General features: G+C 42.1%; 6 protein-coding genes across 10 annotated transcripts; 4 read left to right on the top strand and 2 right to left on the bottom strand.

Moving 5' to 3' along the window:
• The first annotated feature begins 9,863 nt into the window (after positions 1–9,863).
• Positions 9,864–15,497, top strand: LOC134617491 (endothelin receptor type B-like). The gene is made up of 7 exons (XM_065469576.1): positions 9,864–10,277; positions 10,943–11,046; positions 11,876–12,080; positions 12,691–12,840; positions 13,159–13,292; positions 13,389–13,497; positions 15,128–15,497. Exons 1-7 carry the CDS (start codon positions 9,864–9,866, stop codon positions 15,275–15,277), a joined length of 1,266 nt encoding a protein of 421 aa, XP_065325648.1. The 3' UTR covers positions 15,278–15,497.
• A 6,425-nt stretch (positions 15,498–21,922) lies between these two features.
• On the top strand, positions 21,923–33,429 carry LOC134617552 (ETS-related transcription factor Elf-1-like). 3 transcript variants are annotated; one of them, XM_063462832.1, is made up of 8 exons: positions 21,923–22,178; positions 25,686–26,096; positions 26,192–26,309; positions 29,097–29,201; positions 29,322–29,462; positions 29,552–29,626; positions 29,858–30,053; positions 31,152–33,429. In XM_063462832.1, the coding sequence occupies exons 2-8, from the start codon at positions 26,037–26,039 to the stop codon at positions 31,768–31,770; spliced, it is 1,314 nt and encodes a 437-aa protein (XP_063318902.1). In that variant the 5' UTR covers positions 21,923–22,178; positions 25,686–26,036; the 3' UTR covers positions 31,771–33,429. The 3 variants fall into 3 exon arrangements, with proteins under 3 accessions (XP_063318902.1, XP_063318903.1, XP_063318904.1); XM_063462833.1 differs by lacking the exon at positions 21,923–22,178 and adding an exon at positions 24,772–24,930; XM_063462834.1 differs by lacking the exons at positions 21,923–22,178; positions 25,686–26,096; positions 26,192–26,309 and adding an exon at positions 26,584–26,727.
• A 1,861-nt stretch (positions 33,430–35,290) lies between these two features.
• Positions 35,291–57,132, top strand: sugt1 (SGT1 homolog, MIS12 kinetochore complex assembly cochaperone). 3 transcript variants are annotated; one of them, XM_063461564.1, is made up of 13 exons: positions 35,291–35,419; positions 35,519–35,567; positions 36,269–36,359; positions 36,559–36,628; positions 38,174–38,244; positions 40,349–40,402; positions 42,663–42,691; positions 42,928–42,950; positions 43,233–43,329; positions 44,747–44,854; positions 53,628–53,718; positions 54,599–54,771; positions 56,387–57,132. In XM_063461564.1, the coding sequence occupies exons 1-13, from the start codon at positions 35,406–35,408 to the stop codon at positions 56,486–56,488; spliced, it is 972 nt and encodes a 323-aa protein (XP_063317634.1). In that variant the 5' UTR covers positions 35,291–35,405; the 3' UTR covers positions 56,489–57,132. The 3 variants fall into 3 exon arrangements, with proteins under 3 accessions (XP_063317634.1, XP_063317633.1, XP_063317635.1); XM_063461563.1 differs by having other exon boundaries at positions 42,925–42,950; XM_063461565.2 differs by having other exon boundaries at positions 35,296–35,419; positions 35,522–35,567; positions 42,925–42,950.
• A 1,057-nt stretch (positions 57,133–58,189) lies between these two features.
• On the bottom strand, positions 58,190–65,879 carry LOC134616920 (leukocyte cell-derived chemotaxin 1-like). The gene is made up of 7 exons (XM_063461997.1): positions 65,501–65,879; positions 64,887–65,027; positions 63,649–63,789; positions 62,984–63,097; positions 60,033–60,183; positions 59,529–59,647; positions 58,190–58,867 (listed from the first exon to the last, which is right to left on the bottom strand). The coding sequence occupies exons 1-7, from the start codon at positions 65,570–65,572 to the stop codon at positions 58,646–58,648; spliced, it is 960 nt and encodes a 319-aa protein (XP_063318067.1). The 5' UTR covers positions 65,573–65,879; the 3' UTR covers positions 58,190–58,645.
• A 1,078-nt stretch (positions 65,880–66,957) lies between these two features.
• LOC134617442 (protocadherin-8-like) lies at positions 66,958–70,939 on the bottom strand. Its single transcript, XM_063462686.1, has 3 exons — positions 68,256–70,939; positions 67,904–68,129; positions 66,958–67,792 (listed from the first exon to the last, which is right to left on the bottom strand). The coding sequence occupies exons 1-3, from the start codon at positions 70,701–70,703 to the stop codon at positions 67,440–67,442; spliced, it is 3,027 nt and encodes a 1,008-aa protein (XP_063318756.1). The 5' UTR covers positions 70,704–70,939; the 3' UTR covers positions 66,958–67,439.
• Positions 70,940–117,852: 46,913 nt separating this feature from the next.
• Positions 117,853–120,844, top strand: LOC134617272 (uncharacterized protein CXorf38-like). Its single transcript, XM_063462480.1, has 6 exons — positions 117,853–118,062; positions 118,273–118,404; positions 119,709–119,831; positions 120,033–120,182; positions 120,313–120,513; positions 120,620–120,844. Exons 1-6 carry the CDS (start codon positions 117,859–117,861, stop codon positions 120,749–120,751), a joined length of 942 nt encoding a protein of 313 aa, XP_063318550.1. The 5' UTR covers positions 117,853–117,858; the 3' UTR covers positions 120,752–120,844.
• The last annotated feature ends 5,073 nt before the right edge of the window (positions 120,845–125,917 follow it).

Below are 125,917 nucleotides of genomic sequence, written 5' to 3'. Positions count from 1 at the left end.
TTGTTTCACCGTCATTGTGGATGTTGGGTATCGAAGAATCCATAGGTCCCTCATCCTATTCATGTAACCCCTTCCGCCAGGGTTACTTGCGTAGTAGCATTCCAACAACGCCCTGTTTTCTGCCCACCGATGCCTTCTTGTTCCAGTAGCCCACTTCTCGTCAGGGTGCCCTGGTTCCTCAACACCTGATGCGGACCTTGTTGATCCGGGCGACGTCCGAGCCGGCATGCCATCATATTTATCTGTCTCGCTCATGTCTGCGGTAGGCTCGCTTAGCATAGGGGGTCTAGCCTTAGGACCCTTACTGGATACAACAAGCGGGAACTAACAAGCTGATCTACAATACGGCAGCAGTGATCAGTGAGATGCTTGGCTACAAGTTGAAAAGCCACAAGGGGCAGTACCCTCCATGGAGAAGGAGGCTAGAGGGCAAGATCAAAGTAGCACGGAGGGAGGTTAGCCAACTATCGGAGTTGCAGAAAGGCGCGATGAAGAAGGTGCATAAGAAGTACAGGAAGCTGTCCATACCACACCATCTACTGGCAGACCAAGCAGTCAGCCGAGACTGCAGGACCAGGCTGACCAACCTGTGCACTGCCTGGATTGATTACAAGAAGGCCTATGACTCAATGACCCACACACCTGGATCCTGGAATGCCTAGAACTATATAAGATCAACAGGACCCTGAGAGCCTTCATCAGGAACTCAATGGGGATGTGGCCTACAACAATGGAGACCAACCGCAAGCCCATAGCACAAGTCACCATCAAGTGCGGGATCTACCAAGGAGATGCTCTGTCCCCACTGCTGTTCTGCATAGGCCTGAACCCCCTCAGTGAGATAATTGACAAGACTGGCTACGGATACCGACTATGGAATGGAACAGTTGTCAGCCACCTCCTGTACATGGATGACATCAAGCTGTGTGCCAAGAGTAAACGAGACATCGATTCACTGATCCACACTACCAGGATATACAGCAATGACATCGGGATGTCATTCGGGCTGGAGAAGTGTAGTCGGATGATAACAAAGAGAGGGAAGGTAGTCAGAACTGAGGGGATTGAACTACCAGAAGGCAACATTGCAGACATAGAGGACAGTTACAAGTACCTGGGGATCCCGCAGGCAAATGGAAACCAGGAAGAGGCCGCTAGGAAAGCTGCAACCACCAAGTACCTGCAGAGGGTCAGGCAAGTCCTGAGGAGTCAGCTGAACGGTAAGAACAAGATCCGGGCTCAGGGGCGGATCTAGAAGGGTGGCATGGGGTGGCAAGTGCCACCCTAAAATGATCCCTTGCCACCCCAAGTGCCACCCCAGTTTTGCATATGACAGTGTTGTTTATTAAAATAAGATAGCATTAACAGTTTGAGCGTAGTTACAGTCAACAGTGAATATAAATGTTAAAACTGAAAATATTGCATAGTGTCCCCCCTCCACCGTTAACAAGTGGTTCAGCCCATAGCAGGACCGGCTTTTTTTTTGTTTTCAGTAGGAAGCGATGTTTATGATTGTGCCAGAGCACATTCTGAACAACACCATGGGAATTTCGGATTTTACACAGGTGGTTGGATGTTACACTCTGGAAATGGAAGGAAGGTGAGTGTTAATAACCCTCTGTGGTCCACGGACACGCTGCACCTCCAAATCACATGACTGATGTAAGCTGACACAGCAACAAGCTGCAGCCATGCTGAGTCTCTATTTCAGCCCACATTCAAAGTTCGGACTTCAAAGTTTTTAAATTTTAATTACAGGCCAGTAAATCCAGAGTTATGATAATATATATAAGCCATGCTTTTTTCTAAACACTGTCGTCACGTTTTTGTGTGTGTGTGTGTTTTAAGCGTTTTCTAAGGACAGCGCGAAAACAGTAAAGAAAGGAAAAAAACACTGCTTTCCTATCGGTGGAAAATTGCACCATGTCGACCAATTTTAAAAAAAAGTCAACATGTGGGATTTTGATGTTTAGGAAGAGGGAAAAGTTTTGGGAGTGACGGTAACGGCAGCGAGACAGAGCGAGCGAGAGAGAGAGAGAGAGAGAGAGAGAGAGAGAGAGTTTTTAGACGTGGGAGATTTGTGACGTTTAGTGTGGAGTGTATACTTAGTGTGTTGTGTTGTGTAGCTGTTCTGTTGTGTAGTCGTTTTGTTTTGTGTGTCAGTGAGGGCACTAATGAATGTCACTAAGGCACATTTGTAAACATTGTCACTAAGTAGAAAACCAGCGGAGTGATACACCTCCTGCTGTCAGGCCTGCAGGTTTATCCCTGTGCTCTTCTCCTCTGTCTTTTGGTGGACAATCTTTTTTTTTACTGGCACACATCATTTGCGACACCTGATTGTTCTCTCATTTTAGTTTTAGTAATATTTTTAAATGGTTGTACAAAATGAAAAAAACGGCAGGTGTATTGGCTGCATTTTTAGACAAATAGTTGTATATGTTTACAAAATATACATTTTATATTTACTCAACATGTCTGTGTTTGTTTTTTTTACAATAAAAAATACTACTAGGATTTTAAGTTCTTTGTGTGATTTCAGATCAGTAATACTAATGCAGTATGTCAGTGAAAAAAACAACTAAATTCAGTTGACCTGAAAAGAATGATACCAAACAAGGCAAGGGGAAAAATAAAATGAAACAATCTGAGGGTGAAATACAAACGTAAACTCAAAAGGAGTCAAAAATGGCCGGTTGTATTTCAGACCTCAGTGGGTTAATCCAACAAATCATGAAAAATTAGGTTTAAATTTGTGTTCATGGCAGTGCAGATTTCTGACATTTTGTGTAATTTAAGCATCAAATCAAATCAAATCAAATCAATTCATTCATACAGCACTTTTCACAGGATAAAAACCACAAAGTGCTTCACAGTAATATAAAACAGAAATACATAAAATACGTAAATAATCAAACATACAGAACAAATCTAATTAAAAGCCAATCTAAATAAATGAGTCTTAAGCTGCTTTTTAAAAGAATAAATACAATCAAGGCAACGTAATGATGGAGGGAGAGCATTCCACAACCTGGGGGCCACCGCTCTAAAAGATCTATTTCCTCTGGTCTTAAAACGTGTTTGTGGGACTACCAACAGCCTTTGATTAGATGATCTCAGGCTGTGAGAGGGAGCGTGAGGTTCTAAAAGATCAGAAATGTAGGCAGGGGCATCACGATTCAAAGCTTTAAAAGTCAGTACCAAGATTTTAAAATGAATTCTGAAATGTACTGGAAGCCAGTGTAATGAGTGTAACACTGGTGTAATGTGCTCTCTTTTCCGTGTCTTAGTTAAAAGCCTTGCAGCAGCATTCTGGACTAACTGTAGACGGTCAAGATTCCTTTTGCTCAAACAAAGAAAAAGACTGTTACAATAATCTAAGCGAGATGAAATAAAGGCATGAATAACCATTTCTAACTCAGATTTAGACAGCAAAGTTCGCAGTTTTGAGATGTTTCTTAGCTGAAAAAGGCAAATCCTAATCAACTGGCGAGAGTGTTGTTCTAGGGACATGGCAGAATCAAAGATCACACCAAGGTACCTGAGGCTCAGGTGAACAGATGAGCCAAGAGAACCAAGATGCTGTTTGATTAGAGATACATGTAACAATGTGATTGTTTTCTAACAAAAAACAGTGTGAAACTTAAGTTAGACTTGTGTTTGTAAATGAACCGCCCCATGTTGTGTAGCTTTCTGGATTTTATACTTATTGGGCTACATATTTATTTATCATACAGGCTATACAGTACATAGCATCAAAATTCACATGTTTTATGTCACTAAAGTGTTTAATTATGTGGGCTACAGACAATAATTAAGTTATAGACTATATTTATATGAAAAATGTATATACTTACTGCATTTGAATTATTTTAACCATATGTAACCACCTGTATATGTGTATGAAAAAAAAAGGCTTCGGTTTTGCCACCCCATTTGATTTCTTTGCCACCCTCATGCCACCCTAAGAAAATTTCTCTAGATCCGCTAAGCCGAAGGAAGGAGGCCGGGGCCTGGTGATTGTCAGTACCACAGTCCAGGATCAGACAAGGAACATCCACGAATACATCACAAAGATGGCCCCAACTGACAGCGTACTCAGTGAATACCTCAGGCAGCAGAAACCCAAGAAAGAGGAGGAAGGCGAGGAACCATCATGGAAGGACAGGCCCCTGCACGGTATGTACCACCGGCAGATAGAGGAGGTGGCTGATACCCAGAAATCCTACCAGTGGCTGGACAAAGCTGGACTGAAAGACAGCACAGAGGCACTAATCATGGCAGCACAAGAACAAGCACTGAGCACAAGATCCATAGAGGCTGGGGTCTATCACACCAGGCAAGACCCCAGGTGCAGGCTGTGTAAAGATGCCCCAGAGACAATCCAGCACATAACAGCAGGGTGCAAGATGCTAGCAGGGAAGGCAGACATGGAACGCCATAACCAAGTGGCCGGCATAGTGTACAGGAACATCTGTGCCGAGTATAACCTGGAAGTCCCGAGGTCAAAATGGGAGATGCTCCCAAGGGTGATGGAGAATGACCGAGCTAAGATCCTGTGGGACTTCCTGCGCAGGAAGGATTAACCTTTCAAGGTTACGGTTATAAAAGTGGTTAAAATATAAATAGTTCATAAAAGGTTTAAAAATCATATACTTGGGTACCAATGTATTTCATTTACAGTTAAGAGTCCAATAAATAAAAGGGTTTCATGATTTAGAGTTCATTTACTGTGCAGAAGCAATATGTTGGGGTGTAACCTAAGTTTGTTTACCCATCTAATGTCAGTTACCTAAATGTTGTATTGTCATTGGTTGTTGTGCTGACGAGCCAGTCAGTGTCACTCTTCTCTGTTATGGGGGCGTGACGAGTGGTAAAGGTTGTGTGAATCTGTGGGAGCGGACAGTGAAGCTAAGTCTGAAGAGAGAGATGTCGTAAGGCAAACGTGGTGTGGATTTTGCATCTAAGTGTATCTTTGAGGTCGACTACCCGTGGTCCTGATATTACTTATTTGTGATCTGCAAGAGAAGCCGGTTGCAAATTTGGTTTAAATTGAGTAAGTGTTTAGTTGTAACCAAAGGTATTTTCAAAGGTCGAAGAATCATCCCTTTTAAAGGTGTGAGCGGTTGTAATTGAAGTAACAGTTGGCACTTAAGAGAGAGTTATTTTGTTTTGACAATCTTTTATTTATAACCCATGTAGTCAGTTTTACAGTGGTTTTGTTTGTTTATTTGAAATCAATTCATTTCATTTTATAAAAGTAACGGTTTATTTTATTTATTTATTTGTTGTCTAAATAAATACCCGGTGAGGGATAAATTTGCGTAAAATACAGTTGTGGTGGTCCTTATTAATTCAATTAGAGGGTATCAGGTATCATTATTAGTAGCACTACGAACCCAGGCCCAGTCTCATTGTACTATATACTCTAGCTTTACCATAGCTACATGGGACCTGGGTTACATATATATATATACATATATATATACATATACATATTACAGATAGGTAAATTTTTTAACTGGGGCCCTAAGTTATATGTAATCTAAGACCTGGCTATTTTAAAGGACTAACAGGTATAACAAACAATCCAGTGTGGTTTGACATCAAATCAAACCCACCTAACTGAACATAATCACATTCAGTACATTCCTCTCTGAATTACTTTTTTATCTGTTTCAAACATAGGGTAAACTGATTTATCTGGTTTTGGATAATGCTGGCCCTCTTACTGGTGTGATTGATCACCTCCTAGATCAGTGCTACATAAATAAATAAATAATTAAATAAGCTGTTACACAACTTGGATAACAGAGCGAATTTTGTTCAGTGAGCTACTTATCCAATATTTTATAATTAAGCCACAAAAGCACTGTTTAAAATCAACTCATTTATTGACCCAGGCAAATTTATTTTGGTAGTTCAAGAAGCTGTAAGAAAAGCTGTAAATGTAGATTTATGTGTCAAATTAGAAGTAGTATGGTACTGCCCAGTGGTAAAAGAATCCTTTCCACACCTCAAGCTTACATTATTGTTCTTTTGTTTTTTACATTTGTACAAAGAGGGTTCTAAAAAGGTGTAGCTTTACAAAAGCCTATATGAATATTCCTTGGTGAGCTATAGCTTAATGTAATGTATTGCTTTTCTTTTTTAGCTGGTTGGCTTTTTACAAATTCTTCCAGCTTCTGGGGGTGGATGGGGGAATGAAGCTACTATGGAAGTGCCATAAATATAGTTCTAACACTCCTTACCTAGTACCATAACGTCTTATATATGTGTGTGTGTGTGTGTGTGTGTGTGTGTGTGTGTATATATATATTTTACAGATAGGTAATTTTTTTAACTGGGGCCCTAAGTTATATGTAATCTAAGACCTGGCTATTTTAAAGGACTGACAGGTATAACTTTTTATAAGTTTTCCAAAATAACACACTAAGGAGTTGGCCATTTAGTTTCTTAACTTTCTCCTGTAATTTACCCAGAAACTTTTTGATTTAAGCCTGTTGTGCTCTAACCAAAATTAGCATTTTATTTAAAATACCTCGCTAACCAAGCTGCTAGCCAGCAATAGCATTAGTTGATAATTTCCCACCATTTGCTCATCCAAATAAACATCAAGGAGGGGACAGTCAAAATAACAAACCTGACACCCTCTACAACCAATCCAGTCTTTAAGTGATGACGTATGAACTCTGCTTCCAGGTCCAAACTACTCTACCTTTATTAAGGTGTTGTGTTTATGAAAGGGGTACAATATCAGAACCAAATACTTTTTAACACTCTACATTTGTACATTTTAATGTGTGAGTCAATGTGGAACGACTTGCTTTAGGTTTCATGTGGCCACTCCAGGGAATTTTTCACAGATGGAGGTTGGCCCATGGTGGCAATATCAAGACTGGCATCAAAAGGTGTCATACAGACAATGGTTTTGAAAGACTACTAGCAACATTTTTATCTCATCTTTACCCTCGACCCATCAGGATGGTGTTTAAATGTGACACAATTTAACTTAAAACATGCTTGCAAACTTAAACTACTGATCTTATAGCTCAAACTGATATTAAAATACTTTGTTTTGGATAATAAATTACTTTATTATGTGTAAACGTGTGTGGCAGTTTTCAACAAATTTCACAGGTGAAATTTTGAGACTCATGGAACCATTTTTTGGAGTTTGTGTACAGACTCTCAGCTGTCTGATAGTATGACAGGAATATAACTGTTGGGGATATATATTAAATGAAATGCCTTCATGTCAGATATTGATAACTTACACAGTTAGAGGGGAAATTGTTTAAACAGGTCAGATAAAACCTGATACTAATAAATGCATTTTTTATTGTGAGACATAAACTTATGCCTTAGTACCACAAAACCACAGCGTAACTCTTGTGAACTGATTTTGCCACATTTCTTTCATTAATGCCGGTGCACTTTGATGAATAACGTGAACATCCTGTCTATCTTCCCTCACTCCCTCCTCTAAATAAGAAGAGGAGGGGTTGGGGGTTGCGGGGTGTGGAGGAGGGGGGCAGGGATCAACCCTGCAGACTCTTGAGACTGTGTACACCCAGACTCAGCAGCCAGTACTGGAGAGGAGAGCACCAGTAGAACTGCTGACTGGAGCTTCTGAGTCACACAACTGTACGTTTTTTCATTAACTTTGGCCCCAGTGACAGAGAGGACTGCTGCTGTTGGAGACTGAACTGTCACTGTTGGAACAATATTCCTTTGCTTTAGGAAATGTTCTCTGTCCTGAGAGCCTGAGAGTTACTGAGGAACTTTGATCTAAGAGGCACAGATATCGGAGAATTCCCACTTCAGAGTTTGGTAAGTAAGAACTTTATGGGCTCAAATTGTGGTCATAAATATTTTGTACTTGTAAATCAGTTTTGTACTTGTAAAGCAGGATTTGTATGTGTAAAAAGAATTTGTGTGTGTGTAAAAAAAGATTTGTATGTGTAAAAAGAATTTGTGTGTGTGTAAAAAAGATTTGTGTGTGGACTTAGCCAAAAAAAAAACTATGTGTGAAATTCTGCATTCAAGTTTCAAGTTACATGTACGAATTTTGACCCTATTTTTCTTCCTTTCATCTGATTGGCCAATGTCATGTCAATCACAAATTTAACTATCCAATCAGAGAACAGATGGGTTTGGCTATTGGAGGGGTCCTTTAAGGAGCTTCAGTGCAGTGTTGTGGAAATGACAGTCTTCACTACTGGGGATAGTTACAAAGCTTTCTTCGTTAATAATTAGCATACATGTTTTTATTGAACATATGAAGAACCAGCAAAAAAAACAGAAACTCTTGTACAGGACATAAAGTCAGAGATAGAAACGACAATGAGCAGGTGCATCTAGTACAGGTAGAGCTGCTGCAAAAGCCCACAGAGCTCAGCAGCCAGAGCAACAAATTCTGGATCCTTGGCTTTTAGTTAGCAGTTAGCATTAGCAGCACATGCTGCGTCTGATGTGAAAGGACCTTTATGCTGCGCACTGTGACTCACAGCAATGCTCTCGGGTCAGCCCTGACTTTGTGTTAAACTAATCCTAAAGTAGTAATGGTATTTCTAAACACTGATATACCACAACTTTATCCTTTCAACAGCGGAAACGGAAAGTTAGGGGACCTAGCTTCTATCGGATATTTATATAGAGATCCTCCAGCTTCAAACTGTATTACCCTTCAAGGACCTGCAATTCAAAAAAGCGCCTCTCCGACAGCCAAACCCATCTGTTCTCTGATTGGATAGTTAAATTTGTGATTGGCATGACATTGGCCAATCAGATGAAAGGAAGAAAAACCGGGTCAAAATTCGTACTTGTAACTTGAAACTTGAGTGCAGTGTTTCACATGTAATTTTTGGCTAAGTCCACACACAACACTTTTTTTCACACACACAAATTCTTTTTACACATACAAATCTTTTTTACACACACACAAATTCTATTTACACATACAAATCCTGATTTACAAGTACAAAATATTTATGACCACAATTTGAGCCCATAGAACTTTAACAAGAGCAACTGGAGAGCATTAACTGACTCATTTAGGGACTGTGTTAAATTAACTGTTTAATCAATAAAAAGGGGGAAACCTACAGCCTACCTAGTGTATTTAAGTCTTCTTTCACTAATCCGTTGTTAATTGAATAGTATAACAGTTGTAGTTTCCTTGTTCAGGGTAGGAATTCTAAAAACAGCCTTGTAATTTACCCCTGAACGTTTACTACAATGACGCACAAACATCCACGAGAAGTGAAACTAACCAAAAGGCATTTTTGAATCTAAGGGGACTTTGACATCCTTCTACATTAGATACAAAGGAAAGCTGAAATAAAAACACTCCGCCTTATTCTCTCTCTCTCTCAAAAAAAAAAAAAAAATGGAAATAAAAATGATCCTTTAGCCAAAGTTAAATTTTCAACACCTTCAAATTCCTCAACTAATAGCTGACTATAAGACTACTATGACAATACTAAGAGGTTGTCTCCCAGTGGTTACCAAAATGTGGTGTAGTCACACTGATAGGGTGCAGAGCTTCTGAAGTTGGGGTGCCAGATGAAAAATATGAAGTAAAAATGATTTGAATTATTAATTCATTAAGGGTTTTTTAGGGGGAATTTAAAAAACACACACACACAAATTTTTTAAAATTAATTTCTGATCAAAGAAAAACTTGAGGGGTGTGGAGTGCGAACTGTTTTCAGCTTCTGAATGCCAGAAAAAGTCTAAGAACTGCTGCTGTAGTTCAACGCCAGGCCTGTTCACAGTATTTCTAATCTGTGTTCCAGGAGCTCTAAAGAAGATCAGCTGCAGGCCGTTTGTTGGATAAAAGCCACAGTCAAAATCAAAGGATGAGGACTCATCTCCTCTGCTTGGAGTTACTCGCTTTGGCAGTCCACATACTTGTGGCCAGTGGACAGCTGGAGCCAAAGAAACAAGTTCCCCAGGAGCCTCTCACCGTTACCCAGAAACTAGGGCTCGTGGAACGAGATGTGCAGGGTGCGGTGCGGCCCAACAGCACCATGCCCCGCCGCCGCCTGCCACCCATGTGCACCAGAGCCACAAAAATCGGAGTCACTTTCAAGTACATCAACACAGTGGTGTCCTGCCTGGTTTTCGTTGTCGGTATTATTGGGAATTCCACTCTTCTGAGGATCATCTATAAGAATAAGTGTATGCGTAACGAGCCAAATATACTGATCGGCAGCCTGGCACTTGGAGACCTGCTGCATATCATCATCGCCATTCCCATTAATGTTTATAAGGTGAGAAAAACTGCAGAATAGCATAGGAACAGTACTTAAGTCATAGAAAGCATGAGCTGCTTAACATTATTTTTACTTACAGTCCCTCCTTAAGACTGTAACTTTGTGAGGTCATGCACAAATATTTAGCTGCATCCCAGACAAGTACTCAAAAATTTCTATTAAACTCATGAGCACACATACACACACATGCTTGTAAAAGCAGGCTTCCACATAATTTTCAAAATGTTATTACCTTACTGGATTCTGAGCCCCTCCATATCCCCTTATGTCTCTGGTATGTTTTAATCTGTTGGGCTCCTTTTGTGTGAGTGAGTGAGAGAGAAAGAACCAAGAGCGTCTGTATATTTGGGTAAGGGGGCAAGCATGTTAAAACAGCTGGTCACAGCCGCATACCATAGCAAAGACAGGACAGACGGGGTGGTACGGAGAGAAACATGTCCACATCTGATTTTAATAGGTTTTCAATCACATTCCAGACACCCATTCAAAGACAGCATGAAAGGTTCCATATCTTTCATGCTTAGCAAAGTTTTCTTCTTCTCTGAGAGTGTTCTCACTAGGTCACAATGCCTGGAGTTTAAACTGAGGCAAACAGGACTCATTGTGGTTTTAAGGAAAAGACCAAAATGTTAAACCTGGCAAGAATAGAACGATAAGTTCAGGTTCACACATGCCTGGCCTGCACTGGATGCCTGAGGCTGAGTAAAAATGGGGGATCCTCAGTGGGGATTACAGTGCTGAGTCTGTGTGCGTTGAGTATCGACAGGTAAGCATGAAGCCATGGCAAATGAACAACAATCTTTGCTTGTTTTTTTTTTCAATGCCGCAACTGCAATTAAAAAGCAGTGACTTTTTATCCTCACTTTTGCTCTTGTTCCCACTGGCTGCTGTCAACTTTGATGAATTAGTAAACTGACATTTTGTTAATGCCATTATTGAACGGTGAACAAAAAAAGGGCGCAAATAAACCAAAACAAAAAAAAAGTGTTATGAAAGACATCTTGGTGATAAATCCCCAATTTTTCTTTTAAATTGCAAAAGCGAAAGAATTAAAACAGTAACTTATGTCAAACTGTATCGTATTTACCATGGCAATGGTTTCTTGACTGCTGTTTGGAAGCCTCAGGTTTAGCATTTTTGCCATTACAAGTAAGCAAGTTCATGTTAGCAAGCTGCAAACATATTTGTGTGTCATACAGATACAGACAGTGCTAAGCACAGACCTAATGGGTAGATCACTTAACTACACAGGAAGCCACTGTATTTCTGTTAAAAATGCCAACACTAAAAATGTGGTTGAGAGACCCAGTTTAGGGGTGGACCTACCTGAGGTAAGGCTAACAGGTAGCAAGTGGCTCTAGCTGCATGAGTCATGCACTTCTAATGCAAAACTTTAAGAATAAATACATTTTAAACAGATGAGTTCTATATATATATTTTTAAATTGCTTTATTGTACAATGTAGTCACCATGTAAATATACCAGTGATAGCCATCTTATGAGCTGCCTCTCAACAAAAATGCGACTAAGTACATTTCCCAAGCCATCAAACTCTTCCTTTAACTAACTGACTCCACATGTCACGCATCTTCCAGGTATCGTGCCGTGGCCTCATGGAGCCGTATCAAAGGGATCGGAGTTCCAAAATGGATGGCTATCGAGATAGCGCTCATCTGGATAATATCCATCATCCTGGCTGTGCCAGAGGCGATAGCCTTCGACATGATCACCATCAACCACAGAGGACAACATTTGAGGATCTGCTTGCTGCACCCCATGCAGGAAACGGAATTCATGAGCGTGAGCTGTAACACACCGACTTTTAAAGGCCTGTGGTTCACTGTGCAGAAAAATAGTACGTGTTGACATAGCTGTATGTCGTATAACATATACTTACATGGACAGACAGACGCAGAGGTGAATGTGTACATGTGCGTGCATACGCTTATACGTACACTTAAAACCACAAGCACTCGTAATCATACTGTGACAGCTTCCCAGCTAGATCGGGGTTAGGAAGAGTTTACAGAAATGAAACACTGTCAAAAAGAAAAAAAGTCATGGATCATAAGAATTAGAACATCCCCCACTTGGGTGACAGAAAACACTACAGCGGTTGATTATGTGTAGCATAATAGCTAATGGATTAATATAATGTATTTGCCATTACATTCGTCTATCTTCATGTAAAAAGAATGATACATTTATTCCCACTGGGGCCTTATGATAAATTGATTTGTAAAAGCATGTCAACAGCAACTTGAAACACACCCTAGAGTCAACCAGGTCAGACCGTGGTTACACACCATTAAACTCCATTTGCTTCTGACATACTTCACCTTTAACTAAAGATTTCCAGCACAGATGTTTGTGCCTAATCCAGTGCAGTCCTGTTATGTTCTCTGTGCAGTTTTATAAATCAGTAAAGGGCTGGTGGCTGTTCAGTGCGTATTTCTGCCTGCCGTTGGCCTGCACTGCCATTTTCTACACCCTGATGACCTGTGAGATGCTGAGGAAGAAGAATGGCGTGCAGATTGCGCTCAGCGACCATTTAAAACAGGTAAGACGGTGAAACTAACTTTATTAGGCCTGTTTGTTGTTGAGTGCTGACGACAGATTTAGTTGAGTTAAAGCAATATTTTTCCTAATGTAATAGGACGACAAACAGACAATACTATTAAAGTAATGTTCTGTACTGTTTTCAGCCTAATTTGCAACTCCCATTTCCTACTGAATTCAATTTGATTCCTGATAACAAATGTTTTACATTTTGAGGGGAAAACATGTTTCCAATGATGCCTAATTCCTTTAAGGCTTAAGTTTCACCACAGCTACTTCAGTGCCAAACTGTAATTTATGTGTTTTTGTGTGTGTTCAGCAGAGGGAGGTGGCAAAGACAGTGTTTTGTCTGGTTTTAGTCTTCGCTCTGTGCTGGCTGCCTCTCCACCTCAGCCGTATCCTGAAGCTCACCATCTATGACGAAAAAGATCCAAACCGTTGTGAATTGCTCAGGTATGGAGGGGAAGTCATGTTAATTTAGTAGATAAAAAACTTGCCCCAAAGACAGTGTGAAGTGGAAGACTAATATGCCACTGTGACATATTTTAGTTTCTTTTTGGTGTTGGACTACATTGGCATCAACATGGCATCTGTCAACTCCTGTATCAACCCCATCGCCCTCTACATGGTCAGCAAGCGCTTCAAGAACTGCTTCAGGGTAAAGTGTAACTCACTCAAGAAAGGCTTTACTTTTGTGCGAATGTATTTTGTTTATTGGTGTTAAACTGCATCCACACATTGAGTCACATTGACTTCCGAAATGTGAAGTGACTAAAGGCAAAAAAGATTCTGGTACCTCAAAGTAGGCAGGTCCCGAAATAAAATATTCTCAACATAGAGACAAGCAACTGAAGCAACTACCAATGAGCGTGCAGAGCCCCTTTTCCAATAGTACCTACTCAGATGGACTCAACTCGGATCACCTGGTTTTCCATTACAATCTAGTACCGTGGTCGTCATTATAGCAACGCGGTCGAGCCTCCCATAACATGAATGCTACAACAAAGGCGGACACCGAGGCAACAATATACCTGCTGCTCGATCTGTGGCTTTTCGTCAGACTCGGGGAAGTGGTTTTTTGTAACCAATTCCCTCGATGTCGGATATCAAAAATGGCAGTTTTGATTTCCGTGAACGAGACTCTCTCAGAACTCATCGAGTAACGCCACTGACCAGCCATTCGATGACATGCAGTCTGACGATGTCACATTTTAGTACCTGGTCAGATCGCTTTGAACGCCATCTGAGCAGGTACCATTTTAGTACCTGATACCAGGTACTATCACTTAATGGAAAACCCTGAAAAAACCCGATCTGAGTAGGTACTAATGGAAAAGGGGCTTAGCATACCAGTGATCACTACATCATAGCCGACCGACCATCAGCTCAAAAGCAATGCACAATGAACTAATCGCTTCCCGTGTGCACACAGGTTTTTGTCTTTACAACACAAAATTAAGCTATCCGCTAGTTAAGTGACGACATATCAACCCCTAGGCTGATTTATAGTCATTTTTGGCGTCTTCTTACTGCCATATGATGCTGTTTGTCTCAGCCCACCAGATGAAGTATGAACTTTTACTGAAAATAGTTTAATCCTCATTCTACATCTTTACTGTAGTATTGTATTTATTTTAGCTTAACCATAGCTCTAAGGCTAGCCACCAGATAGCACACTATTATATATCAACTAACCCAACTTCACTAACCCTCTGAATGATGTTCATGTTTATTTTTCTGCCTTTGTTTACTTCCAAAGTTATAATTTTTTGTTTTTTCAGAAAAAAATTCATTCAGAAAATGTTATTTCATATTTAAGTGGAAACCTGCTCTGCCTAACCTTCCACTAACTTCTAACTTTGCTAAATCTTGTAAATCTTCTTTTTCATAAAAGCTTGGACCTTAAACTTTATAGTAATACCTGGAGGGACAGCTACACTGATCATTTTATTAGAGATGAAAGAGCATTTAGTGATTTTAACTCTCAGTGATGCCTCAGTGTTTGGTCCCAGAAATTTTTTTAACTTTTACTAACTTGGACTATTTCTAGACAAGACTTAAATTTCTGTGCCAAGCTAACTTACTGCTGGCTTTAGCTCTACCATAAAGAAAGTAGTAGTGATACAACGAAAGGAGAATAAGCTTATTTCTTACAGTGATGAAATATTTCTAAGGCTGCAACAAAAAAAGCTGTAAGAATCAGTCACTATTTCGTCAAAGTGCAAACAGTGTTCACACTCTTCCTCTTTTCTCGCAGCCTAAGCCTCACAGTTTCTTTTCTTCTTTAGTCCTGTCTGTGCTCCTGGTGCGTAACGACAGAGATGTTAATGGACGAAAAGCAGACGTGCATGAAGTATAAAGTCAGCGACCGAGGCTCCGAACAGAGCAACTTTCGCATGTCCAACAAGTCATGGTTTGAAGTATGCCTGAGTAAATGAGGACAAGGACCCATTTGTTTTTATCTACAGCATAATATGAAGTGTCCTTAAACTCTTAAGATCTATTACCATCAGCGATTGTATCATATTGTTCCATACTTGGCCTGTTCCTGAGGCTTTATGCATTTTGTCATTGTATTAGTGCCTGATTATCTTAATTTGACTCCTTACCTTTGATGTAGGGTTTCTTTTTTCAATACATATAACACATAAAATCATGACTATATTACAAAAAGAAAACAGTAAATTATTTTTATATTAATTTTTAAAGATTTTTTTTTAGGTTTGCCTGCTGTTGGCCTAAGTGTACAGTGTATTCTGTGTGTGTGGGAGTGTGTGTGTGTTAGTGTGTGTGGGAGGGTATTTGAGCGTGTGGCCTCGATTTAAGTGTGACAGCAGGCAGCATCATGTGATGGCGAGTGCCAACACAGAACATTACTGTGATCTCTCTGTTTTTCTCCCCACTTCTTTGCCCCAAACACACACATACACACAAACACACACACACACACATATCTGACCTGGGAATGTTGCTTGAGGCTAAACCAGTGTCACGCATGTCACATTAGCTGTCAAAGAAGCTCTCTGTCCTCTGATCTCTCACCACCCTTCCTTGTTTCATTTCTTTATCCACTCTCCTTGCCATAACTGTCTTTTTTATGTCTGTTTTTCCTCTTCTTTTTTACTACTTCTTTGTCTTCTCCCATACTTTTTACTTATCTCTGTGTTACGGGCCCCAGGAATGGTGCCACAATAACAAAGAAGAAATCCCTGCAAATACAGGTAAAGTTCAGGAGCAATGAAGACACAGTGCACTCGGTTTGCCTCTCAGATTGCATCTGAATAGTGGGCGGAAGTCCATCCCCCTAAAGCAACTGGGGTGCACCTGCCTTAAAATAATAGTTCCACCTGAGGTGTTGCTCCATTTTTCTGTCCTTCTGCACAGTCCATGTGACAAAATAATATACTGCATGAATTGGTCATGTTACCAAAGTCATTTTGAATATTCATAGTCATAGAAAATAACAAATAAACAAATTAAATAAATTAAATTAGATGATTAACACAAAAGTGGTCACACATTTTGGGTGTGCCACATCTGCAAATTCCTGTCTTGTCTCTCTGCCATAACCTTTCTGCCTTTGTTCCTCCAGCAAGTCTTCAAACAATCCAGTGTGGTTTGACATCAAATCAAACCCACCTAACTGAACATAATCACATTCAGTACATTCCTCTCTGAATTACTTTTTTATCTCTTTCAAACATAGGGTAAACTGATTTATCTGGTTTTGGATAATGCTGGTTACTAATCTTACTGGTGTGATTGATCACCTCCTAGATCAGTGCTACATAAATAAATAAATAATTAAATAAGCTGTTACACAACTTGGATAACAGAGCGAATTTTGTTCAGTGAGCTACTTATCCAATATTTTATAATTAAGCCACAAAAGCACTGTTTAAAATCAACTCATTTATTGACCCAGGCAAATTTATTTTGGTAGTTCAAGAAGCTGTAAGAAAAGCTGTAAATGTAGATTTATGTGTCAAATTAGAAGTAGTATGGTACTGCCCAGTGGTAAAAGAATCCTTTCCACACCTCAAGCTTACATTATTGTTCTTTTGTTTTTTACATTTGTACAAAGAGGGTTCTAAAAAGGTGTAGCTTTACAAAAGCCTATATGAATATTCCTTGGTGAGCTATAGCTTAATGTAATGTATTGCTTTTCTTTTTTAGCTGGTTGGCTTTTTACAAATTCTTCCAGCTTCTGGGGGTGGATGGGGGAATGAAGCTACTATGGAAGTGCCATAAATATAGTTCTAACACTCCTTACCTAGTACCATAACGTCTTATATATATGTGTGTGTGTGTATATATATATAAATATATATATATATATATATATATATATATATATATATATATATATATATATATATATATATATATATATATATATATTACAGATAGGTAAATTTTTTAACTGGGGCCCTAAGTTATATGTAATCTAAGACCTGGCTATTTTAAAGGACTAACAGGTATAACTTTTTATATTTTCCAAAATAACACACTAAGGAGTTGGCCATTTAGTTTCTTAACTTTCTCCTGTAATTTACCCAGAAACTTTTTGATTTAAGCCTGTTGTGCTCTAACCAAAATTAGCATTTTATTTAAAATACCTCGCTAACCAAGCTGCTAGCCAGCAATAGCATTAGTTGATAATTTCCCACCATTTGCTCATCCAAATAAACATCAAGGAGGGGACAGTCAAAATAACAAACCTGACACACTCTACAACCAATCCAGTCTTTAAGTGATGACGTATGAACTCTGCTTCCAGGTCCAAACTACTCTACCTTTATTAAGGTGTTGTGTTTTTAACATGTTTTAATGCATTGTATCTTGTTCTATTCAATCTGAACACGCTCCTAAAAAAAGGCAGTGATCACTGTCAGCTCTTTCAGTTTTTATTACCACTATTCATTTTAAAGCTCAGTTTTAAAACCTTACGATGTAACTACAGCCCAGCCCATGCAGCAGTAAATTAATGACTAACCTTGTATTGTGGATGGTTTATCTCAGTTCTTCTCCTGACTGAAGTTTGATCTGTTTACAGCATCCTTAAATGCAGTTGCATTTGTCCCTAACCCTCACATTAACTTTTATCGAGTGGAAAAAAGCGTTCATCCTCCAGATTCACTGTGCTAATGTGTTTTATTATGCTAACCATAGCTGTGTAGCTAGTTACCACATAGCACATCATCATAGCCCAACTTCAGTAACCCCATAAATGTCACTGCTGTTTAGTTTCCTGTCTTTATTTATGTTGGAAGTGATAGCAGAACTGTACATTTTAATTTTTTCAGAAATCCCTCAGTCAGAACATGATATATTATGTTTAGGTAGAAACTAGCGAGCTAACTTCTAACTCCATTAAATTTCATAAATTCTGTTTTCATGGATGCCTGAAAACTTAATTGTTACACCTGGTAAAGCAGCAACACTGATCATTTTATTAATGATAAAATAATTTAGACAGTTTGTAGCTCTCAGTGATGCCACAGTGTTCGTTTGACTTTGGGACCTGAAGCGAAGTTTGGACCCGGAAACAGCTAATGACGTCAGACTTAAAGATGACATCATTAGCCGTAGATGGATGATGTCACAGGGACTACATCCATCTTTTCTAAACAGTATGGCTTTAAGTTGTACTAGGATTTATCATGTTCTTCGCTCTAAATGTGTGCATAATTTGCAATAAGAATTGCAACTGTACATTGTAAGATAAAGCCCTTACAAATTAAAACAAGCTATTGAGTCCATCACCCAATAGCTTGAGGAAAATGTGTTTACTGTTATAAAGTGAGAATTGGGGTCATTGTCTTTATACACTTAGTAGCGTCAACTGGCTATGAGAAAGACTGCTTTAAAATAGTGGTTTCACTTTTCAGATCCAGAGGTTTTATAATATTCTATCTATACAGGTTGATCAGACAACATAAATGTGGTTGTGTTTGTTTGTAAGACAGATTGTTTTTAACCATTAGATAAGGCCAAGGTGGTTGTTCCTCCGTGCAAATTCTTAAACGTCTTTATTTCCAAGAAAGACAGCTTCATGAAATACGTTCACACATATACAGAGTAAATGTGGACACCAAATAATCATAATTAAACCTACACATACCAGTGCAGTTTGTCCTTTTCTCTCCACAGTGTGTTGGATTGCAGACTTTATTGTTTTGAGTCTGGCTCTCAAGGGCTGAGGTGGGAATAAATCTGATCTGGTCCGTCTCTGTTCTTTTTTTTCCCTCCAAACATTCTTTTGCATTCCATTCGCTGTTGTGCATATTTACACAGCATGTTCAGCAAGACTGCGCCAGCGAACTGCATTCAGAAACAATTAGGAGCATTTATATGATCATGATGTTTTGACTTCACTTTCAAATGTTTGAGAAGAGAAGCTCTTTGGCAAATTCTGGCCTGAGAGTATGGCAAACATCACTGCTTGGCACTTTTAAAGCATTTGAACCCATATAGGCATTTTCATCCAGAGCTGTCATACACAGCTTCTGACAGATGTCTAATAATTTAAAGGTGTATTCACACTTCTTGATGTATATGTCTTGCTGGCCTCCTTCTTAGTCATCTAATATTTATTCAGGATTTGTAGCACAGGGAGGAGAGCTTTCAGTCTGGTACAGATTCTGCAAACATTTGGGCAGAACAAAGAAAATATGCTTTTGTTGTGAGTGTGAAAACGTGTGTGCAGTTGGAGCCATGGAAGTACTTCAAGGGAAAAATGTTAAACCAAGTGCAAACCGAGACCCCCGTGCTGGCTGCGAGAACACAAAACGAAGATATGTGAGTAAGCACGTGCATAAAAACAAAAAAAAATGCTTTCTGCACTTTTTTTTTAATTTGATATCTCTTTTGGTCGCACACCACTGACTTTGCACTTCAAGGAATGGCTGATAAATGACACAAAAACGCAACTCATCAGTCACTTTCACATGTCACACACTTGAGCACATGCATAGACAACACAAGCACGCCGAGCAACAGAAGACGCGGCAGAAGGTGAGCAGACGTGGCCAGCAGAAGGAATTCATCAGACTGACGTTCCATGGACTCTGGAGCTTTTCTTTCCTTCTAGTTCCTCCTCAGTTCTACATCAGGGGACATTCAAGCGTTGTGTCACAGTCTCTCACTGTTAGCACACTTCCCCCCCCTCTTTTTTTTTTTTTTTTTTTTTTTTTTTTGCTTGTCTGACAACGTGATGACAAATCCATGGGGCTAGAGTACATGATAAAGAACGATTCATCAGTCACAGATACGCATATGGCGAGCAGGTTGGATTCCAAATGCTGGAAAAGTGAAAGTTGTCAGTGCGCAGCTCACATCAGATAAATCTGCAAATATAGTCTACTGGGGTCACTGGGCTACAATTGATAAACCATAATTGAGTCTATACAGTGTGGTTAGCACTGTCACCTCACGGCAACACGCCCCTGGGTTCAGATCTGCTGGGTTGTTTCCGTTTCAAGTTTGTAAGGTCGCTGTACATTTCTCTCCGAGTACTCCGGCTCCCTCTCAAAAACAATCATGTTAGTTTAATTGGTTTTTCTAAATGGACCATAGGTGTGAATGACTGTCTCCATTTGTTATTTAATGTTGATATGATCCACAAGAGGATCAAATAACCTTCCTTTTAAATAAAAGGAATATACGGCCTCTTGTCCAGCCCTCTTAATATGTCCATTAAACTCTAAATGAACTATTGGCAGTCTAGCTGGACTGTGGGTAATGTATACACTGCATTTTAAGAGCAATGCTTGAAATAAAACAGAGGATATCCATGTTTAGGCTGCATTCCTGCATACATGCTCATGTGTCCGTGGTTTTCTTGCTAATTTTTCCTTAAGTTAAAAATGTCGACATGTTCTTTTTTTAATCAGTCGGTGTCGTGCTCATTTAAAATCCTAAAAATCTAATGTGCGTCACCCCTAAAAACAAACAAAATAATGAAGCAAAAATAATGGAAACATTTCTTGAACCCAATATTTGAGATTCAGTGCATTAACTGTCAGTGACAATAACAATGACCCCCCCTCTCCCCGGTCTTTCACACAGATAAACACAAACCCATATTGTAATAATCAAATCGTGTGCTCTACTACTTTACAAAAACATTATGGGAGTGAACCTCGTTTTTCAGCCAAACCAGCACATTCCTCACGAAGCTGCCCGCCGTTGCAGAAGTTGGGAAACTGACTAAAGAAATAAAGGAATGAAAGAGAGGCCTGATTTATTCCGCCTTATCAGTCCAACCAAACCCAGCCCTGTGAAAGGTATAAAATGTCCTGCCATGTGAAAAAAAAAAAATTTATTTAAAGAAGGCAGCTGTACTCTGTAAAATGGGGTGGGGTGGGGGGGGTGGCGGGGGGTCATTCTCCAATCTTGAAAGCAGTGTCACAGGCAGTGGGACTGGGTGCAGAAGACGCCATCCTCAAGAGAAAATCTATGACTTCCAAGAAACACACTGCCAGCAATGCTGAGCCTCACTCACAGATTTATAGGCTACAAGCTGTCTCTGTTGCCGTTGTTGTGTATTAACAAAAAGAAAGGGAGGGAAGGAAATGAAAATGTGGATCAGATGTTTTTTTTTATTTTGAAGGCTGCCGATGCTGAGTTTTACCACTGGGGAGCGTCTGGGACTTGATAAAGTCAGAGTAGCTATAACAACCCCCTTTTTTAAACGCTATTATTCTGACTACATTTCACTGGGATGTTATTATTAACTGCACAAAGCAACAGGTGACACTGAAATTTCTTTCTATTTTTTTTTTTTAGTTTAGTTAATGGTGAGCTAATAATCTGAGGTCAAATTTAGTGATATCATCAGCACACACACATGCCCTCTGCGTCCACACAGCTGCTTGCAGATTGGTTGCTTGGCTCTCTGCTGCTTTACATTGCAAATACACCCGTGTTTACATTTGCTCCGCACTGACAATGGTCACTATGGGTTACCTTGACTCACAACACAGGTAACCAATGAGAACTCGCGGCATGGAAGGGGAGGGAGGGGTGCGTGTGTTTGGGGGGGGGGGGGGGTGCTCAGTTCTCTGGAAAAAAGAAAAGAGGAAGCGTGAACTGACAACGACTAGAAAAAGAAGAAGAAAAAAAATCACCATGATCTACGCTGATCTGTGATCTCACGTCTGCGTGACGCACTCTCTCTGGTGGCTAGACACTGACAGGAGGGAACTGATCCCACGCCTGTAAGCAGATGAAGGTTCTGTGTTTGCCAAAAGTAATGAGAACAATTTCCGTTTCCCTCTTGGATCTTGCAGGCAGCTGCTGCTCTGTCACATACAGGCACGAGCTGTAAACACAAAGGTAAGCAGACTGCTTCTTATTCCATACAACAGGCCTACTACTCTGTATAGTATAGAAAGGAGACACAGAAAGAAGACCAAAAGAAAAAAAGAACTAAATATAACAAAAGAAAATGTCAGAAGACGTTTGGGTGTATGACTGTATGCTGCATGACATGTGCTGAAGAGAAAGTGAAAGTACTTTTCAGAGAGTGTAGGGTTTTGAGCGCGGCTGTTTGACTCTCTATAAATGCTGTGCCAGAAAATGTAGATTAAAAGAAAGAAAGAAAGAAAGAAAGAAAGAAAGAAATACCTTTCCAATGATTTACTTTCAGTGACGGCTAAACCACTCACATGTTTGCACGCGAGGGAGGTTGTAAAAACAGTATTGCGACCACCTCTGCTGTTCTCTGGCTCTCAATCTCTTGTGCTTGACACACACACAAACACACACCATATTTTACTGCATTCATTTAACAAGGCCTGGTTACCCCAAGCAACAAGAGGGGCTTATCAGCTGCTCCCTCTCTTACCATGCTGTTATCAGCCTGGCCTAGTTCACGCACACACATATATATAACACTGCTCCTTTCTGTCAAACACACCCGCACGCTTTCTATCTCAGTCTCTGACTCTCTCTCATGCACACACACGCAGACTGGGGAATGAATGTTATGGGGGGCTTATCAGTGTCCTTAGGGGCCTGGCAGCCACTTCACAGACTCAGATCCCAGTGCAGAGGCCACAGAGACAAACCTATGTGACCAGAGTGCTGATGAACACAACATACTGTGAGAGACTGCAGGCTGCAGGGCACGGTAACAATGAACGTATACATATGGCAGCACAAAGGCAAGGCCCTGGTGGCTACTACTAAAAAAAAAAATAAAGAGAGGAAGGGACAAATGTTTCTATTAATGTGTTCTGTTGGGGTGTGACGAGTGAAACTTCACCGCCTTGTTTACTTCAATAGAACAGAAAATGCAAGCTGCAGTCTTCATGTTTTGTACTTTGCTCTTGTATTCACTGGAACTACGCAAGCATGGCAACTTGCCATGCTATATAACCAGAGCAGACTTGCAGGTTAGGACATAGAAAAAAGCTATTAGTTATGTTCATTATGCAGTTTAGCTTGGCTACAAAAGGCAGAAAAAAAATGTAAAAAAAAAAAAACCCTAATCATAGTAATAATAATAATTTGAAAATAAAACCATCTTGAAATATATTAAAGAATGACAAATTCAACTCCCCATTAACTACATTTCATACTAAAATGTCCATTATCAAAAAAACATTAACTTACATCAACTATATTACTAATATATGTCATAATAGGACATTAAACTCTATTTATTCTGCTTAAAATTGTATTAAACACAATGGAAATGTTATTTATAAATGCCATTATTTTAGACTGTTACTCTGTTATTCTGCTAATTTACAGTATACAATTATAGCACTGAGTGCTACAAATGTCTGTCTAGTGATAAACAATGAAATATGAAAATAATTTTTCAAAGTAATTGTTAATTTAGTCATCTTACAAGTCAACAGCACATGCTATGCAACCATTAGATGGCTAAGTGATCAAAGACACAGCAAGCTTCTAAGATAATATTGAAATTAGGCTTAATGCTATTGGAATTGGTTTGCATAAAAATCCGATAACAATATTTGTATCAGTAACTTCGCCAAGACGTAACACTATAATAAAACAGGATACCGCAGTCAAATAAAGACCTCAAAGTATCATATTATCGCTGTTCTCACACTGCAGGCTTACTTGTGGTTCCTACAGGTTTGATGTACTGAGCATTTCTTCTTCACTCACCTCTTTCCTCGCCCTGAGATGAGTGCATTTAATCTAAAATTAACGCATTAAAATAATTAAAATATTATTAAACTCTGGCACTTTCCACCATAGTCTGTTTCTTGCGCCCTCTTTTCTCTTTCCCCTCATCCAGTTGTTGCAGATGGCTGCCCTTCATTGCCGGAGGTTTCTTCCTGTCAAAAGGGAGTTTTTTTGTTTCCAGTGTTGCCAAGTGCTTGCTACTAGGGGGTTGTATGATTGTTGAGATTTCTTTCTAATGCTGTAGGGTCCTTAAATTACAGGACAGAGTGCCTTGAGGTGACTGTTGTTGTAATTTTGTCCTATATGAATAAACTTGGATTGAATTGAACTGCAATGAATTCAGGCACAGTCATTAAAAATCCACAATAACATATCATGTAAGATTTACTGTAAGAAAAATACAGTACTAAAAAAAATTACAATTCACAGAGTGATACTGGTGATATTAATTTTTTGTTACTAAACTTCTGGTTCCAGCCCTGACATCAAGTGATGCATATTACATATGAACAAAAAAGGACTACTTTTCCTTGCTGACTTCTTCTTGAACTTCTCTTGCTTTGGGGAGTAAACTATCCTCCAGTTCACTCATGTCCCACCTAAATCATTAAGTGCCAAGTGGCTGCAAACATCACAGGAAATCGAAAATGAGAGGACCACTGCTGGCAAAGACATGCTGGCAGTGGTTTGGCGCAGGAACTCAGGAAGCGGTGCCTCCTAACTGAGCTGTGCTTCCTGTGTGATAACTGACCCAAACATATTTTGCCTCTATCTCTCACACGCATACACCAAGACAAAGAAAACCCACACGTTCTCCATCTATTTAAAAAGGAAAAAGAAAAAAAAGGACCTGTGATACTATTTAGGTTACAGAGGATTTAACCTAAATGTTGGGATGATCTTCAGAACAATGATGCTGAAGGTAAGTGACGGAGTGGCAACAGTGTTCAGAACCTACGGTAGATTTTTGCAGGAGGAGGCAGCTGTACTGCTAAATTCGCTTAAAGGTTAACCGAAACTTGGGAATTATTAAACAGCGAGGACTGAAGAGAAGGGGTGGCATTAGAAGCAAAGGGAAGACAAAGGAATTCAAGGGAATTAACAATGTTGTGATGGCCAGATACAAGAGGAGGGACAGAAAAACAAGCAACCAGGAGAGAATGAGAGGGAGTAATGCAAAGGAGTTGAGTGGGGGGTTGCAATTTTGTGCTAAACGTCCCCTTCACGGTCATGTCGTGAGGAATGTGCACAAAATGGCCCTGAAAGCCAAAAGCTGAACATTGTGCAAAGACATGATGTTGTCACCCACCCAACCAACCCCCTCGACTCACACCGCACACACAGCCCAGACACACATTTCACTGCAAACGCTTCCTTCCTGTTGCTGGTTTAGCCCAGTTTAGAAGACAGATAAGAGCAAAAGAATGAGATATGTGACAGAGGGGGGAAGCAAATTACGATGTTCATTTCTCTGCATCTGAGACCAGAGACATTTCAAACACATAAATAAATAAATGTTCGGCAATGCCCAAAAAAGTAAAATTGTTCAAAGTCTAATTTTTTAGCGTCTGCAGGTGTGGTCATGGTGTTTGTTTTTGACTCTAACAGCTCTTCAACTCCCCCACCTCACCCATATATTTTTGGGTGTGTGTGTGCCTCTCTGTTCTTCTCTGGCAGGTTCAGTCAGACCACAGGACAGTTTAGCACTTCCTCATTGAGAGCCGGTGCAGAGTGAGCGGGTGAGCGTTTCCTGTGACGCCTCTGCATCTCTGGTCAATAATTACACTCACATCACTCTACCACTACCAAACCTCGCTGCATGGAAGGACGCAGGCTGCATCCCATCCAGGGGGAAGTTCTCTGACAAGTTATCTGCGTGTTCATCGGAAGGATTGTCTCCAGAAACGGGACCTGCCTTGATTCGACAACACATCAGACCTCTTCACTTCTTACCAGACTTCAAGGGGACGCTGTGATGCTATCCTCGCCCAGTTAAGAGTTTGTACGCGTGCTTTGGGACATTCAGCCATGCTGCAACAGTCAGAGCTCATCTTTGACTTTGCCAGTGACCACTTTAACATGTCACAGGTGAGTCAGAGCTAGACAGCGATGAACTTCTTTGTGTGGAATTGCTGGCAAACTTCTGATGTCGTCTAATTTCATGCCGCTTTTGTGTCCTGCAGCTGGGGAGTCTCACAGATTGCCCTGCGGTGATTGTAGAGCAGGTTCCACATTCACACCTGCTCTCATATACAGGTCTAGCGTGTGAACAGTCACAGGATCACCAGCAGCTGGTCAAAGGTCAGCGCACACACACACAAGCACACGAACACATACGCACTCACTGCAGCCTTTCTTTACCTGTCAGGCTCACATTTCATGATAGAAGATCCCCTGTCCTCTGCGAGACGGTGCAATTCTTTTTTTTTTTTTTTACAAAAAGAAAACGAAAGTTTCTATTCAAATTTTATTTAAAAAATTAAAAGTAATTCGCGGTTTCGAAAAAAAACCAGCCTTGCTTTGCACATGCGTATTCAGCCCCTCGCGCACATGGACCACCCTCCGCTGAAATTCAGGAAGTAAAAAAAGAAAACATTCCTGGCTTGTTCCTGGGGGGGAAAACAACAGTTAAATGAATCATATTAGGATGTAGACGTGGTCAAAGCGAGCTACAGCACACATGCTATAGCTTGTTCCTCACACGTCCGGGGATTGAAAAGTAAGTGATATCGCCGTGTCGGGTTATATTTCCGTCAGTGTTCAGGTTGGAGGGAGCAGCTGAATTGGCGCATGGCGAGGAGGAGGCTCGGTTAACTTTAGCTCACAGTAACAGCAGCACTTGTGGATAATTTACAGACACTTTACTTGAACGTTACAACCGTTTTGGGACAGCAGCCCATCTCGTATGTTTCTCTAAACGTGGCGGTTTGTTGTGACAGGCTGTGGGTTTGCTTCTCCCGACGGCAGAAAGTGTTTTCGAGTCCACGACAAAACAGCTGTTAGCTAGCAGATGTTTTCTAGCTCACTGCTTCTTCACGGGCAGCTCATCACACACACAAACAAGATGCGCATAAAAAAACACACACACGCAGACTCCCTTTTGATCATGTTTAGCCTCGAGGACATGCACGTGGGGAGATGTAAGCTGTTAGACAGCACAGCGTCGTTGTGAAGCTAACAAGCAGCCGAATATGAGTCTGCCAGTGTTATTTACCTGGACGGAAAGCACTTGAGGTCAAACTGCTTGGAGTCAGTGACCGAGACTCGGTGTCATTTAGTTTACTCAAGAGCTGCACTTCACTAAGCTCTTTGTTGTCTGTAAGAATTCCAGCTTACTTTGTGCTCTTCCATCCGGCTGTGTTTTGGAGGCAAATATTCTTTGGACTTCTATTCTAGTTTTTTTTTTATTATTAATTATAGAATTGGCTTCATTTGCTACTGATGTGAACATTAATGAAAGTGAACTAATGCTGGAAGAGTTTGTAGCATCTGCATAATAATTAAATGTATTTGTGTGTTTTTTTCTTTTTTTTTTCATTCCCAAAAGAAGGGAAGTGTAAAACAGAGTGCAATTATTTGCTGTCACGTAAGCCTTTTTTTATTTAACTGAAATCAGCATAGCAAAAACAAGCCAGATGTTTGTTTTTATCCAGCCATCACATATAAACAGCACATATAAACTATAAACTTTGTGTACTAAGTCATGACTTGGCTTGAGCATAAGCAGTACTTATATGTACCCACGCTACATTCTGCTCATTAAATATATTTTACCCTGCAAAAGGAAGCAAATGAATAAATACATATAAACATCGTCAAAATTATTCACATCAGTACAGCTCAAAAATAGCTTTGGATAACCAAATGCGAATTACACAGTTTGAAATGTAGTCTTTCATAATTTACCCTCAAAAATAGATATACATCTATTATATATAGTATATATAAGCGTCACTCATGCATTAAAAATCTCTGTAAACATTCTGGGAGTGTTTAGAATTCACTCTAAATATTATTGTCGTTTTTTTATTTGTTTGGAAAATGGAATTTAATAAAGGATTTCAGCAGTTTGATGCCTCTGTTGTATTTTAAAATGTATTCAGATGTTTTAATGGATGTTGGGTCTGGACTGCAGACGGGCCTGTTTAACAGCCACCCTCTTTTACTAGTGATCCACGCTGTTGTAATATGTGAAGAACATTGTCTGGATTGTCTCGGTGAAACAAAAATTGTTAGTCATCATGTTGTCCTTCAAAACCTGTTTATCTGACTCAGCGTTAGTGATGCCCTTGCAGATGTGCTGGTTTTTGTTGTCATGTCACAGAGGTGACTGTAGCTCAGAAGGTAGTTTTCCACTAATTGGAAGGTTGACAGTTTGATTCCTGGCTGCTCCAGTCTGGTTGCCACAGTACCCTTGTGCAAGATACTGAACCTGAAGTTGTTGTCTGTCCAGCTAAGTATGAATGCGTGTGAATGTTAGACAGAATGCACTTCGCCATAGAAAAAAATACTTGTGTGAATGAGGCATGTATGTATAAAGTGCTCTACTAGAGTAAAAAAGCCCTATATAAGAGTAAGCTCGAACCAGAGAGCGGAAGCCTTTCTAAAATTTGCTAATATGTTGAGGGTTTTTATATATATATATATATATATATATATATATATATATATGCATGGTGGTTTTAACCTTTGTGGCTAGAAAGGAGTTGAGTTCACTGACAACAGTTTCAAGTGTCCAAAAGCACATGTATTGACTTCTACCACAGAACTGTCCAGTCTGTTTTTAATGCCGTGATGTTCATATTCATTTATGCCCACTTTTTAAACATTATAATTGTTGCTAAACTTTGCCTGTTTAGTTTTACCTCAATAACGTTTTTGATGCCTCTCCCAACAATAAGAAAAAAAAACCCTAATAGTTTGTAAATAGAAACTACATCTGCAGTTACTAAGGAGAACCTGGAAACACTGTTTAGTAGCTCACTGTTATATAGTTGTAACTATTTGCATTGGACACACTCCAATTTTACATCAACAAAAACAAGTTTTACTCTTTGATAATTTTTTTGTGGTTTTTATTTTTTGTAGTGGAGCCATGTGAAAGTGGGGAGGAAGAGACCATGGAGACGCTTGTCTCTCCTGACTCGTTACTCAACATGGAGTGCGCTGATGCCCTCTCCCTGGAACACTACTGTAAGCACAGCTGCGTTCACCTCAAGCATGCTGCTTCCTGATTATTTCGGTGCAAGATTTTATTTTTAGGCATTACAGTGCTGCTGTTTTTTTAGCAAATCTGTTTCTGAACCCCTGCAGCGCAGGCCTTCTTACCATCGCTTGGCGATGTCATCACTACTCCTGTTGTGGGGGAGGAGCTTGTGGGAACTGTCAATCAGTCAGAGTGGTCGTCATTGCACAGAAACAAGCCTGCGTCGCAGCTGCGGTCCAAAAAGAAAAGTCAGTAACTTTCCTGCTCAGCTTCTTGTACGGGTAGAATTTCAAGGGTAAAATGTTTGTGACTGATTTTGGACTGCCTGTGTGTGCAGGCAGGAAACCTCGACATCGAAGAGCAGAGTCTCCCACGCCAGAAATTACAGTAAAGAAGGACAAATACAACAAAGGTATTGTCAAACAGAACAAGACCCTGTTCCCTATAAAGGCACAGCACAAGTCACCTGACTGCACCTGAAATGATATAAATGTGTGTGCACCTCACCCCTACCAAGTTCTGCACAAGTAAAATTATGCAACCGTGCTTGTTTTGGGGAAGCGTGCTATGAAAGTAGGTCTTCACCAAAGTGATTTAACCCAAATCTTATCTGTTGTTTTACTTTTTCGTTCATGCGCTTTAGGCGGAAACACCCTTTACCTGTGGCAGTTCCTGATGGAGTTGCTGCAAGATAGACAAGTCTGCCCTCGTTACATCAAATGGACTAATCCTCAAGCGGGGATCTTCAAGCTGGTCAACTCAAAAGCAGTGGCCAGGCTGTGGGGCAAACACAAAAACAAACCAGATATGAATTATGAGACAATGGGCAGAGCACTCAGGTACAACACGGCAGCTCCCAGATAGAATTATAATGTTCTTTGAAATTTCTCTCTCTGTAATTTGAAAAAAAAAATTATAATAATAATAATAATAATGAACAATCATAGATGTCAAAAGTGCCTTTTAAGGTCATTTATGCTAATTTTCCTACATTTTAACTCGGAGGTTTTATTAAGCACAACTTGAAAGCAAAGACATAAACAGCCATTAACAAGTTTCCTAGCTTTGGCTTTGTACAAGTAATGGCACATTTAAGAGTGTGAAGTAATCATTCAGTTTACAATGTTTAACAAATTTATTAGAATACCACTAAATTAGCAGTATTGTTAATTAACAAAATTATTTTTTGATGTTTGTGTTTTAATGTTAGGCTATGAGCACACACAAGCATTAAAGCATTAAAAATGATATTTTTAATGCTGAAATACAATAATTGTTGTTAGTCATGAATTTTCAACAGAGCACAATGTTGTTACTTTTTGATTAAGATGCCAAATAACGCTTATTTACTTACATTCCTGAACATAAAAAAATTGTTTTAGTGCTTGAGCGGTATGCCTGATTCGTTCCCGGCTTCTCAGAAAAGTCCGGTGTGTTACCCCAAATTTGGGTATAAAAAGTATCAAAAAATATAATTTGAAGTTTTAAACAAACTTTTGGCAGATTTCAAAATATTTGTGTTTTCTTGTTTTTATGACAGGTCTAATAAATAGTAGAGCTGAATAAAATCAAATGGTGCTTATTGTACAGTCTGCTCGAGTTTGATCCTGCTTGTCAGTACTAATTTAACCTTTTTTAATTTTTAAAGCAGTTTAACTCATTTAATTTTTAATTTATGTATATAAATGCAAGTGTTTATCCAATCTAGGTTAGTAAGAAAAGGGCAGGTATGGAACCTAATCACAGAACACCAAGAAAACGGTATTCTGTATTCAGTAAGACAGGATTAAAATGCATCGATAAAGAGTCAAAAATATATTTTTGACAAAAAACAAAAGTTTTTTTGTCATTTTAATTTGAGATTTTACAAATGAGACATGAATAATTAAAAACTGTAGCAGGTTTGAAAGCTGTCGGTTTCTGCTTTTTCCATGCAGGTACTACTACCAGAGAGGCATACTGAATAAGGTTGAAGGCCAGCGCCTCGTTTACCAGTTCACCTCTCTCCCCAAAGACATGATTTACATCACCGATGGAGATGGCATCAAAGAGGAAGATGACGAGGACCACGATGACAACAGCGTCAACGACGAAGGCTTGAGCGACGACTCTGACAGTACTGTATCGTCTAGTGACCATTCAGCGGAGGAGCAGGAAGATTCTCAGCCACCACCAAAGAAATCGTCCCCCGTCTCCGGCCGCGCTCCCGCTTCACAGCGCACCAGGCCCGCTCCCAGGCCCTCAGCTCAGCGCGACACCGTCCTGCGTCCCACCAGCTCCAGTTTGATCCAGGAACAGCATCTGCCTATTGTGTCGGCTGAGATGCTACGCACGCTCCAGAACCTGCAAAAGGTCCAGTCTCTGAAACCTGCCGGTCATGCGTCAGTCTTCAAAACGGCTCAGCTGCTGGGGAGTCTGTGCGAGCGGCAGGCCGCTGCCGCTGCCGAGGTGGCCATAGTGAGAAAAGGTGCGCCGGAGATGCCCGAGAAAAAGTCACACCCAGGACCAAAAACTCCACAGCTTATGCCTCTGATTAGCTCTGACCAATACAAATAACAGGTGCCCACTTTCTATTGAACACACAGATGCCTGTACACTCCACTGACTCAGGACCACTTACAGGGCTGCACTTTGCTATGACAATGCTGATTTAAAAACAAAGGGACCTTTGATGTAGAATATTATTTTAGATCATAAGTACACATCAGTGCTTTCTCACAGCGCTGACAGGAACCAAAATCTCACAGCAGTTTACCTTCTCAGCTTTGAAATCTGATCATTTCGCCTTATTGTCATTCTGTGTAGCCCTTTGTTAAACCAACACCAAAGACAGACATGCACTGGAATCTCTGGCCTCTCTGCACTGCCTGCAGACACTTTCTCTGCTTGCACTTCAGCTCCAGTGTCCTGGAAGCAATTATCTTATCACCACACTGTGCCCTTCGTCTCTGCCTTTTGCTCTCACTTTCTCCTACATTGTTTAGTTTTGTGTCTTTATGCTATCACGTGCTGAAGCATTCCTTTGCCTTAAAAGTGGCTTTGCACTAATGTTTACCTCTGCTGTATATTTCTTCTGAAGTGCCTGAAGATGTCAGTCCATCCTATTTCTGGTAATCATAAGGGAAAACATTCCATATTGTTATTGTTATTATTGTTGTTGTTGTTTTTTAAGATTGCTGCATTTTTTTGTCTGCATTGTGAAATGTTGAAAACAAGGGATCACTGTTATTTTTTTCAAAGTAGTACTTTAGCACTTGCGCTGTTTATTTTTTGTTTTTCTACACCGTGGGACTCTTTTTTTCTATTTTCTTCGTGACAATCACCAGTGAAGTGGCCTTGTAGCCACCCTGCCTCCTGTAAAATTATAGTGCTACTATTTATCTTTTCTCTTGTGCACTAGCTATCCATATATGAGTGCATATATTAAACTCGGAATCCTCTATCTGTATGCGTCTATTACGCACCGTAGGGCCTCAACATTAAAACCACTGTGTTGGCTGAAGTGAACATTGGTAATTTCATTACAGTGCAATGTTTGGCTGGCATTCACGTGGGTTTAGCATCGAGCTCAGCATTGCAGAAGGCGCCAGCAGCGGCATCTCAGCGCAAAGCAGACCTACATATTACCAGGCTGGTGGTTTTAATGTTTTGGCTGATCTTTGTGTACTGTATACCTGTGAAAGCGCCTGACTTGTTCTTTTGATGCCATTTTTTCCTTCCCTCAGGTTTATAAAGCATTTTTGTGCTGCACATATTATGTACTCTATGCAAGAAGTAAAAGTGAAATTGTTAGTTTATTATTTTCTCTTTGCCCGGTCTTAGCGTAGGCTCACGAAGCTGGCTTACAAACTTCACCTCACTCCAAATTTTAAAAAAAAATGACTGAAAGTTAGGCTGGCTTTCTGAGAGGCTAAACTTGGCAAAGAGATGCTTATAAAGTAACTGTGCCTGCAGGGAACTCTTATGCAGAACTATTTTCACTTTGTTAAACCATGTTTGTTTGTTTTGGGTTTTTCTGCCCCTTGCTTTTCAGTATGTGTCCTGGTAATGTCTTACCTTAATAGATTTGTAAGCTTGTAGCAGAGGGAGAGGTGGAGCTTGTTTTTTTGTTTTTTGTTTTTTTATGCTGTATTGTGTTTGCTTTCATGCAGTCCAGTGATGTTAAAGCTAATCGTCTATTATATGAAATAAATTTACATTTGTCATTGTGTGAAATCCATCATTGTTCCTTGAAAGACTCGGAGCATCAGTAGACATAGCTTGGTGAGTGTATATGTCACATTTGAGCAGTGCGTTCGACTGCTGCTTTATTAGTAAAGGCCTAATGCAATAATACAGATCTGCCAGAACTACTTCTACAGAATTCTGACACAATCAGTTTGTTTTTCTTTTTTGTTGTTGTCAGAAAGGTGTTAATTCAATTTTTGATTTGGCGAAGTTGTTTTTTGGCTTACAACATTAACACTGTCATCATGATAACTCACGAACAAGCTGATGTAGGTTTTTCCAACTGATACCATAGGTGCATTTACTAAAAATCATTGACAAGTTTGCATCTCTGTTACCTTGTCAGAGGTCAAGCTCTGTGAAAATCTTGTGAACATAGTAACTGAAGAAAAATGTCACATAGGCTTTTCAAATTGATACGATTGAGGAGCTTGTAGGTGGCTTAGGGGTAGCAATGGTCACCAGTCTTTTTAACATACCAATGGTGCTAATCTGAGGTGGCAGAAGTCCAGATACCTCTGTTAAAAAGTGCTCTGGTAAAAGTTAAAGTACTGATTTGACTTCTTTACTCAAGTAAAAGTGAAAAGTACAGGCTCTGAAATGTACTTAAAGTAAAGTAGCTCTTTGGAGGACATTTCTATACCAGCTATTTTTGTGCAAAGCTAACTGAGCTATAGTAATATAATAAAATGACAGTAGCACATGACAATGCAGTCTTTATTATATAATTTCTGATCTAAAATTTATTTCTAATGAATGTATTAAACTTGAATCAAGTATGCAGAACATGAACATAGAAAAAGAAGAAGTTTATTTTGTGTTACCTACAGTGTAGAGGGTGACTTTTCCTCTAAACAAGAAAATGTGTACAGTCAGGGGTTAAAGTGGATTCTGCACATGGGGAAACACCAAAATCCACTGTAGAGGCTCAGTGTGGGGAAAAGAATGAGAACTCACAATAATTTCTTCTGTGAGCTCCAGCAGATTTTCTCAGTGTACGGACTGCTCTTTGTGGATGTACGCAACTGAATTCCACAGGATGTTACATGTTACACATACATAAAGCATGTACAAGGATAGATAACACTAAATACTTCAAATGTCCGAGAGAAGAGGACTATTCTTCAGTCCAAATGTTTTCCTCCTCCTGAGATCAGCAACTAAATTTTTAAACACATGCAGTGTCACTGGTAGTTATCTTTTCATCAAATACCTACTTTACCTCTTGTTTTCCAGATGTGAACGTTAATAATGTACACAGCTACTTAGAATGGATGTCTTTTACAGTCCCGCATTATTTCCGTAAAGAGACGTGCAACACAAATTTGTCGATTAAAGTCAACATTACAACCCACAGCCGATTCTCTGTCTTATTTCCGTTGTTCTCTGTCTGATTACAGATCCAGCTGATGTTGGAGCATTTCATCCTCACAATGAATCACTGGACATTTTTGTGCTAACATAATAGGTTCATTGTACCACAGCTCTCACAGGAAGTCTGACTGAAGTCTGACTGAGATAAGCCATGTCTCCGTAATTCTCTGATATATTGTATCATTTATGTCTCCTGACAGTCTGAGGGAGTCTAAATCTTTTGTGTTTATATTCTCTTAGCCCCCATTTTTATTTTCATTAATGGTATTATAAATTTGTTGGTGGCTGACCGTATCCAGTTTCAATTTAAACGTTTCTATTCTTTGACAAATCTGCCGCCTAATTCGCTGTCCAGAAAATCGTCTCCTTAAAAAAACAAAAAACAAACAAAAAAAAGTTATCGCTGTTTTGCAATAACTCCTCCGGTCCGTTAGGGGGAGTAGAGGCAGTATGAGCTGTGCGCAGCCGGATGTTGACAGGCTCTCTGCTGTGTTTGAGCTGTAACTGTTACCGCTATCACGTTTCTCGTAGTCTCCACATCTAGAACTTTCCTGTCACTCCAGAAACACAGTGTACATCCACAGAAGCAGATGGCAACCGAACGGTAAGTTCATCCAAATCTATCAATGAACTGTTCTTATAGCAGCAGACATTTCTTTTCTTTCAGTTATTTAACGCTAACTTGCTTTTTTGTTGCTTTTAGCAGCTTCCCCGATAGCTTCATTGACGAAGATCCACAGAAAGCTCTGCAGGTAAAACACTAGCCTCAGCTAGCCACAAACAAGTTTGTGCGATGCACGGTGGCTCTTGCAGGATGTCCATTTAACTTTAAATTCAGTGGACTTACTCTAGAAAGGAAATTGAGTAATACCCGTGGTGTTTGTGTTTCTGATATTACCAACAAGCTAGCGAAGTTAGCCAACATGTTTGCTAGCCCTATTTAGTTATGAATAAAAGTAATCCCAGAATCGCTTCATTATCATATCAAACTGTCACCTGTTTCTTTAATACCATTAAGAATTAAATATGTCTCATGCGTGAGGAGGTATTACTACATAACGTTAGCTCGAAATAGTCTGCTTGCTGGATACTAGCCCTGTCATCCTGACATGAAGTTGGTGTCAACTGTCAACAGACTAAACCAGTGAAGTTTATTTCTGCTGTTTTAAAAGACTCTGGTGAATCTGCGGTTATTTATGTGACTAACCGGGGCAGTATTATGAAAATCATTACAGTTTGGTTTGCAGGAATAACACAGATTCAAATAGATTTACAGAGAACTGCTTGTTCTATAACGATATCCGACTATGAAAGTGAAAGTTGCAGATGCATAACAGCGCTACTTTCGATTTAAGCATTTTTCTAGAAGTTTCTTTCCTGCCACAATTCTTGAAGCTGAAAACACGATTTTAAGCCCTTTATACAATAATAGCAACCTCGTTATTATTTTCAGGAGCTTAACGAGGCCTTACAAGGAGACTCAGACAACGCTGAGTGGTTTTGTCAGCGTGCCTATGCCCACATACTGCTCAAGAACTACAGCTGTAAGTCTGCACAGCACATGTGGAAACAGACCACACTAATAGCATTTTTGATGTATTATAAAGTGCATGAACATTATGTGAGCATTACAAATACCTGTTGTTTAGCTTTTGAGGTTTTACATTGCATGTGACTCAGCCTGGATATATGCACTACATAAAGAAACATAGTAATTTTTTTATTTTTGTTTTGTGTCCACAGGTGCTGCTGATGACGCTAAGAAAGCACAACAGCTAAAACCCAGCCTCTCCCTTGCTTTCATGCGCACAGGGTATGGACTGTGAAATGCACGCCTTTACATAGCAGTTTTCTAGCCTGACTGACCACTCATAGGGCCAAATTTACTAAAAGGGGCAAAATGGCAAGTGAGCACAATCCCCAAATAGTGCTCGCAGGTGTGGTTAGTTTTATAAGCAATGTACAAATATACTTTACACTACAAGAAAAGCTTAAAAAACACTGTGGGTCTTCCTCACATCCATGGCCAATTCAGAATAACCAACCTAACCCACAGGGGTCCACCCTGGCATGCAGATGTTTAGCTCAGTTTAGACTGCACTTCATTCACTGTTTGATATGTTCATCTCACCACTTAAAAAAAAAAAGGTAAATTAACAAAAAAAACAATTAAAACATATAGTTTAATTGATTAAAAAATGATCCCTTCTGACACAAACGCACAGCCAGCTTTATTGACAAGATGGGATGAAACCTGCTGTATATGGCTCATGTTTCTGATGTCATCTGACGGTTGTCACAAAACGTCTTTCAGCTCAGTGATTTCAATTCTGAAGGCCTTTTGTTCAGTGCTCCCCCCACACCCCAAACCTGACCTCTAACTTAAAGGAAAATTTTGAAAACCTGTCCTTGTCCATCAAACAAACTTCAGTTAGAGCTTTGTTTTGACACACAAATCACCAAGGTCCTACTGTCATGCTTTTTCACATTCTTCATTTCAAGCGGGCCTCGGAGGAGTCATCCTGGCCTTCGTCTCATCACGTTTGAACTATTGTAATCCACTCTACTCGGGTCTCAGACAAAATTCAGTCACCCGCCTTCATCTCATTCAAAACAAATTCACAGAGACAAGACAAAGTGATTTAAAGTTGAGCTGATCTGAAGCTTTTATTAAAGTTTTATTTGTTGTTACTTTTAAAACCTTGCATGGGCTCATCCTACCCGCACTGTAAATTTAGTTGGTTGGTATTAATTGAGCGACTGGCTGCGTTTGTCGGGTCAGACCATTCTAACTGTTCCCTCAATACCCTCATTACATAGGTGTTTGAGTGTTTTCTGTTACCATAGCAACTGAGGTTAGCAAACTCAGTACTTTGAAATCACTACTCCATACTTTTCATAGTAAATTTATTTTTACTGCCCCTTTATTTCTTTTTGTTGTGTTTATTCACCTGTTATTCACACAGCATGTTCAGATTTTATGCCTTGTTTTCATTTGTTGCCTCTTTGTTTTTATATATTTATCATGTTTTGTAAAGCAATTTGTAACTATATTTTATATATTTTTTTCTTTATTGTTCTTATTACGTGGTCACAATATAAATTTGGTGTGGTTGCATTATGTAAAACTTAACGTTTTACGCCTTGCAATGTAAGAATTGTCAGAAACGTTTAAAGTTATACTAGTAAAAAGTCTGATTTCTGCGCTTCCTCAGAAGTTAATCCACAAAAACTACCAAAACATTTTGCTTTAACACGGTAAATCATACAGATGTTGTTTGTCAGATGAAGCTGCGTTTATTTTTCCAAGATTGTCTGATCTAAGTTCATGTGGCATGTTTTTCTCGCCCAACTGCAGAATAGCCGAATATCACCTGAACAACTATGAGTCAGCGCATGCAGCCTTCACTCAGGGACACCAACTGGATGGTGAGTGCAGCTCATTTTGGCCTCAAGTGCAGGTTCCTTAATTCCACTGTGTACCAACTACTGTTCGCAGCAGTGTCCTGTCCACTTTGCTCTCCTCATTGTTTTCATGGCTAAATTTTTTTTTTTTTTTTTACGACTTACACGGTGACGACCACCTTAACCAAAGGCATTATGTTTTTGGACATTTTACATCCGTGCGTCACATTCTGGAGAACAAACCTCTTTTTCTTTTCTTTTTTTTTTTCTTTCCTCGTATTTGGCACAGATGTTCACTTGGTCTTATGGATGAACTGCATAGGTTTTGTTCATCTGAGGTCAAGGTTACTGTAATCTTACCATAACAGCAGAATTATTTTGCGGTTTGTGACAGACAGTTATGAAACTGTGACAGTTTCATACAGATAAAATAACAAAGTGATGACATTCTGTATTCAAATGGTCAAGTCTGAGCAGACTTGGATGTAGACTGTAATTCACTGATGTGGTCAAACTCCCCGTTCTCCATTCAGTTCTTACATTAGAAAAGCCTGTGTGTTCTTCACATGTGTGTAGTTGGTGCTTGGGTAGTTCAACATATTTGCAGATGCATTGCTCCAAATCTTTGCATGTCGTTACCACATGGAGAGCAGTGGAATAGTTGGAAACCATTAGCATTAACAGGCAAGCACAGTAAATCAAATGAAAACCCACCATGAGAACTGTATTAGTGCTACGTATTAGTACTGTGAATGGCGTCTGATGGTTGTCCTTAACACACAGTACTGGGCTTTTTTTTTTTTTTTCTTCTTTTTTCAGTCTCAGGGGCTTCTAGACCAATACACCATCTTAAAGAGGTGTACATACAGGAGGTGACTACACAGACCACAGACAGTCAGTGTCAGTGACATTCAGTAACTTAAAGCCATGGCTGGTGAAATAACTGCTGGCAACATGAGGTGGCTTGTCCTGTGTTAAACTATTCTCAACTTTAAGGCAACAGATCGAATAACAAAGGATACCGTTGATGGACATATGACAGATTAGTAATATATTTAGGGGTTACCTTGACGACCAGTACCTGGAATGACTGCTAGTGACCAACCGTCAGCTACAAGGCATACTTGGCAGGCCAAACATTTCCTGTTTGGATCCTCCTTTAGAAGTCTTAAAGCAAGTGTACTTCACTGTCATGTTGTGTACTTCACTGTCACGTTGTGTACTTCACTGTCACGTTGTGGCCTTCTCAGGTTTGTCTTTTTTAAATCTAAATCTAACATGTCCTCAGAGTTGTGGTGTATTTTTTCCAAATTCCAGTATTGCAATAATCCCACTAACACTGTTCCAAAAGAGTGCTTGAACATTTTGGGAATTGGATCGGCTGCACATTATTTTACAAGTATTTTCCCAGTACTTGGTGACAAATGTATAACAGGACTATATATTTAGCTGTCTCTCATTTTATGAATGAACTCCATGCCTTCAGTTGGACTTCATATGAAAAAAAAATTAAATTATGCTAAACTCAGTCGCCAGTCGGCCACTATTGATTTAGCTGGTCACCCCACGCTAGTAAAGTCTTTACATGGGAAGGAATGTTCCAGAAAAATTAAACTTCTCCGGCATACAGTCAGTTAACTATAGCTGGCCTGCATAGTGTGAATAAAGTGATACTAAAGCATTAATGTTAGTTAGGCTTCAGTAGTGTTTGATAAGCACATTGTACAGAAATATTTCCTTGCAGTACAAGCTGTCATTGTGCTTCTCTCAGGTGAAATTATGGAGCATTGACTGATTAGGGTTTTAATGGCAGTTTGGCAAGTTGCCCGAGTGTCTTCAAGGAGCAGTTAGTGAATTTGTTTTTAGAAGTAAATCAGTGGGAGATGAAGAAAGACTTAAAATAATGCACAGTTAAAAACAAACAAAAAACAAACAAACATTGCTGTGATGCAAGAACTTTATTTTCCCCACACCTTCTTTGGGCATGTACAGTGTTTTGGACATCTGCTTACCAAGTCAGATTATGAGTGATTTCCTGATTTAGATGAAATGCCTTGAAATGAATACCTTTGAGTTGCAGTGTTTACTTAGTGTTAAACATTTAAGAGTGTTTATTCTTTTTTTGCAGATTCTGACAAAACCTTTGAGGTCTGGATCAAGCGGTGTGAGGAGATGATGGGAAGTAAGTAGTACTGTGCAAGTCTTGATCCAGCCATTGTTTGCAATAGCTCATCAGGCTTTCTGAAAGTCTTTCAAAGTTTCTCTTTGGACATTGGCTACTTTTTCACTCATTTTCAGTCCACTCCTTGTACCTAACAATTTTCAGAAGAATCAGGTTTTATTCTTTCAAGCTAACACTTGACCAGTGAATCTTTTACACATGCAAAATGCATCTAAATCAAGGGATGAAGCAGTGATATATCTACACATAACAGACAGCTTGGCAAAGAGCAGTTTTAACCCCACAGCCAATTAAGGCTGATGGGGTTTGTCGTCACCCCGGTGGGCGGGTGGCATGAGCACCCAAGATTGTCAACACGATAACTCGAGAACGAGGCAATATAGGATTTTCAAATTGATATTATAGGTGCGTCTTCTAAGAGGCTGAGGGGTAGCACTGGTCACTGCAAGTATTTTTAATTGTCTGTAGGCACTTTGCCATTAGGACTCTGTAACAAAAACACATTCTATTTCCATTTCTTTAGTTGAATCTTCAGAAAATGCCAATGATAACACAGTCTGACATTTTCACACTAACAAGGTGAATCCCGAAGAGCTGTTGTCAGAAAACTTGTCATCGTGTGCACAGTGTGTTTTGTGTGTTTGACCAAAAACGGATAAGATAAAAAGTATCAAAATGTGCTGTTCTGAAGAAATAGGAAAATAGGTCTGGTGGACTGATTAGAATTTTTGATTCAAATCATTTTCAGTATGTACAGCAGTCAGTGCTGCAGAACTGCAGTCATGTTGAATATCTGGAAATCTGCTTAATATTCATATAATTATGAACACAGAAAATTACTATTGGATGTCGAGCCCCCATGCAGTAACATCTGGAAAGCATTTGATTGACAACAGCTTCATTGTATAGCATGACACACTGTCAATGCAGTAAAAGCATGCCTGGATAGAAAAACACACAGTGGAACACTGTCAGTCATGGATTGGCCTCCCCAGAGCCCAAACCTCAACATTACTGACTTACAGAAATGACAAAAAAAAAACAAGGCTGTGCTGAAGAATAAAGCTGCCTTTTTCAGTGAAGGTTTCCACGTTTCAGTGAATGGTTGGACCTATTTGTAGCAAAATATAAAGAAATTATAGGGGGCTCAAGACTTTTGCACAACGCTGTAGTTTTATGGAACTTTGACCAGTAATAATGCATCTGAAGTTGTGGGGGGGAAAAATCTGTGTTATAACACCCTAATGTAAGTAAACAAAATTGCCTGGGGTACTTTTAGTTCAAACAAGCTTCAGACTTGCAAACTTTAACTTGTGCAGTATATCCTATTTACTGCCTGCCATCAAACGCGCAGCTAAATGGCACAGTCAGGGAGCAGATCAGCCCATCTGATCAAACAAATGAGCACGCACACATCCATGGATCTACAGTATGCGCTCACAGTGGTGGAGGCTGAGCTGCTTAGTCCAATAAAAGATGCATGCCATGTCTGCGTGGTGTGTTTCTGTTTGCTGCTGATGCCTGGGCCCTCTGGATCATCTCAAGTAAACAAGAGCATGAGTTTTGACAAACACGCTTCACACCCGCGTGCATACGTACTCCCAGGAGCGCGTGATTCATCAGAGTTAACGTTACTGATGTTTGAAAGGCCCCGATGAGACCCAGCCTCCTTGATAAGCCGGCTTGCAGACAGCATACACACACACTCTTACTGCTCACACCGGGAACAGCCTCTTTTTTTTTCTTTCTTTTTTTTCCTGGTGACTGTGTTTACTGCGAGCAAACACACACAGCACCTGGTTATTCCATCACATGTGGCACCCCGCATGCATCAGAACACACAGTCGCACACAAGCAGCCCCCCCTCCTTGTCACTTCAAGCTCGACCTCATTAAGACAACATTAACACGCCTCCTATCATCTCATCTATCTATGTAATGAAGTCTGTGAATAATGTATGACAGCATGCTGGTAAATGGTGTTTGGGCTCGCTCGGGCTCACAGGGCTTTTAATGGGCGTGGCTGGACCAGTAAACAAACTGGTGGAGAGGCTCAGAGAGTGTATGTGTGTGTCTGTTTATGTTGTGTTGTGCCTATTGTCCGTTATTCACCTATAGATACATTTAAAATTGGCACTGGAACCTCTGTTCTTATCCAGTAATCTAATAGTCATGTTTTAACAGAGATCAGTGAAGCCAGTTATGGGTGTATTAAATGTTTCGAGCTGAAAGCCCACCTTTTTCCTTTTTTTCACCTACAGATGAGACACAAAACAACAACGTCAACACGGTGAGTTTCTCTTTGAGGCCACCTGGGGGCATTGTTGCTCTCAGCATCAGCACGGCTTTGTCCACGCTTTGGCTTCAAACAAGGAAGCCATACTAAGCTTCTTTTGTTGTTGTTATGGCTTTTTTTTTTCACCCCCCCCTCCTCATTCCTGTGCTTTTTTGTCTCATCCATTTGCTTTCCCACCACGTCCTCCTCTCTAATTGTCATCTCGTCTCGTGGGCTGAATGACCCAGCAGACACCAGCGGCTCCACCTGTGAAGTAAGTGCACAAATGTAAATACGCCCTATCTGGTATTGCTGTTTATTTATTATACAGAGTTAATATTCAACCGAGCCTCAGTGCTTCAAAGCAGCCCCTTTCTTTATAAAAATGTAAATCCCATGTACACAGAAAATATATGTTAATGAAGATGGCTGCTTTTTAAAATTATTATTATGCATGAAATCTCCATTTTTGTCGCAATAAGTGGATTAAGGGGTCAAATTCAAATAAGTCTTCCTGTGCCGTTAATTCTTGTGTTTTTAATCGTTCTTCTTTCAGGCACGACTGGTACCAAACAGAATCGCAAGTCATTGTCACAGTGATGGTGAAAAATGTACCCAAGGATGGCGTGCATGTCAGCTTCATGGAAAAGGAGGTATAAACACACACTAGAATGCTGTGTTGAGTCTCTGTTTGCTCTGTGTGTGGAGCAGAGATGGGTTAGCTCTTGGGTGTTTCCTCAGGGGGGCCCATTAGATGGGTCTCATACACACACACACACACACACACACACACACACACACACACACACACACACACACACACACACACACACACACACTCCCCATGGACCCAACTATGCCTCCAGTGGTGCCTTGTTAACATTGCCCCCAAAGTACAGATCTAAGAACAATTTACCCTCCCCAGCTTCTCCAACCTCCTAATTGTCTATAGATGGAAGGCATAACTGATCTAGGATCAGCTGCAGAACCCTCTAGGGACAACCTCCCTTTCTTACTCTTTCTTACTCTTTTCCTTTCTGCCTTTTGCCTTCTTTCCCTCTCTCCGAGGGGTAACTGTGGGGCACCCCAGGGAACAGCTTTGTCTTTCCTAATAGAATAACAAACTGAGTTTACCCCATTTCAAAAGAAATTGTTCACTCGCTTCGAATCACACAGTCACTTGTTAAGCTCCTTCCGTGGTGCAAACTACAGATAAGTTCATATATTTTTTACTAGGTCAGTATATACAAAAGAAATTAAAGATGAAAGGCGGCGGTTCCATTTATTTTCCCTGGTGACTGCTTTTGCAGAAGCTGTATACCTACAGACAGCGCAGGAATTCAACTTGAAATGAATATTAAGGCTTTGATAGTTTTGTGGAATTGCCCAAAAGCAACTTGAGCTAACTTTCGAAGCTTTTATCCCCAGTGAACTATTTTTTTTTCTTTTTTCCTCATTTATTATGGGTCCAAAATCAGAAAAGTCCACTTTTAGTGAAGCGTTAGGTTGCAGATTACAGTTGAATACACTGCTGGGGCAGTGTGCTGTTGATTCGAAAGGAATGAAATACAAGACTGCATGAGTGTCACATTTGCCAAGTGATGAGCATGTTAGAAGTGTGAGGGTTTTGGCCATAGCTGAAGCCCTGTCCCTCTAAAACAACAAACCGCCCACCTACCCTGCCCGAGTGAGTGACAGGCCGTTAGGAGCTGTCTGACGCCCCCTCGTCACTGGTCACTGCGTGGCTGAGGGGGACAGGTTGAGGATACTACTGGCCGTCACACCAGCCACATCAGATGATCATTCTCATGGACACTCTGACACCTTCGACCCCCCCCTCCCTCCTTATCTCTTTTTTCTAAGGATCGCTGTGCCATAAAAATCTGTATACTGATGCAACAATTCCAACTTGCAGATGGTTCCATATTTATTTATTATTTATACTTTGTGGATATGGTCCTACCTTTAAAACCATGTCATATGTGTATATTTCACAAATTGTTTACTACCAAAGTTAATGCCAGTATATAAGGGGAAATAACTTACATCTTTTGTGTGTGATGCCTTCAGATGTCTGCCACAATACAGCTGCCGTCAGGGGATAACTACAACCTCAACCTCCACCTCCTGCACCCTGTTGTCCCCCAACAGAGCAGCTTCAAGATCCTCACCACTAAGGTATGACTTTAACTTTAGCTAGCGGAGTTAATGTGCTGTAAAAAAAATCTTTAACTGTTTCCCCCTTGGACACCTACTTAGTTTGGAAAATACAAACAGATTTACCCCCTGAGTGGTTTCTGTCACATTTCAAGCCTGACTTCAGAACATAATGATTGCGTGTGATCAGAATTTGGTGAGGGTGATCTCTAACTAGGGCTACCCTTGGGAAAACCCAATGGTCAACAAACCATGTCTTTGTTGATATTTAATGAGGTGGCAAAACTCGTCATTAAGGGTACGAGAACAGTCATCAAGGGTCAAATATCATCTTTGTGGGGGGGAAACACTTAAAATTCCCACCATTGTTTTTAACAGTAGCAGCTGTGCATAGTTACATCGAGCATGATTTTAGTGTTTTGACAGGTTTAAAAGACTTTTTAAATTTTCTTTTTTTTTTTATCAAGACTGATTCATGAAGCAGAACCAGACCACACGTATCAGACCTGCAGTTGTGTTAAGGGTCCATTGTTCTCTAAAATGTACTTTGAAAATATTGAGACGTGTGTATTCTGCTTGCTTTTTGTCCAGTCTGGGGTCACAGTGACCCCGGCTGACCAACACTCAAAGAGCTGAGATGATAAATGGCCTCATACGGGGTGATGATGTGCTTGCCAGGATACAGTTTATCATTGCCAGGTCATTTCTGGAATCTTTTTGAAGTTTTAAAAAGGTGTATTCAAGCCACGGAGAATTCAGGAAATACTTTGAGATGCTTTCTGTACACAGCAGACTCGGCTTTGGCAGGAAATAAGTCTGTGTGCCACTTTACAATTTTTTTTAGTAGCAAAAACACAAACAAACGAGGACGAAACAACATTTTTAGGTCATAGAAACACTTACGCTGAGTTTTTGAAAGTCAACGAAAAGTCATTGAATTTTACTCGGAATCATTGGGAGCACTGTGTTTATCCCTGCCATGCCAATAGTTCCTCTCAACAATAAAGCGGCAGACTATCAAACATGTCGGGGGACGCGTTTTATGCCGCTGTAAAGGGAATAGGATGTAGTAATGCTGCACGCTGTAGAAATGTGGTTACTGCTCTGAAGTGCAGATGCATCGGATGGCGTGTTGGTTTCTGTGGATTCAGACTTTTCTTTATTAAAAAGAAAAGATAATGAAGCGGGTGTCAGATGGCAGTAAAAAGGCAACGAGGAAAAGCGTGCTAATGCGAGTTTAAGCAGCTTAGTGAAATTGTGACCGATCATTACTTTGGTTACCACTCTGAGATCAACATCTTAATCTCTCCAGTGATTTAAAGCAGTATAAAGTAGACTGTCGCTACCTATAATTCCTTAATGCTGGTAAAGCTCACTGCAGCTGGAGCAGAAATGAGAAAATCCACTCTGGCTGTATACAGTGCGGCTCCTGCGGACACGTTAGTGCAGTTCATCTGTGCAGCTAACAGGAGATTCACACATATGCACAAATCCTCACTCCTACACACACACGGCTGTACGCGCGGAGTTCCTCAACCCTTTTCTAAGGTGATTATGGACCTAATGAGTAGGAAGGGCACTTTTTACTATAGACTAATTAGTGTATATTATAGAAGATGTGGGTTAATGAGTGTGCTGGCTGAGTGTGTGCTGATTCAGGGTTTAGACCCCTGTCAGGCTTTAGCCTGCAGATCAAAAGACAGCCTTCTGTGTGAGTTGTTTTGATTGGTTGGTTGTGTTTTTTTTCTTCATCATTAAGGAGGGGATTTGGTTTTTTTTAGGGCATTGATCATTCCGGTCTTGTCAATACAGAACTCCATCAAGCTTTGCTCTTTTCTCTTGACTCTTGTTTAAGAAGCATCTGTAGATGCTGCCTTTTTCAAGTTATTTGGTTTAAAGAAATCAGCTCCTCAGAATGTAATTTATACTAAAGAAATGATAGAACTATACGAGTTTCTGGGCTGAATATTGAAGCTCAACAGTTTGAGGTTTTTTTTTACCCAGCCAGTTAGAGTTGAGTTTCTCATTTTTTGATCAGTTTTCCTGACTTTTAGATTTAACATGTGAGTCTTACATATTTGAAAAGTCAGTAAATATGTGATATTGAAATGACTCTCATCGTTTACTTACCAAAGTTAGACTCGACATGGAGAAAAAGTTTATCGCCTATAGTTGATAAAATTATAATCTTCCGAAGTATTCCATCTGCAGGTAGCTGACCTTTATGGGAAATGAAAAAGAGATGAACAAAATGTACCGAAGCCACCTACAGAAGCAGAGAGCGATGGAATGAAAATGGTATTTATGCAGATGATTAGAATACTAAAGATGAGTCTACTCATCGGCGTTATATAAATGTCTTATCAGCAGACAGAACAGCACTGATGAAGCGTGTTGTGATTTATTTATTTTTTCTTCCCCCAAATACAATTATCATTAAGTTTGCATTCAGGCTTGATGAACACACTCCACAACAACCCCGCCTCTTGTTTGTTTGATGCAAAGTACTGGGCTTTGCTCAGGTCTTGGTCTTGCCTCTGTGCTATGTTTAGCTACGTCAGCTAACTGTGAGGATTTTGAACGCAAACATGTCTGTTGCAAATTGCATGACCTGAACAAAGTGAACGCTAAGAGACGTGTAAACCTGCGTTAAGATGTCTTTCATTTAACAGCCTTTTCTTAAATGGAGTTTGCGTACTTAAAAAGCCTGCTTTTTAAGACCTTCTCTAATGAAAATCAAGTCTGTGACCTTGGTGATGCGTCTATACTTTTAGTGAGTGATTTATGGGTGTGCTAGCCTCACTTTCCTGCTCTCACACACACTCGTGCAGTGAAGCCAACAACAGAAAGGTAAAATGAAATATTAATCAAGTTGATGAAAACACATCGACGATAAACAAGATGAAAAATAAATAAGAAGAAAATAACACACTTTTTTTCCTGGTCAAAGAGAAAAGGAAAAACAAAGAAACTGTTTGGATTGCAGGCGTGAAATACATCCACACTGTCAAACCCTGTGCTGTTAGCTTCCTGATGCTGTGTTAGCTCGGCTGTTTAAAAACCGGCGCACTGAACATCAGCTTGTTCTTAGAATATCTGATATTGCTTTTTGGTCCAGCGTCGGACAGATAGCCGATCCAAGTATAGGATTGGAGCGTCTGTGGTCTATGTACACTCAAGAAGGTAAAAGTGGGACTTCACCTGGTAAAACGGTGTCACCTGTTGAGATTAACCTACCTCACTCCCATGATGTATAATCCAGTTCTCTGTGAACAGGACTAAGCTGCAAAGCAATTCTGATATAAGTGGCACAACTACAGTGATAAATTTTCCATTTTAGAGGCCCAGCAAAAGAAAAACAAAAAATAAAACCCAGCAAACAAAATCACTGGAAAAGGAGCGACTCAGAATTTGATCGATAATGTTATAAGTAATATTCGGAAAGTGTGAAATGTTCAAGAGATGCTCTGACCCAGGCGTCTGACCATCGTCAGTTTGTCTCTTTTCAAACTCTGTCAAATCCTCACCCTCGCCCATTTTTCCTGCTTCTAACACATCAACTCTGACTATTAAATGTTCACTTGCTCCCTAATATATCCCACTCACTAACAGGTGCCACGATGAAGAGATTATCTGTGTTATTCACTTGAGCTGTCAGTGGTCATAATGTTATGCCTGATCAGCGTATACCCAGAGTGCTGTGAGCATCCAGGTATCTTGTGGAGGAGGCTTGGAGACGTTCTCCAGCATATACAGAGGCGGCGTCTTCTAATGTGTTCAAGTGAATCTTTTAAACAGATCAGCTTGATGCACACAGCTCATTTCTTCAGCCCCCAGTTGTTTTTATCTGTTAGAGCAATACTTATATATAAATATATATATATCACAAGCAAAAACAAATCAAAAAAAGGTTTGTCTCACAAGATTTAGTATTGTATAAACATCTCAAAAATCTTTAAGCAAGCTGAGCCAGAGCGCACCTGAAAGCAATGAGGGGAGTTATTTAAGTTTACTTTGCAGCAAGGCCACAGGGGGAATGAAAGGGCAATATACGACGGTGGGTGCTGGAATTACATACTGTATGGTGTCAAAGAAGCAAAAAGCATAGAAATGGAGCACCGCATAACCTGTATGTCTCTCTCTATATATGTGACGTCTGTATTGTGAGCATTATATCCACTGGCTCCACTGTGTCGAATAGAAGCTGACCTGCACAGAAACTGCCCCCTTTCAAAAAAAAAAAAAACCACACTTCCTCTTACTCGCTTTCTCACTTTTCCATGGCAACAGCAGACACTGCATACCAGAGGTGCACGTGGGTTGCAGCTTAAACAAGGGCTCAGTCTTAGAGACACCGCAGCTGAAGATGGTCTTAGACTCCCTCTCCACCCACTGTTACTGTCTTTTTTTATTTTTAGGCCTTTTTTCCCTTTATCCTCATTTACCTCCTTTTTCTTTTGCTAATTTTTTTATGGCTCTCTCACAGACAAACACACCTTCTGTCGTTCTCTCCGTGTGTGTGTGTGTGTGTGTGTGTGTGTGTGTGTGGATAGAAACACAAACACCGCCCTTCAGGATAACAAGAGAGGGTGTTCTCAAACCTTCCTCCTGTCCCACAAAGACCCAACTGTTCCCTGGTCCAGTAGGCTCCTCAGGCACACACGGCCCCCTTCCCCATGCACACATCACTCCAACAGTATAAGCCCTCATTGGCGATTCAGACGTTTAAAATGGCATACGAACTCCTAACTCTTTATAAACTGGATGTGTGCGAGCCCATGCGCATGACAGCGTGAGAAACCCCCTGAAATACTGAGCAGCTTTCTCGATGCATGTCTCATTTAAATATTTTGGAGCCGTTTCGTCTTTTGAAGCCAGGAAGCCACTGGGGGGATAAAAACATTCAAATGAACAACGGCATCAGCAAATCAAGTTTCTCCAGATTGGCATGCATCCCTAATGAGCGTTTAAAAAAGAAGAAAAAAAAAAACTGCATTTCCCTCAGAGCTGTTGACTCACAACAATGTTGGTCGGTCTGTCTGTGTCTGTAACAGGCTGCCCTGCACTCTGTGCTCCACAGTGTTTACGCTTCATCTCCCCGCTGTCTTTAAAGACAACTTAGCAGGGGGAATCTAAGCTGGGTGTGTACGCGTACACACACACACACACACACACACACTCACTCTGGTACAATGACAGAGGCTGAACAGTAATCTTTCAACACACTTGTGCCATTTAAAGGAACTATTTGAAGTGTGCACGTGTGCGCGCGTGTCATCTCTAGCACATTATCGTCAGTGCGACCTCGTCCTGTCCTCCATCACGGCAAACATTCCAACCGCAGGGGTCACCGCGACAACGGGGAGCCAATTACACACCAGTGTGTTTGATCAGAACAGACGGCTGACGCGCACACGTGGGCGTGCACGCAAACACGCCGAGCGGTATCGGAATGAGTGCTCGCTCCTTCGTTCAGCTCGAAACTCATCTCTTTTGGGCGAACGGCTAAAGTGGCGTCTCCCCTCTTTAATTTGCACGCCTGTCAACGTCGAAGAACGTTTATGTGTATTTCATTTGTGTCCTTTTTAGCCGAGCTTGTTTCAAAATCCGCAGGCATCTGGGGAAAAAGAGGGAGAAGATGCCGGGCCCCCTAGCAGGAAGGGGGGGGGAGCGACGATGGCTACAAACACATGTGACAAGCGACATGGGACCTCAGTGCCCCTCTGTAAATAGCATGTGTGCGTCTGTGTAGCACAGTATTGTATAGTCCAGCCTCTGGGGTCCTGTGGGTGGTGGCCCCTGATTGTGGCTCTGCTGTCACATCCCTTTACAAGCCTGTCATACACACAGAAACACACACAGAGAAACACACACACTGCGCCTGGCCTGCCATGTCCCTTAAAAGCTAGGAAACGCAGATGTGGCAGCAGATTAATGTTGTATGTCCTAGGAGCACACACAGAAACACACACACACACAGTGTCAATTCGATGCACATTGCTACAAAAATATTATGTCTGGTAATTCCAAGTTAATACATTTAATTCTCTCAGCCTTTGATCCTTTGCCTTCACTGTTGTTTAGGAAAACTTAGAACTTTATAGGTTTGTAATTTAATGACAGATAGAATTCGATTACTGTATTTTTGACACTGCTCCTTCATTGGATTGCACAAAAAACATCACATGATTTAAAAAAAAAAAAAAAAAGATGAAGACGTCTCTAAATAGACTACAAGTTGTTTTGAGTCACTAGTGCTGCTACAAAAGCGGTGTTAGGCTGAACACCAGTTATTGGTGATTTGAACTAACGGTCTGATGCGCGCACGAGTCTTCAAAGCATCACGAGACCACTAACGGAGCTCAAAAGGCATCTACGCCCCAGACTGCAGGTGGATCTGTCAAAAACAAGTGTTTAATATGCCGTGGGGAGCTTTCGCAAAACCTAACTGATCGGCAAGCTTCAATAAATAACCGTAGAAACGTCTCCGGGATCATTTAAAAATTCTTTACGTTGCATTTTGGCCATCTGTTCATGTTTTTGAGGAAATTATGTATGACTGGTAGATCTTAAATTACTGCATTTCCAGTGAACTGGAGCTGATGTCTGTGTGCGTGTGTGTGTGCGCAGCCTTATGCAGACAAAAAGCTGTAGCACTCAGCATGCTTTAGTGTTGCAGTGTGGAGGGAAAGTTCATGGTTCTCCACCCGAGAATGATCTAGAATGCAAACACAAGCTAATTTGATGAGTGCATCATCCAGCTTTTACAGTGCGTGAAGTTTCCGCTCGGTGTTGGAAGTGAAGCTCGCTAAATTGAAGTTTTTAAACAAAAATGCACACTGGATAACTATAGCTATGCTTTCTAAACGCAAACCTTTTTGGATGCTCAGAAAATTGATGACAGTCCCTTTATTTGTTAAAGCTGAAAGTCTGTGATTGGTGTACAGAAGCAAAAATGCAAAAACTGCATGTTGGCTCAAACATGTGTGGAACCACATTGAAAGTTCTTTTCTGTGGAGGTCTTGCTTATTTAAGCAATGCAATGACAAAATACATTTTACATGTATTATTAAGGCAGCAGACAATTCAAAATATGACACAGTTTCTCGTTTTTGATCTTTTAAGATGTTTTCTGTGTGCGGTTTTTAATTAAACTTGGGCTTTTAAATAATTAGCAAATGACTGCATTCTGTCTTTATTTTCTATTTCACACAGCATCACAGCGGCTGTGATTTTTGAGAGAATCAGATATCTCCCAGCACAGCTCTTCATGTTCCTACTGATAAGTTGATTAAGAGTTACATGCCAACCCGAGGATTAAGCTGCTCCACAGATGGTTGCGTAACATGCGCGAGATGAGGGGCGAGACACAATGAGCAATTTGCATACGCCGAAAACAATGCACGTTTTCAGGCTGCCTCACTTCACTTGGAAGATGTTCAAACTGTTGCAATTCTTTGCAGTGACAAAAAGTGAAGAAAGCAACAAAACAGAATCGGCGCTTGAATTGTGCGTCAATATTAAATTGTCATTTTTTTCCAAAAGAAATTGTGGGATGCGAGCCTCTTTTTAATTCTTAGAAACTTTCTGACAGGCACTTCTTTTGAAGCATGCCAGCTTTTGTGTGTGTGCGAGTACCTGGGGGTGAGTAGACGGTGTACTAGAAATTAAGAATTCTCCCTTTTCGCACAATCCGACCGGTCTGCTTAAAACGGCAATGAATTATTCCAGCAGTAACCTGTATTCTCAGGGGACACCTTGTGGTTTTTTTTTTGGGGGGGGGGGGGGTTTAAGCTGTTCAGCCCTTTGCAGCTGAGCCCAAAAGTTAATTTCGGACACTGCACAGATGCCTCGCCGTGTGCACAAGGCCCTTTGTGGAGCAGAAAGCGCTGACACACACCAAAGCGATCTATCAGTGTAAAGCCACTCGCACTAGCTCATCACCTCGGCGGAGAAGCTAGCAGCGATCATACTGTCTCATTTCCCTCAATCTGCTCCCCTCGCTCACACCTCACTCCGTGTCAGTCAGCCTCCCTGCCTCCCCGTCCCTAACCTCGTCTACCTCTTGCTTCCCGTCTCCTCTCTTGGCACCCTCATAAATGAATAATCACATCGCCTAGCAGAGCAGAAATGTTCCTTAATTGCGCCGACATCACCAGCTCTGTCTTTCACATGCACACATATCAAACACACGCACCATTAATGGGTGAAAGTGGACTCTGTGTGTGTGTGGAAGGTTTGTGGGAGGCGGGGGGACGCATGGAGCTGCTGCTCGCGTGTCTTGCTGCTATGTGCCCTGTCAGTGTGGCTCAGTGTTAAAAGCATGTGTCCATGTCCTCTCTCCCCTCATTGTTTTCTTCCTCTACCATGTTCTCCCGGTGTAATGATTCGGATCAGATGCTGCTGTGTGGAATTAGGATCTCCCGCCCTCCTCCCCCTCACGCTCCGTCTCTCACACTGGCCCCTCTGGCTGACAGGCATCTCGTTAGTGCAGTATGTCTGTCAGTGAGGTTTGAGATTGAGCTGTGCCCCCGCATATCCCTGATGTGTCTCTCTCTCCCGCTCACACACACACACACACACACAAAGTTGACGGCGGCTCTGAACAAGCCGGTCTCTCCGGCCTCAATAATGATCTGATGTCCCGTACTTTTAAGCTGTCACTTTAGTGGAAGAGTTATTTTCGTGCTACGCACCAAAGACAACATTTTTTTTCCTTTCTTTTTGCTTCTTTTTAAGAATCGTTAACTCCCTTTTTCTCCTCTCATGTCTTCCTCCTCTTCTCCTCCGTCAGGTGGAGATCAAGATGAAGAAGACGGAAGCCGTCAGATGGGAGAAGCTGGAGGGAGAAGGACACGAGTCCAGCGTCAAACACTTCAATCCAAGTCAGTCCGCAGCTTCGACATTTGCCCTCTTCCACCCCACCTCCCACCACCACCACCACCACCAGACTGTTCTCCTGTCTCTCTCCTTTTCTCCCTTCTTATTTCTCCCTCTCTCTGCAAAGATCAATATAAGCTCCTGTGTTTGTCTGTTCTGCACTAAAATGAGAGTGGGCAGTCGAGCCCTGCTAGAGTCTTTCATTAGTCTGACGGCGAAAGTAGGCAGTGAGAGGGAAAGGTATGACAGCAGAATATGACTCAGTATTTTAGCCCACACATTCCTATTACTGACAGGATTAATTACTTATGTAAGTGTGTGTTTGAAGGGGGAGTAAAAGTTAAGTGGGGAGCCAAACTATGATGTTTTTTTTCCCTCCAGCTCATTCTCTAGGACATCTTGTTTATTAGCGCTTGCTTTTAAATTGGACTGTGGTTTCATTTAAACATCATATTTGACATTTTATTTTTATGGCACGGCATCTCAGTTTGTCCACACTTGGCCTGAATCTGTCTGCTGTGCATTTTGCTGCTGTATTTATGTAAATCTGCATCTGGATTACATTTCCTGCTCTCCCCCCCCATCCCGCCATCTCTTGTTGGGATTATGGTGGGTGTATTGCATCCAGAAAAATATAGAAATCAAATCACAATGGGATTCTTCGCCATCTAAGTCGGAAGATTCGGTGGCAAGGAGAGTGAAATTGGTTACGAGCTGACAGTTGAGTCTGTGCGCTGTGATTGGATGATAAAAGTCAGCGTATTTAATTAAAAATGTTAATGAACATTTGAAGTGTTTTCACAAAAGCAGTGAGCTCTTTTTATTTTGGGCTCTGATGGAATTCAAAGATTTCTCCTCAATGACTCTGCGTTCTTTCTTCATCAGACCAGTATCCCACATCGTCCCACTACACCCGCAAGTGGGACAAGTTGGTGGTGGAGATAAACGAGGAGGAGAAAAATGAGCAGGTGGAGGGAGACGCGGCACTCAACAAGCTCTTCCAGCAGATCTACTCAGATGGTTCAGACGAGGTCAAACGAGCCATGAACAAATCCTTTGTGAGTATTATGTTTAACTTGCGTTACGCATGTTTCACACTGAAAGCAGTCGTACACGTGCTCGTTCGCAAAAACGATCTCTTCTCAGTTCTAAAAGGAAAGGTTTCATTTTCCTTCCTCACCGCCTCCATCGTAGAATCGGTGTATTGGTGTCTGCCTAGATGGCCACCTTTTATTTGAAGTGGACTCTGAGACGCATAACAGAGGTCAATAAGTTTAATCTTTGTAACCTGAGCAGCCCACGTCTGGCCCTTCCTGTTTCATTTTTAAATCAGTTACACTTTTAACCTAAATCGATCCAATCTGTTAGCTGCTGCCACAGGACATCATATTTACAGGCTTTTGCAGTCTAATGTGTTACGTTTGCACACATTAATACAGGTAAAAACCTGTATTAATGTGTGCTGTTATTTGCATAATTTAATGATAATTTATTATTTTGAATCAGAATTGAAGTCATGAAGAGAACAGAAAAACATTTATTTTTTTGCACTTTTCTTTCTTTTAATTAAAAAAAGCTTATTTTAAACACTTCCCACTGACCGACAACAACAGAGCTCTGGTCTCTGGAAGCAGTTGAAGGAAATTAAGAGTTTATGCTAGCTCACAGCTCTGGGACGGCTTAAGTAACCCAGACTAGATGTAAAGTTGGCCAATTAGCAAATAACATATCAGGTCTTTTGAAGAAAAAAAAAAATCGGTTGAATATTTCAATGTTGTTGCTGTAGATCCTCAACCGATCATTTGGCATTACTGGGGTATTGTTTCTGTTTTTAAAGAAAGCCAGTGATTTACCACATTGGTTCCCCCAGTCCGTGTATAGACTCGCTCAGCTCTGTTAGGTTTTGGAAAGACAATGGCCCAAAATTGTAATTGGCAGGTCAGATGTTTGGCCCCCAAAAAAAAGCAAAATCATTAATTGGAACTGACCAAGACAATTATAAATTTGACTTTTGGCCCCTCAAATAAACCTTTGTTGTTGACTGTTAGTTTTCTAGCATGCTTAATTGACAGCAACCCACAGACTTACACAAACATCTAATTGCAGCAACAATTATCAGAATAAGTTCCAGATTAAAAAAAATGCTCTCATTTTCTTTAGTTAAAGCTTTAGCGGTGCTATGAAAACGCAAAGCTCCATCAGTAATTATTTACACAATTCTCATTATATTGAGTGAACACACACACACACACACACACACACACAGGGTTGATTGATTCAGCAGGAACAGATTGTCTCGTTAATGAGCGTGTATTAAAGTGTAATGAAGGAAGTGTGTATGATTGCAGCCAAATGTTGATGGATGAAGGCGTGGATGGGCATTCATTAACGATATGATCTCATGATGCTGGAGAAAAAAGTATTTACTGTCATTTCCAGCATACAGCCTGAAGCCAGCGGTGCTTCGGTGTGATCAGTTGTCATTTCTGCATTTAGCTTAAACATCTTAAACACGAGTTCTTGTTACAAAACATCAGGACAATGAAAAGTTAAACGGTTACCAGTCACCTTGTACTTCAGCTCTGCTGCGGTGGACTTACCTGAGGCTCACTAGCAGAGAGAAAGTGTTGCATAACTGCTACTGAAAACCTGTGACTTCTCCTCTTTGTGCAGATGGAGTCAGCTGGTACGGTCCTGACCACCAACTGGGGAGATGTAGCCAACAGGAAAGTGGACGTGAAACCGCCCGATGATGCAGAGTATAAGAAGTTCTGAGCATCCCCTATTTCTCCATCACTCCCCCTCCCCCACCTCAGTTCATCATCTTTCTTGACATCTGTCCACCTGAGTTACACCGGGATTCGTCGTCGTCGCCCTGCAGCCTGCATGGCTGGCCACTGCTTCGCCTCTTCTTCCTGTTTGTCACTAAGTGCAGGGAGCCAAGCATTCCCACCATCACCCAAGCAAACTACATATGGCCTCTTCTCTGCAATATATGTTCGGTTAATTAAGATGATCTGTTGAAAGGATTGATCAACATTACCTGATTTCTTTTAAAGGCCAATGAACTCAAAAGGGAACTGAGATCGGGCTTAAAATTGACGCGCTTCACTTCAACTTCCCCCTGCCCCTCCTAATCACTCACAGCCTTTATATTTGGGAGCCTTCTATGACTTTGCAATATTAGTACTTGTATAAAAAAGTTGCTAAAACATATGTGAACACTACCTTTAAACCAACTGATTGTGTTTCACAGATCATGCTTTTTTTGTTTTCCTCCTCTTTTTTGCGCTCTGTAAAAACAGCAGTCCTCTGCAAAACAACTTATCTGGAAAGTGTGCGACATGTCTGGCTCGCCACCGGTCTCTCTCTCTGTGGGATTCAAGCTTCGGTGTAAATAAAAGATTTGGCTCACAAACTTTGCCCCGTGTTTTATGGTTTCTTGTCTCCCGGAAACCGTTTTCGAGCAGCTCGGAAAAGTCTCGCTCAAACACAAAAACGGCAATACATTACAACAGGGATCCGTGCTCTGTGATTATGTGCTGGGAGCGATGAAATGTGGTATTACTGATATGAGCGCAGGCAGTTGAGATACGGTTGACAGCTTGAGGATATGGTTTATGTATTGCGGGTTTCGATTGGTATCGAGTGGAGGAGCTCGGAGCTGTTTGGCCAGCAGGTGAGGATGCGGCCCTGAGGTGGAGCGGTGATTTACAGAGGGGAGATGTGAGGGGAGCGGGCGCCTCCCCTGTCCTCCTATCGCATATATGCGGCAGCCGAAACTGTGAGGGGGCGTCCTGCCGAGGCAAGAGAGCATTAATATGGATCAGCCTCCTAACCACATCATCAAGCCTCTCACACTGAGTTAAGTGTTAAATTCATCACACATCGTTTCATCTCTCGTGACGATCAAACGCCCATTTGTGACTCTGGATGGAACTCTTAGCTTTGTAACACTTTTTTACACACACACACACACACACACTAACACACTCCTTCGCTATCCCTGACACACACACAAATACACCGCCCCCATCCTTACCCCCTACCCCCGCCCGAGGCAGCTCCGTGACATCAAAAGGAGCTAAGCGCTTTGCATCGTGGGTAAGATCTGGGAGCGTGACGGCTACAGAGTCTTTAGTCTCATTAAAGAGTTCTAGAGCTGCAACTCTCACATTAAAGAACTCTGGAAACTTCTTTCTGCTCATCCCTTTGGAGCAGCTGCCAGACGTGACACTTCTCAAAACTGTTTTTGAGCGGAAAAGAGAAGAGAGGGTGATCCCGAGTAAACTCGCCGATGTGAACGCTGTGTATTTACAAACGGGCTAGAAAGTCATTTGGTCAATTAGAGAAGGAAGAGAGGAGGACGCCTTTAATGTTTACTTAAAAAAAAAAAAAAGTTTATTCAGTGATATTGCACTTTGAGATCACTTCTTCAATGCTTTACATGGAGATGAAAGTTTCTGAGACGATGCGTGCAGTACATTGTTTTAATGAGAGCTTCTCATGAAGGCGAAAGAGATAAAGGGCTGGAAAACATGCGTTTAAGATGCGAGTTAAGACTGCTATTATTGGCTGAAGGCACATTTATTTACAGAAAGCAAAAAATTAATGAAAAAGGCTGCTTATCAGCTCTAAAAATACAAGCTCACCTTGCTTTTCCTAAATGCGGGTAGTTTTACATGCTTCCTTTTTATGTGGTGTAGAGCTGCACATCATAAGCTGTGTGATCTTGATGGAAATCAAGAGTATGGTGTGTGTGTGTGAGATCATGACTGCCCTAGATTCTTTACCATGCATTGATAATGTGTGGTCACAGCAACCTGCTGAGGATGAGAAGCCACCATCTTCCTTTTCTAAACTTTATCCTTCTCCTATCTCTCCTCCCCCACCCCTCCTGCACTCTACCATCTCTCACGTGGGCGGGGAGGCTCACACCAGACCCAGGATGCGTGCCACCCACCAGTTGCAGGGCATGATAACTCGGCAGGCCACCCTGCAGCCTCTGTAGTGGTAGGGCCATGGGTGGAAGCCTTGGAGAGGCTCGCAGATCCTCTGACAGTGGGTGTAGCCGCGGCGGCACTCTCTGCAGCACACGCCCTCGTGGTCCAGCCTGGGGTCGATGTTCATGTCCTGCTCGCCCTCGAGGCCTCTCTGAGAGGAGGGAGAAGAGAGGAGAGCGGTCAGAGTGAGGCGTTCTTCGGCAGGGCGGCAAAAGCTCGTTTCAAACCAATTAAAAATGGATTTCCGAAAGGCTGTGATGGGGGAGGAGGGGATGTTGTCAGATGTGGGTTTTTGTTGTCAAATATTTTCTTTTTTCAGAAACGGCGCTTGCTGTTTACCCCCTTCTGTGGTTGTCAGGAGTGGGTTTGGTGGGGTTGGGGTGGAGGATTAGGGAAAAAAGAAAGTGGGGCCCGTAATGAAGGGGTGAGGATGCATGTGTGTATGCATGGGAGTCTGTGTGCTTAGCAGGGGCAAAGGGGCTGCTGAAGAGGAGGAGGTGGTGGGATGTTGTGGAATTATTCATACAGCCTCAATGCTGAAAGGAATGCTTTGGACAGCCACACACAGAAAACCGCACGCACAGACTACACGCCCACGCATACACTCAGATTTGCAGTGACAATCCGGGCCCCTCCACCGTGACCCCGGCATCTGCTGCCGCTCGCACAGCTGTGAGAATCCCTCGCTGGGAAAAGCCGTCTCAGGTAGGCCTCAGATCTGATCGGACAGCTGCGACGCCGCGGCCCAACGTAAACACAAGAGAAGAAGAAAAAGAGGAACCGTGTGAGTCACGTTTGTGTGTGTGACTCACCTGATAGGGGTTCTCAGGGTTGAACTCCGCTTCCACGTCCTCCTCCACCTCCTCCTGACCTGCGGCTCCAGCTGCCTGGCGGCGCTGACGGGGGGCAGCCCTCCTCTTCCTCTGGCCGCCTGCACACATCACACTCTCAGTATCTGACAGCAGACCAAATCTAGGAGCAGAATGGCACTAATGTGGCACACAGCCGTTTCTCAGGCAGCATTTTGAAGTCCGCAGCTGAGGCAGAACGAAAATTGTGTTTTGAGAACTTTTGACCTCTCAGCACGCTAAAAATTCTACACTCAGCAGCTCAGAAACTTCAAAAGGATTTCTGCCTTTCTTTCTTTATAGTCTGTTTTTTTCTCTCTCTCTCTCTCTCTCTGTAGCGATGTTAAATGAGAATGCTTGAGACTGTTTGACCCATATTCTCTTTGTTTTTTGTAAAAACAAGAAAAAATGACTGTTTTCTTGTCTTTTTAAAAAAAATCCATACCACTGAAAAATCTGTTTGCTTACTACTTGAGAAGGTGGGACGGAGCCAGAAGATTGGCAGGTCGCCGCACAAGTCCTTGATCTTGTTGCTGAGGAAACCAGAGTCCGAGAGGGGCGTTTCAGCCGCTACCCAGATCAGATCATCGTCGAACTTGGCCGGGATCACTTCATCCTCCTTTTTTGGGTGGGAAAAGCAGATGAGACTGATATGCAAGTAAAAATCTTTCAAAACACACACACACGGCTGCCAAAGGTGTAACATCACACTCATTCATGTATCTTGTTATGCTTTAAACAGTCCACACTCTCTGCATCCTGCCCAAGTCTAATCTGAATTAATACTGCGCTGTTAGTGCTTTTATGTGAACATAAAACAGAGTAGTAAAAAGGGAGCCCTTGAGGCTTTAGTGTACACATTTCCCTTTTGCGCTGACATCTCGCTGTACACACAGTGTCAGAACTCATCAGCTTCTGAAGAGAAGGAGAGACTGGATGTCCTAAATTTGCAGGTTTCTGCAGATAAACTAATGAGGTTTGCAGAGGAGACACTGAATAAACATACATACTCTGTATCCACAGCCTGCAGGTAAGGAGGGGCAGGTGAGGCACGGGTGGGGGTGGGGTGGAGGCGGCTCTGTGGGGATGAATTTGCCCAGAGGCGTTTGTTCCTGAGGGCTGCGCTGCACTAGCCACAGACATGTTTATGGACTGTTATCCTCCAACCTTTTAGAAGCGCTGCTCTGTGTGTGTGTGTGTTTGTGTGTGTGTGTGTTTGTTCTCTCAGCTCAAATGATTTGCTGGAGGGACAAATAAAAGCGGGGGTCCTTCTTCACTGTTCGACTGACTGATAAGAGTTTATCTGACCCACTCTCTCTCTCTCTGGAAGGAGATGTGTGTGTGTCTGCTTATCTAACCCATATTTGCCATCACTCTAAATTATAGCAAATGACCAGCCCACGGCAACCATTATAACAACATCTCCATGTCTCCAAATGCATGCACACAAACACGCACACACGCACACACACACACACACAACGTCCAAATAATCATTTATGAGGCAAAGAGAGGCAATAACGCAAACACGCACAAAAGCGCAAACGTGAAATAAATGATCGTTTATGAGGCAGATAGAGGCAATAAGAGCAGCCCTGCGTGATAATTAATTGTGTTTGTGCACGCCAGTGTGCGCGTGCACAGGCGAGCGTGTATGAGCCGCGTGCTCATGAGAGCGATTTGGTTGATGTGGATTTATGTGGATGTGAGGCTTATGCAGAACTAAATGATTTTAATTATCAGACAGCCTCAATTGAACAATCACAAGCTGTGGCACTGGTGATTACAATCCTCATATTGAGTGAAGACCTGCTGGGTTTATTTCTAAATCTTAATAAAGTCCAAGTTATATGATGGGAAGCCACACACAAAAGTCGCATATGTGGCTTGGAGAGCGCTTCACGATTTTAGCATCAGATCAAATGAACACAGCGCGCTAAACAGAGATACTTTATGAAAGCTTTTTATAGTGTAACTGGTGACATCAGTAATAATCTTTGCTTTGCCTGATTTGAACTGATTCAAAGCAGGCTGAATGAGAAGGCAGTTAAAGCGCTTGAGAATAAAGTGTTGTATGAATATGTGTGAAAAGGGAAATGTTGCTTGTAGTGAAAAGTGCTTTGAGTAATTCGAAATATTGCTTTAGCATATTATCTCCCAAAATGTTTCTCTTTTTAGCTGTCATGTTTTAAGTAAGTAAAAATAATGCAAATCATTTCAAGAACCAAAGAGGCAAATTTGTTTGCTCCTGTCTGATAAAACAGTGTGCTAACTGTAAGTCTGCTCGAGCAGTGCTACTTTAAGTTAAATGCTAAAACGTTTGACACAGTAAAGTTTTGCAACTTTAATATTAGTAGCGTTAGCTTAGCATTTTCCCCATCTATCATTTACTAATTAGTGTACTGTTTTGTATACTAATTACTTTCCTATAACTAAGCAATGCTATTAATTTGACATTATTTTTACACAAATGTTAGTGACACTGAAATTCAGACTCAGTGACGGTGTTTTTTGGAGAAGTGAGCAAAAAAGCAATAACTGCTGACCCTGTGGGGGACCTCAGGATTGCTGCTGTATTTTGTGGTTGCTCATATAACAGAGGAGCTCTCAAATTTACACGGAACAAAGAAAGCCCTCGTAATGTTTACACTAGCTTTCACTGCTTTGGGTTTTTGCTCAGTTGACTGTAACAGCTGATTCAAATATTTCTCCATACCTATCCACTAGCTTGCCTGCTAATTGGCTAAGCTACACACCACAGCATGATGTATCTGTGATTAAACTAGACATATCGTGCCAGTTTTATCACAAACTAGCATAATATGTCACAACTGTGATGGCTCAAGGATGAAGTGAGAGCAACACAATATGTTGTGTTGTTGTTTATATATGCAGTTTTTGTTTGGTTGGTTTTTTGTCAATGATTCAGGCTAATTTTATGATGTTTCAGATTATATCAAACACCCTTTAAATATGGGTCAAGACCACTCTTTGAGAACTTGAAACCTCACCCATCTCATGGCATGATTTAAAATTTGCAACAGCTGGTACTCTAAAGAAAAACTTGGAGATTACTGAAGGTCATAAAGGTGTGGCCATAATTTCATGGGAAAACTGGAGTTGCAATACAGTAGCATGGACCAATGTGATGGACCAGCACACGACACTGCCTCACTATTTGAATGAAGGAAGAGAGAGGAGTTTTTGTTTGTAAAGGAAAAATAATTCACTATAATTTAAATTATTATTATTTGAAAAAAAAAATGGCCCAAAGACGCAAGTCCAAAGTGACCGCTGACATCTGGAAGATACGGAGGCATAACTAAACACAAATTCTTGAGTGTTTCAGTTAAAGGTAGGCCTGTACTGAGAAAAAAAGTGCTGTTGGTAACAAAACATACAGCATAAAATCAACCCACCAGCTCAAACGTCATTGATTCCTTGTTCAGAGCCTCCACGTCTGGTAGATGAGCTTTCACCTGTGTCTTGATGTAGCACTTCTCTCCTGCTGAAAACCGGATCCCTGTGATTCCCTGGATAAAGAATTTGAAAAACCAGGGAATGGGGGACACAAATTAAAAGATGTACACTACACCTCCTAACTTAACTTCTGAGGACATTAACCTATTTCCCCCCTTGACAGTCTGACGGTTTCCATCACAAACATATCACAAATAAAATCTGTCAGGTTTTGATTGAATTTAGGGCAGTCATAAATGTGAGCACTCTCTCAGATTGAGAAAATACAATCACAGGGGACACTGTGATTAAAAAGGTCAAAATTTTAATACATAAAAGGCTAAAACTGCTGCTTCACTAGTCTGATTGGCCTGGTTGGGGCACTTTAATTAAAGGTCAAAAACCACCAGTCTGAACGTAATGAAAATTGGAGGGACAGTGCATCTCGACACTGATTGCCCCTGAGGGGATAACTCGCCTGCTTGTTCTTAATTTCTGCTCCGTGATAATGAGCTGATGGCTTCGACCAGTCTGATCGACTTTCCCTCTGATGCTTTAAACAGCCTCCTGATACACATTTACACATATATATATTTTTCATCTGGTTACGTTGACCTGAACTCACAATCTCGAAGTCATGGACCTCCACGGCCTCGTCTGCTCCGCTGCCGGTGCTGAATCTCTCCATGTTATTGGCAGTGTCAATCTCCATTGAACCTTCTTCCACTTTGCCATTGATGCTCATGCTGTAGTGGACATTGTAGACCTACACACACACACACACACACACACACACACACACACACACACACACACACACACACACACAAGCTTTTCTGACTGGCATGTAAGGTATGAAAGTCCTGAGACTCACCCCACCCCAGGCATTCGCTCTTTCACTCTCCCTCCGTCTCTAATCTTACCCCGTGACTTCTCCTCGCACATACCACCTCATTTTTTTCCTTCTCAAATGCTCATCAGAAGAATAGTACCCTCACAGCTCCCCAGTAATGTAATTACCCGCCTACAGAGCCTCTCCATCATGCGTTAATAACATTTTCTAACTTCTTACTGGGAAAAAAACACACTCAGAAAGCAAAATTTGGCCTCTCATTTCTTACACCTCTTGCCCCCGGAGCATCAGCTGGACCCTGAAAACTCTCCCACAACCCCACCCCTCATTCCAACCCAGCCAAGGGTCCTCTATATACACCACCCGCACACACACAGGCACACAACGCCTCCATTCACCAAGCTCTGCCTCAAACTGTACCATGAAATGGGAGTGTTTCATTTACATTTTTACTGTTTGCCTACACTGCAAAAATAACCCATCTCGAAGAAGTGCTTTAGTCTGCAGAGACTTTTTTAATTTAAACAAGTTTAAAAAGAAGAAGAAGAAGGAGAAAAAACTACCAGTGATGACTACGTTTCACTTGTTCCTAATTTCAAACAGCTTGTTTCAACAATATCTTCAGTTAAGGGATGTTAGTTTTATAGAGTGTGGGAGCTGTTTTTTTCTTTGGTAGCAGGGACACTTGTTTTAAATGGGTGTTTGGTGGCTGTGCATGGATAAAAGAGGGAATGGTCTTTGGAGCCTGTGCTGCACCCAATCCCTAGAAATATAAAGATCTGATGAATACCTAAATAGATCTTGGAATATGCAAATAAAAAAAGTAGATTCTGAGCTGGAATGCTCCATATATTCACTTGCGTGTTAACTATATTTGAAAAATAACTTTTAGGTAGTTTAAGATCATATTTTCATACAGTTTAAAAGTTGATATGATATGATATGATATATATATATATATATATATATATATATATATATATATAACAGCAGTAAAGTATCACTCTTACATGGTTTTCATTGTTGTTCCAGAAGTAGAAGGCTCCGACGGCTCCCAGCAGAAGCAGGAGGGCTCCGGTTATGAGCACCGCGACCCCGGCCTTCAGGAGGCGGCCGGTGGCGGCGGGTTTGACCGCCAAGGCGGAGTACGCCTAAGGTGAAAAAACAAGCAACCCTCTAAAAATGAGAGCATGGCACAACAGCACAGCTAACTCTTGATAACACAGCGTTACGGATGTGCAGCAGTTAGGGGATTCAAAGTTATCTATCCAGCTTTTGGTCTTGAACACACACACATGTCTGGTTTGCTATGTTTGTGGGGACATCCCATTGATAGCTACTTGCCCTAATCCTAACCATTAAAAATGAATGCCTAACCCTAACTCCTACCCTAAACATAACCTAATTGTAACCCTGACACTAAAACCACATTTTGAGTGTGAAAAATGCCTTCAACCCCATGGAGACCTGGATTTTCGTCCCCACGAGAGCTGTTGGTCCCCACCAGTATAGTAAATTTCAGATTTTGGTCCCCACCAACATAGTAAGAACCCGTACACACACAAACACACGTAGGATAGCCTGTATCATGGAGCAGAGAGGCGGGCTGGACTGTACAACTCACCGGAGGCATGAACTGATGCAGGTCCTCTGGTCCCGCCGAGGCAATCGGTACTTTCTCTGAGTTCTCAGCCATGACTGAAGCCAAACACCTGAGGAGACCCCAGTCCACTCTCTCTCTCTCTCCTCTCTCTCAGGGGAGGGGGAGGATAGACACTCCTCAGTCACGCAGGCACTCAAGTCCACTTTTCTGTTGCTGTCGTGCTGAAGGTTTCCTGACTTTACAGATAAAACTAAAACTTCCAGCTGATGACCATCACATGCAGTAACCTCTTATGAGCCAGTTGTTTTATACCTTCTGTCAAAAAAAAAATAAATTAATGATTTCCCCCCCCCTCTTTGAAGTTCGTATAGGCTGCTCATGCAACTTGCATGAGTTTGACTCCTGCTCCGATCCTCAGAATTTAATATGACTTTGTGACAACCTCAGACCGTGAGATCTATTCGGCAGGACGAGGGAAGGATAGGGTTGTCTCCCCGTATCACCTTTGCACACACACACCGTACCCTCCTCCCTCTCGCTGCTTTTCAAAGCCTCTACAGACTGTTTCGGGGTCAAAGGTGACTCTGGCGGAATGTCGCATGGATTTTTTTTCTTTCCCACCCTGGAGACGGTGTATTTACATGGCACTGTGCAAAGGCAGCAGCTTGTTGGACAGATTCCCACCGCATTTTCCCCTGTCTGCGTCCAGGGCTGTGGTTGCTGTTATTAAAAAAGAAAAAAAAGGAAAAAGAAAAAAAAGCTCCGAATCCATGAATGATAATGATGGGATTACGTAAGGGGCGCACGGTGCGCATTTGGCAGATCGACAAAAAACATCGTGACAGGATAACAGGAAAGCTTTCCCCCACAAGGACTTCATGTACTTTGACAAAAAAAGAAAAGAAAGGAAAAAAGCACAGGTGCTCTTGGATTCCTGTGTGCACCGTCAAACTTATTCTTAGGCTCCTCTGATGTATGGAAGCTCAGAAGACAAACAGCAGACGCGCTTTTACGCGTAGCCCCTGTCAGTATGAGCCTCACACATAAGCGCGCTCTCCAGGTTTTAATGATTTATATAAAGGAAACCTGAACATATCTTTAATTCATGTGTGCTATCAGCATGCAGGTCCCGTTAAAATAAATGTAGTTATTAAGTGCCTAAAAGAGTGCACAGACTAACGATGGAGGTCTTTGCTCGATATGCATGAGAGTGATTTGCTCAAAAAGAAAAAAGAAAAAAACCTTGGCGTCTGTTCTGGCATCTCACCAGCGAAAATCGTATTCACAGAGGGGGGAAAAACTTAACTGACCTTCTTCAGCGGGCTGCAAGGACAGAGGCTCACTACCGCAATAACAGCGACACCTGTTGGTTTTTACAAGACTGATGCTCCTGCAAAAAACACAAAACCCAACGCTTCCCCCACCAAAAAACAATGATCCTGCTTGCCCTCATTACCAATCAACTCACACTTTTCAGAACAATTTAAAGTTTATTTCCTTTCAGCGTATTGTGATGATAAAAAAGACTTTACAGTTATTTAATTATTGCATTCAAGTCCGTTTCCTTATGTGGTTGTCAACTTGATACATTATTGGTCACCAGCCCTCCATGAAACCAGATTCTGGGGCCATTTCGTTTTAAATAGCAAGCATGCATAAAGATTGATAATTACAATTCATATGTACACATCTTTTGCTTCATTATACTTTCATTATAAAAATAAAAATCTCTCTATGTACAAATCTTGCATATTATACACATCCAGTCCAGCAAGTTGTCACAAAGTGATTGGATGGACTTCAAAGGTGGCTTTTACATTAAAACAAATGAAAATTTGGGACATCAACATGTGCACACTCTCCACAGCAAATAGTTACATTGTTCTCATTGTCAGTTAATCATAAATTAAAAGTCTGAACACACTCCTTGCAAGTGAGCTTAGGGCTGTGTGTGTCTATTTTAGTCATCATTGTTGGGACAGTGTGTTGGGGTCGGGGTGTAAACGGGGATGCTTATATCGCTGATCTCTTGCACCCTCACAGGTCTAGGTGGAGTGACCAGAACGTAGTCGTACTCCCTGTGCAGCACCTTCTCGTACACGCTCTGCAGACCCACAGTTTTGGGGATGTGGGCCTGATAGTAGTTGTCCCTGCGGTGAGGATCCCGGGGCAGAGAGGCCGTTTTGGAGAGACTGCTGAAGGAAGAGAGGGTCGGGGCCGGAGATGGGGCTGCGTTGGCTCTCACTGCTGAGGGGCTCCAGCAGCGATCTGAGTGACCCAGGACCTTACACTCATTGGTGCAAGCCCACAGAGCTGGAAGAGAGGAGGGTAAGAAGGTGGGGTTAGATTCAGATTGGTGCACACCACCTAGCTCACATCTCATCTGATGATAATTTTAGCTTGAGTTAATTTTCTTGCTCTTACCATTTTGGCCACCTATGGGAGGAACTGCTGCCCCTTCTTTCTTCAGGCCAGTGTCTCCACTCACATCACTGTCACTGTCATTGAAGTCACTGTCCCCTTTGCCACTGTCTTTGCCACTGAAGGCTGGGTCCCTGGCAGAGATGGTGGTGTAAGAGTTGCCCTTCCAGATGGTGATGGGCCTCACCGCCTCTTTGCCATTCCCATACCCGGGCAGAGTAGAGTAGCCCTGCAGGAGGGGGGTGGGGGGCGTGGAGAGAGAGAATAGAAAAACAGAGGTTAGTGTCTGCTTGTTGTGTGCAACCTCCTCCTCCCCACCCTCCCCCAGAACGCTTGTCCCAAAGGTGCATCTCACCTCGTGTTTATTCCCCCGGAGCTTGCTGTTGTTGTCTGAGTCATACACGCAGGGCACTTCGCTGCCGTCCTCCGAGGCCGAGCACATGTCGCTGCCCCCAGGGTGAGCCGAGGTGAACGCCCCTGGCTGGCTGCTGTACGACTGTCCGTCAAAACCCGCCTCTCCCCCGGCTCCGTGGAGAGGCAGGAGCGGGTTGTCCACCACGTGGCTCCTACCCCGCTCCAGAGTGCCCTTCTCCCCGTACGAGTCGCTGTCATCTCCGCTCTTGTCCCGCTTACGCCGGTTGCAGGTGGTGGCGATGAGGATGATGGCGAGCAGCAGGAGAGTGCAGCTCCCCGCGAGGACAACGATAATCACCACCGACAGGTCCCACTGCGCGTGCACCTCCTCCCCGCCGCCCGGCTGGTACACGGTTCTGTCGCTCGGCGGGGAGCCCGCTATGATGAGGAAGTGGAGCGTGGCTGTGGAGGTGAGTGCGGGCCTCCCGTTGTCACTCACCGTGACGGTCACGCTCAGGGTTTCGTCCACGTTTTGGCTCAGCACCTGGTTCAGGTAGATCTCCCCTGTGGCTTTGTTAACGGAGAACACGGAGGGCTCGCCGGTGGCCAGCCCGTAGGACAGCTCCGCGTTCACGCCCTCGTCTGCGTCCCGAGCCTCCACGCGGGTGATGACGTAGCCGCTCGGTGAGTCCCGGGGCAGGAGGACTTCAGCGGAGCCGTTGTTGAGCGCCGGCTGAGTGATATACGGCGCGTTATCGTTCTGGTCCACTATCCTAACGTACACGCTCGCGCTGCCGGACAGCGGCGGGGAGCCGGCGTCGCTGGCCGTGATTCGGAGCTCCAGCTGCTTCATAACTTCATAGTTGAAGCTCCGGAGCGCGTAAAGCGAACCGCTGGCAGGGTCTAGAGACACAAAGGTGGAAATGGGGGAGCCCATGAAATAAGTGTCCGCCAGTTTATAAGTGACCTTCCCGTTTGACCCCATGTCCACGTCCCGCGCCACTACTGTGGTGATGTACGCGCCGGGCGCGTTGTTCTCCACGACCGACACTTCGTACACAGGCTTGCTGAACACCGGCGCGTTGTCGTTCTCATCTGTCAGTCTGATGGTGTACTGAGTGATGGTCCTGAAGGGAGGGGAGCCCAAATCCTCCGCCACCACTGTGAGGTTATACTCGGGGATTTTCTCACGGTCCAGCGGGCTGGTGCTCACAATCATGAAGCTGTCCTCGTACGCCTGCTGCAGTCGGAAGTGATCGTGTCCGTACAGCGTGCAGTGCACCTGCCCGTTAGCGCCCGAGTCTCTGTCCGAGGTGCTGACCAGAGCCACGAAACTCTCTCTGGCTGCCGCCTCGGTTATGTACGCTATTCCCGCCGTGATGGACGTCATCGGGGTGATTGAGATCTCCGGCGCGTTGTCGTTAACGTCCTGCACCTGCACGACAATTTTGCAGATGGCCGGGCTCGGGTTCGGACCCAGGTCAGTGGCCTGGACGTCAAACTCGTATGTGGTCTTACTTTCAAAGTCAACCGGGCTCTCCAGAGTGAGCCGCCCGCTTTTTCTGTCCACTCTGAAGAGTTGTCGTATTTCCGGGGGCACCTGGTGACCGAACCCGTACACCACTTCACCATTCAGCCCTTCGTCCGGGTCCTCGGCGTTCAGGTCTAGCAAGAGGGTGCCCACCGGCGCGTCCTCGGGCAGGTCCACGGAGAAGCTGCTCCTGTCGAACACCGGGCTGTTGTCGTTGTAGTCTTTCACCTTGATGTTTATGCGCGTCGTTCCGCTGCGGGACGGGTTGCCGCCGTCCATGGCGACCAGTTCCAGCGCGTAAGAAGCCTGCGTCTCCCGGTCCAGCTCCTTCATGAGCACCAGCTCCGCATATTTAACCCCGTCGGCCCTGCTGAGCACGTCGATCGAAAAGTGGCTGTTAACAGAGATCTGGTAGCTTTGGATGTAGTTTGTCCCAACATCCTCATCCACGGCAAAGTCCAGGGGGATCCGGGTGCCCACCGCTGTGTTCTCGGAGATCTCCAGACTCGACTCTTTCCGGGGAAACTCGGGAGAGTTGTCGTTGATGTCCTTGACCTCCACCTCGACGTGAATGAGCTTGAACTGCTCTTTGGAGAAGCTGACCACGTCGAAAGCGATGAGGCAGTGCAGGGTGTGTTTGCAGATCCGTTCTCTGTCTATCCTCTCTCCTATGGTCAGCTGCCCGTCGCTCTCTCTCAGACGGATGAAAGACGAGTTGAACTGTTTCATCATCCTGAAACTGTTCCTGGAAGAAGAGGCAGAGGAGGAAGTGTCCTTGGCTAAGTTTCCAATCACCGTCCCCGGTGCGTCCTCCTCAAATGTCTGATATTTCACCGTCTTTCCGTGCGTGACAGCAGCCAGGCTTATCAAAGAGGCGCACACTAGCACCAACAGCCCGTTCCACCCTGTTTCTCCCATCTTGGCACCTTCTCTCCTAAATATTCTGAAATTCAGCAGAGCGTCCTCACTCAGTCCAATTCAAAGTTTAAACCAAACGCACCTGAGAAAAAAAAACAAAAACAAGAGTTCTTCCCGCCCTCTAATCAACTCTCCGGGGTTGTTTTTTGCTCAGATAAAGCCCGCAATAAATATTCCATATGTCTTTCAATGCGCACTCTGGATGCGCTCCGCTCTCTCTCGACTGGAGGTGTGCTGCTCTCTCAGCGCAAGAGGGCTGCAGTGTCTGCAGGAGGGTTTATACGGCGAGGCATGCAAATGAGCCTCACTGTGACCAATCCGGGCTTTGAGATAGAGGGGGGAAAAGAGAGGGGGGGACTTCAGAAAGACCTCTATACCCTGTTTAGAGATTCCTGGACTGTGCGGAGAAACTTGGCTCCCAATATGTGGGCTAAACGCGGGGCTTGATTTAATACTGCTATAGTTTCCTTTGCTTGTTTATATTCCTCGGGCTGTTAAATGAGCCTGCGCACCGACACGCGGGGAGGGGGGCCACGGAGATGCGCAGTGTCCCTGAGCTAGAGGACAAAGCATTTGAATAGGAGTGTCTGCTCGGGATGCTTTACCTCTACAAGCCTTATTTCAGTATGAACGGATTTATGTTCAAACGCTGTTTGCTCGGATCATCAGGCACGCGTGTCCTGTGTGGAAGCAGCCACTGGTGGTGGTGGTGGTGGTGGGGAGGGGGAACTGCCCCAGTGACCTCTCCATCTCTGATACAGTAGAATAACTTAACACATGCAGGAAACATGACACCGTTTGTTCTGTGTTGGCACTGAGGGGCTCAGACGGATAGAGAGGATTTCACGTAGTTTACTTTTGATAGACTCATTATGCTGACACAGCTCAGCGTGCCGAATGACTCAAAAAGAAATGTGGCTTAACTGAAAGTAAGAGACTCGGTTTTTTTTTTCCTTTTTTGGGCTCTCTCTTTTTTTTTTAATTCTCATTAATAAATTCCTTAAATTTCCTCTGCCCTATGTTCACTCATCCCCCCTGTGTGTTGTAATCCAGTAATTGTTTTCCTATCAGATCATATCTGAGGCGGGAAACGGACTATATCCACTGAAGCATCGATTTTTATTCTAAATCTGTCTCAGCTCGGATCTTCTCACGAGATGTCTTGTACGAGAGAGCGGGGGGATTTTTTTTAAATTAAAGCCAGTGTAACATCCCGATTTAACATACGACTCTCTTTGGCCTCGGCTGCCAGAACAGAGAGGCGCAGGTGAGGACGAGACACACACACACACACACACACACACACACACACACACACACACACACACACACACACACACACACACACACACACACACACACACACACCCGTTACAAATGGGATTTGGCTGTAAACGCGGGGGGGATTTATCAGGATTTCAATAGTGAGATTATATCAAAGGTCCATGAAGCCCTCGTTAGTAGCGGTGGGATAATGGCATGGCAGGGCCTCCCTTTTGCAGGCATCCATGCCGGTATTGTGGCCCCCTGAGTCGGTTGTGGGGACCCTAACCCCCTGCAACCTCCACACAGCCCTCGCCTAACTGCAGCATAATGAGGCAAAGCCACATGCAGCCTTTGTACCATCCCCTCCACCCCCCTTTCCCCATGACTCCTTTCATTACATGGAGATGGGAGATGAATTGCCTTGGACATCAGGGTCCCTTCTATTAAAATACATTTAGAGAGAGGGATCGGGCCCCGTCACGGATCTTTAAGGGGATTTTCTCATTCTCGCCCACTGGACTCACTTTCCCTCTCTCTCGCTCTCTTTTCTCCTCATTCACCCTCCTACTCCTCCTCCTCTCCCCCTCACGCTTTTTCAGGGGCAACACTTGCCTTGCAGTGGAAGCTAATATCACTTGGCATGTTCTATAAAGAACCCATCTGCCACAGAAAGTCAAATAGAAGACACCTGAATGGACTACATCCAGTCAAGCAGCTTGCAGAGTTAGACACAGTCAGGCCTGTCCTAAAAGATAAGCGCACATCACTCTGTGATTGATGAATTACTGCAAAGCTACATGGCTGTTACAGAAATATTGGTAACACTTTCCAATCAGGCACCAACAACACCCAGGATGTCCTAAATTCCTTTGACTGCATGAACCCTCGGGGACAGATCAGACTCTATAAAAGGTCTGGACAAAATTATGTATTCACTTTTTTGTGTAATAAGTACATAATCAACCTTTCTAACTACCATAAAAAGGTTTTATTCAAAGCGTTACAACTCATATTGTTCCAGTTTCTATATTGTAAAGGTTCTTTATAGATGACAAACATCCTGAACCTTCACAGAACATTAGGGACGTTTTGCAAATTACTTCCCTATTAGTTCCCTATGCAATTTTAAGAAGGCATTGCAGCTATGTTACTTTAAAGTTACATAAAAACGTTATGATGAGGACATTTATGCCATCTAGTAAACTTTCCCATTAATGACACTATCAAGATCATATGAGTCTATTTTTGTTGTAGGACAATCCGTTTTGTTTTATTTTGTAGTTACGGTGGAATAGGTAACATTCAGGATGCTTAGAGTACCGCTTCACTGATAAGAATATTATGTTGAGGAAGTAATAAGAATGCCGGTATATGAGTTTAAGTTTGTCACGTGATAAGGAGCCCTTTATGAAGATGTTCCAGTTTGGTTATGTTACGCTTACACTGCAGCATTACACAGAGCACATGTGGGACATTCAGATAAGATTCCCATATTTTCCTCTGTTAGTTGCAGGGAACACTGGGATGCTCGAGAACTTATTAAAAGAACTTCTGTGGGTTTTCGAACAGTGATAACTCCCTCATGTACATTTATGCATAACACAGAGGACATGTGGGACTTAACCATATGGTTCCTTGTTGAGGAACAAATGAGAAGGTTGGCACTGTATATGGGTCTAAGCTCATTATATGATAAATCTGAGTTTGTTCTGTTTGGTTTGATTTGTGGTCACATGTTTTGTAGTCACTTATACACTGTAAAACCTAATATTGTGTTTAATTAAAAATATTAAGTAGACTGAACTCAATTTTTATCAACTTGTTATCATCACTCAGTTTAAGTAAGTTACCAGTAACTCTTGTTCAAAAAAGGTGATCAACTCAGTTTATTTAAGCTATAAGATGGAAATTTTGCTTTTCAGTAGTGGAATGTAACTAAGTACATTTACTCTATACTGTTGCCACAGTGTAAAATATAAGCACTGCCACAAGTTTTACCTGGACATTGTGCTTATTTGAAACTTTTTTAAACAAGCATGTAATAATTACATTTAATTTAGGTGGTCTTTTTTAACACATATCTATTTAGGCTTAAGCTGAAGGTGGCAGTACCACACATATAGATACAGTAGTAGATGGTGTTTTTAAATGACTATTTTTTATTAATAAGTGCTATACATGCTAGTCTAATTTGGTTGTACATTGACTTTCTATGTTGTAAGCTATAATGGTTGCACACCCATTAAATATTAAATCATTAGACTGTGAAAGAGATTTCTTTGAGGCTCTGGACCAGCACTCTCCACATTACATCAAACTCTTACAAGTCTAAAAATGCAGCGGTTGGACAGAAACATCAACTGAACTGTAAGTGTTTTAGTTTTCCAATATGTTAGTAATCTTCAGTGTGATTTATATTAATCATGCTGAAGTTTAATCATACTTTATACCAACCTGTTTTACCTCTTTTTGATTTGTGCTTTGGCTTGGGGAAATTGTTTCTTTACTGATCTTTTCCTGTCTTGTGTTTGTAGACTTGAAATATGACTGCACTATGCTGTTGTCCTCAAAGGAATTCCAGCAGTACTCGGTGTTGACTCCAGTAAATTCTACAAGACATGCTGTGTAAGTAAATACAAACAACAACAGTTTAGTCTGCATTTCTTGAAAGAACATATCCCACAAACTTAGTTTAGAGGATCCACACTGTCTGTGCAGCATATAGTGAAGTCTGCAAGTTGAAGTGAAGTGAAATTTATTTTCTGCCCAAATTATTCTGGAGATGAAAGGTATACAGATACCATGTAATTAAAATAAAGTACTGACTTCGTTTTACATCTAGAGTGAAGGCTTTCAGAATGAAAAGTTAGTGGCCATGTTTGCATAGTTTTTTAAATTTGTTTTCATGGCATTATTGTGTGTTTGGTGGCGGTCAGGGTTATCGAGGCTGACGAGCAGGACATTGAATGTTACCTCGGGGGATATTGGGGAGGGAGCCTGTGTTAGTGTGTGAGTTTGACCTCAATAAATAGCTTGGGTATGTGCAGCTGTGAGCTATCAGCTGATCACTACATTGTGGTGAGTTGGATGAGGTGGTGGGGGAGCATGCTGGATGAGAACGGGCTGGCTGGATAGTCCTGGCACACCTAAACATATAGTGAGGGTGGACTGGGGCGGCCCCAGTTCAGGAGATCTTCAACTCTCAGTTTGAGGAATGGGACACTGAGTTAGAATGGACAATGGTCTGCACCTCCATGGCTGAGGCTGCTGCAAGGAGCTCCGGGTGCAAGGTGGTTGGTGCCTGTTGTGATGGTAAGCCCAGAAGAGAGCCATCAATCTGAAGTCTGAAGAAGGAGTCTTATTGGGCTTAGTTAGTCATCAGGTGTTGGCCTCCAGCTCGCAATAGAGAAGTTCACAGGCGAGTTTGAAGCAGTGGGAATGAGAATCAACACCTTAAAATCTATAGCCATGGTCCTCAGCTGGAAAATGGTGTAGTGCCCACTCTGGGACAGGAACGAGTTGGTGCCCTGGAAGAGTTTAGGTATCTCAGGGTCTTGTTCATGAGTGAGTGAAGAGCGGAGCAAGAGATCGACAGATGATTGGGGCCGAAGCTGCAGTCATGCGGACGCTGTACCGGTACGTCATGGTGAAGAGAGAGCTGAGTTGATCTACATCCCTACCCTCACCTGAGGTCATGAGCGTTGGGTAGTGACTGAAAGAACGAGATTGCAGATGCTTAGGCTACTGCCCCTGTGACCCAACTGCAGATAAGTGGAAGAAAATGGATGGATGGTATAATTGTTTATGTCACATTTACAATATTTTTGGGCAGCAGTGTAATAATGCAGCTTGATTGTCTATTTTGAAGTCTGTTCTATAGCAAATGCAGAAAAAAAATGTTTTAAGAAGGGCAAATATGAAGAATCCAAAGAATATGACTGTTTCCTTGCAGGACACCAGGAGAGATGAGTGCTCTGTCACAGATGGTGTGGTCAGTGAAGATGGTCACCTGCAGGTTCAAGGTCTTTGCATCTCCAACACACATCAACAGCCATGGAAGTTGTGACAATGTTAAAGACTTTCGTCATGCAATTGCATTTGGATGACCTACATCCATCACAGTCAATTCAGGTAGTAATGCCAAGACTGGTAGCAAACCATCTTTAAAATATTACAACATACGAAGCTTCTGTGTTTAAATTCAAAACAAATGTGGTGTTTGATCTATAGACTGCACTTGTGACTGAACAATGAATACTTTTTATATTGATTATGTCAATAATGTAACTACAACACAAAGTTATGGGAGGCTTAAACTTAGTTTCAGAATAATTAAATCTGAGACTTTGTTTCTTTGTAAAGCTATTAAAGTTTTAAGTGTTCTAACAAATAAATATAAAATTTAAATGTGATAATATTAAAAAATATTATTAAATAGCACAAGCTGCAATAGTGACAGTATATTTTTTGTTGTTCAGCATACTTTTTTGCATTTGCAAATAAAAGTTGGTCTGATTTTAACTCCACTGCAGGAAGTGTTGTTAATTATTATTTTTTAATTACACTTACATACAGTGTTTATATTGATTAAGTGTTGTATTAGAAATCTCTCAAGCTCAAGGATGATAAAGCATATTGTGATTCAGCTGCATTTAATTTGTGTGTTAGGAAAATTAAAAACAGTAAGTGACCATAATTTTTTTTAATGTAGTTGAACTTGTATAAACATTTGCTCAAGTTATTTTCAGTACTGTGTTCATACAATGAGTAAGATGTCATAACTTGGTCATCTTAAGTACGCTTTACTTACATAATTCTTTAAGTTACGGGAACTAATTAGATTGTACAGTGTACGGGAACTGTACAGTAATGTAACAGAAGCATTATGGTAGATAAAAGATAATGGATTAAGATTAGTGATAATTTACTGTAGGACAAAACAGCATTATCCCAGCATTAATAATGTTGCAGCGTTAATATTTTTTAAAACATTTATATTTTTGTGCAGCTTGGTGAACAGTCTGCTCCGCCCAGACCGAAGGCAGGGAGGCTTGATTTGAGGCGTAGTAATGCTGGGCTGTGTGTGGGAACCATCCTGTTTATTCTCCTTTCTCTCTGTTTAGAGTACACAGGACTTCTCTGTCTCTCACGCACACAGAAGGACAGAGAAATCAAATGATGTCGAGTCTCGCCTCGTGGATTAAACGTCTCTGCACGTGCGCGTGCATCAGACTTTTTTGTTGTTGTTTTAAACAATGTTGGACAGACTCATGCATCCTCACGCACTAACGATTCACACACACACCCCAGAACAAAAAAAAGAGAAAAGAAAAGAAAGAAGTCTCTCACGTGATCACCGTGTCAATCTCACACGTCTGCACGCGAGTTTAACAATAGCAGTATTAGAGTGAGTCTCCGAAATCCCCTCTATTCTTTACGGGACACATTAGCATTTTCTTTAACATATATAAATATGTCTTTAGAGGACCCCTCCCCTCCCCCCTCCCTCTGCCTGTGCCCTTTCTTTCTTCTCCTCGGCATTGTGCTTCCATTTGCTCTAGTGATCGCCGGGTATTTGGGGTCTGAATCCGGTCGCCCGATCCGTGCCTCTTGTTGGGGCTTAACTCTTTGAGATGGAAATAGGCGATTTGGTCGCTTTTGTCCACCAGATAAGCGGTGGAAGGAGAGAGAGAGTGAGAGAGCAGGAGGTGAGAAAGAAAAGATGTGCGTGCCTGTGTGCAGGAGGGAGAGGGGGTCTGAGATAATCGATCAGAGCTCTGACCCCCCCCTTCCACCCATCCTCTCTCAGTGCTAACCTTTGCTTAACTCGCGTGCCATCACAAGCACGGAGCCCTAATTGGTTCCCAGCACTAATTATCCAATTATCGCCTCTCCACCAGAGTAGCGCACTCCAGGCGCTCTCCGGGGTAATGGCCTCACTGTCTATTGATGAAAATGATTAAGAGTGAATGCGTCCATCACGCTCCGGTCTGCGGCACTCGAGGAGCTTGTGTCACCGGCCCTGCAGAAGGGTCTTAAAGTGAGGAGCGCACTTTAGTTAAATGTCGCTAGTGAATGTGTGATGCCCGAACTCTTATCGAAATGGGTTTCATGATAAAGGGGCGTGCGGGTTCATTTGGAGCCATTGTGTGGTCCTTAATGGGTTGTATTTCAGCTCGTCTTTGCTGCTTCTTTGTTCCGAAATTGTAAGCTATCTGTGTAAGATTTTAGTTTGGGGCTCAGACAGGTATTTTTGGTAAAAAAAAGAAAAAAAAAGAAAAAAAATGCTTACTGAGTTGCACCTCCAATTCTTTGGGCTCTTAGACTCACCGGCTCATTAAGAATGATACAACAGTGTTTTGCCCCCAACCCACCTTTTTAAATCTAAACCTTAAGATCTTAAAGGGACTTCTCGTGTGCGCCACTTACACTGGAATAGTAGGACATTAAAAATCCTTCTCGCCATGCGTGCCCCAAGTTTATAGACCTGTTATTAAGTGAATGGTTAATTAATGATGGTCAGATCTAAGTGCACAAACCGCACAGGCTGTGCCTTTTCTTAATGGATTCAGTATAATCGATAATGTAGGCTGTTAAATGGACACGCTGGTAACTTCTGTACAGGCCACAGTTAAGGCAGTGAGTTACATGTAACTAAAGCAGCGGTAAAAGACTGGCACCAGAACGCCACCGGATTGAAAACGTCCAGTATCATAAAACCTTCATTCTGCCCTTTCCGTCCCTTCCTTTCCTCTTTCTTCCTCTTAGTTAACTTCTGCGCACATCCATCACCTTCCAGCCCATCTGTCGCTGATAGCTGCAACACTTTGAATAAATTCCTCCCGACGAAACAAAACGGTTAACATCTCATGAATACAGCTTTTACACCCCGCACACAGATTGTGGGGAAACTTTAGGGCCAGTGGAGTAACTAGTGTAAAGAAATCTGTCCGCGAACACTCCCTCTTCGCTTCCACTTCATTACCGGTATTGTGCTCGGGAGCGCGCAATCTGTGCGGCCGTCTCCGCCCGGTCCCGCCAGCTTTCTAATGAGTTTCCAATGATGATTTAAAAGCTCACACCACTCCCCACAATTTCCCCCCATTCCAGACTCCTCCCACCTCTCCCTTTCACTGCTTTTCAGTTTCATCCGCTTTTGTCTCGGAGTGTTTTCCATCACTCTGCAATTCTGAGGCAAGGGATTCAGGGGAGGTCAGGAGGAGCGCACATAAACATTCACACATCAGCCTCGAATAAAGGAACGATATATGGGGGACTACATGGGACCGAGGTCGGCCCCTGACTCAGTCTAGTAGAGCGGGAGAATCTGGGGGTGGGGGGAATTAGAGGCTTGCTTGTGTGTCTCCTCTGAAGATGCTTCGCGAATAAAAACTTCTTCAAATGCCTCATTCCCGTCTCTTTTGAAGACAAAAAGGAACTAAAAGTTGGTGATTGGGGGAGCTCGCGAAAAGCTCGAGGCCTCTGTGTGTGTGCACACCTGATGGCTGCACGGAGCCAGATTGCGCGGTGCTTTAGAGGAACAGATGGGAGCCGATGAGTTAAGAGAAGCATGGAGGGAGGGAATGGCAGGCGTCTGGATATCACTCAAGTGAAGTTATGACTCCCCTCCTCTCTCCTCATTGCGTGGTCCACGTGCGCTGAAAACACAGCATACAGATGAGCTGACCGAAAAAAATAGCAGTGGTAGTGAGAGTTTGGAATCTATGGAGGCAGAATATATTTGTAGGATGGCAGCACTGCTTCAAAAAAAGAAAGAAAAAAGAAAAAAAGGAAAAAACAAGGTTTTTAGCTGCTTCAGAGACAGATCAGCACGTGTTTATTTAGAGCTGACAAGTGTGAGACTGCCACTGAAAATAATAACAAAATCAACATGTGACAAAGTGCAGCATTCACAGATTTCTGTCCATGCAGCGTGGCTACACTGATGTGCAACGTCACCTCACCCACTGCTGAATGGATTATTTGGAAGTTTTGACAGAGAGAATGAATTTAGTCACAACCAGGTTATTTACATGTGAACAGAAAACCTTCTAGCATGTTTCACGTGCACACCAAACACATAAGAGATTTTGGCTGCATGTGTGCATGTGTGTTCACTCAGCAGGAACAATATTGTAGAGGAAAGTTGTGAGTGATTATTTGAAAGCAGTGCAGTGTGCCTGAGAGCCTCGTGCATTATAATGCAGGATATGTGTAAAGTTTAGGTCGAGCTTTGGTGTTTTCCCTAAGATCTTCCCAAAACAGCCTGGTGCTGGTAGAGGTACAAACTGGTGCATAAAAAACAACTCACCAGAAATGGAAATTAAATGTCCGAGGTTTCAAATTTCCTGAGGGAGCCTCACCAGAGTGTAGCAATTCATGGACACACTGATCACATGGATGAAGATCCTGTAGCTAGATATAATAGCTACAGGATGCTGTCATTAGTAGCACCCGTGTTTACAGAGCATTTCATGCCAAAATAGCCTCTGTGAAAAAGTTTTTTTTTTCTATTTAAACATCTAATGAAGATAGAGTGGCCTGCATTTCTGTGCATTTATAGTACCTAAAGGATGAACGCTGTTGGCTTTCTCTCTAATTGACATTTGGATTGATTAGTATAATGCCTTGGCTTTCCTATATAGCTCTGCAGATCTTTAACCTTACTCAGTTCGGTTATTTAGCTTTAATGTTTGCATGTTAACAAGGTCTTGTATGATTATGAGTATGACAAATAATACTTCCTAAATGTGGGTGTCTCAAGATTGCCACTGGGAGTGCATTTGCAAATTGTTAGCATTTAGCACAATCTTAGCACACCCCCACAGACCACTGGCAAGGCTGCAGGCACTCAAGGCACGTCTGCACAAAAGATTTTGGCTGTCCATGTGACAGAACAGATTTGAATCAATCCAGCTGTCCACACAGGCTCGTGCTTTAGCCTTGCTATATTGCCTTAAACGCGGTCTGAGGCTGTTTTGATGCATCACTTAGCCGTGTTACACGGGCAGTTCCTGTAGATTTCTTGAAAAACAGCATGTTTCAGTGGGAAAGTTCTTTCTTTGCCACATTTTATGTAAAATAAAGTACCCCCCTCCAGCTTTTAACTGCATTTTAAAGTCTCTGCTCAGGGAGTGGAGCTGGCTCAGGTTGGCGTGATAACAGTGCTGGTAGTTTTCCGAGTTCACGCCTTGCTTTGCCGCCCATGCGTTAGATTCCCTCATCATGACAGACTGTGACCTGCTGCTTTTGTCAAAACACGGGCGCCACTCTGCTCCAATGTCTTCTTCGTACTGATCCAAGACATAAAATGCTCAGATTATCAGTTACTTTGTACGAGATCAAAGAACTCCACCCGCGGTCTAACTAACAAGTCATTTCATACCGTGTGAACTTCCAACATTTAATTTTAATGATTCCTTTCATTATCATATACTAACTTTGCTGCAGAATGATTCTCATCATGAAGAAAAACATGATTTTTTTCAGGCTTATTAGCTCTTATACTTTAAGCAATAACCCACTAACCTACTTTATGGACTATGAGTCACACAAGACAATCAGGCAGTGCATTAGCAGCCAAGGTGGAAATGCTTCTTAAACTTGCCTGTTTGATAGGCAACAGAACTCCCACATACACTTACATTGTAATTCCTCTCTTTTATCCCTTTCTCCCACTCCTCTTCCATCTTATCCATTCCTAGTTCTCCCTCTCCGTTCCTCCACTTCTTCTTGCTGTTTCAAGTCCCCACAGTGCTATTTAGAGCATGGCACTGAGCTATATTAATGTGACTAAAGAGGATTGTACAGGTAACACACAAGTCCAGCTGGCGCTACGCTCAAGCGATGCAGCTCCTCACCGAGCATTAAAGCTCCCCTGTTTATGGAGTCGCCCTTCATAAACAATACTATATAATTCTCTTTGAACAGTACAGCACATGGCTCATATAAAAGCACCACAAAATATGAGGGGACACCAACACGCACCCACGCATAAAGTGGAAAGACTCCTAATGCACGGCACGCACACACACAAAGAAGGCAGGCTGCTTTGCACGTGCACACAACCACAGTGTTGTGTGATCAGTGTGTCCTCTCTGCATGTGCCAGCACAACTTTGAAGGGAAGGCATTGTTTTCCCTTGAGAGTAAACAACCGCACAAGAAAAATAACTATATGCAACAAATGGTCTCTGTGCACCAGCAATCCCCTCCCCACCATGCACGCACAAAAAAAGAAGTAGAAGAAGAACACATATCTTTTTGCCCAGTATAGAACTAATCAATATTTCAGCAGCCCGGCCCTGATTGTTCATGCAGGCCATGAAAGGGCTAATGAGGCAGAGCTGCAAAGACAATGCGCTCACCAACGTGGGCTATCTACTAAAGGACAAAATTACCTTTCAGATCCCTGGGATCATTCGCGCTCTGCCTGGGGTGAGATGCTACTGAAGTGAACCACTCGAGACCCCGCGCTTGCCTGACAGCTTATGAGCAGGCATATCTGTGTGAGTGAGCGAGCACAGATGTGGTTCACTCTGATCTGCTGTGTCAAAGCCCTCACACCTCATATGCTGTTTGTTGTCAGCGCACTTTGAATTGTACTTTTTTATGGGAAACGTGGCGTGCCTGTAAATGATGCTCGATGGAACGAAAATAACCAAGGTTGAATGTTTAAACGAAAAAAAAAAAGACAATGTGAACATTACCTACAAGGGCTTTGGTGAGGGGCCGTGCAAAAAAAAAAAAAAAAAGGTTAGACGACAAGAAAAGTGTGATGTATTTGTTGTTGCTTTAAAGGCGGGGTGCTCTAACTCGTTCACCTGCTCTCCTAACACAGTTTGAGTTTCCTAAATGTGTTTTCTTTAGGTAACGGTGACATTTAGAGTTCTATCAAAGGCACAGCTGTCACTTGCTGTGTGATTCATAGCTGTGTCATTTGCAGAAGATGAACAAGTTCCAAATTAAACATTTTCCACACCCTACAGAGCGACAGAAGCATTTACCGATTTCATGCCTTGGTGACAGTCAAAGACTTTCAAAACTATTAAAACTCATTTTTAAAAAATGGCTTTATGACTAAACACAGAGCTGTTATGGATTTAGTTAACTTTAGCCGCGAAGATGTGATTGTGGCTTGGGGCAGAAATGAATGACTGAGTAGTTTCACTGGCATGTACAAATCCAGTTATGAGCAGTATGCACCGACTGCAGAAGGTAACCATATGCACCATTGTCATCTCGTGTTTAGCAACAGATGCGTTTCTGGTTTTTGATCTGCTCCGAGTCCTTTTGACCAATCATGTCTGGGCAGACTTTGACAGCATGCGGGTAAATGTTCCATCTAAGGACAAAAAAAAGGGGAAAAAAATCCCAAAATGCAATCTTGCAGCCTTTAACTATCTTCTATTAAGCTTGATGACACTAATCAATTAGTTAAAAAGCAGGTATGTGTCCAAGGATGGGATTTCCTGTCATTTTCTAGTCCTAGATTCCCCCCCAAAATTAGGTTTTTGTACTTGGCCCCAAAACAAATAGAAACATGGTGTCTAACCAGGCGTCTACTGTGGATGGCACCTTGACCCACCTTCACCTTTAGGACCACTGTGAAGAATCTTGGTGTCATTTTTGACCAGGATATGTCCTTCAATGCACACATTAAACAAATATGCATGACTGCTTTCATTCACATCTCTAAAATGAGAAACATCCTGTCTCAGAGTGATGTGGAAAACATCACTTTGTTCATGCATTCATTACTTCTAGGCTGGACTAGTGTGGTTCTTTATTATTAGGTTGTTCTAAAATCTCCCTAAAACGCCTTCAGTTGATCCAGATTCTCCTGCAATTTATCTCTAACCCGTCGCAGCAGATGTCTGCTCACCTATGAGCCTAGTTCTGTGGGAGGTTTCTACCTGTTGTGGGCGTTTTTCCTTCCCACTGTCACCAAGTGCTTCTCACAAGATATCATCTGATCATTGTTTATTTGTTTCTAATTACAGCATAGCAGAGATTTCAAACTCATTTTAAATCAGGAGCCACATACAGCCCACTTTGATCTTAAGTGAGTCAGACCAGTGAAACTCCTCTTTCTGTCAATTTAAAGAACTTTAACTACACAACTGATCCCTGAGATATCTCAGTATGAGAAAAAGAACTATGGTTTCAACAGTACATATCAGCTTTTTTTCACATGATAAATAAATGCTGCAGTAGTCAATGAAAGAAATCTGTCAGCTTTAAAGCTGACAAATTTCTTTCATTGATGTCCTGTCAAATGTCCTGTTTTATTTATTTGTTTGTTTTGGCCTGGATACATTGTAAATAAACAAATAAACAGACATGATAAAAAAAAAACAGGAACTTTTTTGTCATTTAATTGCTTATCTATTACTTTATTACTCTAGTAAGAATGGGTGTGGTAGATATCTTTATCAGCAGGACAAGCTGTAAAATATATGAAAATACAATTAAAAGTCCAGATTTTATGCCCTCCTTTATGTTTTCCCAAAGATGTTCACCAGTTTGGAGTCCTTGCTGGGGCGATTCTGGCCCCTGAGGCGTTATACTTGACACCCCTGCAGCAAGGTCTCAAATTTACAATTTAAAGCACCTTGAGAATGGTGATTTATTTATGTCTTGTGCTGGTTATATACACCAGAACCTCCCAAAATGAGCCACATACTAGTCTTTGGGTTTTCACATTGCTGACTGCCTGATTCTCGCTGTTAAACCTGTTCTGGTTCTGGTACCTGCTCTTTCTGCTCTTAGCTCTCTCCATTTCTGACAAACAGCACCACACAGACTGCTTGGGTGTCTCAAGGGTTTCGTCAGATTCATTCAAGGAGCAGAGCAGCAGTACAATCTCCACTTGCTGGTTGAAGTGTTAGGCTGTGGATGTTACTCCTAATGCATGTGTTATTTTTGATACTTTTGTGGTGCAATTAGCATCCACAGTTGGTTGAACTTTGCTTACTGTATAAGAGCTTCAAACCATTAAACTTAACTAAAACAAATCTTGATTCTATAAGTTTGCAGCTTTATATTGAACGCTGCCAACAGCTACATTTGAATGAGCTTATTGTTTTACATCCACTCAGCACGAGTATATCAAGCTTGTGTGACACCCAGTACATCTATGGGTCTGGACTTGGTTTGTATCAAGTATTAAAATTGAGTTTTACAGTCCTGCTGTTACACTAATAAACAGTTCAGCATCGTCTTTATTTATTACACTGATTCTTTAAATAGTAAAACACAGAATTAAGCTTGCCTCACTACTAAATGTAGTTTTTGTACGGTTCCTAATTGTGCTGTTAAATCTTTGCTCCTAAATCTGCCCTCTACTCAGAGAGCCCCATTTTTTTTACGCATGAAAAGCTGAAATAAAGTCTCATGGCTGCAGGACTTTAAATTCGAGTGATAAAGTTACGAAACACTGTTAGCGCGTGCCGCATTTTGGGTCTGCCATCAAAGAGGAGAAAAAAAAAACCAAGCAAAGTAAACACCGAGATCTTTGCAGGCACACAAACACACGCAGCAGGCAGCACCCAATTATCTCTGCTCACAATAAATGAGGAATAGTCAAATGAGTATTGGGTCTAGGAAGTATCTTCATAGATTAGAAAATAAAAAGCAGGGGAAAACATCCTCACTCACAATTCCTCACAGGCCCTCGACACAAAGCCAAATGTAGGCTATTTCATAAAACTACAACCCCGTGTCATCAAAGCTCTCCCAGCGGAGGCGGTATTCTTGATCGCTCCTCCCGTCTAAGCGCCCTATTTCTCCACATAGTCATCTTTGTTTGCAACACTTGTCTCGCGTCACAGAGAGGAAAAAGCCCGCGTTCGATTCATCTTAACAGTTTGTGTGTCACTGGGAAAGAAAAAAAAGAGGGGGGGTGAAACTTTAAAAAATTCAGTCTTTGTTGCCAGAGAACAGAAGGCTGACAAAGTTTTATAGAGGCAGCCATGAAGTTCTGCCTCATTAGATAGAATAGCTGTTCTATATTCAGGGTCTCTGTGGGGCTAACAAACGCAATGAGTGGGCCAAACTTGGTTCGTTCCGCCAGAGCAAGGGCCTTTTTTGTCTGCTTTCTGTGGGTGGGGTTGGCTGGGGTACAGGGGCCGGGCCGGCCCTCCAAAACCTGGATTTTCTTTATAAATGAGCAGATGTATTAGGAGGTGAACGTACGTAATGGTCTACATTGGAAAGCCTGTAGGATTTCAGGTTCCACAGCTCATCCTTAAATGATCTAATCCAGCTGGTTACATCACTGCAGAGACCTGGGCTGATCTAGCATGAAGTGAAATGCAGATGTCACATTGTTATTTTTGCCACACTGCACCACAAAGGAATTACAGTGCTGGCTGTGACTGAATGAATAACGTCTTTATCACAGGTGCTGTGATTTGAAAACTCCACTCCACAACAGCGTCCACTGGTCAGACATTCATTTATTTCAATTTGGTCTCATTTGTATGAAGAGGGCTGTTATTTCTGTCAGTTGTGACAGAAAATCTGCGCACATGCACATTAAAAGCTGTCAAAGCCGAGCAGGAGGTCTGTAAAGCGTGGTGGGTGCGAGACACAGTTTGTGTAGTCGTTTTACAGCGTGGCTTTACTTTCTCTGTTATTCGGCTAACTCTGGAGGTTTGTTTACAATCCGTCTGATCATCCGGTCACTCACATTTCTTGCCAAATTGCTCTTTAGTTAAGCCAAATTGCTACATTTCCAAATCTCGGCAGTTAACTACTGAGCACATTTTGTCATAATCAATAAAACAGGCGAATAAACCCAAAAGAGGCTACAATTAATATTTTTATGCTTCCAGTACTAACATGGCTGTGCAATATAGTGACAAATTCTACTCCAACTCCCAAACTGGAGGATCAGGGGACACCCTTGGAGTCTAGTGTCTTGCCTGAGGATACTCTAGCACTGATGGAAAGAGGTGAGAATCAAACTGCCAACCCTGCACTTAGTAGACAACAAGCTTTGTTAACTGCATCACAGCCATCCTTGCCGTGAGGAGGCCACATTGAATTAGCACCCTTTTCTACAGTTCCCATGGAGCACCGCATTTGGCACCTTTTAGCTCATTTTTGCTTTTAAATGTGACATCTTTATGTTTTAGTAACTGTCATAGCAGCGCTGAGATATTTTTAGCAAAACTTTGTGCTGCCTCATGCTGGCTGCTCAGCACATATCAAATTGTTAAACAACTGATTTTTTAAAATCTCCTGCAGGTGGAGACCAAAACAGACCTCAGAGGGAATATTTGCAGAAGCTGCGCAAAACAGTGAGCATGGCTTTGTAGGGGACTGTTTGCTGCATGATGAAAACTGGCCACATTGTATATGTTTACTTATAAAAAGTCAGTTAATGGAGGCTTGATAACTGCCTCATATAAGGATTGCAAACTTTCTGCTGCAGTTTGTTTCTGATCACCATGATCACCATGTTTTTGTCTTTCTGTCCCGTAAACATGATAGCTCAAAATGTTTTGAATGAATCCTGATAAAACATTGTATGGGTATAAAGTGGGGTCACGTTAGTGTGCCATTACAACCCACCAAGGTCTTCGAGGTCAACTTAATGATTTATTCATCAAAAACAGACAAAAAGCCTTTTAATTTAGAAACTATCATTCTAACAGTTGAGGTATGTGTCATCAACATATAGGAAGCACTGTATAAAGATTTAAAACATCGTGTCACATTGGCCATCTGACCTCTGCTTCAAGGTCAACAAAAGCCCTCACTTTGCACTTGCTTTTACTACACCACAAATTTCCTGAAGTACACGTCACAGTGCTTCATGTTGTTATTGATACCTAACTCAGTAAGCTAATCAGTGATGCTTAAGTACAAGAAAAGCTGTTAAAGAGGAAATCAAACTTTAAAGCTAACCATCAAATAAACTGCCCGTCATATCACACCTGTGGTACCAGTTTAACCAAACTCTGTCCCTGCTAATGGGGAAGACAAAATAGCCAGGACGTCATCACACCCACTCTGACCTTATTATACTCACTAATAAAATCATATTCTGACTATGTAACAGCAGCTTTGTAAAACTTGAAATTATTGCAGGGTGGCTGTGATGGATAGCATGAGAGTCTTCCTAATTAAGTGGTTAGTGTGTGCATTCGTATCCTGGCATCATTATCTTACATCTGTGATGACTGTGATAACAGGATCTCTCATCATATGCATGTTGCTCTGATTAAACAGTGTGGAATACTTGGGTTTGAATAAGCCTGCCTTCATTAAGCACTTTAAAATCACAAATGTAACTATATGCAAACAATGCATGATTGGTGTAGTTGAAAAGAGTCTATACAGCACATCCGTTTATTTTTCAAATGCATTTATTGTTTAAAGGAAGTGGGTTGTGTGTGTTTGTGTGTTGGTATATTTAAAAAAAATCCTACTTAGTTTAAGGACACATCTCAGAGTTGTCCTTCTAAAAAAGATTAGAGGATTAGGAAACCATCTCGAAGTTGCTGTTTCATGTCTGTGTCCTAGATTCAACTTGATATCCTTTGATTGCGCACAGAAAACCACTCAGGCTGTGGAGCTGTGGGCCAAGATAATGGAGAGAAATTTGCACTGTGTCATTATTTTCATCTCAGCCCGCAGCGATCATTTATTCCAGGCGGTGTTTCATTGATAACGCTATAGGAATATCCTCTATCCGCGTCGGCTCGCTCGTTATAATGCAAATGTGATACAGGCTATTAGAGGTGTTTAGCAGGCTTGTGTCTGAAGACGTGGGTATTTGTTGGGCAGATGGACGCAGCTCCGGGGTCGCCCTCACCCCTGACCCCCCCACAGATGTCCCCAAAGCCAGCCAGAGCTCCGTCACGAAGCAGTGGAAAATCAGTAATACACCGGAACAGACTAGTGAATACCCGGGACAATTAGGCGCATTCGAGCGCCACTTCTGACTGCGCAGCGGCGCTCGGTGCAGCGATTAGAGCTTAGATGAAAGAGGGAGAGGGGCCAAGCAGTGCCTTTTGGTGAAGGCCTGTTTGACCGATGGCTCTTGCCTGAATGAGATTCTGGTGGTCATACATAAATTAAGAGGTTAAGTGAGCCATCAGGAACAAATGTTTGCATTTATTAACTAAGGACAATAGCTCCCAGCGTGAGCCTGCAGCCTGCGTGGGGGTTTCCCTTCGGGCTGGCTTCTCTTACACAAGTTTGAATTTACCTTCAGTTTTCTGCATTAGTTTAGACTTCAGGCCGACCTAATCTACATCAATCAAACCCAATTACCTCTTCAAAGCTCATTCTTATTATCGTACAATATAATAACGGGGATGCTGCAGGTCAAGGGGATAAAAAGAAGAAAGAAAACGCACTAAAAGCAGGCTGTTAAATACCCACAGCACACACAGCACAACTGGAATATTACAGCCTGTCTTCCTATTAAGGCGCTCACAGTGTTCCAAATGGACGACATATATATGATATTCAAAAAAGATGTTGAAAAAACCAATAAGCTGCGACATCATTAAGACATCAGAGACTGAAAATGCTCGAAGCAAACATTCCCACTCACACGTGAGGAAGGATCCCGCAGGAATGTGTGAGGCAGGTGTAAATTTAAACTGTTAATGAGGCGCATCAAAAGCATCAAAGACACGTCGTGCTGAGCCATTCTGCCATTAGTCCATACTAGACAAAAGCCATCAGAGAGTTTTCCTCGCTAAACGGTGCAGAATGGGCGCAAACAGCGGGAATTATATTGTAGCCGCAAAACCCCCGCGGACTGCCCCAGGATACCTCACCAGCCAAGTCCTATGAGTTTTACTAACGAGACAGATGAACCCTCTACTATTGGCCACAGCATAATGCGGGGTCTATAGGCCATGATGGGGACAGCGGTATGGAGCTATACTGGGGTAATAGTTAAATAATAAATGACGATGTGAGAAGTATGGCTTCCTGCACATGGCGTTTGACACAATAGCCTACTTCATTACATTTCGTTATATTCCATCTCATAGACTTTATATTTAAAATACACTATGCTATCTTACAAAAAACAGCTGTTCCATCTATTCAAGATCATTTAAAGAGTCAGGTTTAGCTCCAGGCTCATCACACTGCAGTAACCTTTCACCCAAATGTTTCAAAAGTAAAGTTTCCCAAAGCAGAAAAAGTGCTCTTGTGAGCTGTAAACAAAGCCCACTATTATATGGAATAGTTTGTGTACTTCACTGGAAACCAAGCTGACCAACATGGAGCTACTTTTGATTTATATTACATTTTTGAAACCAATTGATATTTTTTTTCCTCAAAAATTAACCATCTATTTAGATCAAGCCAGTCTAGCTGTAACTCTTCCACATTGGTGCTGGGTTGGTTCTTTGTGGAGCTGATGACTGCTCTCCCCAGCCATTAGCTGTATTTTTTTTGTATTTCTCACAGCTTTGCTATGGTGGCTCCCTTTACCACTCAAGCCAACGTCTGAACCCATCAGCATTCAGCCTACGCACAGTGCAAAGGTGATGCGCTGTTGACTTGATAAGCCAGATCTCCGTAAACAGCAGGGTGTAGCACTATGGATTACCTGAGCAGCGCCATGCTGGGACCTTGAGAGGGCTGCACATGATTTAAAATGCATTCTCGTAGTCTTTGAATTGGTGGAATTCCCATAATCCTTTTCTTTCTCTGTACAGACACCAACTGGGGACCATAAATCTGCCTTAACCCAGCTGTTTCCCGGCTGTAGATATGAGAGTGACAGTCTCCTCATAAAGCCGAACTCTCAGGAAGAATATCATTTTTTAAATGTTGATCTTTGACTACTTTTGGGTAGATTAATCATGACACTGGATTATACTTAAAAATATCACCAAAATGTTAAACTGACAGACAAATAAAAGTAACTGGGTGTCAATTTACAAGAAAAAAAATAAATGCATGTAATCAAACACAGGTACCTTAAAATCGGCACATTTTATTTAGTATAATTCAATATGCACTCATATTTGCTGTCCAACCTGGTTACGGCTACAAAAATCCATCTCAATAGGAACATTTGACCTTAATCTCCAAATTCACATTGGCCCTCAGCATCAATCAATTTTAAATCTGTACAGCTCTCTGCCAAACCCTGAAACTTCAGGAGCAGTTCTTCTGCTACATTATAATAGAGCAGCATACCTCCTGAAGCCACGTCCTTGATGAGGCGCAGGAGATACTGACTTGGCGGAATAATGGAGTATCTTTTCATCTGAATGAAATTTACATCATCTATCACTTGTGAAGCAGAAAATACTCTGTTATCTGCAGAAAAGAAAAATTCCTCTTGCATATTGCCAGAGTGACCTTTTCCACTTTATTTTCCTACATCAGTGTGAACTTACCGATGCATGGGAGTGGAAAACTTTTCTATCTCGTTTCTAGCAAAGGAAACAATGTTCACTAATACAGGGCAAATTGTCCTAAGGCGTAGGAATAACATCTTTGAATGATGAAATCGAGCACGGTTCCCCAAATTCCCTTACATCCTTGCATCTTACCAGGCATGTAGGGGTAGGTTTTGTGGGTGTGGGTGTCTCTGTGTGTGTCTGTGTTTCCCTGAGGGCTGATGGGAGGCTTGCGTGTGCATATGTACGCTTGCTGTAGGTGGTTACATGTGTATGTGTGTGTGGTTTAAATGAAAGGCAGCTTATGCAAATTAGCTCATGTGACCAACTCATGGGACAAGCGACAGTCTCATGCGGAGTTTTAATGCGCTGCTCTACCAGTGTTTTACCCAGGACTAACAAGGCACGGCGCGCCATCAGGGGCTGAGGAACGATGTTCACAAGTTAGACAAGTCCACGGGTTTCATGCGGGGCGACACAGAGGGCCCCGCTGAGCATGGGGATGAGGTGCGGTGGGAAGAATTAGCAGCAGTCAAGTCTGTGGCCCACTTCTTCCCTTTGGGGACTTGATGACAACCCAAGTGCGTGACACACTGGCATGGCAGTCTGCTGTTTGTGTGGATTGTCAGGGGGGATAACAAACAAGCGGGATGGGGGGGCGTCTACTTCTCCTCTCCTGGCTTGTCAGTCATTTCTCATCCGTAGGACAGCGAAGGTGGCGCGCCTCCAAAGCCTGGCCTACTTTCCCGCTCTCCGACAAAATGGAAATGGGCTCAACTTATTTCTTTGCGAGTGTCTGTCGGGTTTTAATTAACATCACAGTCGTTATCATAAAACAGCGCTCTGTCTATATCTTACAGCAACGCAATCACACATCCTCCTGCCTTCTGTGTGTGTGTGTGTGTGTGTGAGGGAGTGACAGAAACTGAGGGCTGAAATCCATAATTTAACTAAATGCCCACGAGCTTCACACAGCAACACTGATTTCAAGACACTCCTCTCAGGTCTCACATGAACAAGTGCTGCTGTGGGTGTTTCCTAACACACACACACACACACACACACACGCACATACAAACGTGCTCAACCTACTACTGTATTTTTAATTGTTGTTCGTGTTCTTCACTCCCCCAAACATATAGCAGCATACAGTTGGATGTTTTTGCAGCGTGACACTCTCCCTCTTTCTTTTCTCTTTCTGTGTGTTTGCCATGAGAGTATTTATAGCATATTCTGTCAGACAATGTGCTGCATTTGTGTGTATTCATTTGGAAATAATAACATTGACAACTGCTTGAGAGATGGAGGGGTTGCGAAAGGGAGAGGGACTCATTTTGAGCATGTACCCACTAACGAGCTGTATTGTGCTCCAGGCGATGTGTATGATAGCTTCAAGCCGCTGTGTTTGTGCATGTGTGTGTGTGTGTGCCTACTTATTGGCAGCTGAGGGATCTTAACAGTCTCTTATTTTCTCTAATTTTTATATGCTACTCTCCTGTTTTACTTTCTTCATGCCTCTTGTTTCCCATCCTTCCTTCCCATCTCTTCCTATCCCCCCTTTCCCTCCCTGTATCTCATCTCATCATTTTGTCCCTTTCCCCTCTCTTTCCTCTCTCTTTTTCTCTTTGTCTCCTCTCCTCCACCATTTTTCACACTCAGAGCAGGTTTTGTTCTATTACGGCCCAAAAAAATCTCTCGTCCGTGCCATTGTTTAGAGTGTAATGCATTATCCATCTCCATTCCACTTTGTTCACTCCACTTCACTTCAAGTAGCTGCGGCTTACGAGCAACTCACGGTCACGCCGCACACGTGCACACACGCATGTTGGCGTTCACACGTACACACGCACGCAGTGCCACAATCCCATTAGTGTAAATATTTCAGCGGCGTCATAGCGTTCACCAGCGGCCTTGTCACCGCCTGCTCCCTGGGGACTCAGATCCTAGATCAGCCTGGCTTCTCCTCACCTTGTAAAATCACCACCAGGACGGGGAAAGCACTCAGCTGACCTCGGAGGATGAGCTCCCGCCATCATGCTCAGCATTCCCAGGAGTCCCCCACAGCCACCACCGCTGCTGTCATCTCGGGGGAAGAGCAGATAGAGGGGAAGGGGATAAAAAGAGGGCCGGAAGGAGGGGAAAGTGGAAGTATGCATAAGGTAGTCTGTGGGAGTGGGGGAGAGGGAATGAAAATAAGATGAGCAGAAGAGGGAGAGATACTAAGAGAGGCTGTGTGGGTGGGCTATGGGTTGCTGATTAGGCCCTTGGTTTAAAGTACTCAGCAGCTTACCCTGGATGCAGTGACACACACACACACACACACACACACACACACACACACACACACACACACACACACACACACACACACACACAGTTTCATACAATCTTTATAAGTCATTCAGTGTTACAAAGGCTTTAGAAGTGTACGGTGAGGGCAGTGCGCTGCGTTTAGGCATTCTGTTAGAAATCCTCTGCTCTCTGAGGTAGAATATTTCCCTTTTGTTCTGAAATTCATGGCTATGATCAATTTTATGGAAAGGTCCGCTGCATAATAGAGCTGCTGTGTATGCGTGTGTGTGTTTCTGTGTTTTATCTGCCTTTCTGTGCGTGTGTCCATCTGTGTGTGAAGAATCGAGCTGAATATGAAGAATCGTACAGATGTGTCCGGCAGAAATTCGTCTTTGTGTTCACCTGAGGCGCCAAAATCTCGTCACGGCGTGCAGGGCTCCTTCTGTGCCCGCGCTACACCATGCCTTAACTCCCATTTCGTCAGGGTCTGACCACTCGTTAGCTATACGGAGGCTGAAAATGTGAAAGGACAAACATACACACACACACACACACACACACACACACGCACACGCACACACACACACGCTATGTCCTGGGAGTTATAACTCATGCATGATCACTAAATGGAAACATTTGTTATCTCCACAACAATACAGCCAGAGGAGCTAAATCTTTTATGGCTCCCTTAGCCCCCCCCAAACCCATACACCACCACCTCCCACCCGCTCAAAAGCCCACTAACATACACTGTGGCACACACACACACACAGATGCCACACGTTAGAGCTCACAGGTCATCCTCCTGTGAATAAACCCAAAGAGGATGCATCGAGGCATAAACAACCACACAACACCTTCTTCATCAAACCTCAAACCTTCATCAAATATTAAACTCACGATGGGTGTGCTCACACCTGCATTAACACACACACGGAAACACACGGAGACACACATAGGGGGGACACACGCCTTGCTAAACCTTACAGTTATGAAACATTAACACAAATACATCCCTCTTGTCTTACTGTAAAACATTTATGTTCTTTTTCAGACTGATACATGCTCTCCATGCTCATCCACTATTCACATGGACTAAACATTCGCTCTGGGGGCTCGTCTGCCACCTTCCAACACAAATGTCTTGTTTGTTCCCCAATTTCTCTCATCTGCTTTTAGGTGAAAAACCTTGGTGTTCTGACCTACATAAGAGACTCGCAGACCTTTCTGCTGTCACTCCATGACTCCAAGTAAAGGGATGCACTGGTGGTTTTATTTTGGTAACTGCAAATGTTTGGAACTTTCATCGCTGCTGACTGTTTATCCAAATGAGACTTTAAGTTTTTTGACCAAATCTTCCAGCCATCCACAGTGGGCATGTGGAGAACTGCAGTGTCTGGTGCATCTGTATTTTTCAGACATAGGCTTCTGCTCGGTTCACAGCATTGTTACACTGCAAGCCCACTGGGCACTAGAGACTTCATTTCATTAGAATAACAACATCCATCTTAGCATTTCTGTGAGGCTCAAAAGCAGTGCAGTGCTTTGCATGGTGCTAATGCCAGCATCATAACATGTTTCCAGTTACAATGATAACATGTTTTCTTTCTTTTCTCACATAACAGGGATAATGCAGGTTTAGATAGTTCACATGGTTCTAATAAAGAGCATGACAGTTTATAGCTAATGCTAATTTCCAAATCTTGTCCCTAGTAAGGCTTTTGCATCCACAATACACAAAAACAATTTTACATCATTATATAAAACCACAACACACAGAAGACAGAAAACTACAATAAAAACCCATTAAGTTGAAGAAAAAAGAGAAAAAAGCTAAATAAAACACATGCATTCATTATTAATATCTATTAAATTATAGTATAATTAAGAAAAATGGAAAATATCATACAATGTTACCTGAGTGGGCATGTAGTGTAAATGTGTTAATGTTGAGATTTGAACTGTGGATCTAGAATTATTCCTAAAAACAACAACAACAAAAAACCAACCTCCTCTAGTTCTGCACTCCCTAAGTTTTAATTTTTCAAGTGAATCACGTTTTCTAAAAGAGACACACACAGAAACAGCCTTTTACTCCAAATTCTGTTATATTTCAGCCACTGATGGACATCATTCAAATGTGCTGTTAGGGTTGCTGCTGCCTTAGTAGAAGACTTAGCTGGTACATATTTAACTACATCTGCACAAAGATGGCAGCCAGCCTATGGGCAACTGGCAGTCAGACTATTGACAAACACACTGAAAAGCAGTGGGCCAGGGATTAGTCCTTTAGGAATACCCATTTTACCCATTTTACAGCAAAGATGATTTTTCTTGGTCGACCCTGACATAGTGCTCCCCATATTACTGCCGTTGTCATTTCCATCAATTTTGGAAATATTTTAATTTGAAACCAAGTTGTTTTGGTGTTGTTTGGTCGAGGATGACGCCATTAATAGAAATAATTTGAGAAACTTGAGTATCCTTGAAATGTTGTTCCACACCCTGATATATTATAAATACAAATACAACATAACTTACAAAAAATTCAATTAAATGAAATTCAATTTTATGTATAAAGCCCCGAATCACAGCAACAGTCGCCTCAAGGCACTTTATAATGTAAGGTAGACCCTATAATAATACATAAAGAGAAAAACCCAACAATCACATGACCCCCTATGAGCAAGCACTTTGGCGACAGTGGGAAGTAAAAACTCCCTTTTAACAGGAAGAAACCTCCGGCAGAACCAGGCTCAGGGAGGGGCGGGGCCATCTGCTGTGACCGGTTGGGGTGAGAGAAGGAAGACAGGATAAAAGACATGCTGTGGAAGAGAGACAGAGATTAATAACAAGTATGATTCAGTGCAGAGAGCTCTGTTAACACATAGTAAGTGCGAAAGGTGACTGAAGAAGAAATATTCAAAATCTCACCTCCTGATGGCCTGCTGATGATGACCATCACCACCAATGGTCTTCTTGGCATCGTGAATCAAAATTTAATTCAAGTGCACTAGATGTCTCTTATAGTTCAGTATGGTGGAGCAACATTCTGATATTGGGATCCCTATACGCACAGTTGCTCGTGTTAAAGTTGCTCGTCTCTTTAATTCAACAAACAGTTTGACCTGTGAGAAGGGCCAAGGCCTTGTAATGTTTGGAAGATTTTGAATTCTGAATATCAGCACAGCCTTGAAGATGCTTCACAAAACATTTTTAGAATATTCAGAAATAAAAGGTTGACAACATTGTGTTTGTGGTGACTTACCTATTACAATCTGTTTAGGTAAGCCTTGGTGAGAGGAATTTGATCTGAAATGAATGGCAAACAACAGCTGTCTCAAAGCTACAAAATTTAAATCAAAACTTAAATCGTATGGTAAACTCTGTGAAACGATCAGCAGGAACACAAAGCGCTGTATACACAATTTGTAGTTGGTGGGCTTAAGCTTTCAAGATCCAGTGTGGACTGCTGTCACTTTATAGCGAGCTCAAAATGGAGAAACTATTGTGTTCAGATTAAAATAGTATTGCGGTTGTAAAGACACTCACACTCAGAAAAGAAGCACAAAGCGGTACCGTGAAGAATAGCCGGGCGGAGAATGGAGAGAAAGGAGAGGGGCTGAATTAGCCCTTGGACACACACTCGCAAACACTTTCTCTCTCACACACACAAACTAAATCATCATTGGAAAATCATTAGAAATCTGGCGAAGTAGAGGGGCACAGATTGAGGGACAAACCCCCCATTCAAAGGCACACAAAGACAGGCCTGCGCACACACAGCAACGCACTCACAGAGAGGCAGCCGGGTGGAAGGGAAGCAGGGCGGTTCCAGCGACACACTGTCACGCACACACACACACAGACACACACAGCTCCAGCCTCACAAACAACCCTCCATACTTCCCACCCCGTCCGCCTGCCCGCCCACCTCCGTCGACATTTATTGCTCCTTCTGTGTGAATATCTTCAAGTTTCATTCTCATGTCAGCTATTGTGTGTGTGTGTGTGTGTGTGTGTGTGTGTGTGTGTGTGACACTGTGTGCATGTGCTCGTGTGTGTGTCTATGGGTTTGTCCCTGTGAATGAGGGCTCCATTAGTGATTCATTTGTGTGTAGTTAACCATTGTGGAGAGAAGGCAACATTTTATTCGTCTGAACCCAACCCTGACCATATGGCTGCACCTTCCCCTGCTTGCTTCTCTTTCCTCCCCTTCACGTCTCCTCTCAGATCGCCTCCTTCCCTGGTTCTCCCTCTGGACTTAACACATTCCTCTTCCCTTCCTCCTCCTCCTCCTTCACCCACAGTTCATCTGTTCAATCCATCTCATCTGTGCTTTTCTGCTTCAAAGTTGCCTCCCTGCCTCCTTCCTTTAGCTGACTTTTTGGAGAGCCATCTTGCTGCATGTGTGTGTGCGTGTGTTCTAGGTCGATGGGGACAGGCCTCTTTGGCTGTCAGCTACAATCAGCCCTCACGTGTGCCAGTAATGTTGTGTATTGTCCGAACACATCACTAGAGGAGCATCTGAGACGTCCATTAAAGTTCAAAGCAATTTATCACCATCTCCCTCCTCCTCCTCCTCACCGCATCCTCTCCCATCATCCCTCACTGCCTCCTCCTTCTCTCCATGCTGTCACTATCTCCTCGTTCTCTTCTCCTCCTCCTTCCAGTCTCATCCCTCCGTTTCCATCCATCACATCCATTCGCTCCTTCCTCTTTTGCTCGAATTAAAATTCAAATGGGATTAATCGGTATGGTTTTAATTCGCTGGCTGAAGCAGGTTGTGCAAGGTGTAACGTGGAAAGACAAATATTGCACAGCGACGCTCCCTCTCTCTCTCTTTTCTGTTCCATCTTGTAAAGTGTCTGTCTCTCTGCCTCCGTCTGTCACAATCGCTAATGCGCGATGCCCTTGACATCTTGAGTGTGATTTGTGACAAGTTGAGGCTCCTGAAGGCTTTGAGCGTGTGCGTCCAAATGTGTGCGCGTGTTTCCAGTGTGACAGGAGCCACCCTGGAGTATGATAACTGTAGACGGCGAGTTTAAATATTAAACTGGCCTTAACAAGTGACAGCTCTCTAACACCCGTTCAACATGCATGCTCTGTTTCTCAAACACTCGCCCACACGTGTTCCAGCCGTGACAGTAAGTAGCTTTCCTCAGCAAACATGCCTGTGTGGACGTGCAAGTGAGAATTATATACGTGCCTCTCTATCTGCCCGTGTGTGTAAGTGCATATGCGACACAAGGTTGGATTTGGACTTGTTTTTAATCAGTGGGATTTTGCAAATGGCCTCGGGCTTCTCCCAGGGACTAATTAACGATGTGACTTCAGCACGATAAATAAACACACGCGCGCACGAGCACACACACCAATACGGCATCAAAACGCAAAAAAATAAAAAAATAAACATTAAAAAAAAGGAACACAGAAGAGAGCGTTAGAGTCAGGATTTACAGATGAGATGAAGAAAGCCTACATTTACAAGGGGAATAAACAAATGTGTGGATGCTGCCTGATCCACACTGATGCTTTCTCTCTCCCCTAATTTCTTCCTTTCCTCTCTCTTTCCCCTTTCCAGTGTGTTATTGTTGAGTTTTCACTTTGCATTTCTTTCACTCGGTCTCACACACACACACACACACACACACACACACACACACACACACACACACACACACACACACACACACGCACACGCACTTAGATTCCACTATTTAATGTGTTGACAGCCTGCGCCCAAGTGAGAGCAGAAGGTTGACGGCCTAAGAGAATTCCTCCGGCTTTTCCACACTGCACCTTAATACACACACACAAACACACACACACACATTCTGGCTGTGTAAACCAGAGAGATTAGCAGCTCATTACCATACCACAGGGGGGCTACACACAGGGGACTGTGTATTTCTGTGTGTGTGTGATGGTGTAGTGTCTGTGTGTGTGTGCCAGTGTACCTCAGAGCATTGTCTTCTGGTCATAACAACAACTGTTCCATTATTTGTGCGCGCGTGCCAGAGTGAAAGTGTCTTTAATCAGGAGGACAGAAAAACAGAGGCCACAGAGAATTACTGAATATGTTTTCATTGCAGAGACAATCATCAGATTAAACAAATTCACCTCGTTAAGCAGCTAATCCATCTGTCCAATCAGCAGGGAGGACAGAGGCAGCAACACCTGCTCACCTCAGACAGATGTGGAGATGCGGAGGTGATCCACTTTCAGAGTCTCTGCTTGGATTCTGGGGGAGGATTGTTCCATCCTTTTGAAGTCTCGCATTTGGCATAAAAAGGGGGATGCAACCCAGTTTACAAAATTTCACTTACATGAGAGGCAAAGTTTTGCCTCATTTTCATACGTTGTTTTCAGTCTGTGGTACTGTAGTGCCATATCCACATTTAGGGCTACTTTATAGTTTTAAGTAGTGTTTCTTCGATATCCGTCCAGACCAGTGCATTGAATCGATCCATGCACTTTTGGCTCCCCCAGAGTCAGTCTTTGGAGGTCTAACAAATTTCTTCAGTATTCATTCAAATAAAGCTGAAAGCAATGGACACTCTGCCTGGACTCTAGCTTAGAGACAGGCTGAAGAGCCTGGTCATTCAGGAGGCTTTCAGGTTAGAGCTGCTACTCTACTACTTCAAAAGGAGGTGGAATCACCCTGCAGCATATTATATCTGGCAGCTGGCTTGGGAACTCCTCTGGAGTAGGTGGCTAGGCAGAGGAAGGTCTGGGCATCTTTGCTGGGAGTGTTGTCCCTGTGACCCTAATGGATGGATACTGCTTACAGCTTTTGGGCACACTTATTAATTTAGGTAAAACTTAAGTTAGAAGTTATGATATAATTATCTTTAGCTATGGCCTGCCAATATAATTACCTGGTACAATTATGTAACTGTGGAGGAAGACAAGACATCTTGATATATAAAGACAGGAATGTGCCACATATTCCACTTTAATTGCAACATATTTTTTCCCATAATTTGCAGACTGCACATTATGATTACAGCACAAATATGATCACTTTAGTGTCAGTGTTGATGCGGTTAATAACAGAGGTTACATTTTGAACATGAACTCTTGGAATAACTGAAATCTGATGTACTGTGTTAATGCTGAAACTGTAGGTGGACACCCAAGATTAGTATCATCAATTCAGTATCTGAAATGTGAAATATGGAATGTGAATATGTAGAAGAAAACAATATGTCATGGGGAAGTTCATTATTTTACCTTGGCTAAGTGTGTGAAATGTTGTCATGAGTTAGTATCATACAGTTCCAGTTTTCTTGTCTTGAGGTCAGTTTGGTGTTTTGGATGGGTTTTACTGTAGTTTGGTACCCTGTACCCTTTTCCTGAGGGCATCAACTCACAGTCTTTTAAAAGGAGGTGAATTATATCCTTAGTGATTTTCAGACCCTGTTTTATCACCAACTCTTCAAATATGTCCTGGAAGGAAAATAAATGTTGCATCCAAAAAATCCTTCCAGCCCTTTCAATCAAATTTTGAATTTGGGATCTAAACTTGGCAGAAAAGTTACTGAACCATGAAGTAATGCCACAACAGAAAATAGATTCAACATTTGCCCTGTAAGTAGTAACACAAAGCATTTATCCACTCTATGGACCCTTAGCAAACATGTGATGAGCCCAGCGTAACTGACAAAGTGTCACTTGTTTAACTAATTAAAGCCAGGCTTTGAGCTCCACTAGATCTTGGTTTAAAGATCTTTTCCTTATTTCTGGGACATACCCGACTCCTGTTCCAGAGAAGTCTCAGAGAAGAAGGTGTGTTAACAAGAGGCTAAATGAGCCTACAGAACTCATCGTGTCATTTGTTTTACAAATCAAAAAAGAGGCTACGAGTTTGAAGCTGATCATCCTGAACAAAGGTATCGTAAACCAGTCAAAGGCTGTGGAGTTAAAACACATTGAAGTGGGATGATTCTTTCTGATACACTCTGTACTGTGATCAAAGTACAGCCTAAATGCAACAAAAGTCAGTACATCATTCATTATACTGTATACATAATATGTAGCATTTAATATTCCTGTCTTCATTTTTGATGTCAGATTCAATCCTCCTGGGTTTGGATGATTCTCAGAAATCTCTCGAGTGATGCTCAGTGATTCCTAACCTGATATTTTTCTCTTAGCTTGAGGGGATAGGTTGCTTTGGTTTCAATTTTAGTGGCAGACTTTAGCAGGTCAGCGTTTTCACTTCTTAAAAACTCGTGGGTTTTTTGGGAGGGGGGCGGGATTGCAATCACTATGTCGTGAGCTTGGGTGTCATTATTTCATTTAGATATCAAAACATGCATACAATCTATGAATTGCATGACATAATTTTTCGAAGATGACCTCTGCATCATGACTCGTCCCGTACCACCTAACCGCTGCAGCAGCTGCGTTTTCAGTAGCCTGCTGATGCTCTCTCTTCTTTATAAAGTTTTACGTTCTAGTTTCTTACTTGTTCAGACACTTCTTTACCGTGTGGAGCCGTGTTGCATTATTCACAAGCTGGGCCGAAACTGAGAAAGCTGTGGTGTTCAAAGGCTCTTTCATAGCCTCTTTCAGGCAGTTTGCCTTAATTGGAAATTACATGTGTATCACTTACATTGCACTGGTTGCAGGGGTGTGCTTACTTGCATTAAATGCGTATGTTCACTGTCGTCTGTCTGGCCTGTTCAATTTTAATCACATCTGAGATCAAACACCACGCACTTATACTTAAGAAGTATAGTTAGTAAGGTGATACTCACATTTGAATGATGTTGCACATGGGTGTACTCAGTCTGGGGGTATAGTGTATGTACAGCAAAAAAACTGAACGCAGTCAGCTAAAATTCATTATTTGTGTCTTGTCTAAGATACCTTCCGGAGTCATTTACTGCATCTTTGATCCCCTGTGCATTAGTTAGGCATCACAGACGGAGGACAAAACAGACTCTTGACTCATGTTTCTGGCTGCAAGAGACAGCAGGTAGCGTTCACAACAACAGACACATCCCGGGGCAAATCTATTTTAAAGCTGACAGCCGGCGACTTTCTCCTTTAAGACAGCGGAAGTGCAACCTGAAGCCTTGATCAGGACAAAGGCCGAGATTTATTTAGACTTATGAAATGATCACAGTCGTGGCAGTGAAAGCCAGGGGAGAAAAAAAAATGTGCATAAGTGCTTTACTTGCTCACACACACACACACACACACACACACACACACACACACACACACACACACACACACACACACACACACACACACACACACACACACATTCCCATGCACACACCTCTTCACAATCAGAAATCAGTGCCTGGCTGCAGAGAGAAAAGAGAATTCATTAAACTCAGCCACCCACGCTGGGCCACAGAATAAACGGGGGGTAGCGAGGGAAGCAAGGCGGGGAGGACGATGATGAGAGACAGAAAGAGAGAGAGCAAAGACGGTGAGAAAAAGAGGGAGGGGGATGAGGAAAAAGAAAAGAGAGGGAGAGAGAGAGAGAGAGAGAGAGAGAGAGGGAGAGAGAGAGAGGGGATGGAGTCCTCTTAGCGGGGGCCCATCAAATGAAGTGGATAGGAGGTCAGTTGAACAGAAAAGCTCTTTAGGAGCAAAGGGATGAGAGAGAGACGGGAGAGTAAAGAAATAACAGAACACTGCTGGAGAGAGGAGAGCACGACTATGTGTGAAGGCGGTGTTAGATGGGCTCTGGAGTCTGGAGTTAGTTTGAGATCATAACACACACAGAAGCAATTAAAAGTTGTCCTCACAAACTCATCAAACTGTCTCGCCTCCAGCTAGTCACACTAGGTTGTCCCTGCTCGCCAGCCGATCGGCCCTCCTTGCACCTTTGATTTTGCCAAATCTGACTGACAGCCAATCAGATAATGCGTTCCCGGTCAGCGTGGACGTGACCGGAGGCCTACACCAGTCGCTAACCTTTGCCGCTCGGTCGTTATCCTGGGCCTAATCCGCACTGCGCTAATCTGGTTAACTAGAGCGGTTTGTGAAATTAACAAAAGCCTAATCTAATTCCCACTTAGCACCAATTAAGAGATTACTGACCGCATATCCTATTATCATAATCATCGAGCTTTGGCAAACAGTCAGACTGTGGCAAAACAGAGTCAATAAAATGACAGCAGCAGTCAGGAATGAGACATCGGTGTGGAGTTAGAGATTGTGTGTGTGACAACAGCGCTCACTCAGATAAGAAGCAGAGATACAGCGGAGGAAGAAATGCGAGGTTCCTCTGTCTGCCTTTTGGACACACACAAACACACACTTACACACACGCTCTTCACCTTAAGCCTTTTACTGTCCAGAATGTCAGCAGCTATCTCCAGCACCGCTGCCTGTCACATACAGGGAGAGTGTGTGAAGCCAGTGTGTGTGTTTGTGTGTGTGTGGGAGAGACAGCCTAAGAAGCTGAGGAATGGAAACATGCAGGAGGGAGGGGCGTCCTTGAAAGAGGACAGAGGTGTTCAGCTGGATCTAATGTGAGGAAACAACTGGAGCACATACATACTCGCTCACGTACACACACACACACACACACACACACACACACACACACACACACACAAACACACACACACACACACACACACACACACACACACCACTGTTGCATCAATCACATTCCTTTCCAGGAAAAAAAGAAAAAAAACATTTGTTGGGATAAATTCACATGAATCTGCAATCCGTCCGGCTAAATCCATTTGTGCCATTCAAAACCTCCGCAGACCAGCCTTTTATATCACCAGTATAGGAATGGGAGCAAGAGCGGGGCCGAGCCCCAGCCAGGCTCTCTGCAATGGGCCTCAGCATCATTATCATCAGCAGCGGGCCTCTCAGATGCGCCAGCACAAGATCAAAGGAAAGCCTCTCAATCTTCTCCCCTCACTGAGGCAGCACAGAGCTGCTCTATAACTGGCATCTTGGTCCTGCGATAATCCTCCCATTGATCTACTTCACAGAGTTCAGTCTGCACTGAGGCTTCTGGGTTGAGGGTTAAAAGATGCAGAGGAATGTCTGTCAGAGTTTGCAGCACAGGGTGCCAGATCTTATTAAACCATGAGGTGGCCGGGCTGTGCTTTTACAGTAACTTGTTTTTTTTGTTTTCATTTTTTTAAAGTGCCTTGCTTACATGAGGTAATTTTAATGTTTCATGAGGGCTTCTAGCATTTGCATAGATTCTACTCACATCATCATTTCGCCTTTTGTAAAAGATACAAAAATGGGTTATGTATTTAGCACAAGCAATTAAAAAGCATATCCGCTGCAACATGTAGGCATGGGGTAGAGGGGCAAATTAATTCACCTTATTTTCTAGTTCCTTCCTTTCCTTTGAAGTCCATGAGGGGGAGTTTGGACTGGAGGCAGAGGGAGAGGGTGGAGGGTGAAGATGATTACAGGGAACAATAGACCAAAGAGCCATTACCTCAGCACTGCCACTGGGCCTCCAGCCACTCAACATCTCCATCTACTGGTGGCTTGATGCAGTGCCAGCATGTCCTGCGTGGTTGTGCTGACTGGCTCTGCTGAGTTGACAACATGGAAGTCAGCTGATGTAATGTCTGTTGCGACTCACTAAACACTAAACAAGAAAAGAGTGGCTGCAGTTTGAAACTCATCAAAAGTTTAGCCTGTGTATACAAAATTGGAGGGATGAGCAGAGTAGTTACTGATGAGTGTGGAGGTCAATGCATCCCAGAACATCTGTCAGACCTGTATAAGTGGAGGTGATATTTTTCCAAGTTGTGACAGATGTTCAAAATAAATGTCTAAACATGCCTTTGGATTATTATTATTATTTCATGTTAAGCTAAGTTAACTATCATTTTCACACGATTGTTGAATAAGAGCTTTAAAAAGAAAATGCTACATTTAATTTGAATGATTTGGGAGAATGCTTCTACCAAGACATGGAGATATTTGTGGATTCGTTTGCTTTATAACCTATCAATGTGACAAAAGACTAAAGACATCCCTCACACTGGCCGATTAAATATGAACCTTCAGCTAGGCAGTTAGCTTAGCCTGACAAAAGCAAAACAAATAGATGTCTAGGAATGGGGAGCAAGAACTGGTTCTTGTAGAAAACTGGTTCCCAGTAGTCCAGTTTGTTAAAATTTTTAGTCTTCTGTGGATATTGATGCTGTTTATCGGTTCTTGCACTCGCACTACAATTTGCTGATTTTAGTTTCCGTGTCAGAAGAGGAAAATAGCGATGCAGTCTAGAGCATGGATATGGACATTATTTTTACTGTACAAAAGGACAAGATAAATAACTGCATCCAGGACAGAAAGAACCACATTATGCTGCTAACACAACTTTGGTTCTTTGCAAGCATCTGCCAAGACAGCATGTTAATGATAAGCTAGTCAAGAACCCAGAGTGAGAGCTGAGTGAATGCTGACCCCAGCATCCACAGGACCGTAAAATCAACAGCTAACAAGCAGATAAGCAGTCAGGCTGCAGCATCCTTTCTACCTGTCCAGGTTTCTAAAGCAGAATCACTGTGGCGATCACTTTTTTGAACTGGTTTTCATCTTTGCCTTGTGCGGTCAGCTTTGTATTAGAGATGTGTGTCCTCATTAGGGATTTGTGTTTGTGTGTGGGGTTGTAGCCTCAGGTTTATATTGTTAAATGGTGATTATGAGACAGTGTGATTGAGCTATTTAACGGAGTAACATGAACAACATGTAACAAATAGCATACCAAATTATGTATCCAGTGTATCCAGTGAATAACAGCTGCACGGGCGGAAGTGGGAACACAGTGGCGATTTGGTGGACCGGTACCTGGGTCGAGCTCGTCTTAATGAGCCTGATGCATGGTGTCTTCCATGTCCCAGGAGATGGCCCCCACCTTGCAGGTGGCAGGAAGGATATTTGCAGGCTCTGGTTGATCAGTGTTGGTGGAAAACTGGTGGGACAAGGCATCAGACTTGATATTCCTGGAACCTGGACGATATGAGATTGAGAATTTAAAGCGACCAAAGAAGAGAGACCAATGGGCTTGGTGAGCATTGAGTCTTTTAGCGGTTCTTATATAGGGTAAATTTTTGTGGTCTGTCCAAATAATGAAAGGTTGCTTAGCACCTTTTAGCAGTTGCCGTCATTTTTCTAGGGCCAACTTGACAGCTTACTTACAACTTACTGCACCTCTCGGTCACCCACATCATAACTCCTCACCGCAGGAGTGAGGCGACGCAGGAAGAAGGCACAGGGTTGCGGCTTACGTTGGGGCCCTGGATGCTGAAAGAGCATGGCTCCAACTTCAGAATCGGAAGGGTTTATCTCTCCAATGAATGGCTATGAGGTGTGAGGTGCAGAGGTGAACAACTGTTTTCGCTTAACAAAAGCTGCTTCATCTTCAAGGACCAGACATATTGGAATCTTGGTGGAGGTGAGGCGAGTAAGTGGTGTGGATACCTGGCTGTAATTCCGAATAAAATTCTGGTAGAGACTGATGAAACAGAGGGACCATTAAAGGTGTTTGCATGATAAGGGAGTGGGCCATTTGTTCACAGCTTGTATCTTAGTCGGGTCGGTCTTCACCTGTCCTCCTGCCAAAATATAAGTGAGAAATGTGACAGATGAGGAGTATAACTCACATTTCTCGGCTTTCACATGTACTCGTTCTCAAGGAGTTGGTGCAGGACGGAGTGGACATGAATTTAGTGCTACTCCAGAGTCTTGGCGAAAATGAGGATATCGTCTAGATACACGAACACAAAGATATTCAGAAAATCCCTTAAAACCTTGTTAACTAAGGCCTGGAAAGCTGCTGGAGCATTGGTGAGGCCAAATGGCATAACCAGATATTCAAAATGTCCTAGGAGTGTGTTGAAAGCTGTTTTCCATTCATCCTACTGCCAGATGCGAACTAGATGGTAGGTGTTGCATAAGTCAAGTTTTGTGAAGATAGTGGCCCCGTGAATGAGTGCAAAGGCAGAGTTGATCAGGGGTAGTGGGTACTTGTTTTTAACTGTGATTTAATTTAGACCTCTAAAGTTATTACAGGGACGGAGTGTCTTGTCTTTTTTGGCAACAAAGAAAACACCAGCACCTACCAGGGAGGAGGACGGGTGGATGATGCCAGCTGCCATGGACACGGATGTATTTCTCAATGGCCTCATCTCAGACCGTGACAGGTTGTAGAGTCTGCTACAGCACAGCTGGGCTCAGGGAAGGGGGTGAATAGCGCAGTCATAGGGCCTGTGAGGTGGAAGAGACAGCGCCTTGTCCTTACTGAAATCCTCCTGCAGATCATGGTATTCTGTGGGAACTGGAGAGAGAGCTGGTGGTGGAGAGACGGTGGGTTATGATTGTTGAGTTCCTGAGGGTATAGCTGAGGTGAGGCAGTTAGCAAGGCAAAACAAACTGTCGCTTCTAATATTGTGATCTGTTCAGTCGATGTGAGGATTGTGTTTCTTTAACCATGGGTGGCGAGGATTAAAGGCGTATCTGTGGAGGCGGAGGTGAAGAACGAGAGAGTCTGCCAGTGATTACCCGGTGACCAGGCAAACATGTTTGTTTTGGTGAGTGATTAAGGTGAAAATCTATTTATTGAGTGCAGTGGCTGGTACGGGTGATTCAAGTGGGAATAACCAGCAGGTTTATTAGTTTAAAGAGCTTGGTGTCGATTAAGTTCCGCTTGGCACCGAAAAAAGTGACAAAGTGAAGTGGGTGAGTAAATTTGATTCAAACTAGAAGACACTGGCAATAGTAACTGGGGCTTGGAATTAGTCAGAGGTCTGTATCCCCGAAATTTCCAGTGGGCACAACCTTTTGGCCGAACTGGACATGTGGCAAGAAAATGATCCGATGCTCTGCAGTAAAATCATTTGCGCAAGTGAAAGTGTCTTTCTCTCTCTCCTCCGGCGAAAGTCGTGAACAGCCCATTTGTATAGGCTCAGGGACGAGGGAAAGGTAACTGAAGTGGATATTGACACGGGAAGTGGAGCAGCAGATGCAGAAATTGGAAAGGAGCGCAACAAGGCTTTATGGCACTTGTAGTTCTTTTCTGCCTCTCTCTTTCTTAGGCGATTGGCAATCCTGAGAGAGAGAAAGGGATAGAGACCAAGCCTCATGAGAGGCTAATTGATCCTTGGTTTGATCAATAAGGACTTGCAAAACTCTGCCTGGAGGACACTAGTGAGCACTGTAATAGGAAAACCTGCACTGACCCAGTTCCCCCGAAAAGGGTTCAGGCGCCCTGGAAACAGCGTCACAAAACACCAGCACGAGTTGAGGAGAGGCGGCAGCAGCAAAAGATGGAGGGGCTCCCTTGGGAGTTGAAAACAGGGTTTGCGTGGTTAAAACGGGTGGCTGACTGGGGACGGAATTGGATCTTATTTCTAAAACTTTGTTGATCTCCTTAGCGTCGCTGATCGTTGTCAATGGATGACAGGTAAGCAGGGCAGGTGAGGAATCAAGGCTCCACCCAGAAAGCAAGTGCAGGTAAACACAGGAAGGCAGTGGAAAAACAGCAGACGCTTACTCGGATCTTGACACCATCACTATCTGGGTGAAGAAAACCGTAGAAAATACAGAAGTGCTTTGCATTCTGTTTGAAGGCCAACACATCCAACACATGGGCTTCAGACCTCCAGATAGCTCTGGTTGCAAAAAGACTTCCAGTTGTATAGAAGTCTATGGGAAAACAACTTTCTGTCTTGACCTCTGTAAACACTTTCCTGATGAGTTAATGGGCTCAGTCATTTGATATGGATCATACTGAATAAAAGAAAGTCAGCTGAGACTGAAGAAGTCACTTGGATGAGTGATGAAATGTGAAAATGCTGCGTCCAGATGAACGGAATCAATGTGCCAGCACTAAAGGACATCATGGCAGGTACTTTCATCTTTTGTACTGTCTGTGATTGCAACCAATGGAGTCACACCCTGCTGGGTGGTAAAAAAAGAATGCAGGTTTGAAGCACTTTCCCACTGGCTTTACTTTTCAGTCTTACCTGCGTCTGCCTTTTACATGCAGTGTACAATATTAAACATGGAATTTATCATCCTTTAGCTGTGCTAAAGGGAGGAGATTTTAAGTGTTTTTTTCAGCCATGATTAAATAGAGATAGTCTGATAAGCTAAGATAGCTGCCCACTGGCTGCGGCTTTCAACGTGGCATTATTCTTATCTAACTCTTGTAAAGTGATTTTGCAGAGATGTCCAACTATTTCTGTTACAGCTTGATTGTAGCTATTAAATTGAAAAGGCTACAGTCAAAGTGAGGCAAGCGTGAAGACTACACGCAGATTTTGTGTGAGAAATAAAGACAGAATTGTTGCCAGGTTGTTGAGCTGCTTTATGACTGTGGGTTTGGTCAGCATGCATTAATGTGAATTTTTAACTGGGAATGCGAACGTGTTGACAAGACTTATCACATGTGGTTTTCTCTTTATAAACACTCGCAGGTCAGCTCTCTCTCTCTCACACACACACACCTACTCAGACGCCTCCGTCTTAACTGCACAGTTTTCCAAAGCTCGGCAAAATGCATTGATAAGGGAGTGCACGCATGCACACACACACACACACATACACTGCAGTGTGAAATTGGGTCAGCAGTGGAGAGTGGGCTTTAATGCTGAGCACATACGCTCTCTAAAACTGATCTGCATATTCATGTGGGTGGCTATCAAAATGACACACACACATACACACACAGTTACAAGCACACACATAAATAAGTACATGCATGTACACATTGGCCTAAACTTATCCATCCCACACACGTGCCCACATGCACACATACATGCAAATGCACTCACACACACACATACACACACTCAAACAACAAAGCACAAAGAAAAACCCTAAATCTCATGGATATTGTAACTGTCAGGCAGCTACAGGGGGCATTTATGCTCTACTCATTCTAATTCTGTGGCTAAAAATGAGTTTCTTCCTCTCCCAGCTGTACCATGCCAATCATTTTTCTTCTTTTTCGTTTCACTTCTCTTCCTTACTTTTCCCCCGCTGGCAAAAGCAGTGGCCATCTTTCAGGGAAAAGCAAAGTCCGGCTGCTGCCGGCTGCCCGGCAGAACAGCGCTCATTACTTCAGAATTTGTGAGTGAGTTATAACATTGTCAAAAGTCTTAGAAGTGCTCACACTTCACCCAAAAGATATTCACGCACCAAAAACAGAAATAAATTACCATTGCCTCATATGATTCTGCTCCTGAGCCTGGAAGCAAGTGGGAGAAAGAGAGGCAGAGGTGTGAAAGAGGGAGGGATTGGGGAGAAGAAAAGGAGAAAGAGGGAGGTGGGTGGGGGGGGAATGAGAGGTCTCTCCCTTAGGATATACTTGTCAAAACCCCCTACTTTGCGTTTCTGACTTTTTCGGCAATGAACAACAGTTTTCTCTGACAAAGCATTTTCCTGCTTATTTGCAGATGGAGGGAAGAGACGGGGCTCAAGTTGGAACGTGAGAAACTGAAAGGATGTAACAAAGGATTCAGAGCCAGTAAGCAGATAGCTCTGAAGGCCGCTAGGGGCCAGGGGAGAGAAGGGGGACGGGGGGAGGGGGATGAGGTAGAGGGTAGGGGTAGCGGTGGTGGTGGAGGTGCTGGTGGTGATGGAGGTGTGTGCTTGTGGTGGTGTCTTTTGAAGAGAGAGATGGTAGGGGGAAAGAGAGAGGAGGAGATGGAGAGAATGAGACAGAGTGTGTGTGTGTCTCCTGTGTATGTGTTTGGGGACCCACACAGTGAGGCCTGAGCATGTGATTTATTTCAGAATACTAATGTCTCTTTGATCTCCACCGCTTTAAAAAAAACACCCTGCTGGGACTGTAGGCACACACACATGCACACACTCTGACATGTGCACACAAATGCATATATGTATTTATATACACACTCTACCTACGAGCACACACATAGCCACATTAATATTGTTGCGTCCCCGCAACTGTCCCAGCTCATTTATGCACACACACCCACGCACACACCCACACACACACATACTCCAGGGTGTCTAATCTACTTTAACTATAATCAAATCCATAGAGATCCAATTACAAAGATAGAGGGATATTTGTTTTTCTCTGTACATCCTAACAGACTAATTAAATTTTCATGTAAAGATGAAATTATTTGATATAAAACAAACGTCTTTTCATTTTCATAATTGTAACGTGATATCTTTTAATTGGGATTCCTGTGACTGTTTCTGCCTATTTCAGCTTCATTTGTAGGCCCGTTAACCTGTGCAGCGCTTACTTGCACGCACCCACACAGAATCATGATTTACTCTTCTTACCTTGCTCTTTTTTTTCCTCTACACTTCCATCATTATTCAAAGTCAGGGTCATGGGGGCTAGAGCGTATCCCAGCATGCACTAGGCAGGAGGCAGTCAATCACCTCCTGTAAGTAACAAAGGACAGGAGCAAACAAATCCTCTAACAACAAAAAAGAAAAAAAAAAGAATTTTCTGAGTTGTTTGTCTTTCATTTCTTTCCTGAGTCTGAAAAGGACATAGAGCAAAGTCATTAGAGTCTACAGTCATGCATGCTTGTATTGCTGTGAGGCTTTAATTAGGCTAACAGCTAACATCACTAGCACGCTAATATATTTGCTAGCATGCTGATATTTAGTCGGTATTTTTGTGTGGTAATATGCCGTCTGACAATATTAAACTACAAGTAATTACATCCGCTGAGGAGATTATGTGTTAATAGTATTTACATGCGTGCTTGTTATTCTGCTAATGCTATATCGAGCTAAACTATGCTTCTTGCTGCCATTATTTGTAACTGACAACTTACAGGCATATAAGGATATGTGGGGATTCTAAAGATCACATTACTTTGGACCTTGAAAGTCAAATGAGGCCAAACTTTCTTAAAATGTCCTTTATTGATAAACTTTGCTTTAAATTTGACTCAAATTTGACATTGAGGAAATAATACTGGTATATAGGGTTCTAAATATCACATTATAGTTTGCATCCAATGTCCCATTTGACCTCTGACCACCCTTTCTTTCAAGGGGGGAGGGGTAAAAAATTTTTAATCAAAAATGTCTTTCACCTGAAGTGAATTTTTCTAAATAATGAAATTAATGCAATATATTTATGCTAAATATATTGAAATGGGTTTAAGCAGGGCAATTAACCTCTTAAGCCCTAACGCCCCCTGATACGGGGGCAAAAGGCAGGAGATCAGTTAGACTTGGGGCTTAAGAGGTTAACAAAAGCCTGCACGTTGCACTTCTTTTACTGCACTACACACTTTTTAAAGTACATTTAAAAAGGACAAAGAAAAAAAATGAATGTATACAAATGTAAATGCTATTCCCTGAAAAGCAAATACTGCCCAGAGAGTGAACTGCCTTGGTGGAGGTTTACGCCCTCCGACTGATTCTTGTTTTGACTTGCAAAGTCATTTGAACTATGTTTTCTAACTTCAGTCTTTAATTATAGTTGACCAAACTACAATATCTCCTTAAGGATGCTCTGCTGTAGTTCAGCTTCATTCCTGGTTTAAAGAAATAGCCTCTTCCAGAAGCTGATGGTGAGAGGATAGTTGTCTTTGATTTTTTTTGTTAAAGTCTGGACTAGAGTGACCTGGTGTGGGGCTATACAGCATTTTTATCCCTAGTACACCTGTCCCACATATTGATACAATGTTCCACATTTTACTGGCTCTAGTTTTCAAAAATCAACCCTGAAAAACAGGTAATTTTTCTAAAGTCTGCCTTGTATCTAATGGTTGTGAAGAAAGCCAGTCATCATGGGTTTCCTGCAGGTTAAGATTTCACTGTATTTGCTGCCTACGCTATACCCACAGTGGAAATTGCAAGCTACCAGGAAGTCACAATACACAAATGAAAAAGAAAATACCCCAAATAAAAGGAACGCACATACAGTGAAAACTGAAACTTGTTGAAAGTGGTTGAAACTGGTGGAGGTCGATTCTCCGAGAGTTTTCGTTCTTTCTTTTTTTTAATGTTTTTGTCAGCATCTCACAAGAAACCAGCAGCTCAGAAAGAGACGTGACCGTTGCTGGATGCACCCCCACTGAAACCCAACTGACCCAACTACGAGCCACAACAGCAAATGAAATAACAACAGTTTTAAAGGTTATTGGGACAAAAAAACCTAGATGACAGAAAGAAGACTACAGTAAAATTTTAGCTTCTGTTTATGCCTATAGTATGTCCGGATTCACATATTTACTTTACATTCTAAATGCTTCTGAGCATTAGCCAACTTCTCCACACAAACATATTCTCTGCCGCACAGTTAGCTTGCCAGGATTTGGTCACCCTAGTCAAAATAGTGTAGCAACTGACAAACCAGTGATGTTTTTTCCTGATACACTTTTCATTTGGAGTGTCCCTGGCTTTTTTGCTCTTGGATCTGATTTTCCTGTAATATGAAAGCAGAGCTTTGTGTTAGTCGACTCTTGCATGCTACAGTGCAATCTTGTTGGAACCAGAAATGATTCAGTAAATTAGGTTGATAAATGCTCCATGTGGTGACCTACTTATTTCAAAGTTTCATGGCAATCTATTCACTTGTGCTTGAGACAAGTTTCAGTTTTTAATTTCTTTTTTTCCCCCTTGGTCTGCAGTCAGCTCATATTTCTGTTTGTAATAAACCTCGACTGAATATGAATAAACTGATTGTTTGGTAAACCTTAGTCATTTCTACAATTACCCCTTACATAAATACAATATCGATTGCCAGTTTTTGAAAAATTAGCTTATTTTCCTTTAATACTAATGGTAAAAGCTGACATTTGCTGTTGATGCTGCAGAAGCTCTAGATAGCTAAAGAGAATAGGAAAAAAAATACTATGATGTGAAACCACAACTTGGCTCAAAATATGGTGATGATGTCTGAGTTTGGACAGTTATTTACAGCAGTGTGGGGAAACACATCACCAGAAATCACAATATTTCTAAAAAATGAAAGGTGCAATGTTAAGCACAAGTGTTTTTGGGAGTATTTTCTTTTGACACAGGATGTTTCTCCGTACTGCTCAGGCTTGAAATAGCAAGGGGTTAGAAGTTTCTTTCCCCCGGCAAGCCCCAAGTCTCAGTTGATACATGGTATCTGTCAGCTCCTCCCTGATGAACACCTCCAGCAGCAGCCTCAGGGACGTCAGCGCATGCAGCTGCTGGCCAGGCTCTTCTGGGTATCCAAGTCTTGCTTTTTTCAGGCAGCAGATGTAGCAGCTTGCTGATGCCACCTCTCATAAGGGACTGGCACAATGTAGCAGCTCCAGCACATTATGGAATCACACTTGGTAATACGTTACACATAGGTATAAGATGATCTGACCTGCTTAGAGCTAGATATGGTATCGATGTCGTCATTTTGTCAGATATAAAGCTGGAAAAATTAGATTTTCAATTGAAGTATTTTTATATCTACAATAAATCATCTAATCGCGTATCTGGGAAAGAGTGTAGCTTGTCGTTGGAAACCCACTTTGTCTCATTACTGTGCTGTTATTTGTTTTGTTTTATTCTACAACTTTATTGCTTTGTTGGATTTTGTTGAGCACGTCACCATCTTGGTATTTTGAAACTGAACAATGTTATGCTGTAACCATCTTGGTTAGAAAATAAAACAACAATAACAAAAACCCCTATGTGATGAGAAGGTCAATGCTCATTGGCTCATGACTTACGGTTGACAACTCATTATTCCACAAGCATGCAGTTTCACTGGCTTCATTCTCCCAACCTGGAAACTATGAAACTACTCCAATGTTTTCATATTGCCTATGGTCATATCCTGTGTTCTTGTTTTTGTTTTGTTTTTTTACTATAAATATATATACATAATTGACAAAATAAACATCACACTATATTAAATAATGCTTGAGACTATATTGAGATTGTAAAGTCATCAGGAAAATGTTTACTCGAGTCATAAATGAAGGCAGAAGTAAGGTTGCGTTCTCATTCATTTCTATACAAAGAGATTTCTTTCTTAATCCAATGCCCCCTGGTGGCCATCAGAAAGACTGCAGCTTTAAAAGTACCATTTGTAATAATGCTCTGCAAATTTGAACTAAAACCTTCACCACAAATGGAGCACTGTTTGAACAGTTGATCCGTGGAACCCTTCCACTGTTTCCTCGGTAGACTTGTAAAAAAGAAAGTTTTTCATGTGTTGCCTAGTTAAATAAAGGATTAACTGACTTTCATGTTGTGGTACTAATTGGATGTTATATTAAAGTGCAGTCTAGCTTTAGTTCAACTTTAGTTGATATCTTCAGTACAAAGTCTGTTCGTTTTAATCTCCTGCAAGCTTTAGTTAATTTTAGAAGTTTAAAAGACTTTATTCATTAGTTGCACTTTTCAGCAAGAGGCAACATGCACCTTTTATTTACAGTCTATTGCTCTTGCAAGCTATCATCAGTGTGTGTGTTTTTTAGATGCACCGGCTAGACAGTTTTGGTGAAAAAGCCCCCACACAGTTGGAAACTTGCTAGTGAACAAAGCAGGTCATGCAGCAGCTTCAGAGCCAGCTACTCCTCTCTGCAAAGGAGACCAAAGCAAAGCTTACAGGAGAGCAAACATTCACCATGCATTCATTATGGGTAAATAGGTAAATATAGGCACAGACTTGTTAACCCAGTTGTTTAATCTGTATTGGTAGTCAATGTTGCCTTTACAGTTTGCTTTTAACTCTCAGTGACTAAAGACTAAAATTTGTGAAAGCAACTTGATTTAGTGTAACTGCAAAGAAATAAATAAAAGTATCTTAGTGTCAATCTATTCTCACTCATAAGGGTTTAAATACTGTGTCAAAGCTTCAAGCGTCCCTCAGATATGCACAAAGTTTCCGTTGCTGTACCATATTATGTCATCGATGAGACTCTCTCCACTAACTCGTCACATATGGACACTTGGACATTAAAAATACAGAAAAGAAAACAGAAAGAAATGCACGGGGCTCAGGTATGGGCTCCAGTTTGTGGACGCCGCCATGTCCTACACCGTCTACGTAGCTAGGATTATGTACTTCAATTTGGAGTGGTAAGAAAACAATTCAGTCACCTGCAATCAACAATCTACTGACATCTAGTGGTGCAGTGTTAAAAACTGTATTTTTAATGTGTACGTTTTAACCCAGTCTTGATCTTTTGTTTTTGGTGTGTAAACTTAACCAAGCCTTGGTGCTTAAACCTGACCATAAAGCAAGTGATAAAGAAAATAAATCAGGTTGTGAAAACAAAGCAACACAAAGTGCGAAACACACTGGAATAGGGAGCGATCAAAACTTAGTTCAGCATCACCCGTTCGACCTGCTAATGCTGACTTGATCGCAGTGTAAACGAGGACTGTTCTTCCTCAGCTTCTCATACTGCTGCAGTTGGTGGCTGCTTCAAGGCGCTAACATCAAAGGACATTAAGGTGGCAGTAGAAATCCCATCTTGTTCATCCAAATACCTGGCAAAATATGTTTGCTCGTATGATGCATTCATTATTTATTTGTAATGAGGATAAATTGGCCCTGTAACGTCAAATATTTATCATCTTTTTACATTTAGAATGCATTTTTAAATAGCTGTCCCCAAGATTTGATCAAACTACAGCTTCTCACTCGTCAGCTCAACCTATTTTTCGCTCCTCTAATGCTGCTGTGCGTGGAGCTGCTGCTGTTATGTTTCTATGGGCTATCATCAGTAATAATCTCGACTCTGTCATGAAGCATCAGCTGCAGCGCTCATGAGTCAGCCTTTAATCTTTGCAGCTGTATCAGTAAAAGCTACCAACTCAACAGGATCAATGGGAACCTTTGAGGGGGAGAAAGAAATGCACAAATGAGCTCCTTTTAGATAAAATGTGACTGCTCATTCCACTAATTGTTGCGCAGGAGTAGCTTTGGCTCTTTTAAACCCTCACACTATAACTCTGGATAAACAAATGTCGGCCAGAAAGCAGTCCACACCCCAGCATGCCCTCAAGTCCCTCCCAGTAGTTCTCTGCAGGCATTTGAACTCTGTGTGACAGACACACGGATAAATCACAACACCTATTCCTAAAACACAGCACTTTAGGACCTTTGAATAGAGCCATATTTCTTGAAAGCCGCTAGGTTAGCAGTAGCAAAGTAAATGGCGCCATCTTGCGGCCAGTGGCTTGTTTGCACAAAGTGGGCGGCGCTAATGACGAAGGTGAACTCGCGCTGCTTCTGTGTCGTGTACAGGAAGAAAGTTGAAGATGGTCCGCGCGGAGCTGGCGGCTCGTCTGAACGACAGAGAGTACACAAACTGGCTGAAAGCGGGACGCTGTCTGCTCATACTGAAGGATGGCCTCCTCCCGTTCACCGACCGACACATGAGGGCTTTCCACGGAGATCTGCTTAATCAAAGCGCTGTGCTCCGGAGCCCGTGCAGGGATTCATGTAAACCGAGAGGGAATAAGGTGTGCTTCGTCATTTAATGCGCTGGTGCCACTTAAATGCCCTTACCTGTGGCAGGTGATCAACCACAACCACTATGAGCTTATTGCCACCTTTATTATAGGCCGTGTGCTCTCAGTAGATCTTCAGCTTATTTTTACTATTATTATTGTTGTTGTTGTCGCACTAACTCACATAGGTATTAAGCAGCAAGTATGTTTATGTTTGTGTAGCTGTCGGGATGCAAGGTGTGTTCAGAGTGGCAGAAGGCGATCCTGAGACACCACAGGCAGCCTGATGTTACAGTCAACTGGGACAACTGTTTCCCTCCATACTGGAGGACAGACCACTGGGAGGTGGCAAAGGTAGGAAGCACATAAAGCCAGCGTTATGAGAGGAAGCTGTAATATGAGCTGCTGCCCCAACTTAGAAACAGCAGCAGAATCTGTGAGGTGCATGTTTCTGGTATCTAACAGTAAAAGTTAAAAGTAAACAAAAAACTAAAACTATGTGTGAAAAACGTAACTTTAAAAAAAAGTAAGTAAAATAAAATTGAGTCTTGGTGGAACTTTGACCTGCTAACGAAGATAAAAATAAAAACTATAGAGGAAGCTTTATTTTTGGTTAGTTTGGCTTAAAATAAATCTTATCACAACTTCCCTGATGAAGCTTTGCTGGATGTGTTTCGTGAGATTCCTGATGTTAACAAGACTGAGTCAGCTTATTAAATAATTAAAAGGACTAGAAACTGAAACTAATGACAACTAAAACTCTAAGCATTTTCAAACAATAAAAAGTGAAACGGAAAGTAACTGAAATGAAAGTGACTTCAAAACAAAACTTCGAAATGAAATAAAACCGAAAACTAATTAGAAAATACAAAGCTATAATAACTGTGCCAGCGCAGGGCAAAAACATACAGACTCATAAAGTGTTTAACAATGACACAGTTCTAATGTTGCTGAAGTGCAGGCTTTCAGCTTTAATTTAAGAAGTTTAATAAATGTATTGTGTGCTGTTTTTCCTTTTCACCCCTTTGAATGTACAGGAAATCAGCTTTATTGATTTGCTTTTGTAGTAAAATGCACTTTTGCTCCAGCTTAGACAAATGATTTGAAGTTGTTTGATAAATGGTTTTATTTTCTAAAACATAGCCAAAGTTTGCCGCTGTACTGCAGACAGTTCACCATAGTAATTATACATGCAGCCGGTGACCGCTGAAGGCATCGAGAACTCTTTCCGAGCGTCACACAGGCTCTCGTGTGTGTGATGAACATGTCCTGCCTGATGTTTTCTTGTTAGTTTATGACCACATTAGGAGGTAAAAGTTCTGACGTGGATTTTTGCATTGGGCAGCTGTTCATAGGAACTTGAAATTTACAGTCAAAAAGGCAAGTTTGTAACTTGCAGCTCATCAGAGATTACACATCACTGTCAAAGTCTGCAGTCAGGAGCCACCAGAGCAAAGAGAAGATGGTCTTTGCAAACCATTCGTTGGATTGGAGCTGCTTAACAACATTATTCTTGTTATATCTTGAAGTCAAGTACTATGTAATAACAACAATTGACTTTAAAAGTAAAAAAAATGTAAACATTGCATTTTGTAGAAAGATGCAGAGTGCATGGAGCTAATGGCAGCCTCTCTCTCTCTCTCTCTCTCTCTCTGCAGGCCTTCATGCCACGAGGTCAGGCGAAGGTAAAGGGCGCGGATAAATGCGACGCCCCTGCTCTGCTTAACCTGATCAACTACTGCACGTATTTCTCATCCGTGGATCCAAAACTGGTCAGAGAGGTACTCACTGATTTTCGTTCAAACGGGCACATTTCCCGTTTTCTGTTAGTCATGTAAAAACTTTATACTTTTTTCCAATTTAATTCAGTTGTTGTCTTATAATTTCCAGAAGTGTATTCCTGCTATGGCTGGTCAGATTGATTTGAAAGGGTGTGATGATAGTTTTAACCGGTACTCTGTAACGTGTTCGTTTGCTTCCAGGTGATCCGATGCAGGAATGAGCTGATGCATTCTTCTGAGTACCGTGTGACAGATGATTGGATGCAACACTACTGGACCGCTCTGAACCTCTTTGTGAATCAGTTCAGACACGTACCCGAGATGGCAACAGTTGGAAACAAAATAGACGAGGTAAGCGTGTTTGTGTAGCGCCACCGCTGGAAATGCCCTGCAATAGAAGCGAACTATTGTCTGTGTGTGTGTGTTTGTGTGTGTGTGTGTTTGTGTTCTGTAACAGTTTCTGTGTATTTTTTTTTCCCAGATGCTGACCCTCAATTTGTCAATATATGTGTCTGGTTTGGATCAAATGGATTCTGGTGGCTTGGGCGATGGATTAGAGGCTGATTTTGTCAGCCATAAGGAGTCGGGTGCTGATGTCGGCCAATGGGAAGCTGAGTTGCTAGAAGAGATGCTGCAGGAGCTGCTGCATGCTGCTGATGAGGATACTGATAGCCAGACACAGGTGGGAAAAGGAAAAGAAGGCCTTCCTTCATTTCTGTTTATGCATTTTACACATAATGCATAAAAGGAGTATGTTTCATGACTTTTGCCGACTGCCTCTTCTTTAGGACACAGAGCGGCTGAAGAGTCTGGGAGGGTTCCTGCAAATCAACAAAGATCTTAATGAGAGGTTCTCTGCAGAGCTGCAAACCATCAACTCTCTAATGGCCAAAGAAAAAGGATGCGGAGGAAGTGAATGAGGAGCACTTTGTGTTCTGTGTCCGTGTATATACTTAAAATAGCTTAACTTCAGAACTTAATCTGAAGGATGAGGGCTTTATATCTAAGCACAGTGGGGCTTTACTTTTTAAAATTTTATATTAAAATATTTGAAAAAAGTCTTTTGAAGTCTTTCCGTTCTTTTGCACATTTTTCAGTCTTAACTTTCAGTTGATTGTAATAAAAAATGTGCACCTTATGAGTCATTGTCAAAACTGAAATACAGAAATGAAAAGCTGTAGGGAACATTACTGTATTTGGCGTCTTAGGTCATTTGAGCTCTTTTTCTATTTTAAGCCATAACTTTAAAAGATGTACAGAAGTAAAATCTAAATAAAACTATAGTTTTTAACCCTCAACTGTGAAAGGCTGATGCGGTATTGTCATCACCCAGCTGGGCAGGAGGTTGGTGTAGACAAACCAATGAGACGCAGGATTTTAATTATTAAATTAATAACATAGTTTGCATCTACCAGGAGGCTGAGGGGTAGAGCTGCTAGCTGCTAGTCTTTTCTCTCTGGAATGTGTATATACGTGCATAAAATAGTATTAAAAAATGCAGTCAGAGTGCTTGATTAGATATATGCTGCCACTTGAGACAGGATACAAATCTTTGTATTTTATGTTTGTATTTGTGTTTTTCTGGATTTTTGGTTGATATTCTCTCTCACCAGTAAACTGGAAAAACAATTAAAAAAAGGAACAAAGGGAGGAAGACGGAGTACCCAGACAGAACTTTATTTTTAAGGCCCCCACTAGATGGCAGACTCTGAATTCAAATTTGAGTTTGAATTCAAGCGGTGATTAAAGGTAACATTTTGAGACCTGAAGCAAAAAAAATATATATATATATACCAGAAGAAAAAAAAAATTCCAACCCAAATCTGCAAAATGACTTAAAAAATGGATGGTAAAGACTTTAGAGAGAGACTTGGTTTGTAATTTGCCAAATCCAAACTGTACTTAATCAAAAGTGATATTTATGGATCCAGGTTTATCTCAAGCTCGGGTGTCAGTGCACTCAGGAGACACCAGCGCAGAGCAGCCGACAGCCACCACCTGTTCTTTTAATCTTTTATTCTATTTGTTTCATAAGCGTGTGCTTTACGATGGCTCTGCTGTCAGCTGTGCGTCCTGTGTGTTGACACATGCATGCGAAGTAAAAACTACTTTTTTCTAATGTGTTTATGTTTATGCTTTACTGTGAGTGAGGCTCTGAGTCTGGGCCTGAGATATGAGTAGCGAATGAAAATAAGACTGTGGTTAGAAACCACATACAGATTTCCTGTTTCTACTTTGTGGCCAGGAGACCACTCGTAGCACAGGAGGTAAAAGCAGTTGTAAACAACTAATCCGGGCTGCTTGAGAGCGAGGGGGTTGTTTTCTTGGAACCTCCTAAATAACGTCTCCACTGGCACCGGGCTCTTTCAGGTTGAGAGGCTGGCTAGTGAACTTTCTTCTTCTTCTATTGGGAAACGCTTGTTAATCATGACAGCCATGCTGGGGACAGGAGAGGTATGACAGCCCTAAAAATCTCTCTATCACTCACAAACCCTCCAGAGAGTGCAGATATGAACACTGTAGCCGTCCAGTACACGTGTAATCTAAACAGGAAAACTTGTGTGGGGACCAGTGAAAAGGTGAAAGTGAGGTCTGTACCATCTGACATGTTGCTGATTCAGCAAGAGTCCAAATACTCATCCGGTGGTCCTAGGTAGAGGATTTTTTTACCAGGCATTTTTTTTTAAACTATTCACGTCAGGCGATGGCAGGTTTCTCTTTTTTCTGTTTTAAACCCCATGAACATGTTAAATGCCATAATATGTGTAAAGTAATAAAATACTGAAAAATATTTTCTAAATGATAAACATGTGCCACGCACAGCTCACACAGCACCACAAAGTGAAATGAGAGAAGGATTTACATATAATTACCCCTGATGGGATTTAGGAAGATATCTGTAGGAGTTTTGACAAAGACGGGCATTGATGGGAAGAGTCTGACAGGAAGATAAAAATGAGATGATTTTTTTTTTTTAGGATGCCACTGACAGTGGATTATGTTGAGACGATTCACATATCTTCTGGGACAGACGGGGACTGTGGGGACTTTGGCAACACATATAAAGAGGAGATTGGAAAAAAATAATGACAGTCACTATCCCACTGGACCCGATGTCATTTTTACTTGTAACAAGCAGTGAAGAAAATATATTCAGTATATATAATGCATGTGCTCTTCTGGTGACCCCTAGAAAGTGAGGAGTGCAAACTGCAGGAAAATATTTCACCAACATGAGCTGAGTGAATTCAGTGGCTGAAACAAGTGTATGCAAAAGTGAATTAAAATGAGATGAAAATATACAGGTGCTTCTCATATAAGAGATCGGATTCATTGTCTTTACTGTGCATGCACATCATGCACATGCTAGTGACACGCTCACCTCCAATAAGGTCCAAGAACATCTTGCTTTACTGCTGCTTCAGGGGGTTGTTAATCAGTTTCAGCTGCTTCGAGGTTAATGAAATTAACAACAGGTGCACCAGAGGGGCAACAATGAGACAACCCCCCCCAAACAGGAAATTAATTTTTTTGACCAGTAAAGCATCTTGAGGAAACTGTTGTGAATTGGTGCTATATAAATAAAAGAGAAATCCATCCATTTATTTTCTGTCATTAGGTAAATGGTGGGGTGCACACTGGATCTATCACAGGGCTGAAAGAACCAACGCAGAGATGGGAAGAACATGCAAACTGCAAAAGGCCCCAGCTGGAAGCAAACCCAGAACCTTTTTGCCATGAGCCAGCAGGTCTAACCACTGCACTGCTTGCTGTAATTACAGTTGAAATGAAAAACAAAAACATTAGCATCTTTAATATGACGTATCCAACAATCACTCCGTATGCTTGCTGTTCTTTGATGTGTGCTACAGGCTGCGGTGAGAGGACTGGTGATGCTGATCTGCTGTTTGAACCAGGTGATGATGAGAGCTCAAAATTATTAAGCTTTTTTTCAGCATTATGATGTTTTTAGAAATCATAATGTAGAGGTGGCTGTAGCTCAGGAAGTAGAACATCTACTAATTGGAAAGTTGGTGGTTCGACTCCTGGCTGCGCCAGTCTACATGCCAAATTTCGTTGGGCAAGATATCGAAGCCCAAGTTGTTATGTGATGCATCCATAGGAGTATGGATGTTAGATAGAAAGCACTTACATAGAAAATGCTCCTGGGTTTAAGGAGGCAAGTTGTATAGAGCGCTCAGGTAGAGTAGAAAAGCACTATAAAAGAAGAAGTAGTTAAAAGAAAAATCTTTAAAGCTGGTATTATATCTATATATAATGCAGATTCTTTTTTAAACTGGGGGATTTCTTGGTATTTATGGTCTGTGGCTTCAACCTGAGGGGAATTTGCTGTATATATATATGACTGTATGCAGGTGAAACAGTAGTCCCAGTGTTGTGCCAAAAGCTGATTTCCAATGTTTCCATGTGTGTTTTTTTTTAATGTGTAATGTCTTTACCTATATTGGTAAGTAGACTTTAGTGAACAGGATTTACAAAGGGGTTATATATAACATTTAAAATATCCAGTTTTTCAAGCATCTTTATGACTCTGTGTTATTGTACCCACATTATAACCAACCTAGTCCTTTTTGTTGCAACTTCTGCTGCACTCTTGGCCAGATTACTCTTAAAAACACATTTAAAAAAATGTCAACCAGACTTTTAGACTGTGTAAATAAAAGATAAATAAAAATCACTTTGCTAAAAACTGATTGGGGCTTCTACCTTGTGACAGAAATGTTGTTTGTGGCCCAAGGAGACTTCATATAATTCACGAGTGCCACATTTGACATGTTTCACATATTACATGCCAACGTGTTTTTTATGACACTTTAAATATGGGCAGCCACTTCTTGCCAAAAACCGGAAGTCAGTTTTTGGCACAACACCGGTCCACATCAACCACTGAAACCATCTCCTCCAGTTCCCACGCAGGCTTCAAACGTGAAGGTCCTCCTCCCTGTGATGTGGTGTAAACCTGAATGCTGCTGCTGAAATGCGGGCTGCACGGTTTTATGTGGCTGCTTTATGTTTTTCAGCCTGAGGCGGAACAACACAGTCGATTCAACGTATCAAATTTTTACGGTTAATCATTATTTGCCCAGAAGCAGTCACGCCCAATGGTCACGCTATAAGTGAGGGGAAATAAACGAGGAAATCGACTTCTTCTCCAGCGGTTTAATGGTGGCTGCTATTCCTTAGTGCGACACCAGCGACACCTGGTGGAGATAGTTATCACATGCAGTAAACCCCACAAATCCCTGTTGCTGCTGCTTTTTTTTTTTTTTTATCGATGTTTCGATTATTATCGTTAAAGGGGAGCGTTAAAACAATAAAAGCAACTAACATGGGAGTATATACAGGCGATAATTTTTTTAAATATAAAAACGGGAAAATCCAACAAGGAAAATGCTCAAATCTGGAGTGAAAAAGTGGCCAATCAGGCTAATCAGGTTCACACATTTAAAGTGCTTGGTGAGTCCCATTCTGTTCTTTGACATAATTAATTATGCGTAATTATTATAAGATAAACGTCCAAAAAACGTGTGGTGATATACAGCTGATTTACACCATGTTTCATGAAAAAGTTAAGGTCATTACTCTTAATAGAGTTAATGGCTCAATTGCAGTTGTGTTGCTGTGCTGTTGTATGTGCTAATCAGTATAGCTAGGCTGCTCCTTCATGCTGCTGTTTAATGTGAATAAGAACATTTCTTCGAAGCTTTTCTGTATTATTAAAAATACAAAAACGCACTTCAGCTCCATTTTTAAGGTTTTTTTTCACAAATAAACATGGTAGTGCCAAACCACACCTGTGATTGAGGTTTTGAGTTTGAACCTGTGTATGCATATGTGTGTGTGTTATGTGTGTGGTTTATATATTTTCAGACATATATAAACTGTCTGCTTAAACCTTTTTTCTTTCAGTCCCAGTTGTGGCTCATGCACATGCACACGTGTGTCAGTTCATTTCATCTGTATATACAGCAGCATTAGAAATACTCCTAAAGCGTGGAACACGGCTGATTAGTATTTTCCTCTGTTTCTCTCTTTTGTGACTTGCAGAACAAGAACAACAATTC

Source organism: Pelmatolapia mariae, linkage group LG18 (genome assembly GCF_036321145.2).
Source record: "Pelmatolapia mariae isolate MD_Pm_ZW linkage group LG18, Pm_UMD_F_2, whole genome shotgun sequence".
NCBI classification, from domain to species: Eukaryota; Metazoa; Chordata; class Actinopteri; order Cichliformes; family Cichlidae; genus Pelmatolapia; species Pelmatolapia mariae.
This window is presented reverse-complemented; position numbering and strand designations above follow the sequence as displayed.

Excerpts from the sequence above, each read along its gene's own strand:
- LOC134617491 (XM_065469576.1), top strand. The coding sequence starts at position 9,864 with ATGAGGACTCATCTCCTCTGCTTGGAGTTACTCGCTTTGGCAGTCCAC. Across the intron at positions 10,278-10,942 it reads TTCCCATTAATGTTTATAAG|GTTCACACATGCCTGGCCTG; the intron begins GTGAGAAAAACT and ends CGATAAGTTCAG. Across the intron at positions 13,293-13,388 it reads AACCGTTGTGAATTGCTCAG|TTTCTTTTTGGTGTTGGACT; the intron begins GTATGGAGGGGA and ends GACATATTTTAG.
- LOC134617552 (XM_063462832.1), top strand. The coding sequence starts at position 26,037 with ATGCTGCAACAGTCAGAGCTCATCTTTGACTTTGCCAGTGACCACTTT. Across the intron at positions 29,202-29,321 it reads CCTCTCCCTGGAACACTACT|CGCAGGCCTTCTTACCATCG; the intron begins GTAAGCACAGCT and ends GAACCCCTGCAG. Across the intron at positions 30,054-31,151 it reads ACAATGGGCAGAGCACTCAG|GTACTACTACCAGAGAGGCA; the intron begins GTACAACACGGC and ends TTTTCCATGCAG.
- sugt1 (XM_063461563.1), top strand. Across the intron at positions 35,568-36,268 it reads ATCCACAGAAAGCTCTGCAG|GAGCTTAACGAGGCCTTACA; the intron begins GTAAAACACTAG and ends TATTATTTTCAG. Across the intron at positions 44,855-53,627 it reads TCAAGATCCTCACCACTAAG|GTGGAGATCAAGATGAAGAA; the intron begins GTATGACTTTAA and ends CTCCTCCGTCAG.
- LOC134616920 (XM_063461997.1), bottom strand. The coding sequence starts at position 65,572 with ATGGCTGAGAACTCAGAGAAAGTACCGATTGCCTCGGCGGGACCAGAG. Across the intron at positions 63,790-64,886 it reads GGAACAACAATGAAAACCAT|GTCTACAATGTCCACTACAG; the intron begins GTAAGAGTGATA and ends GTGTGTGTGTAG. Across the intron at positions 60,184-62,983 it reads AATCAATGACGTTTGAGCTG|GAGGATGAAGTGATCCCGGC; the intron begins GTGGGTTGATTT and ends CACCCAAAAAAG.
- LOC134617442 (XM_063462686.1), bottom strand. The coding sequence starts at position 70,703 with ATGGGAGAAACAGGGTGGAACGGGCTGTTGGTGCTAGTGTGCGCCTCT. Across the intron at positions 68,130-68,255 it reads TCCGGGGGAATAAACACGAG|GGCTACTCTACTCTGCCCGG; the intron begins GTGAGATGCACC and ends CCCCTCCTGCAG. Across the intron at positions 67,793-67,903 it reads TCCCATAGGTGGCCAAAATG|CTCTGTGGGCTTGCACCAAT; the intron begins GTAAGAGCAAGA and ends CCTCTCTTCCAG.
- LOC134617272 (XM_063462480.1), top strand. The coding sequence starts at position 117,859 with ATGGTCCGCGCGGAGCTGGCGGCTCGTCTGAACGACAGAGAGTACACA. Across the intron at positions 118,405-119,708 it reads ACCACTGGGAGGTGGCAAAG|GCCTTCATGCCACGAGGTCA; the intron begins GTAGGAAGCACA and ends CTCTCTCTGCAG. Across the intron at positions 120,514-120,619 it reads ATACTGATAGCCAGACACAG|GACACAGAGCGGCTGAAGAG; the intron begins GTGGGAAAAGGA and ends CCTCTTCTTTAG.